This window comes from Taudactylus pleione, unplaced genomic scaffold, assembly GCF_031769625.1.
Source record: "Taudactylus pleione unplaced genomic scaffold, aTauple2 ptg000703l, whole genome shotgun sequence".
Lineage (NCBI taxonomy): Eukaryota > Metazoa > Chordata > Amphibia > Anura > Myobatrachidae > Taudactylus > Taudactylus pleione.
Window position 1 is genome coordinate 3,363,782 of NW_028285105.1, and position 144,179 is coordinate 3,507,960.

General features: G+C 44.0%; 3 protein-coding genes across 4 annotated transcripts; all 3 read right to left on the minus strand.

Annotated features, from left to right (window-relative positions):
- Nucleotides 1-1,182: 1,182 nt before the first annotated feature.
- LRIT3 (leucine rich repeat, Ig-like and transmembrane domains 3) lies at nt 1,183-81,077 on the minus strand. Its single transcript, XM_088456405.1, has 5 exons — nt 80,858-81,077; nt 76,283-76,367; nt 73,023-73,495; nt 45,947-46,252; nt 1,183-2,264 (listed from the first exon to the last, which is right to left on the minus strand). Exons 1-5 carry the CDS (start codon nt 80,895-80,897, stop codon nt 1,183-1,185), a joined length of 1,986 nt encoding a protein of 661 aa, XP_088312531.1. The 5' UTR covers nt 80,898-81,077.
- Nucleotides 81,078-111,717: 30,640 nt separating this feature from the next.
- RRH (retinal pigment epithelium-derived rhodopsin homolog) lies at nt 111,718-121,266 on the minus strand. The gene is made up of 7 exons (XM_088456423.1): nt 121,128-121,266; nt 119,442-119,632; nt 118,248-118,347; nt 116,302-116,455; nt 115,857-116,025; nt 112,497-112,675; nt 111,718-111,823 (listed from the first exon to the last, which is right to left on the minus strand). Exons 1-7 carry the CDS (start codon nt 121,264-121,266, stop codon nt 111,718-111,720), a joined length of 1,038 nt encoding a protein of 345 aa, XP_088312549.1.
- A 4,441-nt stretch (nt 121,267-125,707) lies between these two features.
- Nucleotides 125,708-138,171, minus strand: GAR1 (GAR1 ribonucleoprotein). 2 transcript variants are annotated; one of them, XM_088456395.1, is made up of 7 exons: nt 138,065-138,170; nt 133,995-134,236; nt 131,955-132,109; nt 130,663-130,722; nt 130,292-130,442; nt 128,771-128,857; nt 125,708-126,147 (listed from the first exon to the last, which is right to left on the minus strand). In XM_088456395.1, the coding sequence occupies exons 2-7, from the start codon at nt 134,233-134,235 to the stop codon at nt 126,137-126,139; spliced, it is 705 nt and encodes a 234-aa protein (XP_088312521.1). In that variant the 5' UTR covers nt 134,236; nt 138,065-138,170; the 3' UTR covers nt 125,708-126,136. The 2 variants fall into 2 exon arrangements, with proteins under 2 accessions (XP_088312521.1, XP_088312522.1); XM_088456396.1 differs by lacking the exon at nt 125,708-126,147 and having other exon boundaries at nt 128,763-128,857; nt 138,065-138,171.
- Nucleotides 138,172-144,179: the final 6,008 nt, after the last annotated feature.

A 144,179-nucleotide genomic window follows, 5' to 3' on the forward strand; every position in this document is an offset into this window, starting at 1 on the left:
CAATACCAAACACGGCTTACTTATCACATATTAAACCTTAGATACCAAAATAGTCTTTATTTCACAGCATTTGTAATAAATGTATAAAACTTGGATCTTATACTTTAAAGCTATGGAACCTTTTATGTGAGTGTGCATTATGTATGTATTAGGGGTTTGGGGAAAGACGCTAGTTAGGTTTATCTGATTTGGGGCAGATGTGCATGCATGCAGCTAATAAACCGCGTTCGCACGCAGGATATTGTGCATTCACTAATGTGCACCATGTTAGCGGCGCAACTGTGCGTAATGTGCGGTGTTTATGCATGAGATTCTATTTATGATGGATTTAATTTATATATATATAATATATATATATATATTATCTCATTTCTTACTAACATTTTCAAACTGCAATGCAAATGTGTTATGGGCAGTGAGCCTCAAACAGGGTGGAGACCCCCAACCATGTTGGTGCCAGCCTGTCTGAAAAAGAGCAGATTTAATTCAAGTGTCTGGGCCAAATTACAATTGCCACAGCTACACCTGTCCACATGTGGAGTCTCTCCATTTACATGCAAAAAACACACGCACTTTCTGGTGTATAGTTCTTTTCTAATTCCTTTTCTCAGGAAGCTGTTTTTCTAGTTGCTAACTGATACTGTGTTTGTTTTGGTATCAAGGTTGTCCCCAGAATGGGCTTTGTGTACATCAGGGCATGATTTCAGGAAGGATTACTTAAAAAGTGTTCTAATGCTAATAAATCATTTTTTATGTATGTTAAACACTGTCGGTATGTGTCTGGGGAAGATGGTTACTCTGTGGTTTTGACAAAATGGCATTGTGTGATCTATTTCTAAGATGGAGTCTTGTCACCATTCGTGAGATGGCGTTGCGCAGATTCCGATTGTAAACAGATTCTGTCTCAGCTGATTATCCGGCTTTGACAGAGCGATCGCAGTTAGCGAGCAGGTATGAATCAGGTCCTATGTCAGGGCTTATAGCTCTCCAGTAAAGGATCAGGCAAGCTGATATGATCATAAATTCACTGTCAGTCAACAAATCATTAGTGTAGTGCCTGAAAACAAGTTATGTAATCTTCAATAAATCTAAACAGGTGTCAAATTGTATTTATTGAAAACCAAAATAAAAATAAATAAAACAATGTAGAACAAATAAAACCATTTAGAATGCATTACAGTACTAGCAGTAGTATTCGGGCCTTGATCCTTCACTTTTACAGGTCACTTGTGAGTCCATACTTGACCTTGAGCACAAAAGATGTCTTTCTGATTCTGTTGTGCCTCTACGTGCCCATAGTTCATTTCCTTGATTTATGGATCGTGGTCTAAGGGACAATGTCTCAAATTTTATGTAAGTCTCTTTTAAAAGGTCATCTTCACCGGGAGACTGAGGCTTACGTTGCAGTTTCATAACTTTATAAATCAAGAAAAAGATGATGGGCAAGATGACCACACAAGCAACACTGCTGGCCACTACTAGGAGAGACACCTGGGAGCTGCTCTGCTCGCTTTTAGGCAGAGCATCTGTGGAAAACACAATACATTGGTCTTTCTTTGGTCGGGCTGACTTGGGGCAAACACAGGCCATGTACTTTGTGCTGGGCTGTAAGCCATCAATTGTAACTTTATTTTTACTTGGATCTGTGCTCAATCTCAACATCTCCTCCTCACCATATTTTGAATAAAGCACTGTCAAAGATGAGCTATCTGTGGTATTTAATGTTTTCCATGTTAGCATGACTCGATCCTCTGTTTCACTGATGACTTTTAGATTACGTACAACAGAGTTTGTTTCTGTATCAGCTGCCACATTATTTAGTGCATCTCCTTCCTTGTTACCTACTGAAAATGTTTTCTTGCCTGCTGCCTGTGATTGCGCCTTGGTGGTTTTCTGTGGTTTCTTCTCTTGGACCCTCACTGTGGTAGATGTAACACTAGTCGGAACTATAGTGGGCTCTGCTGTTGTTTCTGTTGATGGTGATGTTACTGTTGGAAGCTGATATGAGACTGTGCTCATTTGGGTGACTTCTTCCTTTATTTCTATTTGCATATTACTTATCTGTTCTGTTCCTGGTCTCCGCCCAAAACGTTGCGGGGATCCTGTTGTAGTGACAACACCAACTACTATGACCGTTATTGATGCTTCTGATATACCAGCCAAATTTTTAGCCTTGCATCGGTATTCTCCTGCGTCTTTGTAGGAAATACCATTCATACTTAGGATTGACCATCTCACACCATCTGTTGGAGACTCCTGAATAACTGTAAAATACAGAAATGGAATCAAGTCACATTAAGAAGTGAAATTATTTAACGAACATGTTGGTTTCTTAGGGGGAGAGGTTTCAAACCTTGGATAGAGATAAAGTATCAACCAATCAGCTCCTAACTGTCAGTTTACAGGCTGTTTAAAAAATGACAGGTGTTGATTGGTTCGTACTTTATCTCTCTCCAATGTATGATACATCTCCCCCTCTATCTATACTATACCTTTGGTGGCCACATCGTGGAACATGAGCATGAAAGTGGCACATGGCAATGTCTGATAGCATGTGGGGAGGTCTAATGGACATGTAAATGGCATTTGGCATGGTCTGGCGAGTATGTGAAGAGGACTGAGGTGCATGGCTCTGCAGTATCTACAGGTATAATTTGTCTTTTGGTCTCTGACTGCTTAATGCCTATGTACCATACTTAGGGATGTGCGCCAACCCCCATGTTTTGGTTTTGGATCTGTATCTCCTCGTGTTTTGGATCTGGATTTGGTTTTACCAAAACCGCCCCTTGCGTGTTTTGGTTTAGGATCTGTATTTTTGTAAACAAAATCATAAAAACAGCTAAAATCACATAATTTGGGACTGTTTTTGTTCCTACAGTATTATTAACCTCAATAACATTTATTTCCAGTCAATTTTGACCACCTCACAACTCGCAATATTGATTTCATCTAGTTTAGGGCCAAAAGGTTGCATCCAGCTTGCTGGCCGACTAAGCGACAGCAGTGGGCGGCACTAACATGTGGCAGTTCAGCTTCCAACATGGCACAGAGTGGCACTGCAGTGGTAGACAGGATGGCAGTTTAATAAACTATATGACCTCTAGGAAGTTTAAAAACCAAGAATGTTTCCTTAACTAGGTCAGAGGCCCGACGGAGTTGGAATATGTTTATAGACTGAAGACAGGGAAAGGACGGAAGGATTGATTAGTTTTAATTTATTTATTTTAATGTTTTGATTCTTTAATAAAAATTATGAGGGAAGATCAATCTAGGATCAAGTTATTCAGTTCCTAAAAGACATCTTTGATCTGGAGGAGTTTTTTTTTTATTTTTATACATCTGATAGAAATGAGGTGGCCTTGCTGGTGGAGGTGCTGCTAGAACACCTGCAGAGTCACAATACGTGGACGATAAACTGCGGTCTGGCCGGCAGTGTCACCAAACAATAATAGTGCAGCCTTGTTGCTAACGCACACAGACAAAAAAAATAAATCTTTTTTTTATTTTTTGTGGATTGATAATATTAATTTTATTTCACTTTTGTTTTTTAACACTGGGGAAGAGCACCCCTGAATGAGGCAGCAGCCCCTTGATGAGCAACACAGACAGTACCCCTTTCTTATGGACAACAAAGCAACCCTTCCGAGAGCAGACATACCACCTGCAAAGTCACAAATACAGTATGTGGTCAATAAACTGCGGTCTGGCCGGCAGTGTCACAAAACAATAATAGCGCAGTTGCTAACGCACACACACAAAAAAAAAAAAAAAAAAGCACTTTTATTTTTTTTTACACTGGGGAAGAGCACCTAAAAAAAAGAAAGAAAGAAAAAAAGCACTTTTATTTTTTTTTACACTGGGGAAGAGCACCTAATTGACAGAGCACCCCCCCCCCGGGCCAACACAGCACCAGTTTATGGACTGCAGCCCTAGCCTGATAGACAGGACCACAACACAGCAGCAGCCACAGTTAATTGACAGGACAAGTGACAGTAGCTGCAGCACTCACTGAAGGAAGCCCCCCTTTATATACTGCAGCCTAAGCCCCTTTATGGACAACACAGCAGCAACCTTCAGGCCAAGACCCCGACTGGACACAAACACTGAGTGACTGACAGTGACTACACGTCTGTTAGCTTCTCTCTCCACAGCCGGTGTGAAAATGGCACCGATCACGGGGATCTTTATATAATCCAATACCAGCGAGAATCCAACAGCTGGAGGATGACGTTTTGCCTTGTTTTGAGATCTGAGTCAGATGGGAAAACCTGAGCCGGTCTTGGATCCGACTCAGAATTGCAATGTTCGGGTGGGTCTGGTTCTCTGAGAACTGAACCCGCTAATCTCTAACCATACTGTCAGGGCTCAGCCTAGGATCGGCTATTTCTTACCTCCATGCCGGCTTCCCCTGACTTCCTTGTGGTCAGACGTCTGGTGCAGTGATGGGCAAGATGCTGAGTATTCTGCCTTAGGTGCTTTCAGTGGACTTCAATGGTCGGCTGTGTGTGTTGGGGATCGGAGTTCCCATCATGGGTGCTGCCATGACAGTTCTTCTCATTTGACAGTCCTCCTAACCAATGGTAGCATGATCTCAGTCAGCCGAAGCTGTGCTCCTATCATATGCTACCCCTGGGTATAAATCCACCTCCAGAACTCCAGGAAGTGGCCTGATCAACAATTGTCACTCTTAGTGTTCTAGTTTAGGTCTGTTCCAGGCTCCCTTGGATTCCTAGCCTAGTTCCAGTGTTTTGAAGTGAGTAGCAGTGTGATCTACATCTCTGCCTGTGTGCCTAAGTTCCAGTGTTTTCATGTGAGTAGCAGTGCTAATACATCTCTGCCTGTGTGCCTAAGTTCCAGTGTTTTCCAGTGAGCAGCAGTGCGATCTACATCTCTACATCTCTGCCTGTGTGCCTAAGTTACAGTGTTTTCCAGTAAGCAGCAGTGCTAATACATCCCTGCCTGTGCATGCTGTTCCTGTGATTGCAAACTACAAGGTTATCCTGTGTGTCTCACAGCTGCACCACTATGCAATCTTCTCCTTGTTTACTAGCTACAAGTGTTCCCTGTGAGCAGCAGTGCTAATTACCTCTCTGCCTGTGTGCCTAAGTTCTAGTGTTTCCCAGTGAGCAGCAGTATGACCAACATCCCTGCCTGTGCATTAAGTTACCAGTGTCTCCTGTGAGTTACAGAGCAATTACATCCTAGCCTATATATAGCACCTGTGCCACCCTGTGTTGCAAAGTGCGTCCACACGCCATCTCCCTGTGTATGCCTTGTGTCTTACCTGTGGTGCTAAAGTGCGTCTGCACTACGCCTTGTGTATTCCTCTAGTGCCACTCCATGTGACAAAGGGCGTCCACACGTCACTCCCGATGTCTTCTCAAGTGTCATTCCCAGTGTGCCTCTTAAGGTGTGATTCCAGTGAACCTCTCAGTATTACTGTTAATTTCTACTTCAGGGTCCATAGGGTATCCACAGGATACCTTGGGGTATAGGTGTGACGTCAGTCATCGGGCACCATAGAGTTAAGCTTTCAGCCTCCCAGGATGCACTAGGGTCCCCCTCCTATACCCCGCCCCCGAGCCAAGGCACCTCAGTTTTCGTTTGGTGCCCGGCCGGAGGCGGGTGCACCTGTTGGAGTGGGGGCTAGAAGAGCCCCTGAAGCTTTTTCTTCATGCAGCTGTGGCTGCACATCTGGATGAACAGCATGGACAGTCAGTCCTGACATCCATGCTGTCTTCCCTACACCCCCGCCGGTACCAGAACACCGGTACCGATCCGGGGATGCTGGTGAGCATCTGGGGTCACAGCTAGCGGTGACCCCAGATGTTCCGGACCATGGCCGGATTCAAGGGGGACAGCAAGGTAAGCAGCGGGGTCCCGCGGTGGGTCCCCGCTGTTACATGGTCCAGAGTCCTCAGGCAGGGGGCTCCCTGGGGACTGGCTGCAGCGTGGAGCCAGGTATGAACCTGCGCTTCCACTACCCCCTGGGACAGCGGACCGCTGCAGAGTGGTAGCGCTGCGGTGTCCCAGGGGTTAAATGCATGCCAGGGAAGCGCGCCTTCCCTGTCTCACAGCCGGCGCCTCCCCCGCTGCACACAGCCCTCTCTGCACACTGCCGACTGGTCCTGTAGCAGCGCTCCTCCCCCAGGCCAGCCTCCTCTCTGCTCCTCGGCGGCCATCTTTCCAACACATGGTGAACGCTGCTGGAAGCACTGGACGGAAGCATCGTGGTCTGGGTCCCCCCGCATACCTCTCCTCCGATTTGGGTCAGGTCTGTGTATGCTGCGCTGTGTCCTACCAGGCCCTGTGTCTGCGTAGTTCAGTGATCAGCGCTGTTAGTGCAGGAATTGATTTTTCTTTGCATTGTATGTGACTGTGCTAGCACTGCTGCCTGTAACTTTTCTTCTAACTGTCAGCTTTATTACTGTCCCTGTCCTTTCTGCTAAGCCCTTGCGGTGCGGTGCTGCAGGGTGGTCTCTCGCCTATTTAATATATAATTGGTGAGAGGAGTCACATACTTGGTGCCATCATGTCTGAAAGTGATTTTCCTCTCCGGCTACAGTGTACTACGTGCAAAGTACCGTTAGCGGAGGGGGAGGGTAGCGCGGAGGGCCTCTGCCGGAAGTGTTTGTCTATGGCACAGCCTATTACGGTTACAGCACCGGTACAGGAGCCGCCCTGGGCTTGTTTAGCTCAGGCGCTTACAACCTTAGTGGGCCAGTTAGCTCTGCAGCCCGCGTTTACGCCGATGGGTTTGTCCCAGCAGTCAGTGGTGTCGTCACCCATGCAGGGTTTCCCACGACAATTGGTGGTACCCCACAGTCTCCCTATTTCCCCGCTCCCGGTTTCTCAGGAGCCGGCGTGGGTTAACTCCCTGACGAGTTCTGTACAGCACTTGTCGGATGTGTTGCAAGGGGAGTCTGTGATGCGGCCACATAAACGGCCGGTGGCATCTCTGTCGGCTCCTTATGAGGATGACGAGGGGACGTCTGATGATGGGGAGATTCTGGATCCTTATGATCAGGAACCTCTCCATACTAAGGACGCTGATGCTAAGTCCAAGGTATATATTCCTGGACTTATTCGGGCAGTCCGCACAGCCTTGGTGATTGAGGACGAAGTTCCCCCAGTGGCTAAATCCAAGTATGCCTTTTTTAAAGATGTGAAGGGCGATGCCACAGTCTTTCCTCTTTCGGGTCAGTTAGTGGACCATTTAGAGGAGGCGTGGAATCAGCCTGGCAAAAGATACCAGCCGCAGAGGCGCCTGGCAGTGGCTTATCCGTTTGCGGATAATTATTTTGCAAAGTGGGAATCCCCTCCACAGGTGGATTCTCACGTGACCCGTCTTGTCCGTAGTGCCACATTGCCGATGCCACCCATGTCCTCCCTTAAGGATGCAACGGACTGCAAGGTGGAGATCTGCCTGAAGTCCGCTTATTCCCTTGCGGGGGGGGCAGCACGGCCGGCTATGGCCATTTGCTGGGTTGCCAGAGCGATGGAGCACTGGGTGGATTCATTAGAGGCGTCTTTTGATTCCGACTGTTCGAACAGGCGGAGTTGATTGGTAATCTCCGTGATTCGGCCACTTCTATCAACGAGGCGGCCTTAGACATTAGTACTCTGGTGTCTAGAATTTCTTCAGCAGCGGTGGCTGCTCGTCGCACCTTGTGGCTGCGATCCTGGAAGGCGGACGCAGATTCCAAAAAGGGTTTGGAGGCGTTGCCATTTACCGGAGAAGTTCTCTTTGGTCCGGATCTGGACAAGATTGTGGCCACGCTGGTGGCAGCCAAATCGGCTTGTCTCCCGTTGGCCGCTGCCCCTTCTGGTTCTGGACCATCATCCTTTCGGTCTTATAGGGCCCAGGGCAGGCCCAAACCACAGTCTTTTCCTTGACAGGCTGGCCCTAAGAAATCGGCCAAGCCCCGGAAGGAGGCATGGAGTACCAGACATCCGGCCCCTAAGCCAGATGACAAGCCTGCGGCCTGATGGTCCGGGCCTCCCTTTGGGGGATCCCAAAGTGGGAGGCCGCCTGCTGCAGTTCGTCCAGTGTTGGTCGGTCACTACGACAGACACTTGGGTTCTCGAGGTGGTCTCCCACGGGTACGCCCTCTCTTTCCGGCACAGACCCCCGGCTCGATTCTTCACCACGGGTCTACCATCAGACCGGAACAAGGCTACGGAGCTGCGGAAGGTATTGCACACTATGCTCCAGGCTGGAGTTATAGTGCCTGTTCCATTCTCCCAGAGGGGCCAGGGTTTCTATTCAAATCTTTTTTTGGTACAGAAACCCAATGGGTCGTATCGTCCGATTCTCAACCTCAAAGCTCTCAACAAGTCTTTGCGGGTACCGAAGTTTCGGATGGAGACCCTACGGTCCATCATTCTGGCGCTGGAACCTGGGGACTACATGGTGTCATTGGACATACAGGACGCTTACCTGCATGTCCTTATTCTTTTGCGCCATCAACAGTTCCTCAGGTTTGCAATCCGCAGCGACCACTTCCAGTTTCGGGCGTTACCTTTTGGCCTGGCGACAGCACCACGTGTGTTCACCAAGGTGATGGCGGTCATGGCGGCTTCTCTGCAGCTGCAGGGAGTCCGTATGTTGCCGTACTTGGACGACCTTTTATTGGTGGCAGGATCTCCAGAGCTCCTTCTACGCCACTTGGACCTGACCATTGCGCTACTGCAACGGCACGGCTGGCTAATCAACTGGCAGAAGTCCACTCTAATCCCGTCTCGGCGGATTCTGCACCTCGGAGCCTTATTGGACTCGGAACAGCAAAGGATCTTCGTGACGGGGGAAAAGATCTCTGCTTTACAGTCGAGGGTACGCAGTTGTCTGCACAGCCGCCGGGTGTCTCTACACTCGGCGATGAGGTTACTGGGCTCCATGGTGTCGGTGTTCGACATGGGGGAATATGCCCAGTTTTACTCCAGACCTCTGCAGCACCTGATCCTGTCCAAGTGGAACGGGCTGCCTCAGTCTCTGAAGTCCCAGATGATTGTGCTCACCCCGGAGGTTCGCCTGTCCCTTGCCTGGTGGTTACAGACGACCCATCTCATCAAGGGACGTCCGTTCTGGGTTCCAAATTGGATCCTGTTGACAACGGACGCCAGTCTTCGGGGCTGGGGAGCAGTTTCGGGTCTACACTTGTTCCAGGGCAGGTGGATGCCGACAGAAGCGGAGCTTCCAATCAATATCTTGGAACTCCGTGCGGTCTTCAATGCTCTCCAGCAGGCACATCGGGTTCTCCAGGGTCGTCCGGTACAGGTCCAGTCGGACAACGCTACCACCGTGGCCTACATAAACAGGCCAGGCGGAACCCGAAGTCGGGCGGCTCTCGTGGAGGTCTCTCAGATCCTGGTATGGGCGGAGCGCAATCTTCCGGCCATATCAGCGGTCTTCATCCCGGGAGTGCTAAATTGGGAGGCAGACTTTCTAAGTCACCAGGACGTTCATCCGGGGGAATGGTCCCTGCACCCGGACGTTTTTCAACTGCTGGTGGACAGATGGGGTCTTCCAGAGATCGACTTCATGGCGTCCCGGCACAACAACAAGTTGCCGGTGTACGGGTCTCGCACAAGAGACGAAGGGGCGTCTCTGGTGGATGCTCTGTCTGTCCGGTGGATGTTCTGGTTCGCATACCTGTTCCCTCCGGTCTCCCTTCTTCCACGGGTAATCCGGAAATTCAAACAGGAAGGAGGGACGCTCCTGTTGATAGCTCCCGCGTGGCCCAGACGGCACTGGTTCTCAGACCTTCAGGGTCTGTCCGTGGACAATCCTCTGCGGTTGCCGCTACGACCGGACCTTCTGTCACAGGGTCCTTGTCTTCACCTGGACCTGACTCGGCTGTCTTTGACGGCGTGGCTGTGCTGAGGTCCAGGGGGTTTTCCAGTTCTGTAGTGCGTACCATGTTACGAGCTCGGAAACAGTCTTCCGCGAGCATATACCATCGCGTGTGGCATACGTTCTTCCAGTGGTGTCGACTGAGAGGTTATGCACCGCGGGAGTTTTGTCTGTCTCGGATACTCGCCTTCCTACAAGCGGGACTAGATCATGGGCTTCGCCTTGCTTCTTTGAAGGTACAGGTTTTGGCCCTGTCTGTCTGGTTTCACCGTAGGATTGCTACAATCCCGGATGTGCGCACCTTTATGCAAGGTGTTCTCCGCATTCAGCCGCCTTTTGTTCCATCTGTGGTGCCTTGGGATTTGGCTGTGGTCCTGAGGGCTCTCCAGGGACCGCCGTTTGAACCACTGGGCTCAGTGGATCTTAAATGGCTAACAGCTAAGACTGTTTTTCTTCTGGCTATTGCTTCGGCCAGACGTGTTTCTGATTTAGGGGCTCTTTCTTGTAGACCCCCTTTCTTGGTTTTTCATGGGAACAGGGCAGTGCTCCGCACTCGGCCCGAGTTTCTTCCCAAAGTTGTTTCCCAGTTTCATGTCAACGAGGAAATCGTTGTTCCGGCCTTTAACTCACCTGGTCTTTCCGTGGGTGAGGCCTCTTTGGATGTTGTGCAGGCCTTAAGGACTTATGTTGACCGCACTTCTTCGTTTAGGAAGTCGGACGCCTTGTTTGTCCTCTATGGCTTCCGTAAAAAGGGTTGGCCTGCTTCAAAGCAAACTTTGGCAGCCTGGATCCGTATGGCTATTTCTGAAGCTTATCTTCATGAAGGCCTGCCGGTTCCTCCTTCTGTGAAGGCTCATTCCACTAGGTCTGTGGGTCCTTCGTGGGCAGCTCGACGTGGTGCCTCTGCAGTCCAGATCTGCAAGGCTGCTACGTGGTCCTCTGTCCATACCTTCGTGAGGTATTACAGGTTTGACACCTTTGCCTCTCAGGATGCTTCCTTCGGGCGGTGGATTCTCCTTTCTGCACAGGAGCGTCCCCACCCTTAAAGGATACTGCTTTGGGACATCCCCAAGGTGGATACCCTATGGACCCTGAAGTAGAAAATTTGAGATATGGTAAGAACTTACCCTTGTTATCTCTATTTCTACGAAGTCCATAGGGTTCCACAGGACTCCCGCCCTGTCGCACCTGTGCTGCAGATGGGCTTTGCTCTGGTTACCGGTTTTTCCGTCTCCCTCTGGTGAGAATGTGATTCTTGTGTGTGTCCAGATCTTTTTTATCTCTCTTCCTTCTCCTCCTCCGGCCTATGGCTTGGTAACTAACTGAGGTGCCTTGGCTCGGGGGCGGGGTATAGGAGGGGGACCCTAGTGCATCCTGGGAGGCTGAAAGCTTTAACTCTATGGTGCCCGATGACTGACGTCACACCTATAACCCAAGGTATCCTGTGGAACCCTATGGACTTCGTAGAAATAGAGATAACAAGGGTAAGTTCGTACCATATCTCATATTATCTCTCTAGTGTCAACCAGTTGTGCTAAAGTGCGTCAGTACTTCATTCCAGGAATACTCTCAAGTATCATCCCTCTGTGTAACAGTGCCTTGGTTAGGCACTCTCCCCAGGCCACTGATATCTCGAGTCTCTATTCCCACGGAGCTTGGATACCTGGTCAAAGGACTGGAGGGGTCACTGGAGAACATCTCCCTGCAGGTTAGATTCCGCACCATTGACTAGGTCTCGCCAAAGTCCAAGGTGGACGGGGAGCTCTTTTATTCAGGCCTCTCACCCCGAGTTCTTTCCAAAATCTGGACCCCAAACCTGACACATACTATACTCTACATGCAATATTAATTACTTTAATAAGAAATCATTGTGCTCTTTTTCAGGGCCATTTTTTTAAATAAGTTTAGGCACATCAATGCTCCCCTGTGTCACAATTAGCTTTTTTTCCACCATAAAACTGTAACTGAATAATAGTAAGTATTCTCAAATCAGCCCTGAGCTACAGTATATAGATGGTACAGTACTGTATGTAGTCATTATGTTGACAATAGATGTCGATATGGTCTGAATATCGATATTAAGAATGTTGACATGGTCGAAGTGTTGACAGTGAACATGTTGACATGGACATTATGTTGACATTGTAAATGTTGAAAGTCACAATGTCGACAGTAGATTTCAATGTTAGGGTTAGGTTTAAGTTTAGACCTTAGCAGTGCATAGAGTTAGGCTGTGGATAGGGTAGGGTTAATATTAGATTTTAAATACTGTAAACACGTTATGTTGTGCATGTTGACAGTACCACATCCATATACATACAGGGCCTGATTGAGCTTGGATTGCAGTTGCTAATACGCACGCAATCGAGTGATTGCTGCGTGAGCCGGCCACTGTGATCGGGACTACAATTGCAGTGACTATGCAACCCCATCGCAGAGTGATTGACAGAAAGTGCCTTTTGGGGGTGGTGACGAAGGGGTGGTCGGCAAAACGCAGGCATGCCAGTGTGTTTGAACGCCGTAGCATGGGCGTGTATAAATTAGCCACTGTGATGCCATACGCAGCCTAAGGTCTCATAGCGTGCATGGAAGTTAGCAATTTCTGAGTAAGGTCAGAGCTTGTGCAAGTGTGTGTGAGGCTGTGATGGTACTCTATTGTACCGATGGTTTTGCAGTCTTGTTAAAACTTTATGGATGTGTGTAAGGTAAAGTGGGCGTCCTTGTGTAGTGCTGCGGTGGCATAGCGTTCACAATGGATTAGCATACTATCGCAACTAAACTGCGTGCGTAATCGTTACTGCAATCGCAGTTGCAATCAGTAGTGAATCAGGCCCATAGTTTGCTACTAGATCAGTGGAAAACATACACATTCAGTTTTATGCAAAGGTGACTTCCTTGCTGGTGATCTGCTGTGCCTCATCCCTGTCCCTCATGACATGCAGCTGCTTGGCATATGTATGTGTAGGGTTCCTTCCACACTGGTATATCTGGTATAAACAGACACCAACCCATTAATATTGGTGTTAACGGGGCATCTATATAACTGTGCTGAGGCCTGATTCAGAGATGGCAATGACAGGGGCTGTGTCTTTTGCCGCAATCGCGCCTGTATCTTTATCCTAATGCTGCTAAAGAAGCGTCTTTATGCTAATACCACATCCAATTTTTAAACAACTGAGATTCTCACTTGCGTTTCATACCAGGCTCATTTCCGTCAATGTGCGCATGTAAACTTGCACCAGCCCTAGGACAGGTGCAGTCTCTCTACCTGAGCATGGCCTCCTGTGAGCGTCTGTGTTTTAATAGCAGCTGTTTTCAGTGACGCGCTTGCATTGGCTTTGCCACCCCACTGTTACTTCTCAGGAATGCCCACTATAATTACACTGTACAACCAGGCCCGCTGAGAGCCGCGGCGGGCCCGGGAAATAGGGGGCGTGGCCTAATCACGGGAGGCGTGGCCACGTCCCCGTCCCGAAAAAAAAAAAAAGATTGGCGCTGGGGAGGGAGGTGCTCTGGGCCCCCTCAGCCCTGCTCAAAGCCAGGGGGGGCGCGATTGCTCCCCCCCACAGGCATAGGAGACTGCTGTGGCTGCTGCTCAGTAGGGAAGGGGGAGCGGCGGCGGGACCCTCAGGAAGCCCGGGACCCGTTAATCTGTACCCGCTCTCCCCCTTCTCGGCGCCCCTGTGTACAACAAATTAATACTTTTAATTTGTTTCCTTTCTAAAAATAGTCATACATTACTAATTTGAGGTCAAGAAAAAGTAAAATGATTTCAGAATGTTTTTACTAGCTCTATTTTTTGAGCTACACTACTTGCACCATACTGGATGTACATTAGTAATATAGTCATAGTGAAAAGCTATTTTAAAATAATTGATATTTTCTTGATAGAAAATAAATAACAGTTGTTTTAATTCAATCAATCAATCACAAATAAGAACACAAAACGAAACAAACCTACAGCATACGAAACAAACATACAGCATACGAAAGTACTATCTAATATAGTGGCCTATACATGGGGATGCTTTCTCTTTGCTTGTCACTTGTACTCCTCTTCTGGGGCATCTCTTGTCACTGTCCAACAGTAGTGATTCACCTACCCTGATATCTTTGTTCCATTGCTGAAATGTCTTGGTAGAATCACTTACTATGTTTGTCACTCAGTGCACCACAGTTATCTTGTGCGGGTAATCCCGTGAATCGCATATATTTGAATAGGGGAGGGGACAAATAACTGATTCATTTAATTGGGTCATATGGCCCCGCCCCCTCTGCACGGTACGCACTTTAGTACATTTACCCCTAAGAGGCTAGTTTTAAAGTCAGTTTCATATTGACTAGAGACAGAGCAGCCACTTACATTAGAAATAAAACTGAATGGAAACCCTTGCATGAAATGTTATATAGCTATAGTAGATCATGGCCCTTATGTATTAGCCTGCGAGATGCAGATATGGGAACGATTATGGCAAGTTACCAGTGGCGTATCTATAATGGGTGCAGTGTGTGCGGGGCACATGGGCCCCTGGGTCCAAGGGGGCCCCGCACCGCACACCCTGTACCCATATTATTTTAAACTCACCTGTCCATGGTCCTGTGTCGAGTGTCAGAGCTGCTCAGAACACCGGAAAATGGCCGCCGCGGCCATTTTTCAGGCGTTCTGCGCATGCGCAGTAGACTCCGGGCACACTCTAGTGCCTGGAGTCTACTAATGCTCCAGTGGCTGGCCAGCCGCGTCAGTCAGCTGCCGGCCACCGGGGAGAGAGGAGGTTGCCCCGCATGGGGAGTGCACACGTACCCCTCTCCTCTCTGAAGATGCCCCTGCAAGTTACAGTGGCCTGTATTTTTAAAAAGGTAATAATTTAAAAAGCAAGACCATCATTGGCGGCTTTAACACACTGCCTGTTAGTAAATTTACCCAATAGGGAATTCAATTACCCCCGCTGGCCAATTCAATTAGTGTTGTTTAGAGGTGCAGTTTTCCTCGCAGCTTCAGGAGCTGCAAGTAAAATACAGCGAGAAAAGGCACCACCTGGGGTTTAATGTGCAGGGAAAGCCCATTTATTCTACACTTTATGCAGGAATCAGTGGATTAGCACATGTTAACCCCTGGTTGACCACATGGTGAAAATGCTATTCCCGCGCAGTGTTATGAATTAGCTCTGGGGCATGTCTCACGGCTAATTGAATTCCACCTTCATGTCCTAGCACAATGGCACACCAATACTTGGAGATCTAGAACAATGTCACACAGACATTGGGGTCCTGGAATAATGTCACATCGACACTAGTGTCCTGAAACAACGCCAAACTGTTACTTCATTCTTGGATTAATGGCACTGACCCTTTGGTTCTAGAACAATGGCAGACTGATACCTAGATCCTAGTATAATAGCAGACAAACATCTAAAATAAAACAATGGCAGAATAACACCTGGGGCTCTAGTATAATGGCTCACTGACACTTTGGATCATAAATTAATAGCACACTGACACTTGTGTCCTGGAACAGCGCTACACTGTTACTTCATTCCTGGATTAATGGCACACTGATCCTTTAGTTCTAGAATCTAGAATAATAGCAGACTGGCACCTAGATATATACCAATGGCGGAATAACACTTAGGGCTCTAGTACAATGGCCCACTGACACTTTAAGTCCTAGAATAAAATCACACTACTGTAACACTTGGATCCTAGAACAATGTCACACTGACACTTGGATCCTAGAACAATGTCAATGTGCCATTGTCTAGGATCCAAGTGTTACAGTAGTTTGATTTTATTCTAGGATCCAAGTGTCAGTGTGACATTTTTTACAGTAATGACACATTAAAGCCTAAAACAATTGTACACTAACACTTAGATTCCTAGTGCAATGGCACATTAATCCTTGAATCATGGAGGAAGGCCAGACTAACACCTAGATCATAGAACAAAAGCAAACTGACACTGGTATAGTGACACACTGACATATGTGATCTTATAACAATGACACTTTGATATTTGGGCCCAATAACAATGGCATACAGACACTTGGGTCATAGAACAATGATACTGACACATGTTGCCTACTAAAAATGGCACATGGCTATTTTGGTCCTAGAAAAATGGCACATTCACTCAGAGTCCTAAAAAATGGCAAACACGTACTTTGATTCTGCAGCAATGGCACATTGACATTTTGATTTCTGGAATAAGGCACACTGACCCTTGTATCCCAGAATAAGGGCAGATGAACACCTAGATCATGGACATTTCTAGAGGGGAAGGGGCCAGTGTGCAGTCTCCGACACGGGCCACCTCCTCTCTGTCCGGCAGCACACTGAGCTGTGTGCGGCCTGCGCCGGAGTTATAGACTCTGAGCACTAGAGTATGCGCAGGTAACCGCAAACGATGGGAAAATGGCTGCGGTGGCCATTTTCCAGTCGTTTTACAGCGCCGGACCCCTGCGCCGATGTGGGACTCCAGAGAGGTAAGTAATACTATGGGTGCAAGGTGTGCGGTGTGGGGCCCCCCTGGACCCAGGGGCCCCTGTGCCCCGCACACCCTGCACCCATTATAGATACGCCCCTGACCTAGATCCTAAAACAATAGCAGACTGACACCTAGATACTAAAACAATGGCAGTATGATACAGTACTAGGAGGTTTTTTCAAAACCAGCGATCTTCAGCGGTTTTGACCCATAGTTTTAAAACACCAATTGGAATAAATGCTAAACAAGCCTGGTCTAGCATGTATATCTATTGCTGTTTTAAATCTGTCAGTCAAAGTCAGTGATAATCTGCGGCTTTACAACCTGCTTCTTTGTAAATCTACTTTCTATAATCCTAGAACAACAGCCCACTGACATTTGGGGCCTGGAGTAATTCACATTGACACTCAGGGGTATATTAAAGGTCGATTTTGGCCGTTTGCAAACTAACCATTTACTAAAGTCAAAACGGATGGCAAATGACCAAAATCCTGACTTTAGATCAGTTTAGAACATCAGACCAACTATCGATATTTTCACATAGACAAGAATAAGAGCTGCAGACTTACTGATGGTCAGTTTTAAAACCGACCAAAAAGCAGCCATAAAATGATGCCATACCTACCCAAACAATAGACCCGCCTGTGGCAGGCGAGTTTGAAAGAAGCATTGCACAGATCACTATGGAGGTGGGTGCGGAGGTAATAGTCATTAAAGAGATAAGTAATATTGTTTTTTATAGGTGGCCTACAAGTCCCAGCAAGTCTGCCACAAGAGGAACATTAAGGGCCTGCTGGCACCTGTAGTCCGCCTGTAAAAAGAATATTAAAATAAAGACAAAACACACACACCGACTGTTGTATACATTTATTATATAAACACTCCCTCACATCTCTCCAAATTAATACTCGCAAAATCCTGGGAACAAACCAACGAACTATCACTATGGAAAGTCTCATAGCAAATGACAGGTATTCTACTGTCACGCTCCATAGAAATGAATAGGGACGCTCTGATTGGCTGGGAGAGCTGCTTCCATGCTATGGGATTCTCCATAAAGATAGTTTGTTGGGTTTTTCTGACTGACCAATTTGGGGCTGATTAACAATATAGCAGGGGGACCCCAAGCTGTGCATCTCCCTGCTACTGTATAGTATTATCCCCCGGCTGATTCAGCCTGGTGCTGGTGTACTGTTAAGTAGGGGAACACCCTACACTGTTTTTTCCCTCTATTATCCAATACCAGCCCATGCTGAGAGGTACGATGTTGGTTATAGATTTGGGGGAACCACACCATTTTTACATTTTGTTTATACTTCTATTTGGCATCAATTTGGAATGGAAAATCAAAGCTGATGGCAAATACAGCAGGGAAAACCAACTGACATCGATGTGGGTTTTAATCCTTAGAACAATGGCACATTGACAATTGGAGTCCTAGAACAATGGTGCACTTACATGTGGGCCTAATGCAATGGCACACTGACCATTCTGAGTTGTCGATGACAAACGCAATTGAGCATTTTTTTTACTGCTCATACGTTAAGTCGAACCGTGCATGCATCCCGATTGTTTACGCACAGAGGGCCTGATTCAGACCCGCTCGTGAGCGCTATGTGCTCCCAAGCGGGTCGATTGTGGCCCAGTGCACATGCTCCGTCGTGCGCAGGCGCGAGACCCAGTTAGCGACGGGCAAACCGTCGCTCCGGGTCTCGTACCAAAGGGGGCGTGCTGTCGATGTTAAGTGACAGCACGCCCCCTTTGGTGGGCGGGCCAGGGGAGTGGCTGCCCAAACGGAGGCATTCCCATGTGAACGTCTCCGTTTGGGGGCAGCCCCACTGACATCACGAGTGATGTCAGTGGGAGAGATTACGGCTCTGTGAGAACCAAAATCTCTCTGGGGCTTGCGGCAACGAGACCTTACCACAAGGGTCTCGTCGCAAGCCCGATGGTCTTCCTGGCCTCTCGCTATTGCTGTGGGTGAACAAGAAGGCTGGCCCTGATTCATAGCGAGCGCCAGAGTTGCAGTAGCAGTTTCAGACATACACAAGCAGAAGTATATTGAAAACATATTGGGCATTCCTGGTTGGTGACAAAGAGGTGATTATTAAGTCGCACAAAGATGGTCCATCTTATGGGTGTGTTATGGGAGTGTCATAAGTATATCATTGAAGTGGTTTCATACATAGATGTTTAATCACTCACATTGGAAGCCATACTCAGACAGAAAACTTGCATCTACCCCAGGACCGGTGCAAGTTTCGATGGTGCAACTGATGGTGAAGTGCCTAAATTAGAGATGTGCGGTTCGGTTTTACTCGGATATGTTCGGATCTCGAAAACTGTTGTCGTGTTGGCTATCCGGCTGTCACGTGTTTTGGATAGCCAATCCGAGAAATCTGAACTAATCCGAACTTGCGATAATTTTGGCAAAAAGAACCGAGTAAAACCGAACCCGCACATCTCTAGCCTAAATATGCACCAAGTGGTATTTAAATGTCTAAAGATGCTCAATGTGGGCATCTCAGACCTTGCACATTCAGACGCACGCCATGTGTTATTGGGAAAAGATGCAGACACGGACGCCACTCAGAATCAGGCCCTTGGATCCTAGAATAATAACACACAGACACTGGAACCATGCCCTACTGACACTTGGGTCCTGGAACAATGGCACACTGACAATTTGATTCCTGGAATAATTGTGCACTTATCCTTGCTAGACTGACACCTAGATCCTAGAACAAAGGCAATCTCATTTGGAATGCCTAGGGGCATGCATTCCAAGCTTTTAGGGCCAGCTCAGCTTGACAGCAGGCAACGGCAGGACCGGGACAGGCGGATGGCACCTCTGTGCTTGCTGTCCAACCGCCATCAGAGCTTCCAGCTCAGCTCTGATTGGACAGCAGCTCATAATACAGCCAGCAGCGGTGGAAGTGGGGAGCAGAGACAGTGGAGGCAGCGGCCAGTAACAAAAATTGCCACTGGAGGAGGGCTGCTGGGCATGCCCAGCCACAGCAGCTCCTCCTCCCATGGACCTTTTTGGAATCCAGTAGGGACTGCAGGGAGACAAACAGAGGCACAGGGCACCAAAATGTCTAGGTACAGATGAGGATTGAAATGGGTGAGGGGTGATGGATGTTGCTGGCTGCTGCTGTGATCTGTATGGCTGGTTGATTGGTGCTGTGCTGGGAGAGTGGTGCTGGGTCAGAGGTGGAACTAGCGACAGTGGGGCACCACCAAAATCTTGCCTAGGGCATCAAACAGGTTAGGGCCGGCTCTGGGCAGACAAACAGAAAGATATTACAACAAGGGCAGAATAACAAAGTGTGCTAAAAAAAATGGCACACTGATGCTTGGGTCCAAGAACAATGACACGTTGACAATTGAGTCCTAGAATAATAGCAAACTAATACTTGAGTCCTTGAGCAATGAGACATTGACACTAAAACATTGGCACACTGACACTTGGAGTCCTTGAAGAATGGTGCACTAAAATATGGGTCCAAATACTGTGGTAACTGTCACTTGGTTCCTAGAATAATAGCACAAAGGCACTTTAGTCCTGGAATAATGACAAACTGATACTTGGGTCATTGGAGAATGACACAATGAGAGTTTTATTGCTGGAAAACGGATGCAATGATCCTTGGGTCCTAGAAGTTACAATGGCAAAATGCCAATTCATGTCTAAAGCTGGATACACACTAGATGATATGTTGCCCAATCTTGCGGATCGCTGGCATAGTGGATGGAGCCGGTGACCGACATATCGGGCAGTCTGTCTGTCACCACATTGTGCAGTGTGTACCAACTACCCGATATATCGTGTGGTCGGACGTCGCATCGGTGGTACACATATCGGCAAGTGTGTACCCAGCTTTAGAGCCTCATTTATCAACAAGTTTTATTATATGAGTGACAAATCTTGTTGTGTATGATAATGGTGCTCCAGCCAAACAGCTCCTATATGATGTCTAGTGTGTACCGACCTCGTAAGTGACGGCACCCGGCGGGGTGACGCATCGGCAAGTGCATACACACTTGCCGATGCCGGCAGCGACAGCGGGGGCCATGCTACATTCAGCAGCATGGCGCTCGCTAATGATGTCACCCGTCGGACCTGCATGTTGCTGACGATGCTTGGGATCGTGCATTGTCAGTGACATTGAGGGTACGCAATAGATGAGATATTGTGTACCCAGCATAACTGTTATCTGTTTGAAAAATGACAGTTGGGAGCTGATTGGCTGGAGCATCATTTATCCTAAGCAAAGAGTTTTATCACTCGTCGCATATGATAAAACTCGTTGATAAATGAGACCATTAGTACATCTACCCCTAATGGCACACACTGACCAATATATCGGCTGTGCAATCTGTCCTATTAAGCCTAGCAATTATTATGGTAGTGAGAGCTTAAATGCGTATGACTCATAGAAGTGTTTATGCATGACATGTGATTGTTGTCTGTGGATACTGGGCCTGATTCAGACCCACTCACGAGCGGCTGTCCGCTCGCAAGTGGGTCGATGGTGTGCACTGAGCATGCACACGACGGAGGGAGCTCCGTCGTGCGCATGCGCGAGATGCGACGAGCGAAGGACTTTCCTTCGCTCGTTGTGTCTGATCAAAGGGGGCGTGCTGTCGATGTTGATTGACAGCACGCCCCCTTTGGTGGGCGTGCCGGGGGCGTGCCTCCCAGACGGGAGCGTTCCCAAAGGAACGCCTACCGTCAGAAGCCGGCCCACTGACATCACTAGTGATGTCAGTGGGAGTGATTTTGGCTCTGATAGAGCCAAAATCACTCCGGGCCTTGCGGTTGAGAAACTCAACCGCAGGCTCCGGCTCGCAGTGGCGATGGTCGCGATGGTCAAGACCATCGCGACCATCAACCTGCACGCTCGTATAGGCTGTGGGTGGTGACCCACAGCTATACGAGCGTCCAGGAGGACGCTCCATTTTTATGGAGGACGGCCCTCATTCAGAGCGAGCGCTTTGTTCAGAGCGTACGGCTCTGAATGAGGGCCACTGTTTCTTCTGTAAAAGAACTGTAATTCCTGTAAACTGTCACTGTCTCTCCCCTTCCCTTACTGCAGGTGTGTGGGTTGAGAGTAGAAAGCAGCACATATACACTCAGAACCATTGGCATAGTTAACATGTCTAAGGAGTCTGAGGGTCAGGTAGCGGGAGCCCCGTTGCTGATATCCTGTATAGCCTGCAAGGCAGGCTTGTCCCCACAGGACTTTCTACAAAATGGGCTTTGTGGGAACTGTTTTAGACAGCCACCACACCACTTAAGTTTGCCTGTTACAGGCCCTGAGCCCCCTTGGGCATCATTTTCTCAGGTTATGGCTCAGGTGGTGGAGCGGCTGGCTGCCCCGGTACCACCGGTTTGGGGTTTGCCTCAGCAGATGCATCCTATGCCCATGATGTGGCCGCCTTGGATGGACCCTGGTGCTGGTAAGGTTATGGCATCATCCTCGGGAGTTTTTCAGCCTCCTCAGGCTGTCAAACCAAAGCAGCCTAAATCTAGGCGCCATTTACCTTCTCACATGGGTGAGTACTCCAGTGCCTCCTCCTGAGAAGAGTCCTGTGCCTGTTCCTTCTCGGAGTCTAGCTCCGAGGAGGGTGATGATCATTTCCCAGTAGCCGATGTCCCCTTTCTGATTAGGGCTTTGAAATCAGTATTAAATATCGAGGAAGGGGATCCTTCACTTAGTAAGGCACCCCTGTTCAAGCACCAGAAAGTGGTCAAGGCAGAATTCCCAAAGTCTGAGCATTTATCAGAACTTATGGAGGAAGCGTGGGTCTGTCCAGATAAGAAAAGCCATCCTTCTAAAAGAATGGCACTTCTCTATCCTTTTCAAGCAGAGGACTGTGCTAGGTGGGAGAATCCACCGTCAGTTGATGCACATGTGGAGTAGCTGATCAAGCGTACCACTTTGCTGATCCCAGCGGCATCGCTGAAGGAAGCCATGGATAGAAGACTGGAGAGTTGCCTCAAATCGATCTTCTCGCTGGCGGGAATGGCCACCCGTCCAGCTATGGCTACTGCTTGGGTAGCAAGCGCTATTGAGGAGTGGGCTAAAACTCTAGTAGAGTCCCTACGAGATGCCTCTAAGGAGCAGCTGGACATGATCTCCTTTATTAGAGAAGGGGCGTCTTATTTGGGAGATGCCGCCTTGGATGCAGGGATCTTTTCCTCCAGGGTTTCAGCGGAATCCGTGGTGGCACGTAGGATTCTCTAGTTACAGGATTGGAAGGCGGATGCCGGGTCCAAAAAGGCCCTAGTATCCCTTCCATTTACAGGGGGAGTCCTCATTGGTCCAGAATTGGATAAAATTGTAGCCTCCATGGCAGCCTCAAAGATGGCAGGTCTGCCATCAGCAACCTCGTCTAAACTTAGACGGGCATCCTTTTGGGGGTTTCGGCCACAGGGCAAGGCCAAGGGTCAGCCCTTGGTGAGATTTCCACCAAAAAAGGCAGGACCCAGGAAGCCGTGGCAGAACAAATGTCCAGGATCTAGGGTCCAGGATAAACCAGTGGCCTGATGGGATGGGCTTCCCTCTGGGGGATCCCAGGGTGGGGGGCCAACTACTTCAGTTCTCAGAGCCCTGGCACCTCATGACAGAGGATGCCTGGGTTCGAGGAGTCGTCTCCCGAGGGTTACGCCTTGACGTTTTGGAGGACTCCTCCACAAAGTTTTTTTAAATAAACCCACAGGAGGGTTCAGAAAGAGCTATGGCCCTTCAGAAAGCAATTCTTGTGTTACTAGGATTGGAGGTAGTGGTTCCGGTGCCAGAGAATCAGTTTCGAGACGGGTTTTACTCCAATCTGTTCTTGGTTCTAAAACCGTACGGGTCGTGCCGGCCCATTCTGAATCTGAGAGAGCTCAACAAATTTGTTCGAGCCCCCGGGTTCAGGATGGAAACATTGCAATCGATTGTATTGGCAATGGAGCAGGGGGACTATATGGTATCCTTAGATATACAGAATGCCTACCTCCACATACCAATCACACAGGCTTATCAAAAATGTCTTCATTTTGCAGTAGGGGGGGAACATTTTCAGTTCCAGGCCCTACCTTTTGGCCTGTCCACAGCCCCTCGGGTATTCACCAAGGTGATGGCGGTGATGATGGCATGCCTCAGACCCCAAGGCGTCAGGATCTTGCCTTACTTGGACGACCTCCTGTTGCTAGGGCAGTCCCCGTAGCAGTTACAGGATCATTTGGGACTGACAGTATCATGTCTGCACAGTCACGGCTGGATCATAAACTGGAATAAGTCATCACCCTGTCCGGTACAACAGATGTGTCACTTGGGAGCAAGATTGGACTCCGTGGTGCAGAAAATATATCTACCGGAGGAGAAGATTCTTGCTTTACAATCGCGAATATGCAGATTGCTCCGCAACAGGCAGATATCTGTTCTAGTGGCCATGCAGGTCCTAGGGTCGATGATGGCCACCTTCAGGATGGTGGAATACACTCAATTCCACTCCAGACCACTGCAGCAATTAATTCTGTCTCGCTGGGACAAGGATCACCGCACGATCAGGTCTCAGTTGCTGCGTCTCTCTCCAGAGGTGCGGTTGTCCCTGTCCTGGTGGTTGCAGACAAAGCATCTCAGGCAGGGTCGCCCCTTTTGGGTGTCGGATTGGACATTGCTCAAAACCAACGCTAGTCTTCAGGGTTGGGGGGCGATGATGGGGTCACACACCTTCCAAGGAAAGTGGTCAGTGGCGGAAAGCCGACTACCTATAAACATCCTGGAACTAAGAGCTATATTCAAAGCTTTAGTGCAGGCTCAGAAAATCCTAAAGGGCAGGCCGGTGCAGATACAGTCAGACAATCACACCGCTGTTGCCTACCTAAATCATCAAGGGGGCACAAGGAGTCGGGCTGCCTTGGCAGAGGTATCAAAAATCCTGGTGTGGGCAGAGAGTCATCTTCCCATGATATCTGCCGTGTTTATTCCGGGGGTCCTGAATTGGGAGGCCGACTTTCTCAGTCGGCAGGAGATAAATGCAGGAGAGTGGGCCCTACATTCACAGGTTTTTCGGAACCTCGCGGACAGGTGGGGTCTACCAAAAATAGATCTTATGACATCAAGAAGGAACAACAAGGTTCCCAGGTACGGATCCTGGACCAGAGATCTGAGAGCCGAGTTTGTAGACGCACTGACAGTAAAGCGGAGTTACAAGCTGGTATATCTGTTCCCCCCGTTTGCTCTTCTTCCCAGAGTCGTCACAAAGATCAAACAAGAGGGCAGTACCGTGATATTAATAGCTCCGGCATGGCCGAGATGGCACTGGTTCACAGATCTACAGTCTGTCTCCATAGACACTACGTGGCCTCTGCCATTGAGACCGGATCTGTTGCTACAGGGTCCCTGCTGGTACCCGGATCTTCATCGGCTATCTTTGATGGCATGGCTCTTGAGGCCTCCGTCTTGAGGAAGAAGGGGTTTTCCGAGTCTGTTATACGGACAATGCTGAAGGCACGGAACCCATCCTCAGCTCGTATATACTATAGAATTTGGCATACTTTCTTTCAGTGGTGCGAACTGAAAAGGTATGACCCAGAAAAATTTCTGATCTCCAGGGTGCTTGATTTTCTTCAAAGAGGTCTGGAAAAAGGGCTCCGTCTGGCCTCTTTGAAAGTACAGGTGTCTGCTCTTTCAGTCTGGTTCCAACAAAAAATTGCTCTGAGACAAGATATAAAGGCCTTTTTTCAGGGGGTGTTGAGGATTCAGTCTCCCTTCGTTCCCCCAGTTGTTCCGTGGGATTTGACAGGCTCCTCCTTTCGAGCCTTTAAATTCAATAGACATCAAGTGGCTAACAGCAAAGACAGTATTTCTTCTTGCTATAGCATCTGCACTCAGAGTGTCAGATTTAGCTGCACTTTCCTTCCGTGAGCCGTTCTTAGTGTTTCATCAAGATAGAGCAGTACTGCGTACTAGGGCGGGTTACCTTTACGAAAGTAGTGTCAAAATTTCATATTAATGAAGAAATAGTAGTTCCAGCATTTCAGGGCACTAGTCTCTCGACAGGAGAGGCTTCCCTGGATGTGGTCCGTGTATTGAAAATCTATGTGAAACGCACGAACAAATGGAGGAAGTCTGATTCAGTCTTTGTGCTTTATGGTTGTCATAAGTGTGGCTGGCCAGCCAATAAACAGACATTGGCCAGGTGGATTCGCATGGCAATTTCATTGGCTTATACACAGGCTGGCATGCGGGTGCCGGATTCAGTAACGGCACATTCGACTAGGGCGGTAGGTTCGACGTGGGCGGCCCGTCGGGGTGCTTCTACTGAGCAATTATGCAGGGCAGCCACATGGTCTTACATCCATACCTTTGTCAAATTTTATTCCTTTGATACTTTTACCTCTCAGGATGCCTCCTTCGGGCGTAGGATTCTCCTCTCTTCCGTGAGTCAGGTGCGTCCCCGCCCATAGGGTTAGTGCTTTGGGATATCCCCAACGTATTGGCTGTGGACCTCGAAGAAGAAAATAAGAGTTATGGTATGACATACCTTTGTTAACTCTTTTTCTTTGAGGTCCATGGGGTCCACAGGACACCCACCCAGACGCACTTGTAGTTCCGGGGGGGTTTTCCGGAAAATGTCTTCTCTTGTGAGTCTGGACTCATGAATATGGGTTTCTTCTTTCTTACCCTTTGTTTTGTCTCTGCCTGCTTGAGTTTGGTAATGAACTGGCTACCTGAGGCAGGGGGTGGGGTATATGAGGAGGGACCCGGTGCATCCTGGGAGCAGAGAGCTCGTTTGTATTAACTGTTTGGTGACCGGGATTCATACCCCAACATATTGGCTGTGGACCCCATGGACCTCGAAGAAAAAGAGTTAACAAAGGTATGTCATACCATAACTCTTATTTTTCAGTTTAAACTCTGTGATAGCAGCTACCAGGTTTTCATAAGTATGACAGATAGTGTAGGACCTGCAGAGAAGTAAGGTCCATGATGTGGGCTGCAGGCTTAAATGAATTGATCAATCCATGAACCAAAACCCCATTATTTATTTATTATTGTGAGTGCTTTAACAATGGTGAGTGCTGAGTTTTCTGTTTTTATTTATTTAAGCAATGTGGTCACAAGCCACTTGCACAGACGGTGCAATGGCCGCACAGATTGTGTAAAGGTTAGCATTACTGCAGTGGCGTCACAAGGTGGGTGCGGGGGGTGCGGCCCGCACCCGGGTGTCACCCGCCGAGGGGTGACACCAAGGTGCAGGCTCCCCTTCAGTGACGGGAGCCGGGTGCTGCACTATAGCATTAAGTGCAGCGCTCGGCTCCTGTCAGTGAGGGAGCCGGCACTGTCCATGCCCGCACCTCCTGCACCCCCCACGCCATTGATACATAATGTATCATACATTTTTTTTTACCGCGGCCACGGCAGGGTAAGCGCCGTGAGGCCACGCCCCTCCCGAAGGTCCAATATGTGAGGCCACGCCCCTGACACACCCCCTCCTGAAGACCACGCCCCCATTTCGGCGATTGTGACGTGCAAGGTGTCCCTCCCCGCACCGGGTGTCACCGCGGGGAGGGACGCCACTGCATTACTGCCTCACAGCACTGAGGTCGTGAGTTCCCACCATGGCACTAACTGTGCGGAGTTTGTATATTCCCCTTGTGCTTTCGTGGGTTTCCTCCTCCGGATATTCCGGTTTTCTCCCACACTTCAAAAATATACTGGTAGGTTAATTGGCTCCCAAGAAAAAATGAACCCTAGTTTGTATGTGTGTGTGTGTGTGTGTGCGTGTGTACATATGGTAGGAAATATAGATTGTAAACTCCACTGGGGCAGGGACTGATGTGAATGTCCAAATATGCTCTGTAAAGCGCTGCGGAATATGTACGCGCTATATAAATAAATAAACAAATAATATATATTTACATATATGTGTATAGATAAATATACAGGCGTGTATATATAACAAATATATATATATATTTTTTTTTTTGCCATATGCCATAATATAACAGAGTCAAATATATATATATATATATATATATTATTTATTTTTTTATTTTTTTTTGGCTTTTTTTCCGAGATTGGGGATTTGGAAACCCCCCTTTAAGTATCCTGTGTTTGCCCCTGGAACCGGCCCTGAGTACAGGCATGGCTGGAGGGGGAGGAGGGACCGATTTCGTGACCGGCCCCGGCGTTAAGTTCAAGGAGGAGTTCTCGGCCCAGGTAAGAAAATTTAAATATGGTGGCCTGGTTTGTATATTAGTCATCCACTGGCTGTAACCGTCTCCCTGACACTGACTGCTGTCACCCTCTCCCTGTCACCCACTGCTGTCACCCTCTCCCTGTCGTCATTCTCTCCCTGTCACCCATTGCTGTCACCCTCTCCCTGTTACCAACTGCTGTCGCTCTCACCCTGCTCTCACCCTCTCCCTGTCACCAATTGCTGTCACCCTCTACCTTTCGTCAATCATTGCTGTCACCCTCACCCACTGCTGTCACCCTCTCCCTGTCACCCAGTGCTATCACCCTTTCTGTGTCACTCAGTGCTATCACCCTCTCCCTGTCATCACCTCTTTCCCTGAGACCCTCTCCCTGTCATCACCCTCTCCGTCATCACCCTCTCCCTGTCACCCAGTGCTATCACCCTTTCCGTGTCACTCAGTGCTATCGCCCTCTCCCTGTCATAACCTCTTTCCCCGAGACCCTTTCCCTGTCATCACCCTCTCCGTCATCACCCTCTCTCTGTCACCCACTGATGTCACTCTCTCCCTGCTATCACCCTCTCCCTGTCCCCTATTGCTGTCACCCATTCCCTGTTGTCACCCTCTCCCTGTCGTCACCTAGTGCTGTTACCCACTACCCGTCACACAGTGCTGTCACCCTCTCCGTGAATATGTATCTTTGGGTATAATTGTATCTTAGCACCCAGGGTGGTCCTTCTGTATAAGGACTTCATACATATTCATGTGGGGACCTATGTGTGTGTTTAATTATTTTCATGTGGGGCCTGTTGTTTTGCCCGAGACTAATTACCGTCAGAAATCCCCGCTGCGCGGGGAAAGACTGTACAATTAAATAGCCTTTTTCTCGCGCCGGAAAATCGGGATTACTTAAACAGGGGACGCCAAAATCTATATACGCTTACCAAAAAAATAAGGCTCGGGCCGGCCCTGGATGTACCAATGGTTGCATACACTTCCTGGACATGACGTGCACAAGTGGGCATCTTAAAACAGGCTGGTGGGTGTCTGCATACACTATGTGATCGCTCTCTAAGAAATACTGAGCGTGGTAATGCATTGCTGTTCAATAGCACTGCCTATACAATTTGCATACACTTCGTGCGAGCGATCGCATCTAGCAAGCGAGTCTGAATCAGGCCCTCTGTTCAACTGCGATAGTATGCTAATCCATTGCGAATGCTATTCCCTCACAGAACTACATAAGGATACCCACTTTACTTTCCACACATCCATAATGTTTAGCAAGACTGTGAAACCATAGGTACAATCGAGTACCATCGCAGCCTCATGCACCTCACGCTGCGTAGGGCATCGCATTGGATAATTTATACATGCCCCTGCAACAGCTAGGAAACGCGCTGGCACGTTAGCTTTTCGCCGACCACCCCCCCCCGTCACCACCACAAACGGCACTGCCTGTCAATCACTCTGCAATGGGTCTGCGTAGTCAATCCTGATCCCAATAGCTAGTTTGTGCACGCGCACTGCGATGCATATGCATGCGCAGAACACAACTAGAAGTCCATTCCGTGCATAATCGCAGTTGCGTACTGTCGAAGCTGGATTATTGGCTGAGACAAGATCAGTTTAAAATTAAATCGCAGCATCACCATCTCGCAACTGGCCGCAAGACGCCATTTTGCGAATGGCCGCCTAAGCACCATTTTAGATAAACTCACACTTTAGTACATGTGGCGATAATACTATTAGCATCATGCGATTGCATCTGTGACCATCACCATAAATTACGGCGATTCACCAAAAGCCCATTTCATGACTTTACATAGTTTGGGTGCTCTAGATAAAGTGTATATTATTATAATTCCCCTAAAGGATATATTGCATAAGCTAAACAGAGCAAATGGCCACGTGACAACTAGCCTGTGTAGACAAGCTTCCTGAATATAACGTCTGCTCTCACTCCAGGTGGCCCTGCTCGAATACACACCTTACATTAGCAGGCTTCCTGCAATAAAATACCTTCAAAGCCAAGAGTGTTATCTTAGGTTTGGGTCTTGTAGCTGGGTAATTAGCATCTACACAAAAGTCTGGGAGAACAAAGGACTTTACTTTTGAGCCTGGGAAGGGTGGGGGCTGTTGAGAGAGAGGGGGGGCTTGTGGAACTCTAAGGCTCAGCATTCCACACTGCTAGGTGTTCACTTAGTTTAAGTGAGATCTAAGTGCACCATTTCTCATACACACATTAATACGCACAATTCCGCTGGTAACTAATCGCATATTAGCAAATGCATAAGATCCTATATGAAAACGCTGTTCATTAGCTTTATGTGCACGCATCTGCTCCAAGTTAACTAGCGTCTTTATATCAAACCCCGCATACTCACACATTACGTATCCTCATACAAGGTTCCATAAGCTTTAAGGGATAAGATTTAAGTTTGTGCATTTAGTATAAATGCTGTGAAATAAAGATTATTTGTTAACTAAGGTTTTATACATGCTAAGTAAGACGGTGTTTGAATTTTGTACTGATGCGTACTCTTTCAACAGAATTCCGGTATTATCGGTGTGGAGATCGCATCATGCATTCTCAACTTATGGACCGCAGAGACTTCAAGCAACAAAATGTATATTATGAACAAATGTTAGGATGTTGCATGGGGCGGGAAACCAGAGACCCTCAGTTGTTGGAGGCTGGGTTGTGTCTATTTGAACCAGCCTGTTAAATGCTCTGTAACAGATGCATCCCCCTTGAGGACTAATGGCATCAGCAACAAACTTCTCTATTGTGTTGTCTATTTCTGGGGGTATAAATATGGGTGCTCCAACACTGGGTCTTAGTCTTCGTGCTGAATGCTGATTGACGAAGGGTTTCTTGCTGATGCCTAACATCCGGTCCGGAAGCGCTGCGTATGTATACTGTACTTGGGTCTGTATAATTCCTTTGCGCCAAATTGTGTATGGATCAATAGCATGTAACTGACTGTACTTTTACTCGAATAATACTTTGTGCTTCAGAACGATACGTTCCAAGTCTGGAGTCTTTATTTACTGTATAAACTGCGTACGCAAATTAGCATCATCCTTAGAAGGTATAGGCAGGATATTAGAAGGTATAGGAAGGAGTGTATAGAGGTTGTAAACCAGTATCGTTAGTTGGGGGCTAGTAGTGAAGTCACTTACCTACTCACACGGTACATACGGTTATTGATATTTCAGCAAAGGGTGGAGTGGCCACATGCAGGGTTTACCTGCAACCGCTTTGTTCTGAAAGATCGCTATCCGTTTCCATGTGAGTCAAGGAAGCTGACTAGAATCCAAGGACAAGAGAGGAAAAAGTGTGTTTTCCTTTGTTGATAGAACCTAATGTTTAAAGGGGTGCCGCAGTATTGAGTACGCGGCTGAGTCGCAGTTTTACGCACAGCAAAGACGCACTTTTGTGTACGCAGCTAAAAAGTTGTCAAACGGTTGTGTGGTAGTTGCATTATTGTGTATGCAACTGCACCATAGCGTATACGTACTTCCGGTTGTGCTGCCACAGTGTTTAAACAAAGCCGTTGAGGTTTACATTTTTCAATTGTTATCAATATCTGGGTTAACGTGTATTTTTCTGCGCAGGAAAAAGTGTGTAACAGTGAGTATTTGTTGGTAGGGGTAACTTGTTCCCTACAGTTAGAGGTACCGTATGACCTTTAAGGGCTAAGTGCTAGTCGCTCGGTAAGCAGCTTACCGTTCTATACACAGTAGCAGGTGTACATGTTGTCTTTGTTGTAGAGAAGGTGTGGAAGTTGCCTATTTAAATCTTATCCAGGTGTGGAAGTTGCCTATTTAAATCTTATCCAGGTGTGGAAGTTGCCTTTCTAAATCTTATTCGGGTGTGGAAGTTGCCTTTTTCAAATCTTATCCAGGTGTGTGGGCGCTGCCGTTTAAATCGTCCACAGGTAAGTGAAAGTATCTTGATTGTCTTTCACCAGTTTAAATCTTTATTGAAAAGCATAGGAGTTGTCTCAGAATGGGAGCCATGCAAACAGTAGAGATGTTAGACAATGATGTGCTGCTAATGAAAGCGCCGATTGGATCGGCCGTCGTATTATGCATACTAAGTACGGTACTTAGGCGATAAGGTATTGTAATGTATGGTTTAAAATGACGATGAAGAATGTTAGACCATTTCCCAGAATTGGTAGTTTTGATAAAAATGTACTAGATAATGTCCGGGATCACATCAGTCTGATGCGCTCCCGAGAGAAAAAGGTCAAATATTATGAATGTTTAAAATTGTGGCAGCATGAAGGGGATGCGTGGCTTAAAAATGTGCAAGTGACGCAAACTAGCGTCGAGAACACATTGCCAGAGAATACATCCGCGTCGCTAAATTGCAATACGGACGAGCCGCAATGGAGAATATTGCTAGCAGTTCATGCTCACCTGCCCCACCTTATGTGGATGGAGGTGCAAGTACAGTTACCAAAAATGCCCATAAAAATTTAACAAACAACTTGTACCCTCTCTTAAGCAACCATAAAGAAAATGTTCATGATGTGGATGATGAGCCTATTGTAATGTCTGCCATTTCCCATGCTGTGCAAATGATAGATGCTGCATCACCACAATCACGAGTGGTGCCGCCATCTCCATCGGTAACAGCAAGGGAAGTGCTAACACCCTCTGCACCCGTAAAGGAAGTTGTTAATATCATACGTAGCAGCAACAGATTAAACCCCCAGCCAGGTAACAAGGTCAAAAGGTAGAAGCACTGCCGGCCTGCATCCCATTCGGACAATAACTGTTCCGAATGGAAATGCAGATGCGAACAGTGTAGTGCCCATGAGGAAAGTAGTAATGCATTGTCCTTGGACAAGAGCAGAACTAAATTCCATCATAAATGATTTCCCCGATCCCAAAAAGGAACTAGCCAAATGTCAAAATTTTTGAGAAATTTGGATAGTTCACATGAGCCAACTAATAAAGATTGGGGTGTGGTGTTAAGGGCCTGTCTACCACGCAATACCGACGTGACAAAATTTATCACGGATTGTGTATTGGACGGAGACATTCCCTTAACAGACCAAGTAAACCAAGGTAACATTTCCCGCATTGTAACTCAATTGGGTATATATTTTCCAGTAGTAGTTAACTGGAACAAAATTTTCACCATTAAGCAAAAGGAGAGTGAATCTGCAGAAGATTAACCGGGCTCTGCAGGCTATCGCCCAGTACACTGGGATAGAAGATATTAAAGATAGCACTCACCACAGGGGAATGATAGTCACGGTACTCATAGACGGTCTGAAAGATGATTTAAAGACTCGGGTTCAGAGCTCACAACCTGGCTGGAGGGGAGTCACAATAGATACACTCATAGAATCTGCCATAGAACATGATAAAAACATCTCAAAGAAGAGCGAGACCCAGAGCGAAAAACTAATGGCTGTCAGTATCCAAGCTCTGGAAGGAATGACGGTAACATCACAGCCAGTAGACACACCTGCACCTATACACACACATGCACCTGAACAGTTACACGTCCTCACCAATCCCACACCACAGCAAACATATCCTTACCCCACATATCATACACAACCACAGGCCTCATACTACCCACAAACTTCATACCTCCCACAATACCCTTATCCTTCATATCCTTACCCATACCCACCATCTTTCCCTCTTGCTCAACTCCCACAACAATCCTTTCATCCACCCCGTTCAAAATTATGTTTTAACTGTCACCAAGTGGGACACATAAGTAAGAACTGCAAAGTGGAGAACACCACACAGGAACTCGAGTTTCCCATGGGTTCATAGGCAACCCCAGTATCTTCTCCCAGGCCTTATATGACTGTTTACTATCTTTTCAACCTATCAATGGATCTGTTCTAATGTAAAATGTGGACGATTTATTGTTGTATTTTAGGTCATGTTTAAATGATATTAAACTGTTGTGGCCCAGGCATTATTTAGAGCAGTAGCTATTAATAACAAGATTTAATTGCAGGAACCTGTATGCAGATACTATATCCCTAGAATTATTAAAAATGATAGGGGGACTTATTTTACAGGTGACATTTCCAAGAACATGTGTAAGGTGATGGGTAACAACACTAAGATTATCCCAGACTGTATTTTCCTTTATTTGCCCCTCTTTGAGATACTGTTCAAACAGGCAGCCTCATGTGAAAATATGATAATGAGGTTACTGTGCAGGGTCTCACGAAGATGAATTAGAATAACCGAAATTGAAAGTGTTATTAACTAACATGTCTAATGCAAACTGTCATAATGTCAAACCTGGAGAATTTGTTATGATCCAAATTTTTTTTAGCTCAGGTTGTTTGACTGATCAGTGGAAAGGTCCGTATCTGACGATACCACATCCTCAAAGGGTGGCCGAGGAAGATACGTGGGTCCATTCCACTCACTATAGGGAGGTTAACCAACCGGTGGAGATACAAGGCGGAGACAAGGCCGATAACGTGGACCTGTCGATTGCGAGCTTGTGCCGGAAGGATTAAAAAGGTGACAGTGAGATATCTGAGCTAAAGAAATGTGTAGATCAGTGCTTCCAGCAATGGAGTGGTCTGCTGTGGTCATCCTAGTTCTTTTTTTTTTCCAGAGTTTTTGTCGTGATGATCTGTTTGGGGATACTCGGTGTCTGTGATGGAGGACCAATTGAGGAAATGGGAGCTGATGGCAGTGCTGATGGAGTGGAGTCAGGAGGAGTGCAATGCCAGTCAGGGGAGTGTCTGACCAATTTTAGTACTGTTATTGTGTTACCTGGGAAGAGTAGTCCCAGAAGTTATGACCCTCACACATGTTGAAATGCTTGGTATACATAAAAACATACCATCACCATATCTTCACACGCAATATGAACACAGAGGCAAAAGAAATATGATACCTGGTGACGTGCTTAAAGCCACTCAGTTAATTAGTGAGACAACTGGCTTTCAAGTTTTAGTAGCACTGGATCCCACCAGGATCGCTTGGGGAACACTAAATTTTAGATATATACAGGAACTTGCTAAATTGATAGATAATATTACCAAGCTGTACGATGACACATTCAGGTATACAGGGAGAGAATTGCAAGCATATAAGAAAGAACTGGTGTTACTGGAGGGTATTGCGTAACGTTAGCCACCCAATTTGGAGTAAAATGTTGTACCTATATCACCAATGATACCAGCGACCCTAAGGAGGTGATAGACCGAAAGATGGATTAAATTCTGCAGCTAAAATGGGAGTGGCTGAAGTAGGGGAAAAGATAGAAGGACAGGTTTCATGGCTGAACCCAGTAAAATGGTTCTCAGGTCTAGGGGAATGGGTCCAGAAAGTGATCGCCAGCATAGGCAAATTCTTGATCCTTATACTGATTGTCATCATAACAATTGGCATATGTGTCCAGTGTGTTCCTATTGTGTTGAAGTGTGGAAAATGTAAAAATAGAGTAAAACGAAAGAACAAAATTATGATGGTAGTCAGTATGAATACCGAGGTAAATACAGAACTGCATTACAACCGTGAACTAGGAAATACCATCATTTAATGTATTATATTTAGACATGCATAAAATGTATTATTGAAATGTTATTTTTAAAACACCTCAGATAATGTAAAGTCTAAATTCCCCTTCAAGACTGCTTTTATAAGACTGGTGCATCCCCACACCTTTCACATGATCTTCCAAGATCCGCGGTGTGCGTATAATAGTAGTTTTATGTCCCCACTCAGAGACACATTATTGATGGATTAAGAACCACCTTGTGCCATCCCATAATAACACTAAATAATATGTAAATGTAAGCCTAAATTAAATTCTAATAGCAGATTGTGATAGCATGTTGTTCGCTATCAAAGGGTGGACTGTCAAAGCTGGATTATTGGCTGAGACAAGATCAGTTTAAAATTGAATCGCAGCGACACCATCTTGCGACTGGCCGCAAGATGCCATTTTGCGAATGGCCGCCTAAGCGCCATTTTAGATAAACTCACACTTTAGTACATGTGGCAATAATACTATTAGCATCATGCGATTGCATCTGTGACCATTGCCATAAGTTACGGCGATTCACCAAAAGCCCATTTCATGACTTTACGTAGTTTGGGTGCTCTGGATAAAGTGTATATTATTATAATTCCCCTAAAGGATATATTGCATTAGCTAAACAGAGCAAATGGCCACGTGACAACTAGCCTGTGTAGACAAGCTTCCTGAATATAACGTCTGCTCTCACTCCAGGTGGCTCTGCTCAAATACACACCTTACATTAGCAGGCTTCCTGCAATAAAATACCTTCAAAGCCAAGAGTGTTATCTTAGGTTTGGGTCTTGTAGCTGGGCTAATTTGCATTCACACAAGAGTCTGGGAGAACAAAGGACTTTACTTTTGAGCCTGGAAAGGGTGGGGGCTGCTGAGAGAGGGGGGCGTGTGGAACTCTAAGGCTCAGCATTCCACACTGCTTGGTGTTCACTTAGTAAGTGAGATTTAAGTGCACCATTTCTCATACACACATTAATACGCACAATTGCGCTGGTAACTAATCGCATATTAGCGAATGCATAAGATCCTATATGAAAACGCTGTTCATTAGCTTTATGTGCACGTATCTGCTCCAAGTTAACTAGCGTCTTTATATCAAACCCTGCATACTCACACATTACATATCCACATACAAGGTTCCATAAGCTTTAAGGGATAAGATTTAAGTTTGTGCATTTAGTATAAATGCTGTGAAATAAAGATTATTTGGTAACTAAGGTTTTATACATGCCTAGTAAGCCGTGTTTGGTTTTGTACTGATGCGTACTCTTTCAACAGAATTCCGGTATTATCGGTGTGGAGATCGCATCATGCATTCTCAACTTATGGACCGCAGAGACTTCAAGAAACAAAATGAATATTATGCACAACTGTTAGGATGTTGCATGGGGCGGGAAACCAGAGACCCTCAGTTGTTGGAGGCTGGGTTGTGTCTATTTGAACCAGCCTGTTAAATGCTCTGTAACAGATGCATCCCCCTTGAGGACTAATGGCATCAGCAACAAACTTCTCTATTGTGTTGTCTATTTCTGGGGGGTATAAATATGTGTGCTCCAACACTGGGTTTTTAGTCTTCGTGCTGAATGCTGATTGACGAAGGGTTTCTTGTTGATGCCTAACATCCGGTCTGGAAGTGCTGCGTATGTATACTGTACTTGGGTCTGTATAATTCCTTTGCGCTGAATTGTGTATGGATCAATAGCATGTAACTGACTGTACTTTTACTCGAATAATACTTTGTGCTTCGGAACCACACATTCCAAGTCTGGAGTCTTTATTTACTGTATAAACTGCGTACGCAAATTAGCGTCATCCTTAGAAGGTATAGGCAGGATATTAGAAGGTATAGGAAGGAGTGTATAGAGGTTCTAATCCAGTATCATTAGTACGGTAGTGAATCAGGCCCACTGCCACTTATGCTGGGTATATACTGGCAGATATATTGGCAACTCAATTATTAGGCCAATATATTGTGTGCCCGTCGGCCAGTGTGTACCAGCGATATGTCTGTGAACATCGTCGTTCACAGACATATTGTGTAGGCTGTGCTGCACAGCTGATGGCAGATACTGTATATTTGTACATCGTGCTGTGTGTATGAGCGATCAGCAGACCGCCCATACACTTGCAGCGGAAGCCGCGCCCCCTGGCCAGCGGTACCCAAGGCCAGATGACAGATGATGGTTGTTCAGTGTGTATGAATAATCATCATCTGCACATACTGTATATCTTTTAGGTGCGTACCCAGCTTTAGATCTCAAAGCAAAGGCACACTGACACCTACAATGGATACCAGAAAAATTTCAGAATGGCACTTGAGGTCTTAAAACAATGACACACTTATACTGGGCAATGGCATACACAATTGTCCCAGCAACATGAAAGAATGGACTCCATGGGATTGATTCAGCAGTGCACACAAGTGCACTGCTCAACGCAGATTCCCGATTATCGGGAATCTGCAAGTGCGCTGGACCCATTCTGCGAGTGTTATTGACAGGCAGAGGCATTTAATGGGTGGTGCGAGGGTGAACATGCAGTCGGGGCAAATATGCAGTCTTCTAGGCACGCAAGCCAGCCAGTCTGAGTAAGCTAAGGCTTACTCAGCTGTCCGGCTGCTCGGCGCCATCCAGCATCGCGACCATTGCCCGATGGACGTGATGGTGATCCCAGCCTGCGACGTCGCTGCTCTGGGATCGGAAATGCAGCATGGGATGTCATACACAATCTGCTGTATTGGCATTATTGCAAGGATCGCAATTGCAAAGCTGCCTGCGATCCTTGCTGAATCAGGCCTCATGTTTTTGACAAATAAGAAGAAAATTGTTTCGTGTAATCGTGCAATCGCTCAGTAATCGGCCGCAAATCTTGCACAAATCGTGCATCCTAATATCGGAAAACGACCAGCGATGCGCACTCCCGCTGGTCGTTTCCGACATCAATCATCGCCTGAACATGCAGACCAATCTGCCGATAACGACAGATTGGCCATGTACAGGGAATGATTGACATGCCTAAACTAGGGGAACGATGGTACGATTACGATGTCGTAATCGTACCGTCTTTCCCTGATCTACTAGTGGATGGGCACCTTTAGTCACTAATATAATGCTTGAATAAACCATGAAGCATGTTTCATTATTAGCTTGGTCATTTTTTTTGTAGTTTTTGCTCTCAGAATCCCCTACAGTAAAAGAAAAAACACCCAAAACTAAAAATGAAAGCATATCTACCTTTACCAGATCAGCTAGGGTCCACATTGGCTTAAGGATCCCATTCAACATTCCACTCTATGCTTACTGATCAGCCTGTTTGAAACCGGCTATTTGAGTGCCAGAATCACTCACTCAAAAACTTCCCAATCACGTCAATGGGGAGTCCACAGGAAAAGAATATTAATGCCTGATTGTTGGACCTCGGAAAGCCAGCAAATAGTGACTACAAAACATGTATGCTATAATTTTAAGTCCTTCAATTTCACTCAAATACATTTTTGGATGGAGTTATCCTTTAATGAGAAATCTTGCACATTTTATGTAAAAAAATAGCTCCATACACCTCAAAAAATCCAGGAGCAAATGCAATATTTGCAAGGAGGGTTTCCATATATGTGTGTGAGGTAGGGGTGGTGTCAAAATAAGAAGAGAATTACAATTACATTAAAGGAGGTCACATTTTTGTTTTAATTGATATTTTATTCTAAATTCAGTCTAGATTGTAGAGAGCTCCTTGAGAAGCTTGGCATAATCCTGTATATTTCTTTGCTTTGTGCACACAACTTTCTACAAAGTGTGATATACTAGTGTAGAGTAAATGTTTACTTTCCTAACTTGTTCCTCTTTCAGATTTGGGGCATACTCGTCATTGTGGCAATATGGGAAAAAAAATGTATGCACGTACAGTATATACTTGTGCTATTAGGTTTATTTCATCTATATGTTTATATACTGTAAATATTAATAAAATCATAGCAGGATACTGAAATCTAAAGTCTTTGCAAATGTATTTTATTAATTAGACAAATTACCACCCCACCCGCGGCATTCACCACGAGTCGCGACCACAGCACTCGGTGCTTCACCATCCTGCACCAACAGCAAGCCGCATGGCTTTAATATAACCCCAAGTCCGGGTGTAGCTGCATCACTGGTCCAGACACCACCAGTCTGGACCCAGCACCACAAACGCAACAAGAGACACTGCACCTGCGATCACCTCCACACCAGGAACTGCCGCAAGCAGCTCATTTAAGAGCACCAACCCACTACGTGCAGCAACCACAAGCTCAAGACAACTGGCATCCAACCAACTTGAATGAGACTTGCTCACAGCCACCTTCTACACCCCTATCGCAACGCCACACCAGAGGCACCCTACCGGTAGGTAAGTTGCAAACGTGCGGGACGCCACCTTTCTATCCACACCCCCAGAGACTTTCACCACCCAACTGCCGGGCTCCTAAGACTGTCGACCAAAAGGTCTACCCACCTTCCCCCCGTGCACATCCACCCTCCTCCACCAACACCAACACCCCCCCCGGGTCATATTCCCAAGCAGCGTTGTGCCTACTTAATAAAATATTTGACCCTGCACCTTATCTTCAGTCTCTCATTTACGCACATATATTACACTGAACAACCACCACCTCCCTACCCCGCACAACCAGAGAGCGCACCTTACCCATCCTTTTATCAGTTCTTCTCTAAGGTAGGGATTGGTACTCCCACCTTAGGTGCAGCACTCTCCCTCCCCCTTACCGCCCTTCACATCCCCCACATCTCAAATACACACCTATACACACACATTCCCCTACCCCTTCCACACAACCCCCCCATTCACCTCTATTCACTAACGTCCACCCACCCTACCCCCATTCCCTCCCACACCCCCCCTATATCCCCACTCCTTCAGTTATACCACATGAGCGCGGATCAAAAACAATTAACTTTAACCATTTGCATATTTTTGTAGAGCAGCTGCATAGGGCATAGCGGGACCAACAGTAGGTGACATGCCGACACCAGAATCCCGACAGCCAGGATGCCAAATGTAAATATAGCAGTGCTAGAAGGAACTTAGCCGCTGGGTGGGGGAAGGTTAGGTTTTGCCATCATTAGTTAGGGTTAGGCTAGAGGAGGAGGAGGTTAGGGTTAGGTATCCCCACTGGGGGGGGATAGGTTTAGGCACCAAGGGGGGAGGGTTAGGTTTAGGAACAACGGGGAGAGTTAGGATGGGGTGGGGGGAGGGTTAGTGTTAGGATGTAGAAACAGAGGGTTAGGGGTAGAAGGAGGGAGGTTACTACACTTACCCGACCCTTGTCGGGATCCTGAGCATCGCTGTCAGTATATTGACAGCAGGCATCTCGACGGCCGGGATTCAAATCCATTCCCGGCATCGCATCTGCGTGGCAATATCATACAACTCTGAATCAGGCCCAATGAACCTAGATAAGATATATGTATTGTGATAGAAGCACTGGAGAAGTCTGGGATGGCATAAATGTGTGTTCCAGATTCCTTTCATATGTGTTTTAAAAAACCCCAGGAAAAGTCTGTTATACCAAACAGACCAGAAGTGTCGGCTTTTGGTAAAAGCTGGATAATGGGTCTTGGGGGTGTGGATGTGAGAAGAGAGGGAGGGCTCCATCCACAGGCCACTCCAAGTGTTGGGCCTTTCAGTCTGAGAGCAGGCTGATTAGTAGTTGTTTTTTTTTCTATTAGTAGTAGTGGAACCTGGAAGTGGCTCATATAAGCTGTGTTAGGTTTTGGTTCAGGGTCTCACATACCCTGGGGAGAATAGACACTGAGGTTTGTTCAGAGACACTGTGATATTTGAAAGCGCTGTGTTTGTGTTTATGGTAAGGCAGTAGGCCCTGCCACTTGTAGAGAGGGAATAACCAGTCTAGTTAGTGCCCAGACGGGCTAGGATTTATTTTTATGTTTTGTTTATTTTATTACTTATATTGCACAATAAAAACTGGTTCCGACCACCTTGCACGAAAACCCTGGACTGGTGTGCTGTTTCCTGGCTGCTGTGTGTATAAGGAGGTGTCCACCGCTGGGAGTTCCAAACAGAAATGCCTCCACGCTCGCAAATGCATGACCTCGTCCATCTTACCACAAAATGGCTGCAGCCAGAGACTCTAACAGGACCACAGATCACGGAAAGGGTCATTATGGATCGATATCTGCAATCTCTACCTGCAAGTGGGTGAGCCATGCAGACCCTAAAACAGCAGACCAATTGGTTGAACTCGTGGAGAGGTATGTGGTGGCTGAGGAACTGTTAAGTGTGCCCCACCAAGTCCTGATTCCGCAACGGCGATCTCCCGATCACTGGTAAGACTGTTCCAGGGGAGAAGGGTGCTGGGCGGAGGAATGTACTTAAGACTGTGGGTTTGGAACCTGGAGATAGGCCAGCCAGGCCAGGAAGGTTCCTATCCCATAATAGACTTGATAATAGTATGATTCAATGTTTCTGATGTGGTTGTTTGGGCCATATTGCTGCTAATTGTTCACTTAACTCTGAGCCTATGCAATGTGATACTGCTTATGTCAGTCACAGAGTGTCTTTCTTTGCACAGCCAGCCTGTACTGCTAACCAACAGGCTAAGACAGATAAGCAAATGTGTGTAGTTACTGTAGAAGGAAACAGAGTAGAGGCTCTGTTAGATTCTGGTAGCCTGGTTACACTTGTGAAAGCTGAACAGGTGAACCCCTTGAAGCGTAAGGGTAAAACTGGGGTGTGACCTGCATACATGGGGATACTCGCTATTATGTTACTGCAGAGAAGGAACATAGAAACACAATGTGGTTCCGCGATAGTTCTGTGGGTTTGGTGCATGGCTTGATGTATGATGCAATATTGGGGAGAGACTTTGCTCACTTCTGGAAGTTGTGGGAAAGCCGATTTGTTATAGAAGTAAATAACCCCGACCCATTTGAGAAGGTTGCTGATGCAGTAGCAGAGGAAGTTTCTTCAGAGTCTGAGATGTTCTCCTTTTCTAGCCTGATTGGCGAACCAGAGAATGCTGAGAATGATGGTGGCTCACCAAGTGATCTGCCTCCTATTGAGATGGGAAGTGTTATTGAGCCAGTTGATCGTCTGCCTGATCTTGAAGTCAGAAAAGAGATCTTTGCCATGGAGCAGTTAAAAGACCCTACTCTGGTAAAAGCCAGGGAAAATGTAAAAGTGATTGATGGTAAATCCCTAGACCCTGATAGTCCATTGTCATATCCTCACATGGCAGTACGCCAGGATTTTTTGTATCAGGTGACTAAGAAAAGGGAAGATGTTGTGGAACAATTAATAGTTCCAAAGGCATATAGAAGAATCGTGTTAGACCTGGCTCATGGTCACATAACTGCAGGTCACATAGGGGTAGACAAAACCACTGAGCTAATTTTACAGAGGTTTTTCTGGCCTTGGGTCCATAAAGAAGTTTTTTTGACTATTGTGCATCCTGCCCTGAATGTCAACATCATGCTCCAACACCTCATTTTAAAAGTCCACTTGTCCCATTATTGAGGTTCCATTAGAAAGAATAGCTATGGATTTGGTTGGACCATTAATGAAGTCTCCCCGGGGCCATCAATATATTCTGGTGATAATGGATTATGCTACCAGGTACCTGGAAGCGATACCATTGCGCAATACGTCAACAAAGACCATTGCTAGAGAATTAGTCCATGTCTTTAGCAGGTTGGGAATACCTAAGAAAATCCTGACTGACCAAGGTACCCCATTTATGTCCAAAATCATGAAAAAGTTATGTCGCCTGTTTAAAATTGATCAGTTAAGAACTTCTGTGTATCACCCCCAAACCGATGGGTTAGTGGAGAAAACTTTAAAACACATGCTAAGAAAAGTAGTGGACAAAGATGGTAGAGATTGGGATTACTTATTGCCTTATTTGTTGTTGGCCATAAGAGAGGTTCCTCAATCTTCCATCGGGTTTTCACCTTTCGATTTGTTGTACGGGAGACACCCAAAGGGATTACTAGACATTGCCAAAGAGATATGGGAGGGGCAGTCGAGTCCGTATAAAACTGTTATTGAGCATGTTTCCCAAATGCAGGAATGAATTGCTGCTGTGGTGCCGATAGTGAGAGAGCACTTGGAACAGGCCCAACAGGCACAGCAGAGGGTGTACAACCGCAATGCTCAGTTACGCATCTTTGCTCCTGGGACAGAGTGTTGGTGTTGGTTTCCACAGTAGAAAATAAACTTTTGGCTAAGTGGCAAGTACCCTTTGAAATTCTAGAAAAAGTGGGGGAGGTTAATTATAAAGTTTACCAGCCTGGAAAAAGTTTGCCAGAACAGATATACCATGTAATCTTATAAAACCTTGGAAGGATAGAGCAGCTCTGTCAGCCATCCCAGGGCCCTCCAGTAAACCCAGGGCCCTTGGTTCCCGAAGTGACAGTAGCTAAAACCCTGTCGGCAGTTCAACAGCAGGAAGTTAAGGAATTTCTTATCAGAAATAGGGTTTGTTTTCAGATATACCAGGCAAAACCAGTCATTAAACATGACATAATCACTGACCCAGGGGTTAAGATTAACCTAAAGCCCTATAGGCTACCAGAAGCCCAAAGAGAATCAGTATCTAAAGAAATTAAAAATGTTATAATTGGGTGTAGTTGAAGAATCGCATAGTGAGTGGTCAAGCCCCATTGTGCTTAATCCAAAGGGAGTGTGCGTTTCTGCAACGATTTCCAAAAATTGAACAGTGTGTCAAAATTCGATGCCTACCCAATGCCTAGGGTGGTTGAACTAATTGAAAGACTAGGAACAGCCAGGTATTTAACCACTCTAGATTTAACCAAAGGGTATTGGCAAGTGCCGTTAACTGAGAATGCCAAAGAAAACACCGTTTTTTCTGCACCAGAATTGTTGTTCCAATACAATATGTTGCCCTTTGGGTTACATGGGGCACCGGCTAGCTTTCAAAGGATGATGGACAGAATTCTAAGGCCCCATAGACAGTATGCTGCTGCTTATCTAGATGATGTGGTCATTCATAGTCCTGATTGGCAGTCTCACTTGCCCTGAGTACAAGCAGTGTTGGACTCCATCTATAAGGCAGGTTTGATAGCCAACCCAAAAAGTGTTGTCTGGTGATGGAAGAAGTAAAATATCTTGGGTACACCATTGGCAGAGGTTTGATATAGCCGCAGCTCAATAAGATTGAGTCAATCCAAAACTGGCCACGACCCCTGAATAAAAAGCTGGGGAGAGCCTTCATAGGGATCACTGTGTATTATAGGAGGTTTATACCCAATTTTACCACCATTGCAGTCCCACTGACTGACCTTACCAAAGACAAACAGTAAGTCATGGTTAAATTGAGTCCTGAAGCAGAGAAGGCTTTTCAGGAGTTAAAAATTGCATTGTGTACCCAACCAGTTCTGCTGAACCCTGATTTTGACAGAGAGTTTGTTGTGCAAACTGATGCATCAGATGTAGGCATAGGAGCGATCCTGTCCCAGGGTAAAGAAGGTGAAGAACACCCTATTTTTTACTTAAGCAGGAATTGAATGTGCATGAGAGAAACTATGCTACGGTCGAGAAAGAAGCATTGGCCATAAAGTGGGCATTAGAAACTCTCAGGTACTACTTGATGGGAAGGAAATTCAGGCTGATCTCTGATCATGCCCTTTTGAAATGGATGTCAGGGAACAAAGAGAGCAATGGGAGAATAACAAGGTGGTTCTTGGCATTGCAAAACTTTGTTTTAAGTCGAACACAGGCCAGGAAGCCAGCTGGCCAATGCAGATGCTTTGTTGCGCGTTTATTGTTTGGGGGTTGCAGTTGTTCCGCCCCACAGGTCGAAACAAAGGGGGAGGATATGTGATAGAAGCACTGGAGAAGTCTGGGATGGCATATATGTGTGTCCCAGATTCCTTTCATATGTGTTTTAAAAAAAAAACAGAAAAAGTCTGTTATGCCTAACAGACAAGAAGTGTCGGCTTTTGGTAAAAGCTGGATAATGGGTCCTGGGGGTGTGGATGTGAGAAGAGAGGGAGGGCTCCATCCACAGGCCATTCCAGGAGTTGGGCCTTTCCGTCTGAGAGCAGGCTGATTAGTAGTTGCACCTGGAAGTGGCTCATATAAGCTGTGTTATGTTTTGGTTCAGGGTTTCACATACCCTGGGGAGAATAGACACTGAGGTTTGTTCAGAGACACTGTGATATTTGAAAGTGCTGTGTTTGTGTTTATGGTAAGGCAGTATGCCCTGCCACTTTTAGAGAGGGAATAACCTGTCTAGTCAGTGCCCAGATGGGCTAGGATTTCTTTTTATGTTTTGTTTATTTTATTATTTATATTGCACAATGAAAACTGGTTCCGACCAGCTTGCACAAAAACCCTGGACTGGTGTGCTGTTTCCTGCTGCTGTGTGTATAAGGAGGTGTCCATCTACCCCAGGAAAGGGACCCCCTTCCCCGATCATATCACAGTATGATCTATCTATCTATCCATCCACCAATAAATGATATTCTGGGGAAACAAATACATACTCATCAACCACAGTCCCCTGCTTATATTCTAAATTTGCTTCCACACACAAAACCAATGTGTCAGTTTTGTCAGAAACCAATTGACCTACCAGTGACTTTGAATTGAGGGAGGAAACTAGAAGACACAGAGGAAACCCACGCAGATAATGCACTTGTATCAACTGAATCCATGATGTCATCAGTACTATCCACTGTACCACCATGCTAGGAAGATTTGTTAGAATAGAATTTTGTACAGTTAGTCAATATCATCCTAGACATTCAAGGTTGCTCTTTATGCTCTATTTTGACTTTGTACATTAAACAAGTTTTTGTTTCCTTAGTGATTATAGAAAAATATAATAAAGTGTTACCTGTATAATTAGCAGCTGTGTTGTTAATCCTGCTCCATAATAACTGTGGTGTGGGATAACCAGTAGCGTCACATCGCAATAGAACATTACTACCCAATGGAGATGTAATTTTGGTGGCTGATGTCATCACAAAAGGTTTGAGACATTGCTCTAGTTCAGCTTTTAGGAATAAAATGCCAGCTAGAGACTCTGGTCCACTGCAGACCACCAGAGAGTCCAGGAATATCACATGAGGATCCACTATCTTTGAAAGTTCAATCAACTTTGAAATACGGCAATCACAAAACCAAGGGTTATCTTGAAGACCTTGCATGAGAGAAAATGTAAGTATACAAATTATTAGATTTTGTTTGGAATTAGAAATTACTTCATTACATTCAAATGTTTAAATTGTCATTCTATTTTATATAGGCAATACAATATTTAGCATGATAGTAAATACTTGCCTTATTTAATACAGTAGCACAGTTATGTACAGTTTACATGGTCATTTTATAGTTTACATTGCAATGTATTTTACCACTAGATGTCACTGGTTTTCTATTTACTATCACGAAGTCTCATTCCATATTAATGAATTATAATATTTAAAGTAGTGTTGTCCTTTTTAAAAAAAAAATATTTTATTGGTAGACTGCATGGCATAGTAAATGCGCATATCACATAATACAATCATTTGTGTATAGAAATTTATAACCAATACAATATTAATGCGACTTGCGCACCATACATAATATAATACAATAAACAGTAACATAAAGGAAGTGAAAGAACTGCACGCTGTTCAACCAAACATCTGAACTATAAGATCATACATTCTAAAAAGGTGGGCTTCCTCTGGAAATAACCTCTAAATTGTACCAGGATGTCCATATCACTGCACGTCGGAATTTGTCTCTAATATTGGAAGGTAGAATATAAATATATGGTAGCCATATATCAAAAAAAATATGTGCCCTTTTTTTCTTATTAATTGACATTTCTAACCAATCCATATGAAATAAGTATGAAATGCATGGCATAAGTAAAGATAATGTTATTGGTTCTGAGGCTCCCCATTGGGATAAAATATTTTTTTCCCAGCAGAAGCAATATTAGCTACTAAAATACACTGCCCCAGCGGGGGTTTGGTTTGGTTAGTAGGTAACTACTCGTATATGTCCCACAGTGCCCATTCAGGAGAAACAACAATCGATATACCCAAAACATCTCTAATATATTCGTGAATTATGGACCAACATTTTTTTAACCTCTGTACAGTTCCACATACAATGATAAAGGTCCGCTTCAGGGGCATGACACTTAAAACAGTTAGAATCAGCGGAAGCTCCCATCAAGAAACGTAACTTAGGTGTGTAATACGCGCGATGTAAAAGTTTGTAGTGCATTTCTGTGTAGGAGGCAGAAACCAAGATCTTGTTAAGATGAGTAAAAGCAGTGAGAATGGTTTTAAGTGTAGTATTGGAAAAATCATTTGTCCACTTAACAATACCTGATTGTACCTTTTCTAGGTCTATAGAGCATTTGATATGTGAGTACAATAAAGAAGTAGAGCCGCCTCCTCTGAGGCTGCGACGCAGCGCACCATCCAGCACATGTTTTATCATTCTCCATCAACTTGGAAAATATACTAGTCACATAGCTCCGAATTTGATAATATACAAATAATGGAATGATTATCTGCGGAAATATTTCCTTTAAACGTTCATAGGGAAGAATTTCAAGCTTTTGGTCATTCAATACTTGATAAATCAGTTTGGGACCTCTCAGACCCCAAGAACGTACTGAGGTTGTATGAAAAATAGAGAATCTTTGGGGCCCTGTGTTGTAACATATTGGAAGAAAAAGAGTGTTGTGTGCCGATACACCCATTTTGTATCTGGCTAGATGCCAAGCTGTAGTGTAGTCGTTAATAATAGATTGTTAGCAGTTGAGGATGGAAAAGTTGTTGGTCTCATGTGCAGGAGACTAGGGAGTGGGATGTCGGGACAAAAGGCTTGTTCTAATTCAGTATTGACAAATTCATCTGAATCCCGCAACCAATCAACAGCATAACGATAATTTGCGGCCAAAACATAGCTTTTAATACAAGGAAGATTAATTCCCCCCAAAGCTGTGGACCGGCTAAGCTTAAATAATGATTTTCTAGGCTTTTTATCCGCTCAGATGAATCTGCCAATAGCTTTAGCCAATAATTTCAGATCTGAGGGGGTCATTCAGACCCGCTCGCGAGGGAAGTTCGCTCGCAAGCGGGTCGATGTTTGGCGAATGCGCATGCACACGATGGATGGAGCTCCGTGTTGCGCATGCGCGAGACCCGGCGAGCGACGAGAAATACGTTGCTCGGGGTCTGGCACCAAAGGGGGCGTGCTGTCGATGGTGACTGACAGCACGCCCCCTTTGGTGGGCGTGCCGGGGGCGTGGCGGCCAGACAGAGGCGTTCCCATGGGAACGCCTACCGTCTGAGTCCAGCCCCACTGACATCAGTAATGATGTCAGTGGGAGTGACTTTGGCTCTGACAGAGCCAAAATCACTCGTGGGCTTGCGGCAGCGACACCCTACCGCAGGGTCTCGTCGCAAGCCCGATGGTCGCGATGGTCTTTGACCATCACGACCATCATCATGGATTCTCGCATAAGCTGTGGGTGGTAACCCACAGCTATGCGAGCGTCCATGAGGACGCTCCAAAACCAGGTAGGAGGGCCCTGATTCAGAGCGAGCGCTCTGGTCAGAGCGTTCAGCTCTGAATCAGGCCCTGAGTCTTTTAACAATAAAGGTAACATTGAATTGGGTATAGCCGCCTGGGAAAAGAAATAATTTGTATTAAATTACATCTTCCTATGTAAGTTAATGGCAAATGTCTCCAAGCTTGAAAATCATTTATTGTGCGAGAAATAATATCAGGAAAATTAGCCGCGTAAAGGTCTGAGGGATTAACAGGTATATGTAATCCTAAATAGGTCAGTGAAGTATCCATCCATCTAAAGGGGAAGGCGTTATTAAAGTAATGTTGTTTAATAATTAATATGCTGCACCATCAAATACTTTGCAATTAGATTTGCGTAAAAAAGATTAAAATATATTGTGTTACTGATTTGTAAGGTGCAAACAGTCGGCCTGATTCAGAGCCGCTCGTAAGCGGCCGCTCGTTTGTTCCGAGCAATGTTCGCACATCAGCGCATGCGTATGGGTCGTAATATGTCATTGCGGTCGGAAATCGAGTGCTTGCAAAATAGCAAGTGCCTGCTAATTTGAGTGACAGGATGAGACGTTTGTGGGTGGTAACAGGGGAAGGTGCTTGAAAACGGGGAGTGGAGATCCGAACGTAGGCGTGCCAAATGGTCAAAACGGGCGTTTTAAGGGTGTGCATAATTAACAAAGCAGCGTCATCGGCCACGTCACTTGGTTGTCTCTTAGCCTGAACTGTTCGCATTATTGCGGTAGGAAAATCCAACCACAAGCACTGCGAGCAGTTCAGACGCCTTTCAATGTACTCGATTAATCTAATAAATAGCGGAGATGACGTATGATGCGAGCGGCTAGGGGGCGTCTTTACAAAATAGCGAGCACAAGTTGCGTTCACTCGCTCAGACATAGAGGCGTCAACAGACCGCAAAGAGCGAGCGCTCAATTTAAATAGCCGGCCCCTTTTTCTGAACGAGCGAGCGAAAATAGTGTCCGGCTCTGAATCAGGCCCAGTGTCCCACATACTGCAACCAAACATTGGCTGGCATGATGGTAGATTTGTGTTAGTATGGATATGTTTTGCCCCGACTCCCTGAAGAGTCTAGCAATCTCCCCGATTGCACCTTACCCTCATTATGAAGCTGTTATATCATTTCCTTTCATTGGTTATAACTTAAGGCACAATGGCTACATGTATTTTCTGAAAAGTATCAGTGTGTTTTCATCAACAAGTAGATCTTACTAACTGCTATAGGGATCATTTACATTTGGACTTAAATCAATTTTATGACACGCCTCTCAGATGTAACAGTACACACCCATTTGACCGCCGCGCTCATAGGTGTTGCTTTCACAATCTCCCTGAAATGCTCTTTTAAAATTAGGCAAGTATGAGCTAGCCACACTCTCTCGAAAATCAAGCATTCGGAAACCCCTCTCTAGAAATCCTATGCTTACCCCTGTGTGAAATGATTGCTTTGGAACAAGTCATTAAAAAAAAAAAGGATGGAACATTAAAATCCATGGTGAAGTAATGACTGTCTGCCTTAAACATATGACTGAGATTAAATGATTTCTGGAGTACAAGGCTACTAATTAGAAAATCCCTGGTAATCCTGCCTCTCCTAACACAGCTAACTCTGCAACACTGGAGTACAGAATGCTTATTCATTAGGCACCTGTCACATGGCTCCATCAATTCATAAATGAAAATGTTATTGATGGCCAATTATTTATAAAGTTATACTGTACACATCAAATTGATTCAAAAACAGTTTGACAATTTATGATTTTTATATATTATAATTACACATGGAAGGGTGATCATATACTCAGCACCTCTTTTCTTCATTACTAAACAGCATGCCATTTAAACTACTACAGGCAATTCTAATATTTTTGGTGTTAAATAACATTTATATAGTTAATAGTGTTCTTGTTTTGCACCATTACAAACATTTTATAATCAATGTAAGTTTTTTTTTTTGTTTTAATCCTTGTGCAATTTATCAGAATCATGAAATCCGGAGAAAATCTCTGCATTGAATTACGCACTAATCCTATGGGAAACCCCATGTTGACTTCAGTAATCCCTTACAACATGTGTCTCATAATATAACAGCCAGAATGAGTAATTGATATTGTGATGAGATTATCTTGTTATAGTAGTTGTATTATTGTATATCACTAGCGCACATGAGGGGTGGGGGTTCTGAGAACCCAGAAACCTCCCCTGATGGACCCGCGAACTGCTTTATTATGCCAAAGTCTTCAAACATCAATATAGGATTTGGTGACACGTTGCTGGTGTTCAAGACCATGCCACTCATATCAACAGCCAGGCTACAGAATAAAACCGAAATGTCTTCATATTGTGATTCCAGAATGATTGTGTAACTGGATGCCATAGATCTATACACAGGCCGGCTGCACTCTCCTTTAGTGTCAGACTTGTATTTGTTTGTGAACCCGGGGTCTGATATTCGTCTGTGTTGGTGTCTGGAGGTGTGTAAAGAAAGCTGGCAGGCCTAAGGAGACCTCCTGGCATGGTAACAAATAACATTTCCCTGACCGGGAATCGAACCTGGGTCTCGGCGGAGAGATGCTGGATCATACCCACTAGACCACCAGGGACGTCGGAGTTGGAGACAAGTTGGTATGTGCAATCAATGGAGAGTGTGGCAGTAGATTGACCAGGCTGATACTGGATTAATACTGTAGAAATATAATAAAAACACTCTTCTTACGGTAACCGGAACGCTGGAGTGGTAGATCTTGGCAACGTATTCACCAGGCTGAAACTGGGTTGTCACTGTAGTCCAGGATCCAGGAGCACTCAGATAGTAGCAGGACCAGATGCGGACAAAACACCGGAATGGGTAGTAGATGATGATGATACCAGGAACTGCATCAAATGGAGCAGGAACCAGGAACACTCACCATGTAGTGAGAATGGTATACACAGGCGAGTTGTAGGTTGGGATAACAGGAACAGGTAGGTATTATCTGTGCAACTATTGGTATAGCTGCCTCAGGCACAGACAGAACTGGATTCAGACCGGACACCGAAATGGATAGTGGATGATGATACCAGGGACGGCATCAATGGTGCAGGAACCAGGAATGCTCACCTTGCAATGAGAATGGTATACACAGGCGAATAGCAGGTTCGGATACCAGGAACAGGTTGAGATTCTCTGTGCAGCTGGTGGGATAGCTGCTTCAGATGTAGATCACATGCAGGAATCCGTATAGCAAGAGAAAGCAAAACTGCACAGCAGGATACAGGTAAGCAACAGGAGCTCAGTATAGCTCACTCAGTAGGAACTGAGGTTAGACATTGTACTGGCAATTAGGTAGAGTTATCAGCTGGGATATATACCCTTGGGATAGGCTGAGCAGAGACAGGTGGTACGGTGAGGCTCAGGCTATCACTTTGATTGGCTGTTGCAGACAGGTGATCGGGACTTGTCACTGCAGTACTCTGTAACAGGCTTAGATCTTGCTTGAGGCCTAGCAGGCTGAGAAACTCTGAAGCCTGTGCATCTGGGATGTGATAGAGAATGCTGGCGGAATTGGTAAGTGACCCAGTGGCAGGGGAAACAGACCCGGGTTGTGACATTTAGTAAACAGCTCCGGTGTCTTCCACAACCAAGGTAATCTACCTGGGTGATCACAAACACTGCAAACTGGCAGCACTTCATTTAAATAACAACAAGAGACAGTGGCTTCAATGCATAAATTTCAATGTGAAGTTTCAATGCATAACAAGCATTTTCCTCGGGGTGCTCACAACATAAAAAACAAGCAGACTTAAATACGTGTGCAGAGGTCCCTTCTGGTCAAATGAGACTATGGATGGCAGGGGCATATCTACCCTTGGCCAGGGTGCCACTTGACCATTATGCTGGGTACGCAGATGCGTAGAGCGCCGCACTGAGGAAGGTGCCACCACCATCAGTGACTGAAAGCTATGGTGTGTGGTGGGGAGTAGGGATCTGTGCTTTAAGGTGGAGAGAGGGGATCTGTGCTGTGAGATGGGGAGAGAGGATCTGTGAGGTGGGGAGTGGGAAGCTATACTGTGAGGTGGTTAGAGGGGATCTTTGATGTGAGGTGGGGAGAGGGGAGCTATGCTGCGAGATGAGGAGATCTGTGCTGTGAGGTGGGGAGAGGTGATTTGTGTTGTAACGTGGAAAGAGGTAAGCTATGCTGTGAGGTGGGGAGAGGGGATCTGTGCTGTGAGGTTGGGAGAGGGATCTGTGCCTTGAGGTGGAGAGGGGGGATCTGCGCCTTGAGGTGGAGAGAAGGGATCTGTGCCTTGAGGTGAGGAAAGGGGAGCTATTTTGTGAGGTGGGAAGAGGGGATCTGTGCTGCGAGGTAAGGAGGAGGGATCTGTGATGTGGGAAGAGGGGATCTGTGCTGTGGTGGGGAGAGGGGATCTATGCTGTGAGGTCGGGAAAGGTAAGTTGTGCTGTGAGGTGGCGAGAGGGGGTCTATGTGTGAGGTTTGGAGAAGGATCTGTGCCTTGAGGTAGGGAAAGGGGAGCTATGTTGTGAGGTGGGGAGAGGGGATCTGTTCATGAGGTAGGGAGAGGGGATCTATGCTGTGAGGTGGGGATAGGGGAGCTATGCTGGGAGGTGGCCCTAACTGCCAAGGACACTTGGACCCCTGGATACATCCTCACGGGAGCTGATGTCACACATATCCAAGCAATATGTAAATAATACATAACACACATTCAATGCACAGAAACAGCACAATGACATTGTGTCATGCCTGTGGTCTATAGAATTAGACCCTAACCTGTGAAGTACAATAGCACAGATAAAACTTTGTAATGCTAACTCAAGATATCATAGAATCATTATGCATCAATATTAAACATATAAATATACAAACCCATAAAAAAAAATACATGACAAATTTTCTGCATCCTTTGCCACCAGGTATCATACAGTTTGGAGTGTAATTAGGTGAGTGCAGAGCATGTATGATGTTTTTATTTAAATGGCATTGGGCCCTATTTACTACAATCCGCATGTGCAATGCAGAGTGTAGTGTGATATTTTGCCTAAATTCGCATCGCGAATTTAGGCAATATCACAGGGATTTATAAAAAAATTCTCCTGGAGGAACAGAGCTTGCGATAAAGCTCTGTCCCTGCGAATCCCATTTGCATGCAAACAATACAGTGAGAAGGTGCTGCACATGCGCCGACCAGCTCACCATACAACCCCTCCAACTGCGCAACCCCCCCCCCTGTGATTGCACTTCACCCTATGGGGCCCCCTGCAATTGTCCCCCTTTTTTACAAATTCTACTCCAATTGCCCTTTAGTGAATGTATGTGAAACTATAATAATGTGAAAACACCCTAGTTCCACAGGTGCTCATTAATTGAAATGCTTGGGGGAGTTTCTGGCTCTTTAAGCCTATGAGCTAGCAGACAACAATCCCTGACAAAAAGCTTAGGTTGTGTTTATAAAATGTATTTGATATCTGGTGACAAAGGCTGCAGAGCAATTCTCATGTATTTTGACAAATTATTGGAAAACTTAGGAACAAACATTCCCTGAATTTAAGTAAATACAGTTTGGGGTGTAAATATGTGAGTGCAGAGCATGTACAGTATGATTTTTTTTTAATTTAAATGGTGTGCTAACCTACCTCACACCACAGATAGTTGAGTGCCGTGGATTAAAGTCTGGTGTGTGTGTGTGTGTGTGTGTGTGAGTGAGTGTGTATATATATATATATATATATATATATAGTATGTGACACAGTCAGGACAGGGGTCCCTCTCCTGGGGTAGATGGACTCCCTCTTTACACACACAGCAGCTGTAGAAACAGGATACAAGTCAGGGGTTCTCGTACAAACTGGTCGGCGCCAGTCTTTATTGTGCCAAATGAATATAAACATAAACATAAGTCCTATCCTGGCTGGGGACTAGCTAAACAGCAGATTCCCTCTGTATAATAATGGTAGGGCCTATTGCCCTCACCATCAACAAAACACGTGCACAGTACTTACAAGGTTTATCACCAAATGTCTCTGAACAGGCTAGTCTGCTTGCTCTCCCAGGTGTGAGACACTCAGCCACAAACAAACCCAGCTTACATTAGCCATTTCCAGCTGCAAACCCTAATGAGCCTGTTACCAGGCTGAAAGGCCCAAAACCTGGAGTGGCCTGTGGATGGAGCCCTCCCTCTCCTGACATCCACACCCTCAGGACCCAAACCGGCTGTTCCAAAAGCCGACACTCTGGTCTGCTTACAAAAAGACATCTCCTGGGGGTTTTTTAGAGCACATAGGCAAAAACCTAGGGCAAATGTACCTGCCATTGACCACTTTGCCAGTGCTTCTATCACATACCCCCCCCTTTGTTTCAACCTGTGGGGCAGAACAACTGCAGCCCCCAAACAATGGACACGTGACAAAGCATCAGAATTGGACAGCTGTCTTCCTGGCCTGTGTTCTACCATAAATTGAAAGGTTTGTAATGCCAAGAACCATCTCGTTATTCTCGCATTACTGTCCTTGTTTTCTGACATCCACTTCAGAGGGGCATGGTCAGTGATCAATCTGAACTTTCTTCCCACCAAGTAGTACCTGAGAGTCTCTAAAGCCCACTTTATGGCCAATGCTTCTTTCTCGACCGTAGCATAGTTTCTTTCATGTACATTTAATTTCTGGCTTAAGAAGAAAATCGGGTGTTCTTCACCCTCTTTGCTTTGGGACAGGACTGCTTCAATGCCTACATCTGATGCATTGGTTTGTACAACAAACTCTCAAAATCAGGGGTCATCAGAACTGGTTGGGTACATAATGCTATTTTTAACTCCTGGAAAGCCTTCTCTGCTTCAGGACCCCATTCCACCATGACTTTCTGTTTGCCTTTGGTAAGGTCAGTCAGTGGGACTGCAATGGTGGCAAAATTGGGTCTAGACCTCCTATAATACACAGTGATCCCTAAGAAGGCTCTCACCCGCTTTTTATTCAGGGGTCATGGCCAGTTTTGGATTGCCTCAATCTTATTGAGCTGTGGCTTTATCAAACCTCTGCCAATGGTGTACCCAAGATATTTTACTTCTTCCATCACCAGACAACACTTTTTTGGGTTGGCTGTCAAACCTGCCTTATAGATGGAGTCCAACACTGCTTGTAATCTGGACAAGTGAGACTGCCAATCAGGGCTATGAATGACCATATCATCCAGATAAGCAGCAGCATACTGTCTATGGGGCCTTAGACCCCTATCCATCATTCTTTGAAAGGTATCAGGTGCCCCATGTAGCCCAAAGGGCAACATTTTGTATTGAAACAACCCCTCTGGTGCAGAAAAAGCTGTCATTTCTTTGGCGTTCACAGTTAACGGCACTTGCCAATACCCTTTGGTTAAATCAAGAATAGTTAAATATCTGGATGTCCCTAGCCTTTCAATTAGTTCGTCCACCCTAGGCATAGGGTAGGCATCGAACTTTGACACACTGTTCAATTTCCGGAAGTCATTGCAGAATTGCACACTCGGATTTTGGAATGAGCACAATAGGACTTGACCACTCACTATGCGATTCTTCAATTACAACCAACTCTAACATTTTTTTAATTTCCTTCGACACTGATTCTCTTTGGGCTTCTGGTAACCTATAGGGCTTTAGGTTAACCTTAACCCCTGGGTCAGTGATTATGTCATGTTTGATGACCGGGGTTTTCCCTGGTAGGTCAGAAAACAGCACCCTATTTCTGACCAGAAATTCCTTAACTTCCTGCTGTTGACTGGCAGACAGGGTTTTTGCCACTGTCACTTCGGGCACCAAGGGCCCTGGGTTTACTAGAGGGGCTCGGACGGCTGACAGTGCTGCTCTATCCTTCCAGGGTTTTATAAGATTTACATGGTATATGTGTTCTGGCTTTCTTTTCCTCAGCTGGTAAACTTTATAATTGACCTGTCCCACTTTTTCTAAGATTTCAAAGGGTCCTTGCCATTTAGCCAAAAGTTTACATTCTACTGTGGGAACCAACACCAACACTCTGTCGCCAGGAGCAAAGTTGCGAAAGGGGAGCATTGCGGTTGTATGCCCTCTGCTGTGCCTGTTGGGACTGTTCCAAGTGCTCTCTTACTATCTGCACCACAGCAGCAATTCTGTCTTGCATTTGAGAAACATGCTCAATAACTGTTTTATACGGACTGACTTTGGCAATGCCAAGTAACCCCCTTGGATGTCTTCCATACAATAAATCAAAAGGGAAAAACCCTGTGGAGGATTGGGGAACCTCTCTTATGGCCAACAGCAAATAAGGTAACAAGTAATCTCAATCTCTACCATTTTTGTCCACTATTTTCCTTAGCATGTGTTTTAAAGTTTTATTAAACCTCTCCACTAGCCCATCGATCTGGGGATGATACACAGAGGTTCTTAATTGGTAAATTTTAAACAGGCGGCATAACTCCTTCATGATTTTTGACATAAATGGGGTACCTTGGTCAGTCATGATCTCCTTAGGTATTCCCAACCTGCTAAAGACATGGACTAATTCTCTAGCAATGGTCTTGGTTGACGTATTGCGTAATGGTATCGCTTCTGGGTACCGGGTAGCCTAATACATTATCACCAGAATGTTTTGATGGCCCAGGGCAGATTTCATTAATGGCCCAACCAAATCCATAGCTATTCTTTAAAACAGAACCTCCATAATGGGTAATGGAACCAGGGTACTTTTGAAATGTGGCCTTGGAGCATGATACTGACATCAGGGCAGGATGCACAATAGTCAGATACCTCTTTATGGACCCTGGGCCAAACAAATCTCTGCACAATTTGCTTAGTAGTTTTCTCTACCCCCTAGGTGCCCTGCCGTTATATGACCATGAGCCAGATCTAATACTGTTCTTCTGTATGCTTTGGGAACTATTAATTGTTCCACAATATTTTCCACCTTCTTAAACACCTGATACAACCAATCCTGACATACTGCCATGTGAGGATATGACAAAGGACTATCAGGGTCTATGGGTTTACCATTGATCACCTTGACATTCTCCCTGGCTTTTACCAGAGTAGGGTCATTCAACTGCTCCACTGCAAAGACCTCTCTCCTGACCTCAAGATCAGGCAGGTGGTCCACGGGCTCAATAACACTCCCCACCCAGTGGGAGGCACACCACTTAGCGAGCCACCATCACGCTCCGCATTCTCTAGTTCGCCAATCATACTAGAAAAAGGGAACATCTCTGACTCTGCTACTACGTCAGTAACCCTCTCAAACGAGTCAGGGTGATTTACCTCTGTGCAAAATCGGCTTTCCCACAACTTCCAAAAGTGAGCAAAGTCCCTGCCCAATATTGCATCATACATTAAGCCTTGTACCAAACCCACAGAGACTATCGCGGAACCACATGGTGTTTCTATGTTCACTTCTGCAGTATCATAATACTGGGTATCCCCATGTATGCAGGTCACACCAACAGTTTTCCCCTCACACTTCAAGGGGTTCACCAGTTCAACTTTCATAAGTGTAAACAGGCTACCCGAATCTAATAGAGCCTCTACTCGGTTGCCTTCTACAGTGAGTACACACATGTGCTTATCTGTCTCAACCTGCCGGTCAGCAGTACAGGCTGGTTGTGCAAAGAAAGACATCATGCTGTCCACATGAGCAGTATCACATTGCATAGGTTCAGAGGTAAGTGAACAATTAGCCGCAATATGGCCGAAACCACCACATTGGAAACATCGAATTACATTAATATCTAGTCTTATATGGGGTAGGAACCTTCCTGGCCTGGCTGGCCTGTCTCCAGGTTCCACACCCCCAGTCTTGAGTAGATTCCACCGCCCAGCAACCTTCTCTCCTGGAACAGTCTTACCAGTGTCAATGGGAGTTTGCCGATGTGCCATCAGCTCCTCAGCCGCCACGTACCTCTCCATCAGTTTGACTAGCTGGTCTGTGGACATAAGGTCTGCATGGCTCACCCACTTGCGCAGAGACGCAGTTAGCGATCGCAGATACCGGTCCATCACGACTCTTTCCACAATCTGTGATCCTGTCAGTGTCTCGGGCTGCAGCCATTTTGTGGTTAAATGGACTAGGTCATGCATCTGTGAGTGTGGAGGTTTTTCCATTTGGAACTCCCAGCAGTGGACTCGTTGGGCCTGAACAAATGAGGTGACTCCCAAGCGGATTAGGATCTCCCGTTTTAACTTTGCATAGTCCTTGGCAACATCCAGGCATAAATCATAGTAGGCCTTTTGTGGTTCTCCAGACAGTAAGGGTGCCACAAGACTTGCCCACTGCTCTTTAGGCCACTTCTTTCTTTCGGTGGTTCTTTCAAAGGCCATAAGGTACGCCTCCACATCATCACTCTGGGTCATCTTTTGCAGGCCCGTATGATGCGAGTGTTAGTTAGAATAGCAGGGGAAGCATCTCCAGACCGGAGTACAAGCTGTTGTACCACCTCTTTTATGGCCTGGCTGTTTTCCGCTATGGCCTGGTGGGTTTCCTAGATGGTGACTTGTTGTTGCCTCTGGGCTGCCTCCAAGGCCAATAGTTGCACCTGGGTTGATTCCTGCTGAGCCCTGGTAGCTTCCTGTTGAACCCTGGTAGCTTCTTGGAACAAGGCTTTAACAATGTCCTCCATTTTGTCCTGGGGTGTAGGTTGGAAGCAGAATCTGGCTTCCCTAAGAATCTGCGGACGCCACCTCTATGGACTTCAAAGGACACAACTTTATATCCACCCTGACGAATTGGTATCTGTCCCTTTAAATTTTAGACAAAAATTTTTCCTTGCTGCAAAACTTCAGTGTGTGATTGCCCGCATTCTCCACCAAATGTGACACAGTCAGGATAGGGGTCCCTCTCATGGGGTAGATGGACTCCCTCTTTACACACACAGCAGCTGTAGAAACAGGATACAAGTCAGGGGTTCTGTACAAACTGGTCTGCACCAGTCTTTATTGTGCCAAATGAATATAAACATAAACAAAACATAAACATAAGTCCTAGCCCAGCTGGGCACTAGCTACACAGCAGATTCCCTCTCTATAATAATGGTAGGGCCTATTGCCCTCACCATCAACAAAACACATGCACAGTACTTACAAGGTTTATCATCAAGTGTCTCTGAACAGGCTAGTCTGCCTGCTCTCCCAGGAGTGAGACACTCAGCCACAAACAAACCCAGCTTACATTAGCCATTTCCAGTTGCAAGCCCTAATGAACCTGTTACCAGGCTGAAAGGCCCAAAACCTGGAGTGGCCTGTGGATGGAGCCCTCCCTCTCCTCACATCCACACCCCCAGGATCCAAGCCGGCTTTTCCAAAAGCTGACACTCTGGTCTGCTTACAAAACAGACTTCTCCTGGGGTTTTTTAGAACACATAGACCAAAAACCTAGGACAAATGTACCTGCTATTGACCACTTTACCAGTGCTTCAATCACTAATTATATGTATATATATATATATATATATATATATTGTTTAGTATGTAATACTGCCAGCCACAAATCCCAACAGCGGAAGCCCAGCAGGGGTGAAGATCCCGATCGCTAATAAGGTAAGTAAAACTAACCCTATTTTCCACCGTAACCCTCCCTTAGGGGTGCCTAACCCTAACCACCCTCTACATGCCTAAACCTAACCCCCCGCCCCAGCAGCCTAAACCTAAGTCTACCAGGGGGGCTCCTAACCCTAACCTCCCCCCGGGGGTGCCTAGCCCTAACCCCCCTTCCCCTAGCCTAACCTAACCCCCCCTTCCCCTAGCCTAAACCTAACCCTCCCGGGGGGAGTACCTAACCCTAAGTCCCCCCGGGAGCCTTTCATTCGGTATGCCAGGCGTCGGGCTCCCGGCGTAGGTCTAATGACAGGCATCACGTCTTCAACACCTGTCATTAGTACCTTGCCGGGATTTGACAGTCGGGAAGCCGGCAGTCGGCATTTAGACCGTCAGCTTCCTGACTACATCCTATATATGCAGCAAAAACCAGGGAAGGGGAGTTGGAGAGGTTCAATGAGCACAGGATGAGAAGATAAGTGTACAAAATAATATATGATATAAAAAATCCACAATCATCAATATTCAACCCTCTTATCAATTAGGGTGTAGAAAAATATATCAACGTGGAAGTGCTCCCCTGAGAGTATAAATTGGTAGGAAAAAAGGAGAAGAAAAAAACTCTCTGGTTGGGGTCACTCTTATTTCTATTGTAAATGGTAGTTAATAAATAACATTTACAGTACAGTAATACTGCCGTATTACAGTACAGATCCTAATAGCAAAGTTAATCTTATCAATAAACAAGGAAGGACAAACAAAAACACATCAAATATCATTGGTATAGAAAGCAAAGTGAAATATTTATATGCGGGGTGACATCAAAAAGAAAAATTACTGGTATAGTCCTTCCATAAGGATTAATACAGAGAATACTAGCAAGTTATTCATGGTGTGATCACCAATCGAATGGTGTAGTTCAGCGCAGTATCCGTAAAGAAAATGTATATACTTTTGTAGAAAGAAACGTCTTTTATCAAATACATGCGCTAACATATACAATAGTCCAGTGACCAAGTTAAATGTTAGTCATCATGTTACAAGTTAAGTAGGTTCGGTGACTTGTCACAACATCAACAAACAGCTTGTATAGGTAAATCTCTAAATAGAAAAATTCATGTCACAAAGGTATCTGTGGGGAACTCCCAATATTCTTATCTTAGAGTAGACATTAAAATAATGAATCTGTCAGATATGTACAGATATAAAGCTTGAATATCTGCATGTGAATCCACCAATTGCCGTGTATGTACAATACTTACAGGTACCACTGAAATACATAGAATAGAAGTATAGAAAGGAAAATAAGTAAGATTACTCCCTTTATACGGTGTCAGGACAGCAGCTGCTGCTTGTCATTATGTATCACAGTGAATGGCATGTGAGCGTGCTGTCAAGCTCACCCAAGGGTGTGAATAAGTATATTGAGCATCTGCTGTTACACCTGATGTGAAAAAGGAACCTGGTATAGTGCAGGAACCTATTCAGATCAGACTATAATGAGAGTGCTCATAAGAAATTCATAAGATGGATAATAAACATAATTTAAGATAAAAAACACAGTATGGTATCGATCCTAATGCTGCTGCTAATCACATGCCACAAGGGTAGTGGTGAGTAGTGAGTAGCACAGAATCGTATACTATGTTGTGAAGAAAGTATACTTATGGCTGCACTGTAACCTGTACAAGGTAAGTTGTGCTCTTTTTGCCCATGGGGGTAGTGCAGGGCAGATCACTTACACAGGTGAGCCGGTTAACACGTGCGCCAGAAAACAGAGATAGAGCGGTACCTGATTGCTCAGATAAGAGCCGGCATGTGGTGAGCAGAATCTGCCATATCGGGAGTCCTCAGTGTGTTATGCTGCGTTGTCCCGCCTGTACACAGCGGGAGTGCACGGATCTGAGACCCGCGTTTCACGAGCTGCTTCCTCAGTCAGATGCCGGTAAGAGTGCACAGCTGATCTTTAGCTTGTATGTCAGCCAATCAGAGGGTCAAATCCTACTGTGCAATTGTTAGACACCCAGTGATAGGTCATACTAAACTCTCTCCTGATTGGCCCAGTTTCATCCTATATATATCCTATATATATTTATTGTGATAACATCATGGCAGAGGTGCCCTCTCCTGGAGTAAATGTGCACTTCCAAGCACACAGCAGCCAGGAAACAATGCACTAGTCCAGGGTTTCCGTGCAATTAGCCGAAGCTAGTTTATTGTGCAGTAAAAATAAATCATAAAATAAAATCCTAACTCTTTTGGGTTCTAACTACACAAACAGGATCCCTCTCTCAACTATGGTAGGACCTAATTCACCTACCAAAAACATAGGCATATGCACAGTACTCACAGTCATTGAATCACAATGTCTCTTTACAGGCCAGCTGCCTGTTTTCCCCCAGGTAGTGAGACACTGAGTAAAACCCCTGACACACTTTTATCATCCTCTTACAGGTGCAAGAACTAATTATCCTGTTCTTAGGCTGAAGACCTGCAGACCCAAAATGGGCCTAATGGATGGAGCCCACCATCACTCTCCATCCATAACCCCAGGAACCCCTATCCAGCTTTTACTAAAGCCCAAACACTATCAAGTCTGTATTGGAATCACAGACATTTTCCTGGGGTTTTAATACATATAGGTCAGAAACCTGGGACAAATATATCTCCCGTGTACAACCTTACTGACCTACTGTATGGGATGGAAAAATTCCAGCCCCCAAACAGAAAACACAAGACAAAGCGTCTGCATTGGCCAGTTGTCTCCTTGGCCTGTGTTCCACTGAAAATTTTGTAATGCCAAGAACCATCTTGTTATTCTCCTATTGCTCTCTTCATTCTCCGACATCCATTTTAAGGGGACATGATGAGTGACATATATATCAAATAACCTTTTGATAATCCACTTAGAAAACCACAAAAGGGATCCAGGTAGCTGTATTAGTAGCAAAAATATCAAAACATTTTTTTAAATGGTCACAAATGCCATCATGCTGTATCAAAAAAATCTTATACTTATCAAGATTTAAAATATCGGAATTTCAAGCATATTGATGGCTCCCAGTCCAAAACCTGGGGTAGATATATCTCCTTGACTACCTTTCCAGTGACAAAAAACACTGGAAAGTTGTCAATGAGAGATATGTGCCCCAGGTTTTTAGATTATGTCTGGCAGACAGAAGCTGATAAGCAGCTTTGATTGCCAGACCACCTGTGAGAGTCTGATAAAGGGTTTATCAGTCTCCGTAGTCAGTCTCTCACTGTCTAGGGAACAGGTCAGAGAGCTGTTGAGAGACACTGTGATTACTGATTACAATATAAGTGATGTACTAAAGTTTTCTGTATTGTGAGAGGGATATTAGGTCTTTCCAGGCAGGGGCATTTCTACAGAGGGGGCCCGTGTGCACTCTCTGTCCAGGCCTCCTCCTCTCTCTGCAGCAGTGGACGCGCTCAGCGCAGCAGCACTTGTAAACTCTAGGCACTAGAGTGTGCCCGGAGTCTACAGCGCATGCGCAGGTCACACTAGGGTTATTTCCCTAGTGCGCATGTGCAGAACACTGGAAAAACCCCAGTAGATGGCAACCTTACCCTGAACTTGCCAAAAATGGTGGAGAATGCAAGAATTGCACTGAAACTACAGTTATAAAAATCTGTTATATAGTTAACATCTTGGTGATATCATCAGCAGATGCTTAAGGAAGCCAAATTCTGATTCTAACCTGCACCAAGAGATAATCTGAGGACCTAGTTTAGGTCTTGCTACAGGCTACATCAGTGCAGCAGGAAGCTACCAGGGCTCAGCAGTGCAGCAATTGGCCATTGAAAATACCCGGAGGCAACAGCAATTGAATGATGAGGAGATCTGGGGGCGACCAATCCAAAACCGTGAAGCTTTAAAAGAGGTGGTGCAGCATCCAGCAGCCTTGCCTGGAAATGCTGCCACGGATGCCACAAATACCTCCAGTTCCATACGGGCTAGTCACATTCTGCAAAAGATGGCAAAGAGTGATGATGTTAAAGCCTATTTAACAACTTTCAAAAGAACAGCTGAGAGGAACAGTTTGCCTAAAAATCAGTGGACAAGTCTACTGGCACTGTTCAACTAGGGGAACCGCAAAAGGCATATTTTAACTTGAGCCTTACTAATAGCAAGGACAATGTCAAACTAAAAACTGAAATTTTAACTCATTTGGGTACAATGAGTTAATCACTGGGTATACCAAGTAGATAAGCCTCTCCGGTTTCAAGTGCAGGAGCTCATCCATCTCCACCCTAAAACAGCAGACTAACTGGTGGAAATGGTGGAGAGTTACGTGGCAGCCAAGGAACTGTTAGGTGTACCAGAATGGTCCCTAGTCTTGCAACAGGAATCACCAGTGACTTCCGGTAAGACTGCTCCAGGGGAAAAGGGTCCTGGGCAGTGGAATAAACTTAAACATCCATAGAATGTAGGCTTGGAACCTGGAGATTGGCGAGCTGTGCCAGGGAGGTTCTTGCCTCTTATAAGATTGATAAAAATACGATCAGATGTTTTAGATTTGTTGGCTTGGGCCATGTTGCTGCTAATTGTACACTGAACCTATGCAATGTGATACTGCTCATGTAAATTGCAGTGTATCTTTCTTTGCTCAGCTAGCCTGCACTGCACACTGACAGGCTGAGCCAGATAAACAAATGTGTATAATCACTGTAGAAGGCAAACAGATAAAGGCTCTGTTAGATTCTGGTAACCCGGTTACTCTTATAAAAGATGAGGTGTTGAGCCCTAAAAATTTCAGGGGAATACAGTTGGTGTAACCTCTATACATGGGAATACCCAGCATTATGATACTGCTGAAGTATGGGTAGATCTTCTACCTTAGGCAGAATTCAGCCACAATAATAATTGTCTACTCTTCTACACCTTTCTTCATCGTGTATAAAGCTCGTCTTCTCCTCAAATTTTCGAGTCTAGGTCCATCCAAAGTTCCAGCAGTGGATTCTTTATATTGAGACTTTATAAATATCTGGGCTGAAGTCGTCAAGCATTTTTTGTGAACAAGAAATCTCATATGGAACCAACTCTGAAAGTAGGGCATAGACTGCGTTAGCCCAAAATCTGTGACTATGGCCGGGTATGTACTTGTCATGAAATCTGCGCCAAGACACATGGGTCAATTTACAAGATTAAGGGGGGTATCTAATTATCCATGAATGGTGAAAAACTGGGATTTTTTGCGATTATCCCCGTTTTTCACCTATGATTATAGATTATGAAAGCCCAGTGCTATGCCCTTGTACCCCTGGTGGTGGTGGGTGCGAGGTTCATGGTATGATAATATTGTTCTTTACAGGAGGCCTATAGGTCCCAGCAAGCCTGCCACAGCATGCCAGCACTTCTAGAACCACAAGTGCCTACAAGCCCGGACATTAAGGGCCCGCTGGCACCTGTAGTCCACCTGTAAAGAAAATATCAAAATAGATACAATACACTTAATGTTTTAATAAAAGTTTATCATACAGCATTTTCACCTGGGGCAACAGCCTTTAAGCTCTTTTACATGGCCGCCACCTCCCCAGGGCTTCCGGCATCTTCACCTGTGGGGTGGTGGCCTTTAAGTTCTTTTACATTGCCGCCGCCTTCCCAAGGCTTCTGGCGTCTTCACCTGGGGGGGCGGTGGCCTTTAAGCTCTTTTGCATGACCATCGCCTCCTAGGACTTCCAGCATCTACTGTCTTCGGGAGCTCTTGCACGCTCCTTCCCCGCTGCCTCATGCTGGCTTATATAAGCTAGTCAGAGGGGATAGGGTGATGATGTGGTGAGATGTGATTAGCTCGTGGTGGCCATCTTGAATTTCAAATATTAAGCTGAGGCACCATTTTTGAAATTGGAACTGCTGCCGAACTCAGCAGAATGGCGCCTGGCAGGGACTGGATCCTCTCAGATCCAGGCCTGCCGCCATGCCACGCCCACACCACCGCTGTGTCCCCGGAGCATATGCCCACTAGCCACCCAGGGATGACAGCTGTTCCATCACTGGACAGCAAATCCAGTGATGGATCCACTGTCCAATCACATCTGCCTGACAGACAGGGGCGTGCTTTCATGTGGCTGAATGCACGTCCCTGTCAGAGGCACTTGTATAGGTGCCGATTCTGCTTTTTTCAATGGGCTTTTACTGCCAGCAGCTTGGGCCCGTCCCCCACTTCATCTCCTTTAACCACTTGCCTGGCACGGTCGTATCAGATACGACCATACCAGACTGGGCTTTCCCTGACATGGTCATATCTGATACGACCAGTCAGAAATAGCCACTAGGCGGCTACGGGAAGTTAATCTTCCCGCAGCCGCCTATATCAGAGGGACCTTCTGGTCCCTCTACTCCCGCAGCTCCACCTCCTTTGTTTCCCGATCACTGCTGGCCACAGTGATCGGGCACCGTCGGCACCCCCCTCCCGGCGCACTTCAATAGAGGAAGCAGACAGGGCTCATGTAGCTCCAGCTGCTGCTGTGACCCAATCACTGTGGCCAGCAGTGATAGGGCAGCCGGCCCCACCCCCTTCAGTGAGAAGTAGCAGCAGCGGCTTTGGTAGCAGCCGCTGCTGCTATGTATCTGGGCCGCCAGAGCGGGGACGCCCTCCCGCTGTGGCTCCAGAACAGCTGTGATCACACTAGTGATCACTTCTGTTTAGAAGCAGTAGCGCTGGCTCTGGTAGCCTCCGCTGCTGCTATGTATCCGGGCCGCCAGCGGGAGACCCTACCTCTGTGGCTCCGGAAATACAGTGATCACTAGTTGATCACTGTGTAGTAGAAGCAGAAGCGGCGGCTCTGGTAGCCACCGCTGCTGCTATGTATCCGGGCTGCCAGTGGGACACCCTCTCGCTGCGGCTCCAGTACAGCTGTGATCACACTAGTGATCACAACTGTGTAGAAGCAGTAGCGGCGGCTCACATAGGCTATGCAGAATTGGGGGAAAGCATGACTTTGGCTGTATTTGGGTGCTGTCAGGGTTCAGCCCAGGATCGGCTATCTCTCACCTCCGTGCCGGCTTCCCCTGACTTTCTTGTGGTCAGACATCTGGTGCAGTGACGGGTGAGATGCTGAGTATTCTGCCTTAGGTGCTTTTGCAGACTTCCATGGTCGGCTGTGTGTTTTGGGGATCAGAGTTCCCATCATGGGCGCCGCCATGACAGTTCCTCTCAGGTGACAGTCCTCCTAACCAATGGTAGCATGATCTCGTCAGCTGACGCTGTGCTCCAATAATCTGCTACCCCTGGGTATAAATCCGCCCCCAGAACGTCAGGAAGTTGCTGTTCAACATCACCACATGACAGTACATAGTCATTTCTGGTGACAAACGGCTCGTGTTCCAGAGGCTGTATTGTTTCCCTCGCTGTTCCTGGTTACCTGTGATTTCCTGCATTCTACCCTGTGTTCACTGCAAGTCTAAACCTGTGTGCCTCACTTTACTCCCCACTATGCATACCATTCCTGTGTTCCATACAAGTTACAAGTTCCTGGCTTTCTGTTTGTCTCCAGTCACACCTTTATGAACTCAAGTCCCTGCATCCTGTGCAAGTCTACTTGTGTGCCTCACGTTACTCACTACTGTGTACAAGTCTCCAGTTCATCTGCCAGTGCATCCGGAGCTGAACTTTAGTGTACTATTCTCTCCATGGTGTACAAACCTCCAGTTCATCTGTCAGTGTGTCCGGAGCCACACCTTAGTGTACCAATACACATTCCGGTGACAAATCTCAAGTCATTTGCCAGTGTGTCCGAAGCTACCCCTTAGTGTACAAAACATATCCCTGTGTATTAACCTCCAAACTTCTGTCAGTGTGTCCAGAGCCGCACCTTGTGTCCGATATAACCATCCTTGTCTATTTCAGCCCTACATTCTACACTAGCCCTGTCTACTCTTCCAGTGCACCCTCAAGTGGCATCTTGTTACTGTGTTTCAGTGCAATCCATTCCTCCGTGTTGCTTCCCAGAGTTCCCTGTGTCAGTTATATAGTTATAGTTGTCCGTCTCTCCCAGGTACCTGTCCAGAGGGCCGCGATCTGCTCACCTGGTGCGGCGAAAACCATATCCCGCTTGGGGGGGTCACTGGAGAAAACCACCGTGGGTTAGACTCCGCGCCTCTGGGCAGGTCTTGCCAAACCTGGATTTGACCACAATTGAGAGACATAGTCTGTCATCCTCCCCCATTCTCATTCAGTATCCGAAACCCCTCAGTTCCTGACCTCATCAGAGGTATTCTCCGGAGCCGGTCGTGACAGGTGCTTCTTTTAGTATGGGTTGGGGAAAGTACATGATGATGATGAAAGGTAGGTAACCAAGAATACAGTAACATCAGTGGGCGAGTAGCGCTTAACTCTGCAACACAGCCACTGTGTCCTTTCAGAAATGTCTCCATTACTCATTTGAACAATTTTTTAAATAAAAATTAATGACCTGGTCACCATATAATTTGTTATTACTGCAACTGTATAACCAAACAGGAACTGTAATACGTATAGCATTTACAGTACCTAATGATTGTGCTTAAGATAAATAATATATGTAATCTGCCCTGTTCCTTGAATAACTAATATCCAGTGCAATGTATTCTAGATATTATAAAGTTAAACTAAACAAGAAATAATTTGTTGATCAGTGTAACTCTATGAACAGAACATTACAGGTTCCTCAGAGTCTCATATTACCACTGCCTCTATATTAATCAATTTTTATACTTAAAAAGGAGAGAGAGAATTTGATTTCCCAACACGTAATCAGTCATTTACAGACCTCAAAATCAGCAAACCTTCAAAGTTTCTTCATGCATGTTAGTGCATAATGTATCTTCAGAAACAATCCATAAAGCTGTCGCAGCCTGGGGAACTTGGGGTTGTGTACCCGAACTGTTGTGTGAGTCAGAGACACCTGAATCAAGAGGTGGTTTAAATGTAGATGGTTTAATATAGTTTCTGCTCATACAGCAATAGAGAAGACTATGAAATAAGATGTTATACTATAGTCCTCTGTGCAGAGATGATGCAATATGAAAATAGAACTTGAAGAACTTGGAATTTGTATCCGGACTGGAGTAACATGGATTGAACTTGAAGAACTTGGAATTTGTATCCGGACTGGAGTAACATGGATTGAACTTGCAGAACTTGGAATTTGTGTCCGGACTGGAGTAATGTGGATTGAACTTGAATAACTTGGAACTTGACTCCTGAATGGAGAAGCATAGGTTTCACACAGGGACCTCAGGAACATAAGTCATGCAGCAGCAATGGACAGTGTTGCACTGGCAACCAGCATGGTACAGGGAGGTCTTTTATACCAGCAGGCTGAGGCAGATAGGCTGAGGCAACTTGAGACTGCTGGTGACTGGATGCATGAGTATCACCTGACTTGGACCAGGATGGCCGCGTCCATGGTCCGGAAGACTTGTGCACTGGCGCGCCGTGCGCACATGGATCTGCGACAGAGGAACACAGGCAACAGCGGGGATGTTGCAGATGATTCTCAAGTGGAGGCCCAGCATCGAAAATCACGCGGGCAGCAGACCGGCGGCACCGTGGGCCGCGATGGCATAGGCACATGGGAAGATGCAGGGGTCTGAGGCAGAGGTCTCTAGCACGGTTTGTGACAAAAGCCACTTGTTGATGTAGCAGATTCTCAGGAAAATTAACAGTTTTTTTTTAAACCATAAAAATGCTAGGTGCACTATTTTCTTAACCCATACTTACCATGGAACCATTATGTACCCAACTGCTCCCTCTGTCCAGTACAAATATAGCCTCAGAATTCTGCCGTCTTCATCCCCTAATCCATTGGTTCCTTGTAAAATGAGTCATGCTTGCATAAATGTAGCGTTTCTAAGAGGATTTGTGCTAAGGCTTTTGCTCTAGTGACCTTTACAGCTTTGATGCTTTCGCAGTTGTCCAATCAACACTCATGACACAAGAAGTGTTGTTGGAGCACTGTATTTACTGCAACAATTGCAGAAGCAGTGGCTTTTGGGATGATTCTCTGTCAAACAGCAATTCAGGATGGAATTCTAAGGGGTTCTCAAACATAACATAAACAGATCCCAGCTAGCCCAGTCACTCCCAAATTAAATGACTACCTACCAAATGGAACTGTCCTGCATAAAAATGGACAATTGTATAAGAAATAAATATTATTTTATTGCGCTGTTAACTACCTGAGCAAAACAATATAAGTCATATGCCAAATAGTTATTCTAATAATACTTCAAGTTTACTTATTCTAATAATCCATCTAACAATATACATAAATTATTTTATAAACATAGGGCAATGTCCCCTACAATACTAAGGAGGGACTAATCAAGAATTAAGAGCAGTTCAATGATACTGTATCAATAGCATCAACATTCATTAATAATGAATTCAACAATCTTGCAGCAAATGGTACCTTTATTTTATCTATACTCATTTCCTTTTTTATTTATAAAACAATTCTATAATTTGATTAGATCGCTAGCAGAAATCTTCATTTTCAGTAACATTTTTAACTTAAAAATCTTATATTAATTTAATCTAGTTATATTTTATAATCAACAATTTACCTATTAGTAAAGTGCACCAACAAAGGGTAGTCCCTACTTTATTTTCTTTATGTATAGTGAGTTTTATATAGACTAAATTTCCTAGTACCCAATTCATTTATATAATAGCTGAATTTATAGAGAGAAAATAAAATAGAAATTGAGGTCAATACTTTTGATAATCACATTTCCAGGGACAAACCTAGGATTTCTAGAGGGCGGTTCCAATGTTTCAGAGCGTGGCCAGCGGATATTGGAGGTATAATTAGCACATAACAAGCAACAGTCTGCCTCATACATAGCGTAGTTTATGTAATACTACTCACATATACAGGGGCAGGGATCATAGTAAGCCGCAAGAATTTTAGATGTGGGCACCATTCCATTATCCAGGTCGCCTGCTCTGTGGAGCATTGGAGCAAGTCTGGAAATCCGGGGGAGTGGCTGAAGATCAAAGCACTGGCACTGGACGCATATTTACACATTGGTCTGCTTATACAGATATACACAGAGTCACACAGACGTGAACAGGATGACATACCAAGAGGGTCTGACACACATACATGATCACATAGAAACACAGTCTGGGGCACACAATATAGTGCCCACACCCGCCATCCTCGCATTACTGTCACTTTGTACCAGCTCCACCCTCTGTTATATTCCATGAATGCAGAGGCAGTACAGTACTGTGCTGTGTAGCCCATTCCCCTACTCAGACCACTGGTAAGTCTGAGCCTGAGAGAGAAAGTGGCAAGAGGGTAGAGTGGAGGTGGAGCACCGCAATAAGTGTCATTGTGCCCCCAGCCCCCTTCATGGTTTGCCTGTGTTCCAGTATTTGTGTGGGTGGAATTGGTCGGAAAATTGCAAATTGTGTCTTCGCTGCCCTGCCCACTGTGATTGTTTGCCTTCAGTAATGTCTATTCATAGAGATTTGCGTCATCATCACCTGCATCCCACCCACTTCATGGTCGTTCGGCAAGATGTGAGGGATTTGCCCTCTTTACCGGAAGCCGAGAGACTCTCTCCCAAATTTGTGGGTCTGCCGTGACTTCCAGGAGAGTGGGCAAGTATGACTCAGCTGTCCCTCCCTCTCTGACCTGCTTACAGCTCTGCAGCTGTAAATGAATAGTCCAGGGGGCCCCTTGAAAGAGAGCAGCCCAGGGGATGTGCCCTTCTTAATCTGGCTCTGCAGCCTAACATACAGGTCCTATGTTGGCCATTAGTTGGTTTGATGTTATTGTGACTGCGTTGTCTTCTAGATTCAGGAATAATAGATACATTAGAGGAATACATTTTAATTTACTTTTATCATGGATCTTGTGGCAGAAATAACATGTAATGATTACAGTATATTACTAAATAACATCGCAAACTACCATCCACAAAATGTTTTTTATGCTGGTGAATGTGCAGTCTCACCTCATACAATACCAACTATTCACAATCAATATTTCACACACTGGGTATGTACATATTTAGATGTGTGCAATGTATTAATTTGTGATAGTTTAAATCAACATTCTCCCAGACTTTTACCTCAGAGACCCACCCATTACCAGGTGCAGCAACGACTATTGCAAAATTTACAATAGTTTACAATCCACACTGTAATGTTAAGGAAAATTTACATAATAAAATCAAGATCTGTTTTAAAAAAATTTTTATTATATACTATTGCTCTTATGGTCATGATTCGACCCAATGGCCATGGAGGGGGTCAATGGAGGGGGGCAACTGGAATCTCCCCTGCATTTTGCCCATGACTTCATATAGTAGCTTTCTGTGCGGATATAATATTTTATACAAAAAAGCTGGGGTTTCATAAGCTGTTTTAGCACTTGAAATATTATTCAGGTAAGTCTTAGATATTAATAATGAATAAAGATAAGTGTTTTGTAGAAAATAAGTGTTAGTTATTTATTATAACTTGTGGTTGTTCTACAAAGTCTACAGTTAGCCACAAACAATCCTGCTGCTACAATATGCATAAGAGCCAAGTAACAGGATCATAGTCCTACCTGGCCGGAACTTGGTCGAATCACGTAATTATTAGGGACAATGATAATACTGCATGCACACAGAACATTTTCCAACATGCCAAATAATGATGGTGTTTATGTTGACACTTATATCCTTATTGACTGTTACACAAGAATTGGAGGCAAAATCGCAATGTGTTTGGTCAACAGAAAATTTTAAACCATGACATTTTTTTAAATTAACCCTCTAAACTTTCAATTAGAAATTCATTATGTAATTTATGGGGGGGATTTCCCAAACTTACCCAGTATAACTCGCAGGGGAAGTATTTCTGTACTCCTGGATGCTGGTTCTGAGAATGGAGGCCAGATGTCCAACAGGTCTGAAGGCAGAGAGGTGAGCTTATTGCTGGACACATCTAGGTAGGTAATGTTTTTTAGGTAACGTGCAGCCTCAGCTGGGATACTTGCTATCTTGTTGTTATGAAGGTCCAAGGTGCGCAATCGAGGCATCTCTAATAAAGATTCCCATGGAAAAATAGCTATCATGTTTCCATCCAGGCGTAATTCATGCAACTGTTTGAGATTGTAGAAGCTGCTTGAGTCAATGCTAGTAATACTGTTGTAGGTGACCCAAAGGTATTTCAGATCTACCAGGTAATAAAAGGCTTCAGTGGGAATTCTCCGAATGACTGTCTTTTCTACTCGAAGCTTCACAGTGTCAACTGGAACGTTGATAGGAATGTCAAACATGTCAGGATCATTGCAAAGGACAGTTCTGGGGTAATAAATAAAGATATCTTTATTAGGTACATGAGGTTTCAAAACTACAAAACTGGGGAGATGGTTAAATTACATCTGATTCCTAAAGTCAGTAGAGGCTCCATTTTGTGAGCTGAACCAGTATTCCTGAAAAAGCAGCCATTAATTTTATTAGGAAACCATTCATATTTTTCATTTACTAGGAGCAATATATGTCTTATTGTTTGCTATTTTATTTCATATTAGTGAACTTAGGGCCTCATTCAGACCCACTCGCAAGCGTCTGTCTGCTCGCAAGTGGGTCGATGGTGTGCACTGCGCATGCACACGACGGAGGGAGCTCCGTCATGCGCATGCGCCAGACACGACGAGCGAAGGACTTTCCTTCGCTCGTTGTGTCTGGTCAAAGGGGGCGTGCTGTCGATGTTGATTGACAGCACGCCCCCTTTGGTGGGCATGCCGGGGGCGTGCCTGCCAGACGGAGGCATTCCCAAGGGAACGCCTACCGTCAGAAGCCGGCCCCACTGACATCACTAGGTCAAGACCATCGCGACCATCATCCTGCACGCTCGTATGTGCTGTGGGTGGTGACCCACAGCTATACGAGCGTCCAGGAGGACGCTCCATTTTTATGGAGGACGGCCCTCATTCAGAGCGAGCGCTCTGGTCAGAGCGTCCGGCTCTGAATGAGGGCCTTATTTCAGTCTTCTGTACTACATTCTTATTTTTATCTATATTGCTGCATCATTTTTGTTTAATAAATATATTTGTCTGTCTGGTGTTAGAACATTAAAATGTATCACAGAAGACTATTTTACACTTGTTATTTCATTTTTTGTGCAAAAATTACATTTTATAACAGAAATGTGTATTTTTCCAGCAAGGCCTATCCAAATTGATATGATAGCAACAAAATGTTTGCTCCAATCTAAGGACATTCAGATGACCTCAGCAGCAAAGAGACTATGGAGAGTATTTTACAACTCTGGAAACAGAGATCAGGGAAGTTGTGGGAGATTTTTGTACAAGTTTAATTTTGCTGCAGAAAAGGTGATTTCTCAGAAATGTGAAGTTCCAGAGATACCATATTTGAGTTTAACTCTTGTTTCATCATCTAATGGAATGGCATCCTGCACTATGCGCCTGATTCGGAGATGGACGCAGAAGCACAGCCGCAGCGTCTTTGAACACAGTGGCTACAATATGCAAAAGCCGTAGGAGGCGTCTTAAGTAAAAATACGCCCTCTGTTGGCTTCTCACATCCGCTGTTGCATCCACCGGATCAACTGCATGACCATCAGACATCAAAGCAAAACCTTTAGGTTACTCAATATGTCCAAGAAAATCACACTACTTGGGCCAATGAAGCTATGTCGAAGGACGCAGCCACTGTTTTTCGGCATGCCCAGACAACTGGGCCAACACGTCCTGTTTTTCTGGAACATTCCTAGTTGCCGCCCCAAATGTCAGCAGCATGTCGGCGTTTGGGGCACTGCGAGCGACATTGCAACCCCAGGTCTGCACTAGCACGTGGGCAGAGCTAAAAACATCGGAGACATGAACAAACATCGGGTTACGTACATCTCTGAATTAGGTTCTATATTTGTAAATTAGGAATCCTATATAGTTAAAAAAAAATATGGGTGGAACAAAATTGCTAGAACTTTATGTGCCAAATGCTGCTGGAGAAAAGTGGAATAAGGTGAATATTCTGGCGAACAGATTTGAAAATTTTGCTCATCAATATCGATGAATAATGTCTGTTTGTCAACTTGCATTATTTTGATCATCCTTTGCTTGTGTGCTAGTTTGCATGGGGGTGTTCTGGATTCCTGAGCTCCACCAACAGCCACCCCACAGCTCTGTGGATGTATATCCTGCAAGCCACTATGGCCCTCATTCAGAGCCACTCGCTAGCGGCAGTACGCTCGTTCCGAGCGATGTTCGCACATCTGCGCATGCGTACGGATCGTTATACGCATGCGCGAACCAGTCAGTGCGGCCGAAATTCATCTGCTCGCAATATAGCGAATGCCTGCTATTTTGAGTGACAGAATGAGGCGTATGTGGGAGGTAACAGGGGAAGGTGCTTGAAAATGGGTGGTGGAGATCCGAACGCAGGCGTGCTTAAAGGTCAAAACGGGCGTTTTATGGGTGTGCATAATTAATACAGCAGCGTCATTGACCACGTCACTGGGTTATTTTATAGCCAGAACTGCTCGCAAGATTGTGGTAGCAAAAACCAACCACAAGAATAGCGAGCAGTTCATACGCTGGTCGATGTACTCGATTAATCTAATAAATAGCGGACATGACGTATGGTGCGAGCGGCCAGGGGGCGTTTTTAACAAATAAACGAGCGTATGTTTTGCTCGCTCGTTCAGACTTAGAGGTGTGAACAGACTGCAATTTGCGAACGGATCATTTGAATAGCCACCCCTTGTTTTTGAACGAACGACCGCAAATAGCGAACGGCTCTGAATCAGGCCCTATAGCTGTTATTTATAAGGCTGTATTAGTTGCCAGAGTGCTTTATGCAGGTGACACTATTTACAGTTCTTAGTTAGAATTTCTTACAGTACATGTATTGTATTAGCATCACTTGGGTGATATACAAAAATGTTAGACACTACAGAAAATAACTACCCTAGGAACTTTTCATTATACTTGCATAAAATTGTGAACTAAACATGTAAGGCTTATATTCTATATAACTGCCCTAGGACATACACAGTGCAATCCTTTATGTGCAGTATACTGTATGTCTGCATTATCTGTGTTTAAGTATCCAGAAAGCACCTACCTTGCCCCAGTGCCGTCACTTCTCCCGTGGAAAATACAAGTGCATTGTGACGGGCAAAAAGCTTCAAGTTTCCCAAGAGTCTGTACTAAAAGATAAAAGTAAATGAACAGAAACATGTTTTTATGCGATTAGGAGGAAGTCAACCAATTTTGACACTTCATCGTTTAAGCCACGCGAGTGTCATTCTGAGACAGGGAGCTAGAGTGGTATACGCTCATTTAGTAATAGAAGATTACATGAGATTAACTGAGATCTAGAGTTACTTAACCTTCACATGTGTTCTTTAAGGGATTGCAGGGTCACAGTCTGCTGGGATTCCACACATATAACCATTCACGTAACACATAGACATATCTGGTGTTACTCTATCAAAATAGAACTATTCCAACTACAATTAAGTCCTGTAGATAAAGTTATTACATAGCTTGATCCATGATATTTGAATACATAGGGCCTGATCCAGATGCAACCCACTACTGTAATACTACAAGATACCACTGTGTGTTAACCCCTGCATATATTGCTCTCATCCTGTACCTGCTGTTATCCTTAATAACATGTCAGGAATTGTGTGTTTCTGTAACAGGTGAGCTTTGAGCGAGGAAGGGTGTTGGAAGGAGATCAGCAGCACTCTGCGCTGCCTCCCTCTTATTTCCCTGAACCGAAGGACACTAGGACTCGCCGTGGCTCTTACAGCAGGTCTGTCCTGCAGGATGCACTTCTTAGGGTTACTCAGATGTCTGATAGACACGCAGCTGATCCCAAGGCTGCGTCTTCCGACACAGCATCGGATCAGAGAAGGCGGCAGTGGACGTTTTTTTACTTACGACACCTCCTGCTGCTTTTGAATATTGTATCACGGACACTGTGTGCAAAGACACACCGGCTGTGCTACTGCTTCCATCTCTGATTTAGACTTAATATTTGAATCGATTTAAGTGGATGTTTCTGCTCCTATTTCTTCATAAGGTCACAACCACAGTTATATAACTAAAACGTTATTGGTGTGTGATTTAGAATCCATTTAGATAAGCAGTTGATGAGTGTCTAACAAGAAATTGATTGAGATTAGGGTATTTGGGGAGGACACTACTGCTTGTCTGAGCAAATCCATAACTGTACTTTTTTTTAAGAATAATCAATAAAAAATCAGCTGTGGTTACCAATTGATACTATTATGATATTTACATGCAGGTGTCAGTGGCAAAGCTAGAGGTAATCAGTCCCCAGGGCCGTAGAGGGTAGTGCGGCCGGTGCCATCGCACAGGGCACCACAGGTCAGGGGGAGCTGTTTGGGCCTGTCAAATTTCTGTTTATTATCATTCTTGCTTGTAGCTTCCTCTTATTTAATCCTCAGCATCTCCTGGCCTCTCATATATCTTCCCTGGCCCTTCCCCATGAAGCAATGGCCCTTTTTTGGGTGCATTATGTCCCTTTGAAAAATGAGAGGGGTGCCAATGCTCTTTCTGGCACAGGGCACCAAAAAAGTCTAGTTATGGCTCTGCCAGTCCGGTAAACATGTAGGTAGCAATAACATAGTTTTTAGATGTGTGATAACATATCACATTTGTATGAAGGCCTGGATTCACCTATTTGCTGCTACTTTGTGCCCCTACTCACGTGTGGCCCCAGCTTTTATGGTACCAACTCCCAATGCATTAGAGTTACATTAAATATATAATAAAAGGGAATTATATAGAATGTGTGAATAATATAAGAATTAATAATAATATGCAAAATAAAAACCTAAATACTCTTAAATACACTGTGAGCAGAGTCCCTGTACTGCTACACCTATACTCCTGGCCTTTGTGGTGGCAGTTATGCATATAGATGGCAGTTGCTCCCATATCTGGCATAACTGTTCACTTTGATGAGCACGTTTCTTTCAGCTATATAGATTCTAGCTTGGAGGTGACCTGGTATCAGCAGCATAAGATCTACAGGAGAGATTACCAGACAGGCCCATTAGCATACAGGTCATACTTGCCAACTCTCCCTCATTGTCAGGGAGACTCCCAGATATAATAGCAACCTCCCTGTCTCCCTGAAGAGTCTAGCAATCTCCCTGATTTTTACCCCCATTAAGCAGCTGTTATATATATAGAAAAACACATTAATTATATATATATATATATATATATTCAAATGGGATCATTAGTATGATTTCCATGCATTGGTTATAATAAGACACATTGATCCCTATGGCTACATGCATTTTCTGAAAAGTATCAGTGTGTTTTCATCAACAAGTAGATCTTACTGACGCCTTTGGGGCTCATTTATGTTTGGATTAGGGATGTGCAGGCTCGGTTCTACTCGGTTCCGTTCGTTTTTTTTTACCGAATCTTATTGGCTATCCAAAACTCGTGACAGCTGAAACCCAATAAGATTCGGTAAAAAAAAAACGAACGGAACCGAGTAGAACCGAGCCTGCACATCCCTAGTTTGGATGTAAATCAATTTTATGACACACCTCTCAGATGTACAGTACACGCCCACTTTACCACTGCGCTCATAGGTGCAGCTTTCACAATCTCCCTGAAATGCTTTTGCAAAGGAAGGTAAGTATGATGCAGGTGTATATACATAGCTTACAAATGTGAAATATGTACACATATATGTTCTAGATGTGAGATAACCAGTCACACTTGTATGCAGGTACCAGATGTGCAGCTTGTAGTAGTGAGTTTACTAGTAACATTGGTATGCAAGTGGCAGCTTGTAGATGTGACGTGTTCCTTTACATTGGTACATAAGTGTCAGTAGCATAGCTATTAAAGATGAGATGACCAGTCACACTTATATTTTGAATGTAGATAACTGTATTATAGCTTCTAGATTTGGGATGACCAGACACATTAGTATGCAGGTGTCAGTGCTGAACCTTCTAGATATATTATTTTACATATTTGGCATAACTTTTTAATATGAGATGACCAGTTACATATATACGTAGATGGCAGTGCCATAGGTTCCATATTTCAGATGACAAAACACATTGGTATGCATGTGGCAATGGCTTAGCTTTTAGATGTATGCAAATTAAAGTAGCTTCTTATACTGAGATAATCACCCACATATGATATATTGGTGTCTGTTTCATGGGTTCTACATTTCAAGAGTCCAGTTACACTTGCATAGCTTCTAGATGTAAGATACATAGGGGTCTGTTCATTGCCATTAAACGGGCTGTTACACACATGGGCCCAAACATTATTAAGGCAGGGTTATGTATTGCAGGGACAGCTGCTTTTCCCTGCACCGGAAAAATGCTGAATTGCTCTGGTAGTTAAGTATCCATTACTGCAGTGGTTCTCAAACTCGGTCCTCAGGACCCCACACAGTTCATGTTTTCCAGGTCACCCAGCAGGTGCACAGGTGTACTCATTACTCACTGACACATTTCAAAATATCCACAGGTGAAACTAATTATTTCAATTGTGATTCTGTCAGGAGACCTGCAAAACATGCACTGTTTGGGGTCCTGAGGACTGAGTTAAGCTGGCCACACACTAGACCAGTGGTTCTCAAACTCGGTCCTCAGGACCCCACACAGGTCACGTTTTCCAGGTCACCCAGCAGGTGCACAGGTGTGTTCATTACTCACTGACACATTTTAAAAGATCCACAGGTGGAGCTAATTTCACTTGTGATTCTGTCAGGAGACCTGCAAAACATGCACCGTTTGGGGTCCCGAGGACCGAGTTTGAGAACCTGTGCACTAGACCAACTTACATCCTACTAGTTGATTGGTTGGAATGAAAATCTGGTAACATATGGGAATAACTGATGATCAGTAACTTGCTCCTAAATGCCAGAAAACAGATGAAAATGGTCGTCAGACAAGTTTGTTAAATGTATGATATAAACTATTTGTTCAATCAACAGTTTTTTTCCATTTTCCGGCGTTTGGGAGCAAATTGCTGATTGTCATTTGCTTTCATACCTTACCAGATTTTCATTCCAACCAATCAACTAGTTAGATGGTTGGACAGATAATCTTTAGATGTGTGGCCAGCTTTAGGGAACCTGTGCCCTACTGCAATTCACAGCGAGCTGGATACTTAATTATCTGGGGGTCCAATAATAACTAGGTTTCATATACACATATCAGTATGCAAGTGCTAGTAGCATCCTTTCTAGATTTTTGATTATCAGTTGCATTTGGATGTGGATGGCAGTGGTGGTGTAGCTTATTGATGTGATATAAAGAGTCACGTATGCATGATGATGGCCCTGGCATAAATTCTTACATGACACTGGTGTGCATGTGGCAGTGGTGTACCTTCTGTAAGATGGCAAGGCAAATTGGTATGTGGTGGATTATTATTATCATTTACTTACATAGCACTACCATATTACACATTGCTGTACAGATATTTATGATTCACAGCAGTCCCTGCCCCATTGGAGCTAGCAGGGTAAATTCTCTACACACACGCACAAGTCCATTATAGGCAGCAGCCAATTATCCTACCTGTATATTTTTGGATTGTGGGAGGAAACTGTAACTGCTTGGGGAAAACATACAAACACCTCACAGATAGGACCCTGATCAGAAGCTGTGCATACCATTGTACCTCTGTGCTGTGCAAGTGAAATAAAAAAACATCTTTTCAAGATCTTAGAACACCCATCACATTGGTATGCAGGTGTCAGTGGCACAGCTTTCATCGTCAGACGATTAGTCCCTTCTGTCTGTGGATGCATGTGGTACAGTTTTTAGATATGAGATGAGCAGCCATGTATGTGGCATTGGTTTAGAGCAGAGGTTCCCAACCACGGTACTCAAGGCACGCTAACAGTCAAGGTTTTGGTGATAGCCATACTTGAGCACAAGTGACTTAATTAGTATCTCAGTTATTTTGATTTAACCATCTGTGCACAATCATGGATAACACTAAAACCAGGACTATTAGTGAACCTGGAGGACTGAGGTTGGGAATCACTGGTTTAGGGTCTAAGGAGCTCATTCAGACCCGCTCACTAGATGCATTTGCTCGCTCCCAGCGTATGCAAATCTAATGCACGCCCAGCAAGGCAGACAATCATACGGCAAGGCATTAGGAAACCCACTATGTCTTGGCGTGTGATCACTTTGTGTATGCAGACACCCACCAGCCATTCCTAAGATGCCCACTTGCGCATGTCATCTCCTGGAAGTGCATGAAAACATTGGTACATCGAGCACCATCGGATGTGCTCGCAGAACTTGAGGTTGACCTTGCCGCAAGCACTGCGATCACTTCAATGTGAAATACAACCAGGTACCTTTTTGAAAAAGCCTCCCAGTGAGGAGAAACATGTTGAAGGATACAGAAGGAGCCTGTTAAGCCTACTCTACAAACCTGGGAAACCATTTGTTCTGTGCTATACGCTGGGCATTTACCCCAAGGACACAGAGGTGCTACTTCTTTGGGACTGTCTCAGCTCGTGCCATATTCCACCTGGGCGCTGTCTGCTGTGCATGGCTGCATTGGAGGCGGCACATCCCTGCGCCGAGGGGTGGAGACAGAGTCGACCTGCGATGGTTATTGTGCCTTCGTCCCACATTTGACTGTGAGTAAGCTTTGCCACGGATTTTACTTCTACATCTGTTACAGATGTACAGATTATTGGAGCTTACTGTACTTTACAACACAGAGCCAGTGCTGAACATACTGGGCATCATTCAGAAGGTCGTTAGATGCAAGCGGTCGCTCTGAATCAGGGCGGCCGCTTGCATCCTGAATGGCCTCCTCCTTGTCGATCGTTAAGCTGTGGGTTAACATGGGTGATGGTCACGATGGTCAAGACCATCGCGACCATCGGGGATTATGACCAGACCCTAGGGTCTTGGCACTCGTAAGCCCCAGGGAGCTTCCTGCTCTGTTTGAGCAGGAAGTTCCCCACTGACATCAGCAATGATGTCAGTGGGGCCACCCCCAAACGGCAAGCGTTCCAACTGGAATGCCTCTGTTTGGCTGGGCACGACCAGCAAACGGGGCGAGCTGTCTATCAACACCAACAGCACGCCCCATCTGCTACGAGACCCCTAGCGAAAGAGCGCCCGTCGTTAGCCGGGTCTCACGCATGCGCATGACGGAGCCGGCTCCGTCGTGCTAATGCTCTGTGGGGCAACATCGAGTCGGTTGTGAGCGCTCACGACTGACTCTGAATGAGCTCCACAGTGCCTACGACTTGATACACTGCTGGAGCACATTGGGACTGATACCTAATAGCTATCTAAGTATCTGCTCAGCAGATTACACGGATACAGTAACACACCTACTTCTTCAATATCAGCTACAAAACTTCTTCAATATCAGCTACAAAGAGGTGCCTCTTATCATATATATTTTTTTCTCTTTTTTTCCCAGGTCTGTGAGTATATGGAATTCCATTGATATACTGAATATATGAACAATGCATTTCTAAATCCACTTCATTGGAACTTCAAAGCATCTGTGCACTAGCACTACTGCAATATTGTATTGTAGCATTTTATGTGATACATTGTTGTTTTATTTCTTGTACACATTTATTAGAATGTGGACACATTAGTGTATTGGTATATAGGAATCTGTCCCTATTCAGTACATTATTTGAGTCATAGTGAGGATCGCCTTTCCTCTTTTATGTGGATATGTTCTAATGTCATTTTATATTGTATTTTATTTACTGTGATATCGTGATTAAAATAGAATATTTTATTATTTGAATGTTTTGTGTCCTTTAGTGCCACCTTATACATTTTTGGTTGTATCTTTCTTTGTGAGAAGCTTGGTGAAGCCTCTCATATAGGTGTGCAGCAAATTTTGACACTTTGTCCATATACACCACTGTTGGCACCAGGTACCTCTTTGTTTTATAGTGCCTGTTATTTATGCACGCCTTTGAAACGGCATTAAGATGCTCAGACACGCCTGCGTTCGTACCTCCACTCCCCCGTTTCTAGTGGCCTGCCCTTGTTACCACCCACAAACTGCCTCTCCTGTCACTTATTCAGCTGGGCTGTTTATGCTGGGCGAGCGAGCGCTTCCCGATCTTTTGCACTGGTTCGCGCACGCGCATTGCGATACATACACATGTGCAGATTGCAAATATCGGCCAGCTATGAGTGATCCCATCCTAGCGAGCGGTCTGAATCAGTTCCTAAATGCGAGTTGACCAGTCACAGCGGTATGCAGGGATCAGTTGCATAAATTCTAGATCTGAGATGACAAATCATATTGGTATGCAGATGGCAGTGATGAGGCACATTTATACATAGTATGTGTATGCATCAACGGACAAACTGGTCAACTTGATAGGTGAATGTTATCTATATATTATTCAATAATAATACTTATGAAGAATATTTTACATTGACACATTTAAAACTATTTTTCTGTAAGTATGCCTTGATAGGTACATTGATTTATAAGGTGTTTTGTATTGAAGGAATATGCGAAATTGTCTGGGCAGCCAGTTTGTGATTGATCCATTTCACAGACAGCCACAATTTACCATGGGTTAGCGTAGAAGTGCCAGTTCTCCAGGTTTTAGTAAACACCTCATTTCACATGCTGTATCTCCTCACTGTTTGTGTAGTTGCTATAATTCATTCTTGCCCTTAACCTACAGCATACCACAAATACTTGTACTAACTGTTCCCATTCCAGACGGTGCTTTCACAATATTAAAAGTGGGAAAAATTGCTTAAGCAGCCTCACTTGAGCAGCATTTCCCATTCCAAGCTGTATATTGATATCTGATTCTGTTAAAGTGGTACTTAAGGCAATATACTGTAATAAATAAAAGAATGACTAATGTCTGTATTGCTCACCATGAATTATTATACACCAGCACTTCAGCACTGGAAGGTGCTTTGGTAATAGTGCTTGATTATTGTAAGCAAACCTTTTATACTTTTTTGACAACGTGGCCACTAGAGGGCAATGTTACTTTGTGGTCTGTGGATAATGAGCATATCTCTGCTGTGCTTTAAACACGGGGCCTGAGATGGACGGAGAAGCACAGTCGCTGTGTCCTTGTAGCCAGCGGCTGTGCTAAAATATGCAAATGCTGCAGGAGGCGCCCACTGCCGGCTTCTCACATCCGCTGCTGCGTCGCAAATAGCAAATTTTAGCATTCAGCAGAGACAAATTGATCAATTGTTGCTTTCCGGACGATTATGACAGGACAGCTCTTACCAGGGCGGGATGCCCGATGCATTGCATTTTGAATGTGATGCATCCCGCCACTCATTGCAAGCGCAACAGCGTTTATTTCCGCCATATGCTTGAAAATAACTCCCGGTAAGAGCTGTTCTTTGCAATAGAAGGACTTCCGGGTCTAGGACCCAAAAGTCCTTCTGCGCATGCGTCAAGTGATACCCATGTTGCAGGATGTGCTGGGAGGGATCCGACTGCACCCTATAACATCCATGACGACACCTGCACATGTGGTCATACACATTGAAAAGAGGGAAGTCCCGTCTTTGAAATGATTAGGCCCCTTAGCATCTATTGTCTGGAGATCACCTGTGATCTTTGTACAGATGGAGGTGATCTCAACCTAGATCTGCTCCATTTTGTGTCAAATAAAAAGAGTGTTCGCCTCATTTACAGGTGCGTGCAAATCCCGTTGAGACTGAGGTTACGACTATGCAGCGGTCCTGTGAAAATATGCAAATGTCACAGCCACCAGGATTTGTACAGAGATTACCTCCACAAAAGGTCACTGACTGTCCATCACTTTGCATCCAAATCTTCATTGCGATCGCCGTCAAAGTTGGTGCGTGTGAAGTACAAACAAAAACGCTCAACTCCGCAAACATTGGCATTGCGGCCACCTCTGAATCAGGCCCAATTGTGGAAGGTTGTCTACTTTAAGAAATGGTAGCATTTGTTAGGCTGTCATAGTGTTTTGAGATGGCAGAAATTATCAAGAAGAAAAATGAATTATTTTCAAGTGCAGATTGTTTTAGGTATCCTGCTTTTTGCTATTTTTAAAAGGTGTATTACTTCAGAAGCAAGCATTAGCAAGCACTTTAATTTGCTGAGGGGCGCAGCGCTACCACACATTTGTGTTCTCCTACAGATCCCTCTGCCAGCACGTTTTGTGGAGTGTAGCTTATAGGCTACAATGGCTACTATTACTGGGGCCAAGCTCCAGCATGCAAAGTGATTCTAAATAAATAAAATATCTCCAGCACAGCAGAGAATGAGTGCAGCTTTGTTCCCAAGCAGCAATCACCAATCTCAGTCACATAACATAATATCAGTGGTTGATGTACAAGAGCTCCGGTGTTAGGGTGCGCTACCTCTAATTAGGTTAAGCCCACTGGTTATAGTATTAGTCCACAATGAATCTGAAATTTCCAAATCCCTCCTTTGGAACTTGAAAAATAAATGGAGAGAGGACAACATGTATAGAAGGTAACCACACTGTGCTAGTTGGTATTATTTGCACTACTCACAAGAATATGGGGTTTATTTACTAAGTGAAAAGTGATAAGGTGCCAGCCAATCAGCTCCTAACTGCCATCTCACAGGCTGTGTTTGAAAAATGACAGTTGGGAGCTGATTGGCTGGCACCTTATCACTTTTCACTCTTTCTCCTAACACTGCTTAGTAAATAGACCCATATGTCTTGTATGTTTGCCAATAATCAAAAGTGGTGGTGAATCTTCAATTCTGCTACCCTGATATGGCCTGGTATGAAACAGAAAAATGCTCCATATGGTATAATGTATCTTTTATTAACCACTGACCTAAACAATACATATAAAAAAACATGTATCCACAATAAAGTAAGTATAGCAGCGTACCAAAAGTTAAGAGATTTGAAAGTCCATTACAGATCTATCAGCTGGACCCCTTCCCGGGAATGCAGCATCCTGCTACGGACAGAAGATTTCCTTCAAGATGGTCGGGTTCCGGAATGCAAAGTATTTTACGGCCTGCATTTACGAACAAAACCGGAAGATCGCAGCAGATATCCCCCGTAGATATATTGGGGATATTAATATTCACGTTTTCATGTTTTTCGTGGGATATCCTGCAAATATTAATTGATAAATAGGCCCCAAAGTCTTCCAAAGAAAACAAGAATTCATTTCTCAGAGTTCTGCATAAACAAATTAGTGATATTAATGTTGGAATATGACAAGTACAAATGTCAAAAAATGCATTTAGTACAGGGGTGAGAAAACCCACAGCAGCAAAGGGGTTACATTGCTTGACAAAGGTGAAAGAGCATTAGGAGGCAGCCAAGCACGACCGATTACAACGGTGCCAGCAAGTATAAATATTGGATTTCATTTTAGATTTGAAGACAGATGGTGCGGAATTTGATACAGTTCCAGAGAGAGGATGTTCCAATGAGAAGCAGTCATAAAAAAAGTTTGAAGATATACATGTATACTGGAAGCAGATGGCACAGAGAAATGGCAGCTCTGAGAGGTGCCAAGGAGACAACTTTGAATATGTGATGAAATGTAAATTGAATAGTTGAAAGAATTTTAATAAATGTAAAAAAACTTTGAGACATATTTATTAAAGCCACAAAAAGCATCACTTGGGTTTAAATAGATATCTGTTGTGGTCCCCCCCATTTTTGATCCTCTTTGTCACTCCTGTCTGTAGGGTTGCCACCAGTCTGGGAGACAGTATGGAAATCAGCAGGGCTGTCCTGAAGCTGCTTATTCCTGGACAGGTGATCTCCAGAAAATCCATCCGCTTGTGCAATGTCGGTGAAATCACTTTCAGTGTGTCAATGGTTGGCCTTCTCTATTGCTCCAGCCTGCCCCACAGCCCACCTCCTACATTGCATTCTGGCCAGAGATGAGTCATTTTCCTGATTGACAGCTGTATCAATCCCAAAGGGAAACAGCTGCAGCATATAAATTGTAGTGTGGTGACTTTCGAGTGTACAGAGGATGCAAGGTGTGCACATCTCTCTCTAAGTCCCACTATTCACCCTCCCTCTCCGATACTCACTTTCTATATCTATTTGCTTCTTATGCAATTTACACCTTATTTCCCCACCATCCATCGTTCTCTCAACCCATCTCTCATACTATACGTCTTGCCTACTTCTCTCCTGTCATCTGTGTTTCCTTACCCCCTAATTACCAATTTTATTCTCCCACAACCTATTCTTTCTCCATGACCATCAATCCCGCATATTACCTGTACTTTCTCACTATCAGAAGCCGCTGCACTGCCAATGCTGTGCGGGGTGAACGTTGAGCAAGCATTTGCTGAAGTCAACTCCTTCCTCCTGTTTGGATCTGTGGTAGCAACATATTGTTTGCAGTTCCAGTCTTGGTTGCTGCTGTGGCTCTGCGCTAATTACTGCCTGTCTGTGTGCAGTGTCAGGTGCACACTAATTAATTCTCCTGTGTGCACAGCCCAGGTGCTCAATAGTCTCTCATTAGGGAGGCTTGCTCTGGTTTGGCCCTGTGTTTGTTAAATTCCAGCCAGCCCTTCACTCCAGGCCGGTGATAGCGTTTACTCGTGTTTCCAGTATTGCCAGTCTCTTGTTATTGAGTTGAGTTCCTGTGTCCAGTTTGCTATCAATCTTCTGCCATTTGTTCCATCCAGGCGGCACAGTCCGCATTCCATCTGCTGTGTGCTGCTCGAGTCATCTAGGCAGCACAGTGTGCATCTCTGTCTTCAGCCATTTGTATCATCCCAGTGGTACCACATGAGGTTTTCGCTGATTCCCCAATCCTAAAGTAAAACAAAAGGACATTTGTGTTGTCCCCCTTCTGCCAGTATGCAAAGGGCTAAATCTATAGGGCACTAGGCATCCTTGGTACAACATATTTCCTTGAAGCGCTGGCAGACTCTACTGCTAATCCACATTCTGCTCCAAACCATCAGCATAAGCACATATGCGCTAAGTAGAGCTTTAATTTATTTATTTCTGTGAATCTAGGTCAGAATTGAATGTTAGTTCATGTAAGTAGAATGTATCTGGGGTGGAGGGGGATCTGAGGCATATAAAGGGGCCTCATGAAGGAGCTCCGTGGCATATAAATGGGCTGAGGGGATCTGATCACATATATAGGGTCATGAATGGGCTCTAAAGCATACAGAGGGGCATAAGGGGGCTCTTTATTAGAGTGGTAAGAAAATGTTCTGAAATCTGACAAATAAACCGGTTATAGCCATTCTGCGGTTCTGGCCACGCCCTGTCCAAGATCTGTAAATGAAACTGTCTGCCTGCCCCTCTCCTTTGGATAGTCCAGCACGGCTGCCCTCTTTCCTGATGTGCTTTTCCCTCCCTTACTTATACCATCATCTCCGCCCACTGCCCACAATAGCAACTAACCTTTGAGTTAAACAGCTGGTGCTTTTATCGTGGGTATTGTGACTGCATATGAAACATTGTTTATGTATAGTGTATACCTTGTTTTGCAATGTTTTGTACTGTAAGTCAGTGGTTCCCAAACTGGATGCTGTGGGGCACTTGCAGGGGTGCCAAGAGTTGATGGTCCAAGACTACATCAAATAATTTAAGTCCATGTGATAGGCTAAACCAGAATTGGGTGCTGCCAGTGGACAAACAGAATCCCAACCACATAACTAAGAAGCACAAGTTATTTAATTTAACAAGTTATTTACTAGGCTTTGTTAGGAGATAAAGTGAACGGTGATAAGGTACCAGCCAATCAGCTCCTAACTGCCATGACACAGGCTGTGTTTGAAAAATCAAAAAGGGGAAAAACCAAGCACCAGAAAGAAGTATATCTCAGTAAACAAATAAACAAATATCCAATTGTGTAAATAGCTGCCCACCACCTGGGAGTAATGCCACCACTCCCAAGCAGCACAAAAAGTGCCGGAATGTACAGGAAAATAGATAGGTGGAGAGGCGCTGTACACACAAAACGGCACTAATGATCATGAAAAATATATGTATATAATATAGGTAATGTATAATATAAATATTAAAATGGTAACACATGCACAAAGCAAGACAATCTATATAGGCTGTAATCTAAGTCATGAGTAGTGTATGCTGAACGTCCACATGAACTGCAGGTGAGTAAAGATATAAAGTTGTAACAGTATCTACTCAATGAAGAAATGTCTCACTCCAGAGAATGTTGGTGATAAATGGTATCCAAGATAAAAAGTCAAGAGCAGGTCAATATTTGATTGAAACCACTAATATGCATAAAGCGATGTAAACTATTTCCCATAAGGTGATGCTCCAATAGATGGCATATAGTATGGTGAATGATATATGACTGATGTATTACCAACCGTATCTAGGGTATGTAGGATCGCTGCTCCTGCTAGCCAGGTCACCGCTGTGGCTGTCTGTCTCCCAGCTGCAGTGTTTCCCTCTCCCGACTCGTGGTGCAGCGTCAGGCTGAGTAATCAGAGAGAGCCGTGACTGGGAGGTGCCATGGAGCTTGATGCAGAACCAATTGTAATGGGAGCCGAAATGGAGCAGATGAAATCCAAAATAGGAGGGTAAATCCAAGCAGTATGGTGCAATATAGTGTGGTTTCAGGGTAATAGACGCTATTTCTGTGAGTCCTTAATACATTTCACCGCATTCAGCAGCTTTTTCAAAAATGCAAAATAGATTGTCTTAGCATTGGTAGCTATAAATGCCCCTTCCCATTAACTAGACACCTGTGAAAAATCACCTGTCATGTATCAATTAATAATAATCGTGGGTGCGTATTATCCATGTAGAGTTTGCTGTAAACAATCAAATTATCAGCACACTTCAAAAACATTGACTGATGATGAAATATGTTTACTCTTGATGGGATTGAATTTCTCTCCCTCCTCAGCACCTAATTATTTTGAATTGTTCTTTGAACTCAATAGGTGTGTCCGCAGCTTGTGTAGAGTGAGACACTTTGCTGTTAAGAAAATGGATAAGAACAATATCAATGGGAGCATTATTACATTAGATGAGGGTGACAAAATAGGTTTAAAAACTTTGAATGAATTATTACTTGAAAGCACAGACCTAGCTACCAACACACCCCAGGAAGAGATTCTCCTCTTTGATATATCTTCCCATCAGGAACATAAATTTAGAGCTAAATCAAACTTCTTTCCTAAACAACATAAAACTAGTGCCATTGAAACATTCTACTATACAACTTTGGAACAGTTCAAATCACTATGTGATATTAAACCACATCCTTGTTCCCTTAATCTCACTGCACAGGAGCGTTTAGCCCTTAAAATCATCTTACCAATGATTCCTCCATTACCATCAAGATGGCTGATAAGGGAGGGGGTGTTGTCATTCAGGACACCACGTTTTACCTCAAAGAGGCCAACAGACAGTTACTAGACCAGTCTTTTTTTTATTAGAAACTCTCTTCTGATCCTACTTTACAATTTCAAAAAAAGCTCAAACATCTTCTTGGTTCTGCATTGGATAATGAGGTTATATTCAAAGAACAATACACTTTCCTCTACCCTCTGCACCCGGTCACACCCATTTACTACCACCTCCCATAAATTCACAAAACCCTTCACCAACCACCAGGATGTCCTATTATTTCTGGGATTGGGGGTTTAACATCTAATTTATCCTTTTACATTGATCACTTTTTACAACCGCATTCTGCCTCTCTTAGGTCGCACATCCGAGATACCACACAATTCATTAAATTAGTTGAAGGTAAAATGTGGAAATCCAACTATTTATTCGTCACGTGTGATGTACAGGCATTGTACACCAACATTCCACACGTTAAGGGAGTAGAAGCAGTGAAGTGGTTTTTGAGTCTGGATGGTGCGATCTCAGTGAGACAGCATGAATTTATTTCATCATCTATTTTGTTTATTTTACAGCACAATCATTTTTTGTTTAATCACTGTCACTTCCTACAAATTCTTAGCACGGCGATGGGGACCAGATTTGTACCGAGCTTCGCGAACCTCTATATGGGCCGCCTTGAGGATGAGCTCATTTGGGGCGGGGAGTTCGCTGTGAATCTGGTCCTCTTCTGCCGATATATAGATGATTTATTTTTCATTTGGGAGGGTGATGAATCTTCTTTATACACTTCATTAATTATTTAAATACTAACACTTATGGACTTGCTTTCACACACACGTCACAATAGCCACATTCATTTTTTTTTATATTTCTTTAGAAGTAATAGAGCCCAGTGTATCTGTTTCTACTTATAGGAAACCAGTAGATGTTTGTAGCTTCATACCTTATTCCAGTAATCATAAAAGGAAGTGGTTGAACAATGTTCCAAAAAGTCAGCTTTATCAAATCCGTAGGAACTGTACTACTGTTGGTAAATTTGAGGAACAAGCTATGGTACTTATAAATGATTTCTCTAGGAAAGATTATCCACCACATATTCTAGATGAAGCATACCATACGTCCAAATCACTAGATAGATCTTTGATCCTTGAGAGAGATAGGGTCAGATCAATCAAGAAACCGAAAGAATCGAGAGAAGTAGGACCTACCTTCATTTTCAGATGCAATCAATCTGCAAATAAAATTTCTGGAATTATGAGAAACAACTATAAACTACTATTTACTGACCCTATTTTGAAAACACATTTAGGTCAAAAACCACTAATAGTTTTCAAAAAAGCTAAAAATCTTGGCAACATTCTGGCTTCTAGTTTTTTTAAAACTAAAAACTGGAGATACAGGAAATTTCTCTCAGAAGACCTTGAGTGGTCTTAAAATTACTGGCTGTTATAGATGCAATCATAATAAATGTATGACATGCACACATATCTTGAATAAAACCCAGTCTGTATTTTCCTCTGTAGCTCAAAGTTTATAATTAACTCATTTATCAACTGCAACTCACAAAACGTGATTTATCTACTATAATGCCCCTGTGACCTGCTCTACATTGGCCGCACGATATACCCACTTAAAGATTTTTGGAACACAGGCATAACATCGTGAACAAATCTTTCAAGCATAGTGTCTCCAGACACTTTCTGGAACAACACGACAGTGACCCAAGTGGCCTCAAAGTGGTCGGTGTAGAACAGATCCCAAATATGATTAGAGGGAGCGATAGATTTAGGAACCTGTGTAAACAAGAAGCGGCTTGGATATTGAAAATGCAGACACTAAGTCCATCGGATTTGAATGAGAATATTGACTTAGAATTTATTTAGCCATTATATCTTTACAGTGACTGCATCTTGTTGTTACCCAGTAGGGTCGAGCTGTCCTATAACTATCTAGTAACCCTAACGATAATAGCATCTACCCCTGAACATCACTGCTTATGCATGTATTTATTATAGGATGATGCTTTGTGTGCTCTCTGTCTTTCTGTCCCTCTTTCTGTATTTTCTTGTCCTATTTTTTAGGTTCAAATATATATATATATATATATATATATATATATGTACACATCACTTTGTCTTCGTGTATGTGTGCTTTATTGTAACTACAATAATGACCTTAGGAGATAATCCTCGTCTTTCCATGATTGAATTATACTAATATTATCCTTATTTTTATTTATTTTTGTGGTTGTTGAAAAACATACACTTTATATGGTAAATGTGGTCTGAAAGCCACTACTGTGTTTTTATGATTAAATTAACTATGTATATATGTGGAAATAGCTAACACTACGATTTGCCATATTGTAAATTACATATTATTAAAACTAATTTTTGTAGCACACCAAATTAGTAATTATTACGTAATATTTCTGATTTATGTTTAGGTTTTAATTATAATTATATTTAATCTAGTAATATATTATTCCATTATAGATTTACTCTATTTACTGTACCTATATATATTTTCTTATGCCTATAGTGTGCTGATAATTTGATTGTTTACAGCAAACTCTACATGGATAATACTCACCCACTATTATTATTAATTGATTTGATACATGACAGGTGTTTTTCACAGGTGTATAATAATACTCCTTTTACACCGACTGAAATATCCCAGGTTGATGCACGTGAACGTGCATAATCCCAGGAATTTCGGCGGAGTGAACGGATCAACCCGGGTCCAGTGACCCGGGGATCCGATCCTGCTCCATTGCAGGGTTGAGCGTGGGTTATTCCTGTGTCACCCTGCAATGTAAACGGCGCAGCCCGGCTCACGATGACCCAGGTCGCGCCGCATGCCGCCTGATTGGCCGGCTTCAGTGGCGCTTGGCAGCGCCTGGCCGAGCGGCACTAAGCAGCGCACCCCACCCGCTCTCCCTGCCTCCGGACCGCTGCAGGATAAGGTAAGTAGGTTGCGGAGGGGGGAGGGAGGGGAAAAGCGCTGCTCACCGTCGCCGGGCAGCCGGGTCAGTTCTGACCCGGGCCAGGTGTGAACGGTGCCGACTCGGGCATAGCCCGGGACGGCGCCGCAGTGTAAAAGGGGTTTGCCCCGGGTCTGATCCGGGTTGGAAACGTGTTCCAAATCCCGGGTCAGACCCGGGGATTTTGGTGTAAAAGGGGTATTAATGGGAAGGGGCATATATAGCTACCAATGCTAAGACAATCTATTCTGCCTTATTGAAAAAGCAGCTGAATGCGGTGAAATGCGTTAAGGCAGGCCTGGCCAACCTGTGGCTCTCCAGCTGTTGTGAAACTACAAGTCCCAGCATGCCTTGCAACAGTTTTAGCATTCTCTAATAGCAAAACTGTAGCAGGCCATGCTGGGACTTGTGGTTTCACAACAGCTGGAGAGCCACAGATTGGCCAGGCCTGCGTTAAGGACTCATAGAAATAGTGTCTATTACCCTGAAACCACACTATATTGCACCATACTGCTTGGATTTACCCTCCTATTTTGGATTTCATCTGCTCCATTTCGGCTCCCATTACAATTGGGTCTGCATCGGCATCTTTCAGCCACGGCTCTCTCTGATTACTCAGCCTGACGCTGCACCATGAGTCTGGAGAGGGAAACACTGCAGCCGGGAGACAGACAGCCACAGCGGTGACCTGGCTAGCAGGAGCAGCGATCCCACTGCACTGCTGGAACGGAACTGCTGATAGCTACATACCCTCGATACGGTTGGTGATACATCACTCATATATCATTCACCATACTATATGCCATCTATTGGATCATCACCTTATGGGAACTAGTTTACATCGCTTTATGCATATTAGTGGTTTCAATCAAATATTAACCTGCTCTTGACTTTTTATCTTGAATACCATTTATCACCAGCATTCTCTGGAGTGAGACATTTCTTCATTGAGTAGATACTGTTACAACTTTGTATCTTTTCTCACCTGCAGTTCATGTGGACGTTCAGCATACACTACTCATGATTTAGATTATAGCCTATATAGATTGTCTGTGTCTTGCTTTGTGCATGTTTTACCATTTTAATATTTATATTATAGTGCCATTTTGTGTGTACAGCGCCTTTCCACCTATCTATTTTCCTGTGTTTGAAAAATGGCAGTTAGGAGCTGATTGGCTGGTACCTTATCACGTTTCACTTTATCTCCTAACAAAGCTTAGTAAATAGACCCCTTAATGTTTACTGAATTTTTCTATAATAAACATTTGGCCTAGGGGTGCAGCAAAAAAAATGCTTATACTCTAGGGTACAGTGATTCAAACATGTTTGGGAACCACTGCTGGAAGTCTTTTGCATTGTTTTCTTTCTTGTTTTGTTTGCACTGTTTTTGCTTATGTACTTTGTATAGTACTATGAATCCCTACTGGCTCCATTTAAACAAGGGATAATATTATTATACCGAGCCCCCCTGCCCTTCCTCATCTCTTTCACCCACTTCTGTCAATACTCTATATTTTTATCTTTAAATCTAAGCAGTCTTGCAGATGACTTATTTAACACCCTGGGTTTGTCTCTTATGTCCCCTATTTCTATGGATTTTTTTCTACAATTGTTATCTAGCTTAGAATAATTAACTTGTGTAGCCCCTCATAGCCTGTGGGTGCTGGACCTTGTTATATATCTATCTCACCAGCTATATAGCATGCGCTTCTCGTCTCAATGTCTCATTTGTTTTAAGGTGCATACACAAGTAAAGATTTACTGTCCAACCATCCAACTAGTTGATTGGTTGGAATGAAAATCTGGTATTGTGTTTGTTTAGATGCTGTTTCATCCTGAAGACGGTGTTATGTGCACCGAAACATTGATGGAGATATTATAAACTTTTGAATACAGATTGATATATTTTTTGCAAATCCTCTGAGTGCCATCCCGTTTGTGTGGAATAAGTATTGCGGATATTGCTGTATTGGATTTGGACACTGGGGTCATTTATGCAGAGTTTAGAGAGTGCCAGACGTTAAACATTATATATATATTAGAGGTGTGCACCGGCCACTTTTCGTGTTTTGTGTTTTGGTTTTGGATCTGGATCTTTCTTTGTGTGTTGGATCTGGATTGGTTTTGCCAAAACCACCCTTCCGTGTTTTGGGTTCTGGGTTTTGTGTTTTGGATCTGTATTTTTTTGAAAAAAAGCATAAAAACAGCCAAAATCACAGAATTTGTGGGTTTTTCTGCTCCTATGCTATTATTAACCTCAATAACCTTAATTTCCACTCATTTCCAGTCTATTCTGAACACCTCACACCACACAATAGTGTTTTTATGTCCAAAAGGTTGCACCGAGGTAGCTGGATGACTATGCTAAGAGATACGAGTGGGCGGCACAAACACGTGGCCCATCTAGCAGTGACACTGCAGTGGCAGACAGGATGGCAGTTCAAAAAACTAGGCCCCAAACAGTACATAATGTAAAGAAAAAAAAGAGGTGCAAGATGGAATTGTCCTTGGGCCCTCCCACCCACCCTTATGTTGTATAAACAGGACATGCACACTTTAACAAATCAATAATTTCAGTGCCAGGGTATGCCACACGACTGTGGCTGAAATGATTGGTTCGTTTGGGCCCCCACAAAACAAGCTGGCAATTAATCTGTCCCTGCACAAACTGGCTCTACGGAGGCAAGATGTCATCCTCATCCTCCTCATCCACCGATTCCTCACCCTCTTCAGTGTTGTGTACATCCTCATCCTCACAGAGTATTAATTCGTCCCCGATGGAATCCACCACCACAGGTCCCTCTGTACGTTCTGGAGGCTGGTCTCCCTGGAAGAGTTGATAATTCATTTTTATGAACATCATCTTCTCCACATTTTGTGGAAGCAACCTCCTATGCCTTTCACTGACAAGGTTCCCGGCTGCACTAAACACTCTTTCGGAGTACACACTGGAGGGGGGCAACTCAGGTAAAATAGTACCAGTTTGTACAGGGGCCTCCAAATTGCCTCTTTTTCCTGCTGGTACAGGTACGGACTGTCTGACATGCCTACTTGGATGCTGTCACCGATGTAATCCTCCACCATTCTGTCAATGGTGACAGTATCATATGCAGTGACAGTAGACATGTCAGAAATTGTTGCCAGGTCCTTCAGTCTGGACCAGATGTCCAAACTTGGTCCTGCCTGCCCTGCATCACCACCAGCGGGTTGCTTAGGATACCTATCCTGGCAGCCCCAATTGCGGGAGAAAATGAAGAAGGAGCTGTTGACATGTCACGTTCCGCTTCAGCTGACAGTGCTTTCACCAGCAGGTCTTTGCACCTCTGCAGGCTTGTGTCGGCCAGAAAGAGAGACACCACATAGGCTTTAAACCTAGGATCGAGCACGATGGCCAAAATGTAGTGGTCTGATTTCAACAGATTGACCACCCTGGAATCCTGGCAAAGCGAATGAAGGGCTTCATCCACAAGTCCCACATGGTGAGCGGAATCGCTCCATCTTAGCTCCTCCTTCACTTTCTCCAGCTGCTTCTGCAAAAGCCTGATGAGGGGAATGACCTGACTCAAGCTGGCAGTGTCTGAACTGACTTCACGTGTGGCAAGTTCGAAGGGCTGGAGAACCTTGCACAACACGGAAATCATTCTCCACTGCGCTTGAGTCTGGTGCATACCCCCTCCTTTGCCTATGTCATAGGTGGATGTATAGGCTTGAATGGCCTTTTGCTGCTCCTCCATCCTCTGAAGTATATAGAGGGTTGAGTTCCACTGGGTCACAACCTCTTGCTTCAGGTGATGGCGGGGCAGGTTCAAGAGTGTTTGCTGGTGCTCCAGTCTTCGGCACGCAGTCGCTGAATGGCGAAAGTGGCCAGAATTTTTCCGGGCCACCCAAAGCGTCTCCTGCATGCCCCTGTCGCTTTTCAGAAAATTCTGCACCACCAAGTTTATTGTGTGAGCAAAACATGGGACGTGCTGGAATTTGCCCAGATGTAATGCCCGCACAATATTGGTGGCGTTGTCAGATATCACAAATCCCCAGGAGAGTCTAAGTGGGGTAAGCCACTGGGCGATGATTCCCTCAGTTTCTCTAAGAGGTTGTTGGCGGTGTGCCTCTTACTGAAACCGGTGATACACAGCATAGCCTGCCTTGGAACGAGCTGGCATTTCTGATATGCTGCTACTGGTGATGCTGCTGTTGTTGCTGCGTAAGGTGATACATTTACCCAGTGGGCTGTCACAGTCATATAGTCCTTAGTCTGCCCTGTTCCACTTGTCCACATGTCCGTGATTAAGTGGACATTGGGTACAACCACATTTTTCAGGACACTGAGGACACTTTTTCTGATGTTTCTGTACAGTCTCGGTATCGCCTGCCTAGTGAAGTGGAATCTAGACGGGATTTGGAACCGGGGACACACTACCTCCATCAATTGTCTAAATCCCACTGCACTAATGGCGGATACCGGATGCACGTCTAACACCAACATAGCAGTCAAGGCCTCAGTTATACGTTTTGCTTCAGGATGACTGCTGTCGTACTTCATCCTCCTCGCTAAGGACTGTTGGAGGGTCAATTGTTTAGTAAAAATACTTCCTCTCTGGGATGATGAACGACTCCCAACAGCAACAGCAGCAGCGGCAGCAGTAGGCGTAGCAATGCAGGATCCTCTGGAGGAATCCCGGATAGGAGAGTCAGTCATGCCAGTAACATGGCCTGCAGGACTACTTTCGATCCTGACTAAGGAGGAAATTGACGAGGAGGGAGATGACGGTGTGGTTTGCAGGCACTTGGATACAACAGGACAACGGGATTTAGGTGTCCCTGGACTGCTTACGGTCTTAGCCAAAGTTTCTGAACCTGACAGTAACGTTTTTGAACGCGCTGCAGGTGCTGTATAAGGGAGGATGTGCCTAGGTGGTTAACGTCCCTACCCCTACTTATTTCACCTTTACATATGGTACATATGGCAAGACAGTTGTCCAGATTTGGATAGAAATATTGCCAGACCAAAGAGGTGGAATGTTTGGTCTTCTGCCCAGGCATGACCGTGATGGGCTTTTTCATCCCACGGACAACAACTGTCTCCCCCGGAGCCTGATTTAAACAAACCACATCACCATCAGAATCCTCCTCGCCAACTTCCTCCTCAGCGCCAGCTACACCAGTATCCTCATCCTGTTGTCAACAGTGACATCTTCAGTTTGCATATCAGCAAGTGGACTGTGGGTGCTCCTTTCAGCACTTGCAGGGGGCGTGCAAATGGTGGAAAGAGCCACCTCTTCCCGTCCAGTGCTGGGAAGGTCAGGCATTGCAACCGCCACCACACTTGGACTCTCCTTGGGGAATTGTGATATCTTCTTAGAATGCACAGTTCTTCGCTGTGCTTTGCCAGCTTAACTCGTTTGATTTTTTTAGTGGGAAGAGTGCTTCCATCGTCATGTGAAGCTGGAGCACTAGTCATGAACATAGGGAAAGACCTTAGCCGTTCCTTGCCACTCCGTGTTGTAAATGGCATATTGGCAAGTTTACGTTTCTCCTCAGATGATTTAAATGTTTTTTTTTAAGGTCAATTTCCTGAACTTTGTCATTTGGGATTGTATGTGCCCTCTACTATGACATTGGGCATCGGCCTTGGCAGACGACGTTGATGGCATGTTATCGTCTATGTCATGACTAGTGGCAGCAGCTTCAGCACTAGGAGGAAGTGGTTCTTGATCTTTCCCTATGTTATTTTCATCGGCGAAAGTTTGGTCCTCCATTTATGTTATATTGATATATACGTGCGGCTAAGGCGCACACAAACACAGAAAATAATTTTTTATTTTTGTTGGAGACTAGTGCACTTTGTGGGTTACACTACCCTTTAAGAAATGAGCCAGCCGGCTCTTTACTTATGGGACACAGGCACACGCTTGGCGCTGCTCCTTTGTTGATGCGCGTGCAGCTACGGTGCACACAATTCACAAAGACAGAAAAAAAAGAATTTTTTATTTTTTGTGGAGCGCACTTTGAGGGTTACACCACCCTTTAACAGACAGACGCACGCTTGGCGCTGCTGCTTTGAGGATGCACGTACAGTGCACACAATTCACAAATACAGAAAATAATTTTTTCTTTTTTTGGAGTGCACTTTGGGGGTTACAGCACCCTTTAACGGACAAGCCAGCCGGCCCTTTACTTATGACACAGGCGCACGCTTGGCACTACTTTGTTGATAACCGTGCGGCCACAGTGCACACAATTCACAAACACAGAAAATTATTTTGTATTTTGTTTGGAGTGCACTTTGGGGGTTACAGCACCTTTTCACGGTCAAGCCAGCCGGCCCTTTACTTATGACACAGGCACACGCTCGGCGCTACTTTGTTGATAACCGTGCGGCCACAGTGCACACAATTCACAAACACAGAAAAAATATTTATTTTTTTTGCACTTGGGGGGAGCACCCCTGATGGACAGAGCACGCCCCAGACAACACTACAGCACCCCTTTAGGACTGGGACACTACACAGGACTTTGGAGTGGACACAGCCTCTATGGACAATTGACTGCACAACACAGTCCAGCCAGCCCCTATGGACTTTGGAGGAGTGGACACAGCCCCTATGGATAGCAGCAGCACAGCACAACACAGCCAGCCCCTATGGACTTTGGAGGAGTGGACACAGCCCTTATGGACAACAGCAGCACAGCACAAAACAGCCAGCCCCTATGGACTTTGGAGGAGTGGACACAGCCCCTACGGACAACAGCAGCACAGCACAACACAGCCAGCCCCTATGGACTTTGGAGGAGTGTACACAGCCCCTATGGACAACAGCAGCACAGCGCAGCACAGCACAACACTACACTGCACTACACTACACTACACAGCCCAGCCAGCCCTAACTCCCACCCTCCCTCTTCACTGTCCACAGCCAAGTGAGAAAATGGTGCTGACGGGGGTACCTTATATAGAATCCAAAACCCGCGAGACCCGGAAGGCGGGATGATGATGTTTTGGCTCGATTTCAGATCCGAGTCAGGCGGGAAAAGTCGAGCCTGACTCGGATCGGCCTCAGATCGGGGGGGCTCGGGGGGTTCGGATTTCTGAAATCCGAACCTGCTCACCCCTAATATATACACACATACATACACACACACATACATTTATAAATATCTATATATGGTTTGTTAGTTTGTTTGTGAATATCTTCCACAGCTCTCAAGGTAGAGCTGCCAAATCTTAGAAAGTTATGTAGTATTGAAAAAGTAAGCTATTAGACAACATAGTGACAACACGTTAATGCAACAGAGCGACAAATCTTATATAGAAAATTAATTGGTTTGTTTGTATGTTTGTTTGTCTGTCCAGTTATGTATTCGGACACTCCTACACCGATAAGATTAAATCAATGCGAGGTGGTCCAGTTAGATCCTGGCCAGGTTTTAGGGGAGTTAGGGTGCCAGTCAGACCTCCCGTTGGTGTACGCTGGTCAGAACTTTGACCAGGGTAGCCTGTTCTGGGCCTTCCGGTTGATGAAAACTTCACAGAGGGGTGGCATTGGTCTGGAATGCCTAATGGAGTCGTTGGGGTCCCGGTAATCCTAACGGTGGAGTGCACCAGGCAGAACTTTGTCCCAGGAAGCCTGTTCTGGGCCTTCAACTGGATGGATTTGGATGATATTACATAATAAAACACAATAACTTGAAAATTTAAACCCGGGCAACACCAGGTGCCTCAGCTAGTATTATAAAAAAAAATATATATATATATATATATATATATAAACCAATAATGGCGGCACTCCAGAGGCTCGTCAAAATAGGTGAAGCAACCCCTTCTTCAGGATACACAATCAATAGTGAGAATACAAGATAAGTGCATTAAATACCTTACCCATCCAGTGCCCTCAAGCAGCCTCCAACAGCAACACTGCCCAGCGTCCAGACTATCCACTTCCGGCTGCGGCATACTCCGATGCCTGGAAGTGACGTCATCCGGCCCCAGTCAGTTGCTATAGGAGCGCTGTAAACAAAACAGTGCATAACAAAAAAGTTGTTTGAACAACGGATACAAGCATGTTGGATCTGTGCAAACTGTAGTACCACCCACACATATACACATAGCCACCGAGCAAAATGATCAATCGCATATACAGTATATTAAGAGTCTTTATTTATTTAATGATCTGGTCTGCCATTTCCCTATACATTCCATATATTTTTTATATCACTTATGCACTATTTATATACACTTACGCCACACACTGTGATTATTAACACATTTTTAATAGGTTTTTATATAAATGTCTTTTTACATTTCGACCACAAGATGGTGCTATTTTACTATTTTTATTACTGACTCACATGGAGTTTATATACACGTTGTTTTAAAGTTTTTTTATTTATTATTATTATTTATTTATTAAGTTTCTTATATAGCGCAGCAAATTCCATCATGCTTTACAATTTGAATCAACATTAACATTATACTGGGTTGTAAAAGACATACATACATAAAAGACATACATAAGGGTAAGAGGGCCCTGCTCGCAAGCTTACAATCTATAGGGAAATAGGTGTTGATACACAAGGATAGGTGTTACATATTGCAAATTGGTCAAGCCCGATTGCAGATGTTCTTAGTGGGCTGTATAATCCAATCACACTGGAAAGTTGGCTTAGGGTTAGAAGGATGTTAAATTGAAGAAAGAGAAGATGTGATAGGTGTTTACTATAAGAAGAGAGTTAGATAGGAAGCTATAAAAGGTTAGGTGGGCGGTTTGGAATCTGATAAGCTAGTCTGAAGAGGTGAGTTTTCAGAGAACGCTTGAATGTTTGGAAACTAGTGGAAAGTCTTATTGTGCATGGAAGGGCATTCCACCGGGTGGGTGCAGCCCGAAAAAAGTCCTGTAACCATGCATGGGAACAAGTAATGCACGGGGATGAGAGACGCAGATCTTGTGCAGAGCGGAGATGTCGGGTTGGAAGATATTTTGAGATAAGTGAAGAAATGTATGTTGGTGTGGTTTGGTTAATAGCTGTATGTGTGAGTGTAAGTATTTTAAATTGAATACGGTAGAAGACCGGCAGCCAATGGAGGGACTGACAGAGTGGATCAGTAAACACTGAACGTTTGGTGAGAAAGATCAACCCCGCAGCTGCATTCATAATGGATTATAGTGGGGAGAGCCTGTTTTTGGAAAGACCAATAAGGAGACTATCGCAATAGTAAATGCGGGAAATTATGAGTACATGTATTAGAGTTTTTGCAGTGTCTTGCGTAAGATATGGTCGAATTTTGGCTACGTTTTTTAGATGTATGTAACAGGATTTAGAAACAGATTGAATGTGGGGAACAAAAGACAGTTCAGAGTCAAGGATGAATAGGCAGCGGGCTTGTGGGGTGCGGTTGATTGTCGAGTTGTCAACAGTAATAGAGATATCAGGTTGGTAACTACTATTGGCCGGTGGAAATATCATTAATTCTGTTTTGGATATGTTAAGTTTGAGGTGGCGAGATGACATCCAAGATGAAATGGCAGAGAGACATTCAGTGACATGGACCAGCACAGATGGTGACAAATCTGGGGAGGATAGGTAAACTTGAGTATCGTCCGCGTACAGATAATACTGAAAACCAAAAGAGCTGATTAATTTGCCAAGAGAGGTGGTATATATTGAGAAAAGCAGAGGACTTAATACTGAGCCTTGTGGTACTCCAACTGATAGAGGTAGAATCAGAAAAGTGAACAGTGAAAAAACGATTAGATAGGTAGGATGAGAGCCAAGAAAGGGCTGTGTCTTGAAGACCTAGGGATTGTAGTGTTTGTATGAGAAGAGAGTGGTCAACAGTGTCAAAGGCAGCGGAGAGATCTAGAAGAATTAGAAGTGAATAATGGCCTTTAGCCTTGGCTGTGACCAGATCATTTACTACCTTAGTCAGTGCTGTCTCAGTGGAGTGTTGGGAATGAAAGCCTGACTGAAGTGGATCCAATAAGTTGTGGGTGTTAAGAAAGTGTGTGAGGCGAGTGTAGGCAAGTCTCTCCAGTAGCTTGGAGGGGCATGGGAGCTGGGAGATAGGACAGTAATTTGAGAGAGAGTTAGGGTCAGAATTTTGTTTTTCAAAATGGGAGTGATCACTGCATGCTTGAACAGTGATGGAAAGATACCAGTAGAGAAAGAGAGATTACAGATCTCAGTTAAGTTTGGAATGAGCACAGTAGACAGAGCTTTACTGATTTGTGAGGGAATAGGATCAAGAGGAGAGGTAGTAGAGTAGGAGGATGAGAAGAGTGTATCTACAGTAAAATATATTGGCAGTGGCTGTGTGTACAGTGAGGTGCATAAATATTGGGACATTGACAGAATTTTCATATTTTGGCCTCTATTCACCACCACAATGGCTTTGAAATGAAACAAACAAGATGTGCTTTAACTGCAGACTTTCAGATTTAATTTGAGGGTAATTACATCCAAATCAGGTGAACGGTGTAGGAATTACAACGGTTTCTGTATGTGCCTCCCACTTTTTAAGGGGCCAAAAGTAATGGGACAAACTAAACAATCCTAAATATAACTTTCACTTTTTAATACTTTGTTGCAAATCATTTGCAGGCAATTACAGCCTGAAGTCTGGAACGCATAGACCTCACCAGACGCTGGGTTTCATCCCTGGTGATGTTCTGCCAGGCCTCTACTGCAAATGTCTTCAGTTCCTGCTTGTTCTTGGGGCATTTTCCCTTCAGTTTTGTCTTCAAGTGAAATGCATGCTCAATCGGATTCAGATCAGGGGATTGACTTGGCCATTGCATAACATTCCACTTTTTAGCCTTAAAAAACTCTTTGGTTGCTTTTGCAGTATGCTTCGGGTCATTGTCCATCTGCCATGTGAAGCACCGTCCAATGAGTTCTGAAGCATTTGACTGAATATGAGCATATAATATTGCCCGAAACACTTCTGAATTCATTCTGCTGCTTTTGTCAGCAGTCACATCATCAATAAATACAAGGGAACCAGTTCCATTGGCAGCCCTACATGCCCACACCATGACACTACCACCACCATGCTTCACTGATGAGGTGGTATGTTTTGGATCATGAGCAGTTCCTTTCCTTCTCCATTCTCTTCTCTTCCATCACTCTAGTACAAGTTGATCTTTGTCTCATCTGTCCATAGGATGTTGTTCCAGAACTGTAATGGCTTTTTTAGATGTTGTTTGGCAAACTCTAATCTGGTCTCCCTGTTTTTGTGGCTCACCAATGGTTTACATCTTGTGGTGAACCCTCTATATTCACTCTTATGAAGTCTTCTCTTGATTGTTGACTTTGACACATATACACCTACCTCCTGGAGAGTGTTCTTGATTTGGTCAACTGTTGTGAAGGGGTTTTTCTTCACCAGGGAAATAATTCTTCTGTCATCCACCACAGTTGTTTTCCGTGGTCTTCCGGGTCTTTTGGTGTTGCTGAGCTCTCCGATGCGTTCTTTCTTTTTAAGAATGTTCCAAACAGTTGATTAGGCCACACCTAATGTTTTTGCTATCTCTCTGATGGGTTTGTTTTGATTTTTCAGCCTAATGGTGGCTTGCTTCACTGATAGTGACAGCTCTTTGGATCTCATATTGAGAGTCGATAGCAACTGATTCCAAATGCAAATGTCACACCTAGAATCAACTTCAGACCCTTTACCTGCTGAATTGATAATGAAATAATGAGGGAATAGCCCACACCTGTCCATGAAATAGCTTTTGAGTTGATAGTCCCATTACTTTTGGCCCCTTAAAAAGTGGGAGGCACATATAGAAACCGTTGTAATTCCTACACCGTTCACCTGATTTGGATGTAATTACCCTCAAATTAAATCTGAAAGTCTGCAGTTAAAGCACATCTTGTTTGTTTCATTTCAAAGCCATTGTGATGGTGAATAGAGGCCAAAATATGAAAATTCTGTCAATGTCCCAATATTTATGCACCTGACTGTATATGTGAGGGTGGTACTAGTTTGCACAGATCCAACATGCTTGTATCCCAAACAACTTTTGTGATTGTGCACTGTTTTTTTTGCAGCGCTCCTATAGCAGCCGACTGACGTCACTTCCAGGCATCCGAGGATGCCGCAACCAGAAGTGCTTAGTCCGGACGCTGGGCAGTGTTGCTGTTGTAGGCTGCTTGAGGGCACTGGATGGTTAAGGTATTTAATGCACTTATTTTGTTTTCTCACTATTGATTGTGTATCCTGAAGAAGGGGTTGCCGTACCCCGACACGTTGATGAGAATAATCACAATGAGGAGTCTCCAGAGTGCCGTCATTATTGGTTTCTATACATTGGGGATGCATATTCCTGTAGGAGGGCACCCGGAGCAAGGTAAGGTCCTTAGTGACCAGCAGGGTGCCGGACAGTTGTGTGTGGATATATATATGTATTTGGACAGCCACCGATTGTGCAAGTTGTTGCACTTTAAAAGATGAGAGAGGTCTGTAATTTCCATCATAGGTACACTTTAACTGTGAGAGACGGAATCAGAACAAAAAATTTCAGAAATCCCCTTGTATGATTTTTAAACAATTTATTTTTATATTCTTGCGGAAAATAAATATTTGGACAATCAAAAAGTTAAACTCAATACTTTGTAAAGTAACCTTGTTTGGCAATTAGAGGTCAAACGTTTCCTGTGGTTCTTGACCAGGTTTGCACACACTGCAGCAGGTATTTTGGCCCACTCTTCAATGCAGATCTTCTCTAGATGTCTCATGTTTTGGGGCTGTCGCCGGGCAACACGGACTTTCAACTCCCTCCACAGATTTTCTATTGGGTTGAGGTCTAGAGACTGGCTAGGCCAGTCCAGGACCTTGAAATGCTTCTTACGGAGCCACTCCTTAGTTGCCCGGGTGGTGTGTTTGTGGTCATTGTCATGCTGGAAGACCCAGCCACGTTGCATCTTCAATGCTCTTACTGAGGGATGGAGGTTTTTCCCCAAAATGTCACGATACATGTCCCCATTCATCCTCTCCGTAAAATGGAACAGTTGTCCTGTCCCCTTTGCAGAAAAGCATCCCCAAAGCATGATGTTTCCACCCCCATGCTTCACAGTGGGTATGGTGTTTTTGGGATGCCACTCATCATTCTTCTCCCTCCAAACACAGCGTGTGGAGTTTATACCAAAAAGTTCTATTTTGGTCTCATCTGACCACATGACATTCTCCCAATCCTACTCTGGATCATACAGATAGTCACGGGCAAACTTTAGACAGGCCTGGACATGTGCTGGCTTAAGCAGGGGGACCTTTCAGGCGCTGCAGGATTTGAATCCATGACGACGTAGTGTGTTACTAATGGTAACCTTTGTGACTGTGGTCCCAGCTCTCTTGAGGTCATTGACCAGGTCCCCCCGTGTAGTTCTCGGCTGATCCCTCACCGTTCTCAAGATCATTGATACCCCGCGAGGTGAGATCTTGCATGGAGCCCCTGGTCGAGGGAGATTGTCAGTGATCTTGTAGTTCTTCCATTTTTTAATAATTGCGCCAACAGTTGATCTCTTCTCACCAAGCTGCTTGCCTATTGTCGAGTAGCTCATCCCAGCCTTGTGCAGGTCTACAATTTTGTCCCTGGTATACTTAGACAGCTCTCTGGTCTTGGCCATGGTGGAGAGGTTGCAGTCTGTTTGAGGGTGTGGACAGGTGTCTTTTATACAGTTAACCAGTTCAAACAGGTGCCATTAATACAGGTAACGAGTGGAGGATAGATGAGCTTCCTAAAGAAGAAGTAACAGGTCTGTGAAAGCCAGAATTCTTGCTGGTTGGTAGGTGTCCAAATATTTATCTTCCACAAGAATATACAAATAAATTGTTTAAAAATCATACAATGTGATTTCCGGAATTTTTTGTTCTGATTCTGTCTCTCACAGTTAAAGTGTACCTATGATAGAAATTACAGACCTCTCTCATCTTTTAAAGTGTAACAACTTGCACAATCGGTAGCTGTCCAAATACTTTTTTGCACCACTAATATAAATATATATATATATATATATATACACACACACACACACACACACACACACACACACACACACAATTAGTCCAAGGCTGGCACTCACTCCCACCAATCAATAGACGCCCAGGTGTGGTGTCCTCAGGAATAAATTGGTAAATACAAGTGTGGAAGGCTGCGGGTGCAATCGGCTTAAAGGCAAGTTCTTCATTGCTTAACTGTCCATGTGAGAGCACAGACCACCAGTAGCGTGTGAGAACAGCAGCCAGCGGCGGTCACCCCTATCTCGCTTCCCCCGGGTCACTGTGCCGGCTCTGTGTTCTGGTAGTTTTCTTGACATTTTGATGTTAACTATACAAACGCATTTATTATGGTTTTTGTCTATTTTTTTTTCCATCAAATTTTATACAGTTCTATTCCAAATTCTGTAATTTATTACTGATTGAAATCCATTGCAAAAGTATCAAATGAATATCTTAATTAGTCTTTGAGATATTCAAATTCAAAGAGCATTCCGGACAAAGGGACTAAGCAAATTATATATATATAAGATGTCTTGAAAAAGACAATTTCCCTCGCTGAAGGTGCTCAGGGTAAAATCACAGCATACAGATGTTACTGAAATTCATCCCTTCTTGATGTCCAAAAATGACACACTTTCAGAGTATGTCTTTTATCTGCTTCAACTACACAATACCACAGGGGTAAGACCGCCCTGGGTCCCTTAACCAATCAAGCTAAATACATTCATTGTGCATGCACACAGTTAACATTGCCCCTTATGGACAGTGAGGAGTGGCCTGAGATCAGCTGAAGATATAATCACCTTCCAGATGCTGACATGTCTGGAAGAGGGTGATAGTTCCCTCCAAAACTTGCTTCCAGGATACTGCTAGGGGGACCTAGCTACCTCCTCTGAGGAAGCCTTAGCATAGGGTGAAACGTTGGACAAGGAAGCACCAAGTCTTCCAGCAAACCCCACGTCTATTGTATTCCCCGAAAGGAGAGCACGTTACCATAAGGAAGGTAAACTGTATACTTTGGAACATTAAGACCAGATCCTGGAAGAATTAAGGTAGAGATTTACACCTTTAGGTGTCTCCCTCATTCCTTGAAAAGACTATCTGGATAAGACTTTCTATCTCAAAGTAGACTGTAATGATACAAGTTACTTATAATAACCACTAACCATAAAATACTAAGGAGGAATATACCCTTTTCTTAGTGTGGCAAGTAATACGCTCTCAAAGTGTTTTGCCATAGTTTATGTCATAATATATGTTGTTTTTAAATGTCTTGAGTGTTGTATACCGGTATTAGGATTTTTTGCTTTCTTTATTTACCGTATACACTCGAGTATAAGTCGACCTGAATATAAGCCGAGGTACCTACTTTTACCCCAAAAAACTGTGAAAACTTACTGACTCGAGTATAAGCCTAGTGTGGGAAATGGCAGCAGCTGGTAGTGCCCCCAGTAGTAATTCCCCCTGGTTGTGCCCCCAGTAGTAATCCCTCCTGGTAGTGCCCCCAGTGGTAATCCCCCCTTTCAGTGCCTCCAGTAGTAATCCCCCCCTGGTAGTACCCCCAGTAGTAATCCCCCCTTTTAGTGCCCCCTGTAGTAATCCCCCACTGGTAGTGCCCCCTGTAGTAATCCTCCCCTGGTAGTTCCCCCAGTGGTAATCCCCCCTTTTAGTGCCCCCTGTAGTAATCCCCCCCTGTAGTAATCCCCCCCGGTAGTGCCCCCTGTAGTAATCCCCCCCTTGTAGTTCCCCCAGTGGTAATCCCCCCTTGTAGTGCCCCCTGTAGTAATCGCCCCCTGATAATGCCCCTTGGTAGTGCCCCCTGTAGTAATCGCCCCCTGGTAGTGCCCCCTGTAGTCATGGCCCCCTGGTAGTGCCCCCTGTAGTCCCCCCCCCTAGTAGAGAGAGACGTGAAAAGAATTAAAAAAAAATAAACACTTACCTTAAACTCCCGCTCCTGGTCCCGCCGCTGTCCGCTCCTCCGGCCGCTTTGCATAGGAGAGACGTCGTCATGACGACGTTTCTCCCATCACCCACTGCGGGAGCCGGAAGATGGCTCCTGCAGTGGGAGCAGCAGCAGCCATCAGCGGCTGCTGATTACACCAAACACGCAGCTGCCGGCTCCGGCGGCTGTGTGTTTGGCAGTGTGTAGCGCTGACCGAACTCCGTCCGGTCAGCGCTACACTTGACTCGAGTATAAGCCGAGGGGGTACTTTTTCAGCACATTTTTTGTGCTGAAAAACTCGGCTTATACTTGAGAATATACGGTATATATATATATATATATATATATGTATATATATATATATATATATATAACTTAATAGTCCATTTCTATAAAGAATATACAGTACTTGTCAAATATATTGCATACAAACTAATAAATCCTTTCTAATTTATTAATTTTTTATTCCTATTTTATGCTTTATTGAGCTGGAAGAATTTTTTGAATACTGCACCTCCTCTACCTGAATATGTGCTCCAGAAGAAGGCAGGCAAGATCCCCAGGCAGAGAGGTCCTGGCTGTCAAGTGGAAGCTCTGTGGAGCCAGGAGAAAATCATTAGCTCGCTGCATCTACCAGCTCCCAATGCACCTCCTCATACCACTCTAATGTAGGAGGCTGCATGGGAGGACAGGCCGTTTGCCTGGAAGGGGGCTGTGGGATCCAGAGGCCCACAGAGAGCTCTAGAACCACCGTGACCTCCGAGGTAAGTTAAGTACAATTTGACTTTAAATTACATTTCTAATGTGTAAAACTAATTTACAACATACCTGCCTACTGCCCCCGAAATTATGGTGACTCCCAAATGTTGGGGTGAGGAACACTTCTCCTGAGCTTTCATCTAGATCTCCCCCTACACCCCCCCCCATATATGTCGTGGAGGGCACCATTATAAAGTACAGTAGGTAAGTATGCATTACAAACTTGCTAGAACAAAACACAACACTTGTTTCCTCTCATTTTTGTGTTTTCAGAAGTCACTTATAAGAAGAATAAAACATGTTTTTTCATCAATTACTTTTTCACAGGGTAATGAAATATGAAAATAAATAAAATAGACCGGAACAGACAATTGTATTTAAGGTAATATTCTTCAATTCATAATACATATATACAATTTTGTGCTGTGTTTATACCAATAATGCATATACAGTATGGTATTTATTTACATTATGGATTTTCTTTAGTGTTGGGAGAAAAGTATAATGCAACAAATATTCATAAGCAGTCTTACTAATATTATTCAGATTTATTAAATGTACAGTACTGAATTCAGTTTAACCAGGCTAACAGGTATATTAACATTCATGCTAGCACTGATAGCAATGGAAATAAAAGGACACAATATGTAATAGTCTCAGCTGGCTCCCAGTAGCAGATACAGTAATTTCATTTATTACAATGCAGGAAGGAATGGTCAATGTTTCTTCATAAGCTGCATACACACACAACGATTTAGTAAATGACCGATTTTAGTAAACGATTTTCGTTCATTTTTTAAGGGAAAAATGAACGAAAATCGTTTACTAAAATCGTTCATTTACTAAATGTAATGATCGATTTTTTTTTTAACTACAAACGATTTTTGCATATTCCCTTACTGAAAATCATTGAGTTGGTCAGTCTGACGAACTACTAACTATAAACGTGAACGCGCATGAACGATAATCGTTCATCGTTTTAACTCAGAAAGTGAACGATTTTTTCATCGATTGAACGATAAACGATATCGTTATCGATAATCATTCAAAAAAATCGTTGTGTGTGTATGCACTTTAAAGGTGCATACACACACAACGATTTAGTTAATGAACGATTTTAGTAAAAGATTTTCTACCTTGAAAAAATGAACTAAAATCGTTTACTAAAGTTGTTCATTTACTATGTTCATTTAAATGTAATGAACGATTTTTATGAACTACAAACGATTTTTGCATATTAACTTAATGAAAATCATTGAGTTGACAAGTCTGACTGAACTACAAACTACAAACGTGAACGCGCATGAACAATAATCGTTCATCGTTTGACTCAGAAAGTCAACAATTTTTTCAAACGATTATCGTTAAACTATATTGTTTATTGATAATCGTTCAAAAAATCGTTGTGTGTGTATGCACCTTAAGTACTAACTTAAACATGACCTCCCACATCTGAGAAATCGGCAGGTAGATTTATGCTGGGTATGACTGATGCCTGTATAGAAGCTTTTGCTGAATTATGTTATCAAAGTGTTTTGTGAGACACTCATTGGAAAGTTGTTGTCTAGAGTAGCTTCCTGGCGGGACTTGCACTGCACCATAGAAAGTATTGCTCTCCTGAACCTGAGTGGGAACATAGAGATGTTAGAGGCATAGAGGTTGATGCAGAGTTGATTGTACAGTACACCAGTGCATGGAGCATTACTAGTGTGAATTCACACTGCACATGCCCAGATAATGAGCACATGCATTTCGGATGCCTATGTGAGAACGCCTTGTTACAACCCAAGTCCAGTGGGAGCGTGTTGATGCATGCCAGCTGCGGTTATGCAGAGTTAGATGGAAGTGAAAAATCGTCTATTTGGATGTGTAGCTTTTTGGATCTAGTACAGGGTATTTGCAAGTGTGTGATAACAATGATTTGTAGCCAACCATTCACACACGCAGCGGTGGTCACATTGCAAGATACTGACAATTCTGCATATTGGAGTATATGCACATTTTTCCCATGCACACTTCTTTGTAATAGAACCCAATTGAGGCTCACAGTGTGTGTTGTATACAAACTATATCAGTATACAGTATAAGTTTTCATAAAGGTTTCAGATTAATATTTTGGTCCAATAGCATTTGGATGCTTTTCCAGTGCTACTTGCAATGACCTGAGGTCAGGACGTTACAGATAGATGCCTATAGGTGCTTGTTGAAGTAAAGGCAAATGTGCATATATAGGAATGGAACAAAAACTAAAATGACAGTAAAAAGAGTAAATGATCTATAATAACTCAATACTTACTTCTTATTTGCAATGACATAAATGCAAGGATTGTAGAAGGTTGAAGATTTGGCAAAGAGAGGAGCTATGATGGCCATTGCTGGTGAGATTTGTCTAGGGTCCCCGAAAGATGACCATAAGCACACAATAGAGTAGGGGGACCAAGCTACCAGAAACATCACAATCATTACTACCGACATCTGAAATACAGGGAAACATGACTCGCATTATCAACTGAAATTCTTCTTCTAGGAAAATACTGTTCTACCAGGACAGCTTTTCTTATTCATATACAGTCCCCGAGTGCAGCACACCAAGGGTTAACCTGCTGCTGCCTCACTGCAGCCCCGTATCCGCTCCGGTAGCTGCAGGGAGGCAGCGGGTTAACCCCCGGGCCGATGCGCTGCAATGTGGGACTGTATACAAATAAGAAAAACTGTTTGCGGAGTATGTTAAATTCAGTCGTTATGTCCCAACATCCTGCACTAGCCACACTTCATTTTCAGAATCCTACAGGTATAGACGAGATTCAGCAGGCCTGCACTAGTGTCATCTAATTACCAGTCAGGTAAAAGAGAGATTTTTTTTTAATTAAAAATTTAATTATTGAACTATTTCACCATTTACTGTCAACAACATAGAGTAAAACATGAGGCTCAAGAACGCAACTGCAAAAATGTGAACATGAGGAGCAATCAACATATTTTAGTACTATAGCACCATAAAGTAGAAAACAGGTTACTGTAACCACATGTAACAGCCACCGCTAATTTACTTCTCCTAACTAAAGGTATAAAACAACTAACATATAACAAAAACAAGTGTATTACTGAGTAATGTATTTTATATTAACTCAATGTGCAGTTACAGATCAGGAATATAATATTTTATTGATTTATCTGTTAAAATAAACAAAATGCATTTAAAATAGTAAGGTGGAAACTACAATAATAAGTTTGTATTGCCTGCATACAGTTAAATATTCAAATTCAATTAGTCTGTAAGAAATAAACAAAAAAAAAGGAGCATTGTAAAGGTTCTTGAAAGTGGCAAGTAAAAGTTTAAAACTCTTCCACAAATCATTATTCAGAAAAATGGTTTGTAGATGGTTAGTAGATGGTATCAGGATGCATTACATGGCCTATATACAGTCAGTTATTGGGATGGTGATACTACCCTGCCTGTCCTATTGAAGCAAAATGTGGGCAAACAATTCTTATGGAAATCCTAGAATATTGGCTAATCATTAACAAACATTTTCTATTGAGCAATGAACGTCTTGTTTCAGAGTAGCCCTGTTCAAAACTACATTTATAGTCTCTAAAATCCTTCTATAATGCCCATATTGGCTGTTGTACGATCCCCTAGTAGCAGTACTTTGGAATAGTATACGGACTATAGATAGACAGTTAAAAGGTCTACAATGACTAGATAGACACCAGATGTTAGATAGATAATAGGTCAACATCTGTTGTCTATCTAGACATTGTCAACCTTTTAACTGTCTATCTTTTATATCACAACCCTTTGGATTATCTCTGTGTTACTAGACCCAGAGTATCTGGTATCAAAAGATCTGTATCTTTAAATGTAGTTAAAATGTTCTGTTATTGCTGCAACTGGGAAACAGACAATAAAGCTGGAGGTTGACATCCCATTTCATTTGTTTCCGTTCCTCATTTCTACTAGGATTGGACTTTAACACGGTCAAACCATTACTTTTACTGCAGAAGGAGTCAGAGGATATGTTTTACAATTTAACCAGTCCGTAGGTGGTATGGTTATTACAACAAGGTTCCTCTTCATTTCCATCTTTTCTTATATAATGTCACTAGCTGAAGTACCCGGCATTGGAGTTTTTTTATGTGATATCGTTCAAATCTATCAAGTGGAAGGCTCAAGGCAGGGTCCCTGGGTCAAAGTTCTCCCCAGCACACTCCGCCTTGAGGTCCGACCAGGACCCCAACCACTCTATAAGGCATTACAGGCCAATTGCCACCCCTCTGTGAAGTTTTCATCCAAATCCATCTACTGGAAGGCCCAGAACAGGCTTCCCGAGTCAAAGTCCTGCCCAGCATACACCAACAGGAGGTCCAACCAGGACCCTAACCCCCTAAAACCTGGCCAGGAGCCAACTGGACCACCTCACATTGGTTTCATCCCAATCGGTGCAGATTGTATCAAGTTGTTACGTTTTATTATGTGATATTGTCCAAATCCATCCAGTGGAAGGCCCAGAACAGACTCCTGGGTCAAAGTTCTGCCCGACGCACACTGCAGTGAGGTCCAACCGGGACCAAAACCACTCTATTAGGCATTCCAGACTAAAAACCACCCTGTGAAGTTTTCAACCAAATCCATCCAGTGGAAACCCCAGAACAGGCTACCCAGTTCTGCCCAACGTACATCAACGGGAGGTCCAACCGGGACCTCAACCCCCTAGTATGTCTTCTGAGATCCAATGTTACCACTCTGTGAAGTTTTCATCCAAATCCATCTGGGGGAAGGCTTAGATCAGGCTTCCCAGGTCAATGTTCTGACCGGCGCACTCGGCCATGAGGTCCAACTGGGACCCCATCCACTCCATTGGCATTCCAGATCAATTGCTACCCCTCTGTAACGTTTCCTTCCAAATCCATCCAGTGGAAGTCCTAGAACAGACTCCGAGGGTCAAAGTTCTGCCCAGCGTCCTGGGTCAAAGTTCTGCCCAGAATGCACCAACGGGAGGTCCGATCGCGACCTCAACCCCCTAGCACAGTGGTTCCCAAACTGTGCGCCGTGGCACCCTGGGGTGCCTCGGAACACTTGCAAGGGTGCCTCAGGTTTATGGTCCAGCACCAAATCATATTATTTAAAGGACAGTTTAATGTAAATATGTTGACAAACAGAAGGCAAACCTGTCCACCTCCACATAACTGAACCTAAGGATGACCGGTAAGCACAATTTACTACTTTGCTATTGAGAGATTCAGAAAAAAATTTAGTAAACTTAAACTTAGGGGTGCCATGAAAACAATGCTGATGCTATAGGGCGCCGTGATTCAAAAAAGTTTGGGAACCACTGCCCTAGTATGTCTTCTGGAATCCAATGTTACCACTCTGAAGTTTTTGTCCAAATCCATCTAGTGAAAAGCACAGAACAGGCTCCCCAGGTCAAAGTTCTGCCAGGAGTACACCAATGGGAGTTCCATCCAGGACACTAACCCCCTAAAACCTGTCCAGGATCCAACTGGACCACCTCACGTTGGTTTCATCCCAATCGATGCAGGGGTGTCCGTATGCATAACCGGACAGACATATAAACAAACAAGCCAACCAATGAATTTTATATAGAGTAAGATTTGTTGAATTAGCACATTCCATCTTGTGCCATGTTCCTACCTTTGTAACATCAGCCTGGTCAGACCAGTCCACAGTGCTGCCTCCAAGGCTATTTCTGCTGTCATAGCCTTTCATGGTCCGGGACACATTGTAGTAGCAGTAAAACATCACCATTAGAGGCACAATAAAGTTCACAGTAACTACACTCATTGTGTACGACACAAATGACCTGAGGAGAAAGATCATGAACAATATTAGGTGTAACATATTGTATCTATGTAATAATTGCCTATGTATTATTACCACCTAATATGCCATATACATGTAGATGTGGGAGCCATCTTGTCTAAACTTTAAACGTGTCTGAGCAATTAAAAAGCCAACTGATTAGAAAATTGAAGATTCCCCTCACAGATCTTCCATAGTAAAACCTCTGATTTATCTTGAGTATTCTCATTGAAGAATATCTGTAACTGACTTCAGTATATTCCGCAGTGTTCCTTACGCATCGTTCTTTCTCCAGTTAATGGTACAAGTGGCTCCAGTTGGGTCTGGGGCATAACTTGACCATCCTACAACAGGCATTGCAGACCAGAAAACTGCATTTATCCATGCAGCTAGAATCATGGATGTGTAGTGACAGCTTGTTATTCTTCTCCCTGTGGAGAAAAGATTTGTAGTTTTCTGTAATAATGACAGTCACTTACAGGGCTAGGCCACTGAGCTTGTAATCTGAAAAAAGCCCAATCAAATATATAACATATTTGTTAAAAGTTGGGGAAAAATGCGACAAATAAGTAAAATTCAAACATCCCCAAATACCTATGAAGCATGGTTCATCCCCATCTTTCAATTAAGCAAAAATGATGCCTTGACTAGTTTGTCCTAATGCAGTAGAACACAACCTTCATAGAAATAGACTAAATGGTGATGCTTTGTATACTTTTGTGATCTAAATAGAACCTGATGCAAAATGTTTTACTAGAGCTGTGGCCAATACATGCAGTATAATGGGTGTAACGGTGCTGCTACACATGCCCAGTAGCTTCTCCCACCAAGTCTGCTGTGTTTGTGGATCTGAGCACATCAGAACAGAGAGCAGCTGCCAGCAAGAAGAGACAGCATCTTAACATGAGGTGGAAGAATGCATGCTTAGGAAGCTAAGTACTATCTCCTACTGGTAATATTATGTCATACTTGCCCACATTTGATTGATGCAACTAACCGATGATGGGAGCGGGTGCTTCTTGTCATTAGGCCCCTCCGATAAGCATAATGTGGTGACTCACGGGTTTATGAAGTGGAGGGGGGGGTAAAAATTATGCAATTCTCATAAAAACATGTCATATTGGCCCTGCCCTCTCCTCAGACTCACAATTTGCAGCATTATGCTACGTGGGAGGGATGCGGGACTCAGGAGGGCCGCCTAATTATCTGGGGTCCGGGGGCTCCAATAAAGTAGGTAAGTATGTACTATGTATGTATATTTATCATGGGATTGTAACCTTTTCCTGACCATTCATTGTATTTATATGAGATAAAGTTCATCTCCCTTACAGTCTATAATATAAACCAATGTTTCCCTAACTTGGACTTCAGGGACTCCTAAAAGTGCATGTTTTCCTTAGTATCACAATTGAAATAATTGCAACATGTCAACCAGCAATGAATACACCTGTGCACCAACTTGGAGATCTGGAAAAGATGCACTGCTAGAGCTCAGTTTTGGAAACACTGCTATAGACAATCTATATTGTTAATTATTAATACTATATTACATACACTATCCAGTGTATAAGGAGACCAATGTCCATGGCCAGTGTTAGGTTCTCCAGCCACTCCCCCAGACTCTGAAACATGCTTCAATGCTCCGCAGAGCAGGAGACTTGGATTGGAGAACGATGTCCACATCTGATTCCCTGACGGAATAGAAATTTGTTCTGAACAAGCTAAGACTGCTGGATATTATGGCTGGGGGACCTCACATTTTGGCTTACTTCTATAGTGTTCCAGGGTGTACTAGCATATAATCATGCTGTACGCATACATAGACATTTACTCCCATGTGCACAGCTGTACAGATCTGAATATGGGTCCATGTATAAATGTTTTATATTTGTTTTCTTAAGCCACAAAATGTGCTCATCAAAAACAAAAAGTTCAGAGATCCTTCTATTGATTTAGATAGAAACAAATTTAGTTCTAAAGTCTGCAATTGGGGCAAAAAAAAGCACTTTACAAGATAAAATGACGTAAACCTACCAACAAATGAATGACCGTACTGACGTGATCATACACACAGTCAGGCAATGAGCCTGAATCATAAAGAGTGGAATATGCGCAAACCAACACTATACTAGACACAAACAATAATTTGCTATTTTGATACAAGTTTAGAAATGTTTACAAATAAAATATTTAGGTACAAACAAAATACAATCTATACATTACCTATGTCAGGTCTACTGATAGTCAGGTACCGATCAATGGCAACCACAGTCAGCAGTCCAATGCTTGCCATACCAAAGAAAATATTCAAGCTGGCATAGATCTGAAATTGAACATATATCAAAGAGTTCATCATGAGTTTCAGCTAATGTCACTGTATGGATACATTCTACTGTATGTAGCCTACAGTTGCAAGTAAAAAGTTAATAGCATTAAGAAATGTGTTTTATGCCAATGAAACGCCAAATACTGATTACATAGCTATATTAGCATGTAAAGTCCAGCAATAAATATGAAATAAGAAAAAAGTTACAGACAACTAGACTAATCTGACTCCTCACTGGTGAATGTTCGGAAGTGATAACTAATACATCATGAATGACAGTGGCGTAAATTCATCCCAGACACCTGGAGGCAAATTATAATTTAGTGCCCCACCCGTCACAGCCGCTGACACTGTAATGTAGCAATTTGCATACAGACAGGCTATAGATAGGCGAAGGCAGCAGCTGATGTCTGACATGGAGCTCTCCACTAGTGTATGGTGGCTTCTCTGGTGCCAGGAAGGGGTGCCATGTATTGGGCACCTGTGACGGTACACTACGGGTAAATAATTACAGCCCTAAGTGGGGTGAATATGTTGTGGATAATGGAGGAGGTGCCCCCTCAGAGCTGGAGCCCAGCGCCTCCATTGTCTCCCATAGTTCTGCCCCTGATGAATGAGCAAGAGACTGACATTGAAAGGCAACTTCTACCACCCTCCATGTTGAACATTATGAAATGGGTTCGGATGCAGCTGATTGCTGTACTTAATTCAACTTGCTGAGAAGTTTCAGGAGAGCTGCAGTTGAGCAGTGGAAGAGAAGCAGTCTGACACACTGACGTGAAAGTACAGCTGTCACCAAAACAATAATAGCGACACTCGTCTAACCAACAGTCAACTGTTATTTGAGTCAGAATGCAGCATACTTCCTTTCCTTCAGATCTTCAGCTAACAGAGGTCACCAGTACAAGTGAATACTGGCAACAGGGAGAACATCAGACATGCCAAAGAGGTGGGCTTGAGTGACCATTACTGATGTACTAGTGTGGGATAAGTGGTGGCTGTGAAAACCCCATCTCTTTACTCCCCAAAAGGTGAAAATTCCTTCTTATACCTCCACTTAAAATGTGTAGGAGTAAAACAGTTCTTTATACCTGGCATCCTACATTTCCAAATTTCCAACTTCCATGAAGGTCAGAAGCAGCAGACATAGGATAACCAATCCCACTGACGCCTATATCTGTGAATGCCAGATTGATGATGATGGCATTGGTAGCTGTGCGAAGCTCCTTATATTTAACAAAGATTCCCAAAACTATAATGTTGCTTAAGAGGCTCACTATACCTAGGAGAAAACATAAGCAGATATTACCAGTCAGGACATTCTGCCCTAAGAAGAGACGTTGGTGGATCCTAGTGCTTGTTCAGATCTAGTGAAGCCCTAAGTATTTTTATATCCACATATTACATAATGATTCCTAACAATATAATGGAAAGTTATCTCACCCTTAAAATAAACGGTTTTAATTAATGCAAATCTTACATTGACAATTCCAATATATTTCCTGTTGGCACAGATTCTCCAGCTGATTCTACCGTAAAAATGGAAAGCAAGAGGCTTTACTTATTAGCTATACATGTGGGCAATATATTATGCAAACGTTGTGTTCTTTGGTTGTCTCCAGATTTATATGCAGGTGTTTCAAACTCCGATGTCATTCTGTCGGCCATATTTCCGGGAAAGCTAATACATAAAGAGGGGGCTGTTTAGTTTAAGAAGTGTATCTAACCAATAGCTGTCAGTAAGGGAATTATATGACTAAATAATTCCATTGATAATATTGGATATAGTAATTATACAAAATAACATGGTGATGGTATTCTTAAAAAGAAGATATATGCTTAAAACCTAGATTCCCAATCGCAACACTATCTTTGCACTTCAGCAAGTTGGGGTCTTACTTGAACACCTTTGTGGCAGGCTAGTGCCTTGAGAATACTAATTGTTAGTATAACCTTTAATAATAAGCTGAGAAACATTGATTTTGGGCTTGTTCACCAGCAAAGATATAGCATTGAAAGTTCAGATGATTATAGGGATTATTGACGTATCCAGAAAGGAACAATTTAATATAACAAGTTTATATTTGAAAATGTTCCTTAAAAAAAACAGATCACAAATTGTTCTCCATGTGAAAAATCTATTTTGCAAGGTAGAGTTTTATTTAAAATAAAAAAATGTATAGCGTTTAGAATGTTATCAAAAATATTTACAAATCACATGCGACTAGAGAAAAAATATAAGATGCATTACAAATACTCTATGTTGCAGATCACAATGTGGGTTAATGAATGTGGTAAAACTGACATCATACAGGGTAATGGTGCATACACACGATCAGATTTTTTCTTCAGATATGGACGATAACGATTTAAAAATCGTTCAGTCGTTCATATCTGATGGAAAATCGTTCATATCTGACATGCCTGAACGATGGACGATCAACGATGCGCGTTCCCGTTTGTCAGATAACGATATCTGACATCTGATGGGTTTGCAGTCAGACTTGGACGATTCCATTCATTTTAATGCAGTCAAAAATCGTTCAATCGTTCAAATCGTTCAAATCGTTCAAAACTTTGGTCAAATCGTCCAAATCGTTTAATCGTTCATCTGACAAATCTGACAAGTCTGACAAATCTGACCGTGTGTACGCTCCATAAGAAATAAAAGATTTTTCAGAAACGGGAATGTTTTTTCAGTGTTTTACATTACAAATACATTTAAATATTTAAAACTGTAACACTACACATGCACAATTAAAACTACATAATCATACCTGCAGTAATGAGATAGGCTGCAATTATATTGTGTTCTTGCTGGGAAAATACAGAATGGACTTCTGTTGGGGCACTAGACGAGTTTACTGAGCCACTTCCAAATGGTGAGACCGTTAAAACCTCTGGTATTTTGTCCATCGCAGACCATCAGTGCTCAAGCATGGGTTTCAATGCAGTGGCTGCTACACAATATTTTGCCATTAGTTCATAAGTTGTTTGAACAATAAACGGCTTGCATGAATTAAAGGATTCTAGCTGCAGGTCTGCACTGAATTAAAGCTTGTTAGCCAAACAAAGACCAGCACAGAACCTTGGATAATCACAACAAAGTTCTTAGTTTTCACTCAGAGCCTTTTTCTAGAATGCTTAGCATGGTCACATGCCTTCATGGAATGTAACCCACATGACTTTGAGTCACACTTCTTATCTCCTTTCAATTTGTATACTGTTATCAAATTTGCTAGAGCCCCAACAGTTCCAAAAAATCTACCTTGTCAAGCCTATAACATATTATTGTCTGAAAGCCATCAAAAGAGGGATGTAATACAGATTCTAACTGTGCCGAACTACCAACCTGCTCAAATGTTACCCCTAAATTCAATTTAAGTTGTGAAAGAAGGGTGTTCAAATTGAATTTTTGGTGGAATTAATGCTTAAAATGTTTCCTACTTCTAAATAATGTTTTTTACCTTGAAAAAAGACAGTTTGTAATATTCACAAATACAAATGTTCACATATCAGGACAAAATTTTGGATTATTCTATTTTATGTACCTGTATCTGGACTATAGCTAGACAGTAAAAAGATTGACAATGTCTAATAGACATCACATGTTAGACAGTCAATAGGTCGACAGGGACAAATGGTCGAAATTGAATAAGATTGAAGGTACAACTGGTCAAAGGGTCAACAAGAAAATGGTCAACACAGAAATGGTCGAAACAAGTTTATTTTTATTTTAGGGTTAGGCACTTACCGGAGGGTTATGGTTAAGCGTTTACCCCAATGGTTAGGGTCAGGCATCTATCCCGATGGTTAGGCACCAGGAGGGAGGGTTAGGGTGAAGATTAGGGCAAGAAAAAAAAAAAAGTGTTGACCATTTGGATGTTGACCATTTTCATGACTACCATCTTCTATGCCGACATTTAGCATGTCAATCTTTTGGTTCACTCTCAATGGTTATTTCAGGCACAATGAAGGCTGATTTAAAGATTGGAAGTTGTGTGTACATTAGAAACAAAAAAAAGAAATCCTTCATGATCACAGCTTTAGCTCACATATCATTGATTCTGATTATCTCCTAAAGCATTACGTGCATGCTAATGTTATGAGTAGCTGTTAATCATTAGTTTAAGTGGTTAGTAACTGTGGGTAGTATTTTAGCTTTGCTATATTGCCTGGTATGTGTGGAGAATAAAAATGCATTATACCTACTTAATGATTTAAGTTTAAAATTAAAGGGGTTGGACTAGCCCACAGGTGTACAGGGGAACTCCCCGATGGGCTCCACCCCTCTTCTAGGGCTCAGTAACTTGGTGGAGCAGAATCATGGATGAACTTGATTTGTTTCTATGGAAACTACAAGAAGATTAGCTGTCCTGCCAATCCTGACACCCCCATCCCCTCCTTTATAAAGGGTCCCTGTTCTTTGCATGTCCTATTCAATAGTTGGTCAAGTCCCTCTGTGTTGGCTGGCCACACCCTTTAAGCTTGGGCCCCTATTACTGGATTCCCTGGTGGGCCCATCATGCCCCAATACGACGCTGCATGGAACCTCAGAAGATCTGATAGATAGGTGAATTTGTTTTTACTGCTTGAAAGACTTGTTTAAAGTAATTTTTTTCCCCAAAAAAACACTTCATGCTGAGACTAGTATTTGAATTTACATAGGGTAAGATCCATACTAAGGGGTATATTTACTAAAGTGAGTTTTTAGAAGTGGTTGCCCATAGCAACCAATCAGACTCTACTTAACATTTAACTTACACCTTCTAGAAGATAGAGAAAGAACAACTCCATAGTTTGGGGCACACTCAGTCGTATTAAAAATTAACTTTTATTTTTATATTTTTTTTAAAAAGGTATGTTTGCCTTAGACTGATGTCCGTGGTGTACGAATTTTAAAACTCAAACATGGATGAAAAAAAATATCATTAGTGAATTTTCAGGAATAAATTTTTTTTTTTCTTATATTTTTCAAACAGATGTTTGCTCAGATATTGCTGTTGCAACAACATTTATACCGAATGATGTAGATCTTAATAAAATGTCCACATTATTGATTATTTCTCTTCAATTTTCACAGATTCCATACTGAATTTTCAGTTTCTAGCAAGTTTCTGACCTCCGTCTGTGCCATCGGCCTAGGTCTTTTAATCCCTTCCTTGAGTCTTTGTGCCTCTCTTGTAACAAAAGCTAATTTTACCCAATAAGCTCATTAAACTGTTCTGGAGGCGGAATTGTTTGGCTAAGCTGAGGGGTACATTTGGAGCAGAAGTCTCATCAAGTTTGTATGAAAAAAAAAAAACTATCACTAGCAGCCCACATCCTACATGGAGGCACACTTCTTGCTGGAGGGCAAGTCCCCAGGACCTAAAAAGAAAAAGTCCCTGCTCACAACGGAAAATAAAAACCACTACCTGCCTGTCTGATCTAAAGACAGACACATGCACAGATTAGGAGTAACGCCTTTATTCACAATCACAAGTAGCAGTTTCAACTGTCTCCACTCTGGAAGAGAGTTAACGCATTGTAACAACTTACATGAAATATTGAAGACAAATATGATATATATTTTTGACTAAATCTGAGCCAGATATAGGAAGAGGCGTAGAAAAAGTGTGGGATCTATATTGAGGCACTGCTTTAATAGACAGACACTCAAATCATTAAAGTTTTGCCATAGATGAACCCAGAGGTTCCCAAACTTGGTCCTCAAGGCACCCCAACGGTTTTGATTTTTTGTTTAGAAAAATCTTTTTATTGAAAGTTTTTCATTACATCATAAAACATATAAAAAATAATACAGTATAGATGAAAATAATGTATATGGAAAGAATCAAAGTGTCTGAGAGAATCAAATATAACAAGGGTTTGTGGTCTAGTTTAAAAGTCTAAAATGCTTAGTGTCATATATTCTGTACATGTGTGTGGTATGTTGTGTGGTTTTGCATAAGTCCTGCTGTAATCCACCTTGCAGTTCTGTGGGATGGGTGTTATTTTAGAGTCCCAAAATTAACCACGTGGAGCAAGGACGCCAGGTGGACCAGCAGACAAACAGCAAGATCCGGGTCAGTCTGCGTAAACTTACCTATTGCACTGCACACTAGTGCACACCAGCACCTGATGCTCTGGTTCTTTGATTCTTCTTTCTTTATGTGTGACATCTGAGGTGGAGAGGCAACTAGGCTAAATTTATACCAGTGGAGAAGGGAACGGACCTTTTAGTGAAGCAAATCAACAGTGACTTTTACCATAATAACTAATTTTGGGACTCTAAAAGAACACACTGTCCAAAGTTTTTGCAAACCAGTCCTTCTAAGTATTTATTGGAAATTAGACCTTTCAAGAACACCCACCCCACAGAACTGCAAGGTGGATTACACCGGGACTTATGCAAAACCACACATGTTCATGTACAGAATATCTGACACTGTAAGCATTTTAGACTTTTAAACTAGACCTCAAAGCGCTTACACAAACCCTTCTTATATCACGATTTCTGAGAGGTTGGGATACCTCTTCTGTGTGCAGCAACTAGAGGTAGATTTAGACTCCTGGAGCGCGGACCTATTATAAAACCTATTGAGAGAATCAAATGAATGTCAACATATCATTAGATACATATATAAGAAACATAAAATATTAAAAAAATTACATACATAGGAACTGACAGTGTAGTAAAAGAGAAATAAGGGGAATGAAGGAGGGGGAGTATGCCAGTCAATGTAGAGCAAAATTATTCAAAAACTATATCCTGGGATAGGATTAAATGGTTGTCAGTGGACGTTCAGCATTAAAGTGAGTGGTCTATGGAGACCAAACTTTAACAAAGTGATCTGGGGTATCATGTATGAACAGTCCAGGTTTTAACGATATCCATGATTGAGCACAAATAGTTACATCAAAAGACAGAGGTACTAATTAAGTCACTTGTGCCCCAAGCATTGTTACCCTTAAAACCTGGACCGTTAGGGTGCCTTGAGGACAGAGTTTGGGAACCTCTGGATTAACCTACGCAGCTTGGCTTCCTCACCCCGTTCATCAAGGTTGGGCCTTTCTGTTGATTGGTTTTGTCCATCATTGTTACCATCCCTTATGTCCCTGGCCTTTGAGGGATACACACCCGCTGCTTTTACAGTGTACTTACCCCCCTCTCTCCAGCCTGCCTTTTCCTTTCTACTTTAGGAATTGTTGTACATTGCACTCTTACTGCACTAGGTTGTCACCCACACTTTTTATTTTTATTCTTTGTGTTCAATCATTTTACAATGCTTTTTTTTAGTGCTTCTTGTGCCTTGTGATAAATGAAAGCACCTGTACCCATTACAATTGTAATAAGCGTATCAAAACAAACAAGTGAATTTGTAGAAATTTTTAAATTTTTTTTTAATTGGCTTGTTACCTTCAAGTGATACAAATCGTTTCATATTTACAATATACTGTTACCAGGTTTTGAAGAAGAGTTTCAAGTCCATAGTTTATGATAAACACAATGCTGCTAAAATACCAAAAAAATAAAAAATAAATTTCAGGGATGACAAGATTTGCCTAATGAAACGGCTTAAAAAAGGCTTCAAGTTAGAAAGATGACACACGACTGAGGTCCACACAGTGTTCCTGACAGCATACATGCACTGGGTACCAACAAGGGTCCTCTCTTCTATCTCACGCGCTGTGTTCGTTTCAACTTGAAAACTATAAATGAAGGTTGTCTTTCCACATGGTCTATCCCCAAGGAAGATGAACTTTAAAATACACCAAACAGCTGTGGAGTGTACAGCGCTCATCACCGACCTCCTTAAAAAGGGGGAAAAAAAAAAAAGAGTGATGCTTATTAGCATATCCATACAGTATCATGAATCCAATTCACCAGTAACTAGAGTTCTCAACATTTTAAAGGTGGAAAAAAGAAAACAGATATTACAAATACTAGAAAGTCTGCAGAGAGGGAGACCTGCATTGTGGTCACTACAACCTTGCTGCATAAATAAAACTTCAGACGTTTTCTGCATACGATGGCTGCACTTACATATACGCAGTACATATAAAGCACATACAAGTGACAAAAGTCACCTTCAAGGTGTGGGTTATGCAACCAATAGTTACTGTAACTAACTCAACCAAACAAGGATAGAGTAACTCTTAATTAATCTTGCATAAAACAAAGAGTATTCAAACAATTATGCAAGAACTGAAAATATTCACGCTGTAGATATATGTATATATAAGGTTTTGAGTCCAATAATAGTACCATGTGTTTTATAAAGGTTCTAGCAAATAATTATATTGCTGGTGTATATATAATCAAGCAGGATTTACACAATAATAACAATAAATAATGAAGATATGCAGGCAAACAAAAGGTAATGCATTGAATAAAACAAAACATTCATACATTCATGTGGCAAATAAATGGGTACACCTGTCTAGTAACAATTAGATCCCTTCTTTCCATTGATTTACGGCAACAACTCAATGGAACATGGACTCCGCGTGCTCTCTAAAGTACTGTGTAGATAGTGTACACAATGCTACCAAGGGGCGTTTCAAGAGAGGAGGGAGCCCTTGTGTAATCTCTGTCCGAGGCCCCCTCCTCTCTCTCCAGTGGCCGGCAGTGATAGACTCTGGGCACTAGTCTGTGCCCAGAGTCTACAGTGCATGCGCAGGTTACCGGAATAATGGCGAGGCAGCCAGGTTCCCGATGTTTTCCATACTGCGCATGCTCAAAACAATGGCTGCTGCGCCCATTTTCCAGACATTTTTGCAGCACAGACAGAACTCTGTAGTTGCAAGTATAATATGGGTGCAGGGTGTGCGGTGTGGAGCCCCCTGGATCCAGGGATCCGTGTGTACTGCATACTCTGCACCCATTATAAATACGCCCCTGATGCTTCCTGAATAATAGTCCACAATTCCCTAATATTCGGCAGTGGTAGGACTCGGCAATTGATTGGCAGGTTGAATTGCATCCCACGTGTTCTATTGTGTTCATAGCCGGCAAAAGAGGGGGGCCAACTCATAATGCCAAACTTACAGGAATGCTACTCCAGCCATAATCTTGTTGGTACGGACCTGTGCAGTGGCGCATTGTCATGCTGAAAGAGTCTACTCCCGTCTGAACGAATACATGATGATTCGCAAGGGTGGTTATGGAGGATCCACTGGTCAGTGATGTCTACATATGTATAATGGGTCCAAATGCAGGCCAGCATAAAAAACACCACACACCATAACAGGGCCACTGCCACCCTCGACTGTCCCTTGCTGGCATGCGGGTTTTTTCCAAAAGCGTAATCGTTCATCTGCCCAAAACAAGGGAATGTTGCACTGTTGTTGCTTGTGGCACCAACATTTTATCTACAGCAATGTCGCCTGCCGGTCGGATGTTACAGTGCGTGCCAGGCGTCACTATCCACAACCGTTATTTTGTCGGCCACAGCAGTGGAGCACGTTGGATGTCTACCCTAATGTTGTGTAATCGCGGTACACCCTTGAGATTGTTGCACACGAAAATACAAATTGTGTGTTGATTTCGAAGATATTTAGCGGAAGTTACCCTTTAATGCAGGGGGTGCTGTAGCGTGTACTGGGATCGGAAATGACTCAGTTTTTATGGTGCATAAGTATATAGTACGGTGTTAAATATAGCAATTAAATCTGAAGCACAATACAAGTGATCAATAATCAAACTTAATCAGACATTTGTATATCATAAGCAGTCAAATTATAAGTTTAAAAAAAAGCCTATTGTTCTCATGAGTGATACACAGTAAAAAATATTTACAATATTACAATAGGAAATTTGCAGATGCAAAGACCAGGAAGAAGTAAAAATCACAAATTTGCAGAGTGACAGAATTTATGCTTCTCCCTGTTTGAGCAGTATTGTGTACGCAATTTAGAAAAAAAAAATGTAGCCCTTGCTTGGAAGGAAGGGCCATCGAACTCCCTGATTTGTGTTATGGTGCCTACACAAATGGCAATATATTACCCGATCCGGGAGATTCCGACGCATCAGAACGACAGATCGTGCAAAATATGCCCAAATCGCGAGTCCCCACTCACGATCACTATGCGATGCGTGTTCCCACAGGTCGCGCATCGCATCTTCAGATCTGCCGTGCTGTAGGGCAGATCTGACAATCTCAAGTCACGATGCACTGGATAGTTTAGGAGGCACGATAGTTTGTGTGACAAATTGGCAGCTTTTTCAGACCAAATCGTGCCCACGACTGCCAGGGAGCTCCCGGGGAGAGTTCAGGGGGAAATCGTACACATCGTGGGATTGTGAGCACATCGCTATGTGTGTAAGCACCTTAACAGTGCAAAGCATCTGTCATACAGTGAGAAAGCAACAAGAAAATAAGGAATGAACTATATACAAGTTTGGAGACATAGTTTTACAGATCACATTAGTTACCTCTGAAGCCACGGCCTCCGCCACCTCCTCTGCCTCCCCTAAAACCACCACCTCCACCAAATCCTCCTCGTCCTCCTCGGAAACCACCTTCAAAACAAAACAGTACTTTTTAGCAAAGACTGCATCCTTTAATGAAAACACATTGCTGTATACAGGAAATTATTAATTCATAGTCAAACCACTGTGTATTAGATTTGCAAGGCTGCTTTCTTTGTAAATCTGATTAGTAATCATGCTTCAATATTGAGTTAACTTATTTTTCACTTCTACAGGTTATTATTGTTATATATATATATATATATATATATATATATCTCGAGTGATGATTGATGGCACCTAATGTAATAGTGTACTTTGATAAAATTTGATAAAAAATTTTTTTAAATGATGTCGCCTCAAATCAAAAAAACAGCGTAAGGACCCAATTGTGTTAAGAAATTTAAACCAGTGAATGGATCAGAGCGCCTACTAGTGCTTAGTTATATATTTGCTTATCTCAATAATGGAGGTCTGTATTTAGGCAAATACCCATTTATTTGCCAAAAGATGGACCTGAGAAACACCATTTCCTCCATATAACTTTTGGCGGCTATTAATCTTCTAAATAAAAGGTCTTTTTTATGTCTTATCATACAGGTATAGTATAATACATTTTGTTTGTTAAATAACGAAAGTGGTACTTCTTTTGCTAGGATACAAGTACAAATCACAAGTGCTTCTTCATGCACTTTACGTTATTATATATGCTTACTTACTGAGAAGGTATATGCTCAATAGAGACAATGCACTTGAACAGATCTGAATTACATTTTATGTTTATGACAGAAATATAGATATCTACAGTATATTTGTATCTACACTAGGGATGTGCAGGCTCGGATAGGTTCGAGTTTGCACGTGGAGTTCGGATTTTTCCCTCCAAAAAAACGGAACTCAGAAAGAGGCAAAACGTCATCTTGCATGGCCGAACGTCATCATTCCTGGACAAAAGTCTGTTTTCTGGCATTTAGGAGCAAATTGCTGATAATCAGTTACTCCCATTCCTTACCAGATTTTCATTACAACCAATCAACTAGTTCACAGGTTCTCAAACTCGGTCCTCAGGACCCCAAACAGTGCATGTTTTGCAGGTCTCCTCACATAATTACTAGTGAAATAATTAGCTGCACCTGTAGATCTTTTAAAATGTGTCAGTGAGTAATGAATACACCTGTGCACCTACTGGGTGACCTGCAAAAAGTGAACTGTGTGGGGTCCTGAGGACAGCGTTTGAGAACCACTGAACTAGTTGGTTGATTTGACAGATAATCTTTACGTGTGTATGCAGCTTAAGTATCTATTGTGTGCAGCATAGTGAAAAAATTTAGGCCATGGGCACAGAGGAAGGACAATAACCGTGAAAGAAAAATAAAGCTGCAACTAAAACATTAAAAAAAAAAAACATTTTGTGCAACTACTTATACACAAAAAAAAAAGAAGCAATTCAGACTGTTCCATAGTAGGAATATAATAGATACATACCACCCCCACGTCCTCCACCTCCTCTGCCACCACCTCTGCCTCGTCCAAACCCTCTACCTCCACCACGTCCACCTCTTGGAGGTCCTTTTTCACCAGGCGGCCGAGGGAGGAACCTTTGGAGTGGTAGCAGTTTTGCGGGATCAATGTAAAACTGGACAAATATAATATTATTATTACAAACACTGCTAATTAACACTTAAACTACAAAAAAAAAGTACAAGGTTTATAAGAATTAAAAAAAAAAGTAATAAAAAGCTATTTTTAATTAGCATATTAAGCCAATATTAATGAAACCATTCCATAGATGACTATTTTAATTTTATTTTTTTAAGTATATCTGTTCTCAATATCTGTAAAAAGGGACCACTTACCTTTTGTAACTTCTTAAATGATGATGCTTTCATATTGTCAGAGAGTTTAACAGAAAAATACTTTGGAGTTGTTAAGGAAGAGAAGTGAAAACGCTACCAAAAAAAAAATCTCCCCCCACATTTTGTCATATACAAGCTAAACAGATTATGGGAAGACTCGTAGGAGTTCCTGTGATGGCTGAAAGTCGAAATCTATTACATAATCCCCTACACCTGTTTAAGAAGATTAATTTATCGGGTATGTGAAGATAATGGATTTTACCACCTTGTATTCTGTAAAGTGTGGAGGAGACTCAGATTGGTAGAACATTTTTATCTGTACTAAGCACGAGCCAATCACTGACTGCGATGGCGGGCCTAAAGCGCCGCATTACTGTCATGCTGCAGCCGGTGATGGGCAGTGTTCTTGAAAATGGGGGCGTGTTGGACCAGTTTTCACGGCATACAAAGGGCCAGGGTCTGCCTCTTCCTATGCAGATTTCCTGGCCCCGGCAGAGCGACAACACCGGCCATTCTGTATAACCTGAGGATTACTCAGATGGCCAATTTTCGCAGACGATCTGATGCTGAATCCTCAGACGCAGCAGATCACAGAAGCTGGCAGGAGGCAACTAGTTATACAAGATGCCTCCTGCAGCACTGACCACCCAGTCATGTGTAGAACTATGAATCAGGGCCATAGACAGTGGAATCAATAGGCCAGATTCAATTACGTGCTGATGAACATCCTGCCATGTTCAGCTGTTTGCATTTTTGCCTATTACAGTAAGCTGGCCATCGCTAGCTTTTCTGCACACCTCAATGCGGTGCAAGGAAAACTATTGATGTTGCTGGTGGCAATGCATCATTCAGAAAAAGGAGCGGAGAATTGCATTGCCCAATATAACTGCACAAGTTTGTTTTGAAAGTTTCCTACTCCTCCACCAGTCCATTCATCAAGTAATCAGAGAATGGATAATACAGTATATGGCCTTAAATTTGCTGGTGTAGATATAAGTCTTCCTTTAATTTGGTTCCAGATATAATCCTTACCTTCAAGTAGGATTGTGATTGCATGATCAATGCTCAGTAAACATTTTAGCATTGTTCCATATTTCTACACTTAATTTGCAATTATTCATTTCTCTAGGATCTGCCATACTGTAAAGGAAACATTCATACAAAACAGTACAGCAACAGTAAGCAATGGTAATTTATTAAGACAAATCAGAAAATGGTCTCAGTGTTACCAAATGTTTTTGATATTAATCCAGAACATAATACATAAGTTATCGAATGTTTAGAAAGGATACAAAGTCTCGTAGCTGCCCAAATATTTCATCTATTTTTCCAATCTGCTCTTTGTTCTCTAGATAAATGGGGGCGTTGAAATAAGGTACTTTGTGTTCTTCTGTGATGCATCTACATACCAAGTCATCTTCACACGGATGCATGAACTCTCCAACCTCTGCAAGAAGATGATCATTAGTCACCAGACTTCAGTAACAGTTACATTGTTTTCTTTACAGATGATAAAATTGGATACAATTTATTATTGTCACAAGATATTGCAATTTCATTAAATAAAATAACTACTAGTAGTTAGCTACAAAGTCATCCATGTTAAACAGCCTCAACATGAAACAGATTATATAAAAACATACTTTTCATGCTGTGTAGATAAAATATAGTATGCTGTTTAAAGCAGCTTTACGGTCAAGTGCGGAAGTGCAGAGTTATAGACCTACCTCCTATTTGGAGACCCGAGTTTGTTTCATGCAGTGGTTTCCTCACGGTTTGATGGTTAGCCTAACTGAAAACCAGCACTGTGTGACGCTTTAGAGGGAGAACCGATGAGAAGCCACAATCACAGGCATTGCAGTTTCTTATTGGCCCTCCAGCTCACACTCCCATTTTGCAGCCATTTTAAAGTGGTGTAAAAAAATTGTCTAACTTTTTTGTAGTACAGCTTTATTGCAATAAAATAAATCTTTTCTGTGACTTTTCTCTTTCTCTACACAATGAGTGAGACTTACAAGGCGACTGTTAGTAACCCAATAAAGCAGAATTTTGGGTTACTATTATTTAATAACTATGCATTTGTTAAGCTTTTATCTTATTTGTGACCTTATCAGTGATTATAACATTTTTAACAATAATCTAGGTTTCTTACTAATTCAAATAAAAGTCCCTATATTGTGGAGGCACAGTGTCTTGTCACTGTACTATCACTAACTAGCTGAAAGTGCTGTGTAAAGTGTTCTGTGACTCCTCAGCCCACTGCATGTTAAACTTCCACGAGTTGCTCATCCTGCCCATTGTAACTTATGTAGATGGCAGCCTCACCTGTTACTCTCAAGGGCAGGATGAGCAACCCATTGAAGTGGTGATGTAAGGGGTATCCTGTTAGCTCACTATTAATTTTATCCTTGCATGACTTATCTCCAGTATTGCTTATTCGTACACTGCAACAAATGTAGCGCCCAACATGGCTGCCTTGCCTGGTGCTCTGTGTAGAATGAAAAATGTATGGGTCTGATGAACTCGCAAGGATTATGTCTAGTAATTTTCTCTCCCCCATTATATGTCATCGATTCCAGGCATTGCCTATTCTGCCCAGTGTGATCCTTGCAGTGCGCCTAAAATGGCTGCCTCACCTGGATCCTTCATGGGTAGGATGAATAATCCCGAAACTGATGAACCAAAATGTTCTTTATGTTATATTCTTAATTCCCATATACAGTATGGAAAATGTAAACCTCTGTATCATGCTATTTCTACCTGGTAAGCCCCTTGAGTCCTATTTGAAGAAAGAGCACTATATAAAATTATTATTATTAAATTCTAGGCTGCAGAGCCATGCTGACTGATTAAGATGGGAACACACTTGGCCGACCTATCCAACGATTGGTAAGTGTATACTTACCAATCGTCCTACAGATATGTCTGCACTGTCAGCGCTCGCATCACAAGTGGGTAGGTATTTGCATTTCGCCACCCAGTTGAGATGCCAATCACTGCCAGGGCCCCTGCAGCAAGTGCATGGGCGGTTGGTGGACAGACCGTACAAACAGCCAGATGCCCTGATATATATCATTTACAAACATAACACCCGTTGACTAGCTCACAATATAATCAGCGGCCTGATTAATCGGACGATATATATCGCCTAGTGTGTGCCCGGCTTTAAAATAATACTAGATACTACCAACTCTTTAGCAAGAGAGTGAATTTGTAAACAATGATTCCAACTCAACAAAACAGGAAGAAAAACATTAACTTTTGTAAAATCTAGTTCTCAACAGCATATTTTCTGGAAATAAACTTTTTACAATGTTTTAAATGCAACGTACCAATAACATAGTCCGGTGGTCCTTGGTCATAGCCTCCTCTGTTAAAACCTCCGCGTCCTCCACCTCCAAAGCCACCTCTTCCAAATCCACCACGGCCTCCTCCACCTCTTCCTCCTCCACCACGTCCACCTCCACCGCGTCCGCCTCCACCCCAGCTACCACCGCCACCACCTCCTCCTCCTCCCCAGCTACCACCGCCACCTCCACCACGGTTGAAGCCTCCTCTGCCTCGGTATGACATCCTGACCATATATAAAAAAGAAAAATTAATAAACATAACACACTGATTTGCAAGACATAATTTACAATGGGATAATGAGTCGTAATTTGTTAGCAATTAAAAAGGCTATTTTTCATGCCTAATAATTTTTACAAACAAGTACAAGTTCGTAGTATGCATTGAACCAGTACTGCACATAAATTAGTTTTAGACGCATACAAAGTCGCAGATGAGGCACAACAGTACTTGGTGTGAAAAAAGCTGTGACCGCTGCACTGGAGCTCTTTTTACACACATTCGAACGCATTTGCACACAGATGTTCAAATGTTGCACATAAGTGCAAAGTAGTTTTGTCACTTACAGTTGCTTTATTTATGTGAAGATGATGCACATTTACAGTGAGAGACGCTCAGCGAGGGACCTGGCACTTACAGGGGCTACCGTGGTTAAATAAGTAATATAACCAAATGGTTTTGCCTTATTCTTCATATCTGCTCCTTAGCATTTTACCTGCAGGGCGTTAAGCACCCTTCCTTGTGAACTACCAGCTATACCAGGAGTTGGGCGGTCTCTCCATAAGTCTGGAGTCTCCGGGGGCCATTCAATTGTTGCGTGGGCAGCAATAATTAAGCCCCAATTTTACAATACAATTGTTTGGGGGCTCAGTAGCTATCGTCCTCTTCACGCCCTATTAGACCGGGTTTAGGTGTGTAAAATGGCTAAACCCGTCTATAGTACTGGTTAGGGCGCCCTAACCATGGGTTTCTCGCACTCCCTTGAGTGTTGCTTCGTGCTCAGATGAAGAAACACTTGAATTGCTTCGTCAGGCGCCTTCATAAAAAAACCACTGGCTAAACTATTGAATCGCCCCCTCCGAGAAATTCTGACAGAGAAGGAGATTAGAACCAGCGGCAGCTCCCAGGCTGCAGTCCACACCTCCTGGGTGCTGCGGTGGCTGTGCACGGCCCTCCTTTTTGATTGTACATATGTGAGAAAAAATAGCCACACTGGAAAAAAAAAAAAAGCATGAGCATAAAATGGCATCGGCTAGGGGCTACATCTGCCGAATAAATTTGCCATAATAAAAGCAGAAGCACTTCCTATTGGAAGAGCTTTCTGCTGATAGCAGCCCAGGGGGAGAGGAAACACCTCCCTCTGGGACTGCCTGCCTGACATGTAGTGTGATTAGCCGAAACAATAGGAAGCGCTTCTGCTTTTATTACGGAGGGCTGCTAAGTCACTTGCAGCTGCAGGAGATCAAGGGTGGGGGGATCACAAGTGGGTGGCGGATTTTACTGGGGGGGCTGCAGCCCCTAGGTTAAATCTGCCACCGATTTTAACTTACTGCTATTATATTAGGTAAAGATCAGTCACTTACACGTTTTGTCAAGATGTTCAGATGTGAGCACCAGTCATAGATTTAACAATTATGAGCAACTTACAGAGCTTTTATATTTGCCATTTACAAATAGGAAAAACACACAAAAACCTCAACTCGTGCATTCATAACTTCCCACATTGACTTATGAAATTACTTAAATCCTAGTCTTCCCCTACCCAGACTTTCACCCATTCAATCTATTTTTTTTGCAGCAGCTAGACTTATTTTCCTTGCAAAATGCTTCTACTGCTGCGCTATCAGTCCTTATACTGACTTACTGTGTTTTACTGAATCCAATGCACAATATTTCTAATAATATAAATAAAGTGCTACATCTTCCCTGGTCTCAATATCTCCCACCTTCACTCCCCCTTCTCAATGCTGTGTAAGATCTGAAGCTCTCATCCAAACTCATTACCTACCTCCATTCCCCTAATGCAAAAAGACTGTCTCCTAAGCAAAAAACCTTCCCATAAAAGCAGCTCTTTAGGCAAGCTTATAGCATTTCTGAAACATGTCCCTAGGCTGTTCTACCATCCTTTAAACAGTTTACTCAAAGCAAACATTGATCTCCTCCTATGTTATTAAAAAAAATTTTTTTTTAAATAAACACATCCGAGCACCTCCCCAACCAACATGTGTATATAGTATGTCTGTGTATGGATCATATAATCTATTAGGCAGTTTTTCCCATTTCAATTTGAACAGACCAATATGCATTCTATAGCACTTAACATCATGTATTAAACTCCTATTTTCATAGGATTAGTCTTACCTAGTTTCCTTATGGGTGTCGGGATTCTGGGCCTGATTCAGAGCCGGACGCTCTGACCAGAGCGCTCGCTCTGAATCAGGGCCGGCCTACCTAAAATTGGAGCGGCCTCCTGGCCGCTCGCATAGCTATGGGGGACCACCCACAGCTTATGCGAGCGGCCAAAAAGATGGTCGCGATGGTCAAGACCATCGCGACCATCGGGCTTGCGACGAGACCCTTGTGGTAGGGTCTCGTCTGCCGCAAGCCCGGAGTGCTTTTGGCTCTATCAGAGCCAAAAACACTCCCACTGACATCACTAGTGATGTCAGTGGGGCCGGACCCAGATGGTAGGCGTTCCCATGGGAACGCCTCCGTCTGGGCAGCCACGCCCCCGGCACGGCCACCAAAGGAGGTGTGCTGTCAATCACCATCGACAGCACGCCCCCTTTGGAGCGAGACCCCGAGCGACGGCTTTCCCGTTGCTCTCCGGGTCTCGTGCATGTGCACGACGGATCAGCCTCCGTCGTGCGCATGCGCATTTGGGTAACATCGACCCGCTTGCGAGCGTACAGCGCTCGCGAGCGGGTCTGAATGAGACCCTCTGTCAGGATGCCATTGTCGGTATTCGGACCAGCAGCACCATGACCACCGGGATCTCATACCCAACCCTTTCCACCTAGCCCGTCTGGACTTTTTGGAGTCCGTGTGACAGATAGGGACCTTCCGCTGACAAGAAATGCAATTTGGCACATCCACAACATAACAGACATGCCTTCTGAGGGGTTGGGTGTGAAATCCCGGCTGTTGGGATGCCACTGGTCAGAATACAGACAACGGCATCCCAACAGCCAGAATCCCGGCACGCATAGGGAAGACAGGTAAGTATTTTTCTAACTCTTACCCTAACCTCCCCCCTAGTGCCTAAGCCTAAACTGCCCCCTAGTGCCTAAACCTACCCCTACCCCGATGCCTAAACTTAACCTCCCCCTAGTGCCAAAACCTAACCTCCCCACAACATAATCCTAACACTCCCTAACCAGTTCCTAACCCTCCCCATAACGCCTAACCTCGCTACCAAACACCCCGATACTTGCCTCCAGGATGCCGGTGGTCGGGATCCTGGTGCTGGTATTCAGACTGTCGGCATCCCGCATGCCGGGATACTGACTACAGCCCTTTCTGAGTGCTCTGTGCAGCTACATTTGAAGGGGGAATTTGTTGTAGATAGGCTGATTCCCATCAGAGCCTTCAATGCTCAGGGTCTTTGAATGACCGTCCTATACCTCTCTAGTCTATACACCTCCTAGGCGTGTTTAAATATCTGATGTTCTCAGATGCTCCTTTGTCCATTTGATACTCATATGTGGTCAATACTAACATATTTATAAAAAGGTTTTTTTTATATCCATTTGTTTTAATTTCGATTGGTGATAAATATATGTCAGATGACAGAAGAGCCCTGTTTGCTTAAAATGTTGAATGACTATTTCAGTTTGTATCAACTTCAGAAAATTATTAAATATATATGGTATATAGCACCATTACGATAGTGCCATTGGAGATGTATATAGGCTTACCAGATCATTACTTTAAACCGGGACACTCAAGTTCTGTGACTGATTAAAACCAGGCTTGAAGTCAGCCAGCCACAGAACCTCTGTAACTCATGAGTACCCGGTTTACTCGGCTCACTCATACATCTTATATCACCCACCTCCTGTATGGTCCCGGAGACGCGATCTCCTCCACCGAGTGCCGCTCGCCAACACGTGGATCTGCCGCTGCCTGCGAGTCACTTCCGTCGCGTTCTGGTTACGTCATTTCGATGACACCAATTTCCATATAATAATAACAGCGCTTCCATCCCACACTCACAGTATCGGTGGGTTACAATTGTTTGTGTGTAGATTTGTGGATGGAAATAACACACAACTGAGAGGTTCTGATAAATATTCTGCAAATACAGGCTGTATCAATTATTGAGTTCTTATTTTAAACTTAAAAAAATAATAATAGACTAACATGATTATTACTATGTAGTATCTATATTTTTTTTCTCCAAGCTTCTCTCTTTGGCCATTTGAAATGATGGGACTTAGGGCCTGATTCAGAGACGGTTGCAATGCTGATGTTTTTGCAAAATGACCATACTGCGTATGTGTCAGAATGTGCTGCGATGGTCTTGCGACGGCGGCCACAGAGAGGGTTTGCCCACAAAGTTATTGACAGTCTGGGCCTGATTTATAGATGTACGTTCCCCTGAGGATGAAGGCACACCTCCGATTGTTAGCGGTCTGTCCCTGTGCAGGACCCGTTCTGAATGTATCGAATGAGTCCTGCGATCTCGCTCACAGACCCCCCTGCAGTATGATTGATATGCTGCGGCGTTTGGGGCGTGCCTAGTCACCATTCCCGGAAATGGGGGCGTGTTGCCCCTGCTTTTTGGGAGGGACGAGGCCAGAGTCTGCATCGGCAGATACAGATTCCTGGCCTAATACATGACTAGGCACCAGCCTGGCTGTGGCAAGCTTCAGCTCCTGCAGCCTGACCAAAGGAGCAACCACCGCAATGGTGATTCCACAGTGTGACGTCTGTCGCAGTGCTGGAATCGCAAATACAGCAAAGTGGTGTCTGACAGCTGCTTCTGCATTTTCATCTGAGATGGACGGATTTGCAAAGCTGCTTGTGCGTCTCTGCCAGTCTGTCTATCTCTAAATCAGGCCCTGAGTCAGTGACCGTTTGTGGGCGGTAATATGAGGTTGGAAACTGAAGTACAGGTGTGTCACGACCTTTTGGGTACATGTCACAGCCTGTAACTGAAATCCCATACGCAGTTGTTAAGACTCTGGTCTCAGTTTCGTTGGCCATTCTGTGCACTCAATGCTGTGTCTTTGTACACAACTGGGTTGGATTTGCAAGGTTGCCTGTGTGTGCCTCAATACAAATCCTGGCTGCGGTGTCATTTGAATATTTTCGCACAGTAGCCTGCAAAGACGCAGTCGCAAGAGGATTTGCATCCATCTCTGAATCAGGCCCTTGGTCATGCACATAAACAGCATTAATGTGATTGCATATTATGTGTACTTAAATCAAAGTCTGTCTACACATCCCAGCATGCCTTGTCACAGTTTTGCTATTTGGCCATGCTAAAATTGTTGCAAGGCATGCTGGGATGTGTAGTTTTACAACAACTGGAGGGCCACTTATTGCCCAGCCCTGGTCTAAAGGATATTGCAAGCCTTATTAAAAGTACTGAAAAGTATCATCACTGTACAACTGTGTGGTTCCGCTTTTGTTATGTATGAAGTTTGCCCCATCTCCTTTTTCAGTGATGATAGAGATTGAGGGCATGACAGACGGGACAGGTCATCCTCAATTATTATAGAGATATTGTGATGTCCGTGGAGTGACAAATGGCCAATAGAGATACGAAGAATAAGTGAGAATTAGTGTGGGATCCGCATTAAAAGAATAAAAAATGTTTTAAAACAAATTTTGATCCCTGGGAGACAATGTCCAATGACAAATGTTAATTAAATTCTAGTGATTGGGAATTTGGGGCAGTTGGCAGCTCTGAACAGTGATATAGAAAACCTATAACATTAAAAAAATAACCTACAGAAAATATGCCAAAATAATTTTAGACTGACTGTGGTCCGACCTCTCCAGATTTTCGTGGTCTGTTCAAGTTTCTGCAGGAAATCGGACTCCTTATTTGTAGTCTATGGATTTCACAGGAAAGGAGGGCCGGCCGATAAACAGACATTGGCTAGATGGCTTCGTATGTCTATATCAGGGGCCTAGGAAGGCCTTTCTGTTTCTGTTGATGCTTATTCTACTCGGGCTGTGGGCCCCTCATTGGCGGCTCGCTGTGGTGCCTCGGCTGTTCTGCCTTGCAAGGTGGCCATGTGGTCTTCTGTCCACACCTTTCTAAGGATCTATGCATTGGATTCCTTTGCCTCTCGGGATGCTTTCTTTGGGCGACGGATTCTCCTCTCATCACAGGAGTGTCCCCACCCTTATAAGGACTGCTTTGGGACATCCCCAAGGACAACCCTGTGGACCCCCTATGGACCCTGAAGAAGAAAATGAGAGATATTGTAAGAACTTACCCTTGTAATCTCTCTTTCTTCGAAGTCCATAGGGTCCACAGAGCACCCGTCCTGACGCACCTGGCTTCATATGGGCTGTGTTACTGGTCACCGGTTTCCTGTCTCCTTCCCTGTGAGTATGGTTCTTGAGTGTTCCAGTCTTCTCTCTCTTTCCTCCTCCGGCCTTTGGCTACTTACAAACTGAGATACCTCTGGCTTGGGGGCAGGGTCAGAGCCGGCCCTAGGCATAGGCATTCTAAGCAAATGCCTAGGACATCGGGAATGCCTAGGGGCATTCCATGGCTCTGCAGTCCCCCCCGCCGCTACCACGATCAGAGCTCAGCTCCGATCGGGTAGCGCACTAGTCAGACTGGCAGATGACAGACACTGACAGGTTAGAATGAGCTTCTGAACAGAAGCTCATTCTGGCTTAAGGGGAAGATGGCCGTGGCCGCAGGAGGGCATACTGCGCATGCCTAGCCACTCCACTCCTCCCATGGTCCTTTGCGGAGCCGTGAGTGACACGGCTCCGCCTCCATATGTGCCGCCCGCCACCAAGCGCCCATCCATCGGACCAGGTCACTGACTGCACAGCAGTGCAGCACAGCCCGAGCCCGAAGTCAGCGACTCCCACTCCAGCCATGCTCTCACGGTAAATGAGCTTAGTATTACTGTACACTCACTAGACAGAGAGCGGCTCAGTATATATATGTATATATAATATACATATATATATAAATATATGTATATATTATATATGTATATATACATATATATGTGTGTATACTAGGGGTGAGCGGGTTCGGATTTCTGAAATCCGAACCCCCCCAAGCCACCCCGATCCGAGGCAGATCCGAGTCAGGCTCGACTTTTCCCGCCTGACTCGGATCTGAAATCGAGGCAAAACGTCATCATCCCGCCTTCTATGGATCCTATATAAGGTGCCCGCGTCGGCGCCATTTTCTCACTCGGCTGTGGACAGTGAAGAGGGAGGGTGGGAGTTAGGGCTGGCTGGGCTGTGTAGTGCAGAGTAGTGTTGTGCTGTGCTGCTGTTGTCCATAGGGGCTGTGTCCACTACTTCAAAGTCCATAGGGGCTGGCTGTGTTGTGCTGTGCTGCTGTTGTTAATAGGGGCTGTGTCCACTACTTCAAAGTCCATAGGGGCTGGCTGGACTGTGTTGTGCAGTCAGTTCTCCATAGGGGCTGTGTCCACTCCAAAGTCCTGTGCAGTGTCCCAGTCCTAAAGGTGTGCTGTAGTGTTGTCCAGGGGGTGCTCTGTCCATCAGGGGTGCTCCCCCCAAGTGCTAAAAAAATAATATTTTTTCTGTGTTTGTGAATTGTGTGCGCAGTAGCCGCACGTGCATCAACAAAGTAGTCCCAAGCGTGCGCCTGTGTCATAAGTAAAGGGCCGGCTGGCTTGACCGTTAAAGGGTGCTGTAACCCCCAAAGTACACTCCAAACCAAATAACAAAATATTTTTTCTGTGTTTGTGAATTGTGTGCGCAGTAGCCGCACGTGCATCAACAAAGTATTGCCAAGCGTGCGCCTGTGTCATAAGTAAAGGGCCGGCTGGCTTGACCGTTAAAGGGTGCTGTAACCCCCAAAGTACACTCCAAACCAAATAACAAAATATTTTTTCTGTGTTTGTGAATTGTGTGCGCAGTAGCCGCACGTGCATCAACAAAGTATTGCCAAGCGTGCGCCTGTGTCATAAGTAAAGGGCCGGCTGGCTTGACCGTTAAAGGGTGCTGTAACCCCCAAAGTACACTCCAAACCAAATAACAAAATATTTTTTCTGTGTTTGTGAATTGTGTGCGCAGTAGCCGCACGTGCATCAACAAAGTAGTGCCAAGCGTGCGCCTGTGTCATAAGTAAAGGGCCGGCTGGCTTGACCGTTAAAGGGTGCTGTAACCCCCAAAGTACACTCCAAACCAAATAACAAAATATTTTTTCTGTGTTTGTGAATTGTGTGCGCAGTAGCCGCACGTGCATCAACAAAGTAGTGCCAAGCGTGCGCCTGTGTCATAAGTAAAGGGCCGGCTGGCTTGACCGTTAAAGGGTGCTGTAACCCCCAAAGTACACTCCAGTCCAAACCAAAAAAAATAAAAATTTTCTGTGTTTGTGAATTGTGTGCGCAGTAGCCGCATGTGCATCAACAAAGTAGTGCCAAGCGTGCGCCTGTGTCATAAGTGAAGGGCCGGCTGGCTTGACCGTTAAAGGGTGCTGTAACCCCCAAAGTACACTCCAAACCAAATAACAAAATATTTTTTCTGTGTTTGTGAATTGTGTGCGCAGTAGCCGCACGTGCATCAACAAAGTAGTGCCAAGCGTGCGCCTGTGTCATAAGTAAAGGGCCAGCTGGCTTGACCGTTAAAGGGTGCTGTAACCCTCAAAGTACACTCCAAACCAAATAACAAAATATTTTTTCTGTGTTTGTGAATTGTGTGCGCAGTAGCCGCACGTGCATCAACAAAGTATTGCCAAGCGTGCGCCTGTGTCAAGTAAAGGGCCGGCTGGCTTGACCGTTAAAGGGTGCTGTAACCCCCAAAGTACACTCCAAACCAAATAACAAAATATTTTTTCTGTGTTTGTGAATTGTGTGCGCAGTAGCCGCACGTGCATCAACAAAGTAGTGCCAAGCGTGCGCCTGTGTCATAAGTAAAGGGCCGGCTGGCTTGACCGTTAAAGGGTGCTGTAACCCCCAAAGTACACTCCAAACCAAATAACTAAATATTTTTTCTGTGTTTGTGAATTGTGTGCTCAGTAGCCGCACGTGCATCAACAAAGTATTGCCAAGCGTGCGCCTGTGTCATAAGTAAAGGGCCGGCTGGCTTGACCGTTAAAGGGTGCTGTAACCCCCAAAGTACACTCCAAACCAAATAACTAAATATTTTTTCTGTGTTTGTGAATTGTGTGCGCAGTAGCCGCACGTGCATCAACAAAGTAGTGCGAAGCGTGCGCCTGTGTCATAAGTTAAGGGCCGGCTGGCTTGACAATTAAAGGGTACTGTAACCCCCAAAGTACACTCCAAACCAAATAAAAAAATATTTTCTGTGTTTGTGAATTGTGTGCTCAGTAGCCGCACGTGCATCAACAAAGGAGCAGCGCCAAGCGTGCGCCTGTGTCCCATAAGTAAAGAGCCGGCTGGCTCATTTCTTAAAGGGTGGTGTAACCCACAAAGTGCACTACTCTCCAGCAAAAATAAAAAAATATTTTCTGTGTTTGTGTGCGCCTTAGCCGCACGTATCTATCAAATCGATATAACATAAATGGAGGACCAAACTTTCTCCGATAAAAATAAAATAGAGAAAGATCAAGAACCACTTCCTCTTAGTGCTGAAGCTGCTGCCACTAGTCATGACATAGACGACAACATGCCATCAACGTCGTCTGCCAAGGCCGATGCCCAATGTCATAGTAGAAGCCACATACAATCCCAAATGACAAAGTTCAGGAAAATGACCTTAAAAAAAACATTTAGATCATCTGAAGAGAAACGTAAACTTGCCAATATGCCATTTATGACACGGAGTGGCAAGGAACGGCTAAGGTCTTTCCCTATGTTCATGACTAGTGGTTCAGCTTCACATGACGATGGAAGCCCTCCTCCCACTAAAAAAATCAAACGAGTTAAGCTGGCAAAAGCACAGCGAAGAACTGTGCGTTCTAAGAAGATATCACAAATCCCCAAGGAGAGTCCAAGTGTGGTGGCGGTTGCGATGCCTGACCTTCCCAGCAC

Coding starts and splice junctions, on each gene's coding strand:
- LRIT3 (XM_088456405.1), bottom strand. CDS start 80,897: ATGTTTTTTTATTTCACTTGCACAGCACAGAGGTACAATG. Junction 73,496..76,282: donor AGTGACGGCACTGGGGCAAG/GTAGGTGCTTTC, acceptor TTATTACCCCAG/AACTGTCCTTTGCAATGATC. Junction 2,265..45,946: donor CACAGCTGCTAATTATACAG/GTAACACTTTAT, acceptor TGTATTTTACAG/TTATTCAGGAGTCTCCAACA.
- RRH (XM_088456423.1), bottom strand. CDS start 121,266: ATGGACAAAATACCAGAGGTTTTAACGGTCTCACCATTTGGAAGTGGC. Junction 119,633..121,127: donor AGCCTATCTCATTACTGCAG/GTATGATTATGT, acceptor GTTTTCTCCTAG/GTATAGTGAGCCTCTTAAGC. Junction 118,348..119,441: donor TTGGAAATGTAGGATGCCAG/GTATAAAGAACT, acceptor GTTCAATTTCAG/ATCTATGCCAGCTTGAATAT.
- GAR1 (XM_088456395.1), bottom strand. CDS start 134,235: ATGTCATACCGAGGCAGAGGAGGCTTCAACCGTGGTGGAGGTGGCGGT. Junction 130,723..131,954: donor TTGGGCAGCTACGAGACTTT/GTATCCTTTCTA, acceptor ACAACTCCAAAG/TATTTTTCTGTTAAACTCTC. Junction 128,858..130,291: donor AGGTGGAGGACGTGGGGGTG/GTATGTATCTAT, acceptor TTTGTTTTGAAG/GTGGTTTCCGAGGAGGACGA.